This window comes from Oncorhynchus keta, unplaced genomic scaffold (genome assembly GCF_023373465.1).
Source record: "Oncorhynchus keta strain PuntledgeMale-10-30-2019 unplaced genomic scaffold, Oket_V2 Un_scaffold_3664_pilon_pilon, whole genome shotgun sequence".
Lineage (NCBI taxonomy): Eukaryota > Metazoa > Chordata > Actinopteri > Salmoniformes > Salmonidae > Oncorhynchus > Oncorhynchus keta.
In genome coordinates this window covers 603590-742762 of record NW_026290923.1, presented here as the reverse complement: position 1 = coordinate 742762, position 139173 = coordinate 603590, and the positions used below count along the sequence as shown (strand labels likewise).

The window sequence follows — 139173 nt, the reverse complement described above, 5'->3', positions numbered from 1 at the left end:
ACAGTAGTTTGACAGTTCTCTCAGGGCTGGGGAGAACAGTAGTTTGACAGTTCTCTCACATTAGTTTGATAGTTCTCTCAGGGCTGGGGGGTAGGAGATTTACAGTAGTTTGACAGTTCTCTCAGGGCTGGGGGAGATTTACAGTAGTTTGACAGTAGTTTGACAGTTCTCTCAGCCAGTTCTGGGCTGGGGAAAGAGGTTTACAGTAGTTTGATAGTTCTCTCTCAGGGCTGGGGAAAAGAGGTTTACAGTAGTTTGACAGTTCTCTCTCTCAGGGCTGGGGGAAAGAGGTTTACAGTAGTTTGACAGTTCTCTCAGGGCTGGGGGAAAGAGGTTTACAGTAGTTTGATAGTTCTCTCAGCTGGGGTGGGACTAGTAGTTTGACAGTTCTCTCAGGGCTGGGGGAAGAGATTTACAGTAGTTTGATAGTTCTCTCAGGGCTGGGGAAGATTTATAGTTTGACAGTAGTTTTATAGTTCTCTCTCAGGGCTGGGGGAAAGGTTTACATTAGTTTACAGTAGTTTGATAGTTCTCTCAGGGCTGGGGGAATTTACAGATTTACAGTAGTTTGATAGTTCTCTCAGGGCTGGGGGAAGAGTTTGACAGTTTACAGTAGTTTGACAGTTCTCTCAGCCCTGGGGGGGAAAGAGGTTTACAGTGGGGGGAAAGAGGCTTAGTTTGACAGTTCTCTCAGGGCTGGGGGAAAGAGAGGTTTACAGTAGTTTGATAGTTCTCTCAGGGCTGGGGGAAAGAGATTTACAGTTTACAGTAGTTTGAGTTTGATAGTTCTCTCAGGGCTGGGGGAAAGAGGTTTACAGTAGTTTGATAGTTCTCTCAGGGCTGGGGGGGGGTAAGAGATTTACAGTAGTTCCTATATAACCCAGTGCAGCTGTTCTAGGATGGTGTGTGGGTCTGAAAACATACCTCTGGCTACAAGGCTTAGGAGAAACTCACCCCTGTTATTGTTCTGCCTCTCCTCTGATCAGACATGTTTTTCCATACCTAGTCTCTATGCAGGCTTTTACAGCCCTGCGTGTGTGTTCCAGGCTGCCATAGGTTATTATGGAACCCTGTTCAGCTGGACGTTCTATTTATACACACAGTCCTTCTGAGGAGCGGGGTTCCCTAGTTCAGGGGGAAATAATATTGGACATTCATCTCTGTTTGTTTTGGATTTATAGTGACTAGTGACACACACACACACACACACACACACACACACACACACACACACACACACACACACACACACACACACACACACACACACACACACACACACACACACACACACCACTCATAACTAGTACTGAGATATAGCATGTTAGCTACAGACAGTGATCCAGTGATAGTTTTATAGCGTAGCTTTCGCTAGATCACAAACTAAATACACCTCTGATTTAAAAACACACAGAGAGACAAAGACAGACAGAGAGCGACAGAGAGACAGACAGAAAATGACAGAGAGAGGGAGAGGTTCCTACCCTCTCCAAAGTTCTGGTCGTAGATCCTTCTGGGAGAGTTCAGTTCACACTGAGTACTCATGGGATATGCATGGGGCACCGTCCGCTCCGCCATCATGACTCAATGACTGACAGAAGGAGAAAGAGAGAGTGAGGCAGATGGAGGGAGGGAGGGAGTGAGTAAGGGGATAGAGTGAGGGTATGAACGAGGACAGGGAGAGGAGAGGGAACAGGGGGAGTTTATCCAAAAGAATGTTTGGCTCCACGGAGATTGATAAAAAGGCTGCAAATAGAGTACACACACACATTCTATTCCATTTAGCTCATACACAGACTAATAGCAGACTAATAGCAGACTAATAACAGACTAATAACAGACTAATAACAGACTAACAACAGACTAATAACAGACTAATAACAGACTAATAACAGACTAATAACAGACTAACAACAGACTAACAACAGACTAATAGCAGACTAATAACAGACTAATAGCAGACTAATAACAGACTAACAACAGACTAATAACAGACTAATAACAGACTAACAGCAGACTAATAACAGACTAATAACAGACTAATAACAGACTAACAACAGACTAATAGCAGACTAATAACAGACTAATAACAGACTAACAACAGACTAACAACAGACTAATAACAGACTAATAACAGACTAATAACAGACTAATAACAGACTAACAACAGACTAATAACAGACTAATAACAGACTAATAACAGACTAATAACAGACTAATAACAGACTAATAACAGACTAACAACAGACTAATAACAGACTAATAACAGACTAATAACAGACTAATAACAGACTAATAACAGACTAACAACAGACTAATAGCAGACTAACAACTGACTGACAACAGACTGACAACAGACTAATAGCAGACTAATAGCAGACTAATAACAGACTAATAACAGACTAATAACAGCCTAATAACAGACTAACAACAGACTAACAGCAGACTAATAACAGACTAATAACAGATTAATAACAGACTAACAACTGACTGACAACAGACTGACAACAGACTAATAACAGACTAATAACAGACTAACAACAGACTAACAACAGACTAATAGCAGACTAACAACAGACTAATAACAGACTAATAACAGACTAACAACAGACTAACAACAGACTAATAACAGACTAATAACAGACTAACAACAGACTAACAACAGACTAACAACATACTAATAACAGATTAACAACAGGCTAACAAGTATATTGACACTGTATGCTGAACACTGTATGCTGGAAACACTCGGTTTGTTTTTTTACAACAACAAAAATAACCACTCTTCGTTAGATGTAAATACTGAGCTTGTTTTTGCATGAATTCCGCGACGCGGTCAGCTTTGAACAACTAGGCCCACTATTTCTTGTCCCGGAATTCCGTGTAACAGACAGCTTGAAGCCTGCTTGACAGAGCTGTTAACCTTAGCTAGCTAGCTAAACTGCTAGCTAAACTGCTAGCTAAACTGCTAGACATCAAGCTAACAAAGTTAGTTTTCCAATGGAGCCCTCTTTGTCTGGAGAAGTAAATTAATGTTTCCAGAGCTGTTGGACCTGTAGGAGCTGTAGGAGCTGTGTGAGCTGTAGGAGCTGTAGGAGCTGTGTGAGCTGTAGGAGCTGTCGGAGCTGTGTGAGCTGTAGGAGCTGTAGGAGCTGTGTGAGCTGTAGGAGCTGTGGAGCTGTGGAGCTGTGTGAGCTGTAGGAGCTGTGTCAGCTGTAGGAGCTGTGTGAGCTGTGTGAGCTGTAGGAGCTGTGTGAGCTGTAGGAGCTGTGGGAGCTGTGTGAGCTGTAGGAGCTGTGTGAGCTGTAGGAGCTGTGTGAGCTGTAGGAGCTGTAGGAGCTGTGTGAGCTGTAGGAGCTGTGTGAGCTGTAGGAGCTGTGTGAGCTGTGTGAGCTGTAGGAGCTGTGTGAGCTGTAGGAGCTGTGTGAGCTGTAGGAGCTGTGTGAGCTGTAGGAGCTGTGTGAGCTGTATGAGCTGTAGGAGCTGTGTCAGCTGTAGGAGCTGTGTGAGCTGTAGGAGCTGTAGGAACTGTAGGAGCTGTGTCAGCTGTAGGAGCTGTGTGAGCTGTGTGAGCTGTAGGAACTGTGTCAGCTGTGGTAGCTGTGTGAGCTGTAGGAGCTGTGTGAGCTGTGTGAGCTGTGTGAGCTGTAGGAACTGTGTGAGCTGTAGGAGCTGTGTGAGCTGTAGGAGCTGTGTGAGCTGTAGGAGCTGTGTGAGCTGTAGGAGCTCACACAGCTCACACAGCTCCTACAGCTCACACAGCTCTTTTATAAGGACGATGGGAACCACCCAAATCACTTGGGTTCCTGGATCCTTTCACAGCATTATAAGGCTGCATTGAGGCAATGACTTATCAATGACTCAAGCCCAGCTCAGTTAATCCCTACCACTGTGATGCAGAGATGTCATAATGCTTCAGCAAATGCACATTAAACCAGGGGCGTTGGTAGACACAATGTAACTAACCTAATTGATGTCCCTCTAACTGCTCTGAATGCCTTTTCTGATCCTACAGATATTGTATTCAGTAATCATGAGCCTATGAACCAGAGTTATACTGTTAGCACTGAGGTGGTGTGAACCAGAGTTATACTGTTAGCACTGATGTGGTGTGAACCAGAGTTATACTGTTAGCACTGATGTGGTGTGAACCAGAGTTATACTGTTAGCACTGATGTGGTGTGAACCAGAGTTATACTGTTAGCACTGAGGTGGTGTGAACCAGAGTTATGCTGTTAGCACTGAGGTGGTGTGAACCAGAGTTATACTGTTAGCACTGAGGCGGTGTGCCCTAGTAGGAAGTCCACTGTGTGCAGCTCACCCTGCACTAACAGAAATAACATGAGCATGTGTAACAGCTGTTGTTGGTGGAAGAAGGTGAGGACCAAGGTGCAGCGTGGTACATGTTTGGCATTTTATTAAATATAACTGAACACTAGATAACCAAGTAACAAAAGGCACAACCGAAACAGCTCCGTCAGGTGCAACACACACTAAATAGAAAATAACTACCCACAACCCATAGTGGGAAAACAGGCTGCCTAAGTATAGTTCTTAATCAGAGACAACGACAGACAGCTGTCCCTGATTGAGAACCATACCCTGCCAAAAACATAGAAATACAAAAAATAGAAAAAAGAAGATAGAACGCCCACCCTAGTCACACCCTGGCCTAACTAAAATAGAGAATAAAAGCCTCTCTTTGGCCAGGGCGTGACAGCATGTCTTCTTCTGCTAAGCTTCCCAATAAAAGCAATGAAAACAATCAAGCATCCCAGAAAATTGCTAAAAATAGTTAATGAACATGGTTCCTGAAATCAGTAACATGATAGTAACAGATTACATTCATATTCTGACTATCTTTGAAACTCACTTAGATAACACCTTTGATGGTAGAGTCGTAGCAATACATGGTTATAACATAGACAGAAAAGACAGAAATGCCAAAGGTGGAGGTGTTGCTGTTTATATTCAGAACCACATTCCTGTAAAGATTAGAGATGATCTCATGTTAAATACTGTTGGAGTCATATGGCTACAGATTCATCTGCCTCACCTTAAGCACATTCTCATGGGAAGCTGCTATAGACCAAGTGCTAACAGTCACTATCTGGATAACATGTGTGAAATGCTTGATAATGTATGTGATATCAACAGAAAGGTATATTTTCTGGGTGATTTAAATATTGACTGGCTTTTATCAAGCTGCCCACTCAAGGAAAAGCTTCAAACTGTAACCAGTGCCTGCAGCCTGTTCTGTAGTGATTCATATGTTGTTGATGTAAAGAATATTTGCTGGTCTGTGGTGTGTAATGAGGAGCAACCAGATGCTTTTCTTGACACATTTATGAAATTGCTTATCCCAGTTACTAATAAGCACACACCCATTAAAAAATGACTGTAAAAAACTGTTTTTCCCCTTGAATTGATGAGGAGTTGAAAAATTGTATAGTTGAGAGGGAGAGGTATGGCAAATAAGTCTGGCAGCCCAACTGATTGGCTAACGTACTACAAATTAAGAAATCATGTGACTAAACTGAATACAAAGAAGAATAAACTACACTATGAAACAAAGATAAATTATATAAAGAATGATAGGTCTGCAGGACCTTAAATTAAATGTTGGGCAGAAAGGTAAACTCATTTACATTTTACATTTAAGTCATTTAGCAGACGCTCTTATCCAGAGCGACTTACAAATTGGTGCATTCACCTTATGACATCCAGTGGAACAGCCACTTCACAATAGCGCATCTAAATCTTTTAGGGGGGGGGGGGTGAGAAGGATTACTTATCCTATCCTAGGTATTCCTTAAAGAGGTGGGGTTTCAGGTGTCTCCGGAAGGTGGTGATTGACCCCGCTGTCCTGGCGTCGTGAGGGAGTTTGTTCCACCATTGGGGGGCCAGAGCAGCGAACAGTTTTGACTGGGCTGAGCGGGAACTGTACTTCCTCAGTGGTAGGGAGGCGAGCAGGCCAGAGGTGGATGAACGCAGTGCCCTTGTTTGGGTGTAGGGCCTGATCAGAGCCTGGAGGTACTGAGGTGCCGTTCCCCTCACAGCTCCGTGGCAAGCACCATGGTCTTGTAGCGGATGCGAGCTTCAACTGGAAGCCAGTGGAGAGAGCAGAGGAGCGGGGTGATGTGAGAGAACTTGGGAAGGTTGAACACCAGACGGGCTGCGGCGTTCTGGATGAGTTGTAAGGGTTTAATGGCACAGGCAGGGAGCCCAGCCAACAGCGGTTGCAGTAATCCAGACGGGAGATGACAAGTGCCTGGATTAGGACCTGCGCCGCTTCCTGTGTGAGGCAGGGTCGAACTCTGCGGATGTTGTAGAGCATGAACCTACAGGAACGGGCCACCGCCTTGATGTTAGTTGAGAACGACAGGGTGTTGTCCAGGATCACGCCAAGGTTCTTAGCGCTCTGGGAGGAGGACACAATGGAGTTGTCAACCGTGATGGCGAGATCATGGAACGGGCAGTCCTTCCCGGGAGGAAGAGCAGCTCCGTCTTGCCGAGGTTCAGCTTGAGGTGGTGATCCGTCATCCACACTGATATGTCTGCCAGACATGCAGAGATGCGATTCGCCACCTGGTCATCAGAAGGGGGAAAGGAGAAGATTAATTGTGTGTCGTCTGCATAGCAATGATAGGAGAGACCATGTGAGGTTATGACAGAGCCAAGTGACTTGGTGTATAGCGAGAATAGGAGAGGGCCTAGAACAGAGCCCTGGGGGACACCAGTGGTGAGAGCGCGTGGTGAGGAGACAGATTCTCGCCACGCCACCTGGTAGGAGCGACCTGTCAGGTAGGACGCAATCAAGCGTGGGCCGCGCCGGAGATGCCAAACTCGGAGAGGGTGGAGAGGAGGATCTGATGGTTCACAGTATCGAAGGCAGCCGATAGGTCTAGAAGGATGAGAGCAGAGGAGAGAGAGTTAGCTTTAGCGGTGCGGAGCGCCTCCGTGATACAGAGAAGAGCAGTCTCAGTTGAATGACTAGTCTTGAAACCTGACTGATTTGGATCAAGAAGGTCATTCTGAGAGAGATAGCGGGAGAGCTGGCCAAGGACGGCACGTTCAAGAGTTTTGGAGAGAAAAGAAAGAAGGGATACTGGTCTGTAGTTGTTGACATCGGTGAGATCGAGTGTAGGTTTTTTCAGAAGGGGTGCAACTCTCGCAGGGCAGTGTTATATACCTGTGGCAGGGCAGCATTATATACCTGTGGCAGACAGGGCAGCGTTATATACCTGTGGTAGACAGGGCAGCGTTATATACCTGTGGTAGGGCAGCGTTATATACCTGTGGTAGACAGGGCAGCGTTATATACCTGTGGTAGACAGGGCAGTGTTATATACCTGTGGCAGGGCAGCATTATATACCTGTGGCAGACAGGAGAGCGTTATATACCTGTGGTAGACAGGGCAGCGTTATATACCTGTGGTAGGGCAGCGTTATATACCTGTGGTAGACAGAGCAGCGTTATATACCTGTGGTAGACAGGGCAGCGTTATATACCTGTGGTAGACAGGGCAGCATTATATACCTGTGGTAGACAGGGCAGCGTTATATACCTGTGGTAGACAGGGCAGCGTTATATACCTGTGGTAGGCAGGGCAGTGTTATATACCTGTGGTAGACAGGGCAGCGTTATATACCTGTGGTAGACAGGGCAGCGTTATATACCTGTGGTAGACAGGGCAGCGTTATATACCTGTGGTAGACAGGGCAGCGTTATATACCTGTGGTAGGGCAGCGTTATATACCTGTGGTAGACAGGGCAGTGTTATATACCTGTGGCAGGGCAGCGTTATATACCTGTGGTAGGGCAGCGTTATATACCTGTGGTAGGGCAGCGTTATATACCTGTGGTAGGGCAGCGTTATATAGCTGTGGTAGGGCAGCGTTATATACCTGTGGTAGACAGGGCAGTGTTATATACCTGTGGTAGGGCAGCGTTATATACCTGTGGTAGGGCAGCGTTATATACCTGTGGTAGACAGGGCAGTGTTATATACCTGTGGTAGGGCAGCGTTATATACCTGTGGTAGGGCAGCGTTATATACCTGTGGTAGGGCAGCGTTATATACCTGTGGTAGACAGGGCAGTGTTATATACCTGTGGTAGACAGGGCAGCGTTATATACCTGTGGTAGGGCAGCGTTATATACCTGTGGTAGGGCAGCGTTATATACCTGTGGTAGACAGGGCAGCGTTATACACCTGTGGTAGACAGGGCAGCATTATACACCTCTGGTAGACAGGGCAGCGTTATATACCTGTGGTAGACAGGGCAGCGTTATATACCTGTGGTAGACAGGGCAGCGTTATATACCTGTGGTAGACAGGGCAGCATTATATACCTGTGGCAGACAGGGCAGCGTTATATACCTGTGGTAGACAGGGCAGCGTTATATACCTGTGGTAGACAGGGCAGCGTTATATACCTGTGGTAGACAGGGCAGCGTTATATACCTGTGGTAGACAGGGCAGCGTTATATACCTGTGGTAGACAGGGCAGCGTTATATACCTGTGGTAGACAGGGCAGCGTTATATACCTGTGGTAGACAGGGCAGCGTTATATACCTGTGGTAGACAGGGCAGTGTTATATACCTGTGGTAGACAGGGCAGCGTTATATACCTGTGGTAGTCAGGGCAGCGTTATATACCTGTGGTAGGGCAGCGTTATATACCTGTGGTAGGGCAGCGTTATATACCTGTGGTAGACAGGGCAGCGTTATACACCTGTGGTAGACAGGGCAGCGTTATATACCTGTGGTAGGGCAGCGTTATATACCTGTGGTAGACAGGGCAGCGTTATATACCTGTGGTAGACAGGGCAGCGTTATATACCTGTGGTAGGGCAGCGTTATATACCTGTGGTAGACAGGGCAGCGTTATATACCTGTGGTAGACAGGGCAGCGTTATATACCTGTGGTAGACAGGGCAGCGTTATATACATGTGGTAGACAGGGCAGCGTTATATACCTGTGGTAGACAGGGCAGCGTTATACACCTGTGGTAGACAGGGCAGCGTTATATACCTGTGGTAGACAGGGCAGCGTTATACACCTGTGATAGACAGGGCAGCGTTATATACCTGTGGTAGACAGGGCAGCGTTATATACCTGTGGTAGACAGGGCAGCGTTATACACCTGTGGTAGACAGGGCAGCGTTATATACCTGTGGTAGACAGGGCAGCGTTATACACCTGTGGTAGACAGGGCAGCGTTATATACCTGTGGTAGGGCAGCGTTATATACCTGTGGTAGACAGGGCAGCGTTATATACCTGTGGTAGACAGGGCAGCGTTATATACATGTGGTAGACAGGGCAGCGTTATATACCTGTGGTAGACAGGGCAGCGTTATATACCTGTGGTAGACAGGGCAGCGTTATATACCTGTGGTAGACAGGGCAGCGTTATATACCTGTGGTAGACAGGGCAGCGTTATATACCTGTGGTAGACAGGGCAGCGTTATATACCTGTGGTAGACAGGGCAGTGTTATATACCTGTGGCAGGGCAGCATTATATACCTGTGGTAGACAGGGCAGCGTTATATACCTGTGGTAGACAGGGCAGCGTTATATACCTGTGGTAGACAGGGCAGCGTTATATACCTGTGGTAGGGCAGCGTTATATACCTGTGGCAGACAGGGCAGCGTTATATACCTGTGGTAGACAGGGCAGTGTTATATACCTGTGGTAGACAGGGCAGCGTTATATACCTGTGGCAGGGCAGTGTTATATACCTGTGGTAGACAGGGCAGCGTTATATACCTGTGGCAGGGCAGCATTATATACCTGTGGTAGACAGGGCAGCGTTATATACCTGTGGTAGACAGGGCAGCGTTATATACCTGTGGTAGACAGGGCAGCGTTATATACCTGTGGTAGACAGGGCAGCGTTATATACCTGTGGTAGACAGGGCAGCGTTATATACCTGTGGTAGACAGGGCAGCGTTATATACCTGTGGTAGACAGGGCAGCGTTATATACCTGTGGTAGACAGGGCAGCGTTATATACCTGTGGTAGACAGGGCAGTGTTATATACCTGTGGCAGGGCAGCATTATATACCTGTGGTAGACAGGGCAGCGTTATATACCTGTGGTAGACAGGGCAGCGTTATATACCCGTGGTAGACAGGGCAGCGTTATATACCTGTGGTAGGGCAGCGTTATATACCTGTGGCAGACAGGGAAGCGTTATATACCTGTGGTAGACAGGGCAGTGTTATATACCTGTGGTAGACAGGGCAGCGTTATATACCTGTGGCAGGGCAGGGCAGCGTTATATACCTGTGGCAGGGCAGACCTGTGGTAGACAGGGCAGCGTTATATACCTTGGTAGACCTATATACCTGTGGTAGACAGGGCAGTGTTATATACCTGTGGTAGACAGGGCAGCGTTATATACCTGTGGCAGACAGGGCAGTGTTATATACCTGTGGTAGACAGGGCAGCGTTATATACCTGTGGTAGACAGGGCAGCGTTATATACCTGTGGTAGACAGGGCAGCGTTATATACCTGTGGTAGGGCAGTGTTATATACCTGTGGTAGACAGGGCAGTGTTATATACCTGTGGTAGACAGGGCAGCGTTATATACCTGTGGTAGACAGGGCAGCGTTATATACCTGTGGTAGACAGGGCAGCGTTATATACCTGTGGTAGGGCAGCGTTATATACCTGTGGTAGACAGGGCAGCATTATATACCTGTGGTAGACAGGGCAGTGTTATATACCTGTGGTAGGGCAGCGTTATATACCTGTGGTAGGGCAGCGTTATATACCTGTGGTAGGGCAGCGTTATATACCTGTTATATACCTATATACCACTTGTTGTTGATTCTTCACAAAAAAATACAGTTTTATATCTTTATGTTTGAAGCCTGAAATGTGGCAAAAGGTCGCAAAGTTCAAGGGGGCCGAATACTTTCGCAAGGCACTGTATATATTCCAGAATGTTTGTTTTTTCGCAGTTATCAGCTACTCCTCAATTTATTAATGGGACAAGCTGTGCCTACCACATCATCAACCACGGATCAGGACTTGCTTTTTGGAGTGTGGTGTCAAAAAAGCAGAGCATCGCTTTATTACAGACAGACCATTCTCCATCTTTACAACCATTGAATCTACAGTGCCTTCGCGAAAGTATTCAGACCCCTGTGGTAGATTCTATTGATTGGACATGATTTGGAAAGGCACACACCTGTCCCACAGTTTACACTGCATGTCAGAGCAAAAACCAAGCCATGAGGTCGAAGGAATTGTCCGGCCGCAATTCAACACTCAGACATAATTTGAAGCCTTTGTGAGTGTTAAATGAAGCCTTTGTGTTTAGTGAGTCTGCCAGATCAGATGCAGTAGGGATGTTCTCTTGATAAGTGTGCGAATTAGGCAATTGTCCTGCTAATTATTCAAAATGTACTTTTGGGATTCAGGGAAAATGTAAGGAGTAAAAAGTACATTATTTTCTTCAGGAATGTAGTGGAGTAAAATATAAATAGTGAAGTACAGATACCACAAAAAACTACTTAATTAACTTTTTAAGGCTAGGGGGCAGTATTCTGAAGTTCTGATGACTGAGTTGCCCAAAGTAATCTGCCTGTTACTCAGGCCCAGAAGCTAGGATATGCATATGCCGTATGCAGGTAGTATTGGATAGAAAACACTCTAAAGTTTTGAAAACTGTTAAAATAATGTCTGTGAGTATAACAGAACTGATATGGCAGGTGAAAACCCGAGAACAATCCATTCAGATTTTTTTTTTCAGCTCACCTCTAAGTACAATGGCTGGGAATTGGAATATAAAAGTCCCCCCAGAATGCAGTTCCTAGGGCTTCCACTAGACGTCAACAGTCTTTAGAAAGAGTTTCAGGCTTGTTTATTGAAAAATGAGCTAGAATTTGTAGTTTTTCTAAGTGGCTCCCATTTTGGCTGTTAGTGTTTGTAGCGCGTTCTGGTGAGGGCGAGCACTTTGTTATTTATCTCTGGTAATGAACATACTATTCTCCGTCTTAAATTGTATAAGTTTATTGGTAACGTTTGGGATTCATTTTGTATGCATTTTGAACGAGGGAAACCGGTGGATTACTGAATGAAGCGCGCCAACTAAACTGACCGTTTTGGGATATAAAGAAGGACTTTATCGAACAAAACATCCATTTGTGATGTCGCTGGGACCCTTTGGATTGCAAACAGAGGAAGATCTTCAAAGGTAAGTGATTTATTTTATCGCCATTTCTGACTTTCGTGACGCCTCTGCTTGGTTGGAAAATGTTTTTAATGCTTTTGTATGCTGGGCGCTGTCTTCAGATGGTATGCTTTCGCCGTAAAGCCTTTTTGAAATCTGACACAGCGGATGGATTAACAAGAAGTTCATCTTTTAACTGATGTGTAACACTTGTATTTTCATGAATGTTTAATATTACGAATTTTGGATTTTGAATTTCGCACTCAGCAATTTCACTGGATGTTGGCTAGCGTCCCACTGATCCGGTTTTAAGTAAAAATACTTTTAAGTACTACTTAAGTACTTTACACCACTGCCAAGAACCTGATGGTCACTCTGACAGAGCTCCAGAGTTTCTCTGTGGAGATGGGAGAACCTTCCAGAAGGACAATCTCAGCAGCACTCCAGCAATCAGGCCTTTATAGTAGACTGGCCAGACGGAAGTCACTCCTCAGTAAAAGGCACATGACAACCTGCTTGGAGTTTGGCAAAAGGCACCTAAAGACTCTCAGACCATGAGAAACAAGATTCTCTGGTCTGATGAAACCAAGATCGAACTCTTTGGCCTGAATGCCAAGCGTCACGTCTGGAGGAAACCTGGCACCATCCCTACGGTGAAGCATGGTGGTGGCAGCATCAAAGTACAGAGATCCTTGATGAAAACCTGCTCCAGAGCGCTCAGGGCCTTCCGACTTGGGCAAAGGTTCAGCTGCCAATGACCCTAAGCACACAGACAAGACAACACAGGAGTGGCTTCGGGACAAGTCTCTGAATGTCCTTGAGTGGCCCAGCCAGAGTCCGGACTTGATCCCAATCGAAACATCTTTGGAGAGACCTGAAAATAGCTGTGCAGCAACACTCCCCTTCCAACCTGACAGAGCTTGAGAGGATCTGCAGAGAAGAATGGGAGAAACTCCCCAAATTGTGCCAAGCTTGTAGAGTTATACCCAATTAATACTCACGGTTGTAATCACTGCCAAAGGTGCTTCAACAAGTACTGAGTAAAGGGTCTGAATACTTATGTAAATGTGATATTTTATATGTGCAGACATTTCTAAAAACCTGTTTTTTTTATATTCTTTGTCGTTATGGGGTATTGTATTATGTATGTAGATTGATGAGGGGGGGGGGAACAATTTAATACATTTTCGAAAAAGGCTGTAAATGTAACAAAACGTAGAGAATGTCAAAGGGTTTGAATAGTTTCCAAATCGCTTGTACATGTTTTGAACATGACAGTTGACAATCTAAGATAACGCCAGCATTTACTCTCCTTCAACTTGCTCAACAGCCACACTATTCATTACCAAATTCAATTGCGGTCTAAGGCTTAGAGAATGGTTAGCACCAAATACAATGCTCTAAAATGTAGAGATGTTCAGGACCAGTTTATTATTGACCACCCATTCCCATGGGACTCCCTATCACAGCCAGATGTAATACAGCCTAGATTCAAACCAGGGACTGTAGTGACACCTCTAGCGTAGAGATGCAGTCCCTGAGACCACTGCACCACTAGGGAGCCCTCTAGCGTTGAGATGCAGTCCCTGAGACCACTGCACCACTAGGGGGCCCTCTAGCGTTGAGATGCAGTCCCTGAGACCACTGCACCACTAGCGTAGAGATGCAGTCCCTGAGACCACTGCATCACTAGCGTTGAGATGCAGTCCCTGAGACCACTGCACCACTAGGGAGCCCTCTAGCGTTGAGATGCAGTCCCTGAGACCGCTGCACCACTAGGGAGCCCTCTAGCGTTGAGATGCAGTCCCTGAGACCACTGCACCACTAGGGAGCCCTCTAGCGTTGAGATGCAGTCCCTGAGACCACTGCATCACTAGGGAGCCCACTAGCGTTGAGATGCAGTCCCTGAGACCGCTGCACCACTAGGGAGTCCACTAGCGTAGAGATGCAGTCCCTGAGACCACTGCATCACCAGCATTGAGATGCAGTCCATGAGACCACTACATCACTAGGGAGCCCTCTAGCGTTGAGATGCAGTCCATGAGACCACTGCACCACTAGGGAGCCCTCTAGCGTTGAGATGCAGTCCATGAGACCACTGCACCACTAGGGAGCCCTCTAGCATTGAGATGCAGTCCATGAGACCACTGCACCACTAGGGAGCCCTCTAGCGTAGAGATGCAGTCCCTGAGACCACTGCACCACCAGCGTTGAGATGCAGTCCATGAGACCGCTGCACCACTAGGGAGCCCTCTAGCGTTGAGATGCAGTCCCTGAGACCACTGCATCACTAGGGAGCCCACTAGCGTTGAGATGCAGTCCCTGAGACCACTGCATCACCAGCTTTGAGATGCAGTCCATGAGACCACTGCACCACTAGGGAGCCCTCTAGCGTTGAGATGCAGTCCATGAGACCGCTGCACCACTAGGGAGCCCTCTAGCGTAGAGATGCAGTCCCTGAGACCACTGCATCACCAGCTTTGAGATGCAGTCCATGAGACCACTGCACCACTAGGGAGCCCTCTGCACCACCAGCGTTGAGATGCAGTCCATGAGACCACTGCACCACCAGGGAGCCCTCTAGCGTTGAGATGCAGTCCCTGAGACCACTGCACCACCAGGGAGCCCTCTAGCGTTGAGATGCAGTCCATGAGACCGCTGCACCACTAGGGAGCCCTCTAGCGTAGAGATGCAGTCCCTGAGACCACTTATGTGGAACTTGTTATGTGACTTATTGAGCAAATGTGTACTCTTGAACGTATTTAGGCCATAACAAAGGGGTTGAATACTGATTGACTCATGACATTTCAGCTTTTCATTTTTTATTCATTTGTAAAAATTTTGAAAAACATCATTCCACTTTGACATTACAGGGTAAGTGTGGAGGCCAATGACACAAACATCATTCCACAACACAACACCAACACCATCCTGACACCAACACCATCCTTACATCAACACCATCCTGACATCAACACCATCCTGACATCAACACAACATCAACACCATCCTGACACCAACACCATCCTGACACCAACACCATCCTGACATCAACACCATCCTGACATCAACACCATCCTGACATCAACACCATCCTGACATCAACACCATCCTGACATCAACACCATCCTGACACCAACACCATCCTGACATCAACACCATCCTGACATCAACACCATCCTGACACCAACACCATCCTGACATCAACACCATCCTGACACCAACACCATCCTGACATCAACACCATCCTGACATCAACACCATCCTGACACCAACACCATCCTGACACCAACACCATCCTGACATCAACACCATCCTGACATCAACACCATCCTGACATCAACACCATCCTGACATCAACACCATCCTGACACCAACACAACATCAACACCATCCTGACATCAACACCATCCTGACATCAACACCATCCTGACACCAACACCATCCTGACATCAACACCATCCTGACACCAACACCATCCTGACATCAACACCATCCTGACATCAACACCATCCTGACACCAACACAACATCAACACCATCCTAACATCAACACCATCCTGACACCAACACCATCCTGACATCAACACCATCCTGACATCAACACAACACCAACACCATCCTGACACCAACACAACATCAACACCATCCTGACACCAACACCATCCTGACATCAACACCATCCTGACATCAACACCATCCTGACACCAACACAACATCAACACCATCCTGACACCAACACCATCCTGACATCAACACCATCCTGACACCAACACCATCCTGACATCAACACCATCCTGACACCAACACCATCCTGACACCAACACCATCCTGACACCAACACCATCCTGACACCAACACCATCCTGACACCAACACAACATCAACACCATCCTGACACCAACACCATCCTGACACCAACACCATCCTGACACCAACACCATCCTGACACCAACACCATCCTCACATCAACACCATCCTGACACCAACACAACATCAACACCATCCTGACACCAACACCATCCTCACAACAACACCATCCTGACACCAACACAACACCAACACCATCCTGACATCAACACCATCCTCACACCAACACCATCCTGACATTAACACCATCCTCACATCAACACCATCCTGACATCAACACCATCCTCACACCAACACCATCCTGACATCAACACAACATCAACACCATCCTGACATCAACACCATCCTGACATCAACACCATCCTGACATCAACACCATCCTGACACCAACACCATCCTGACACCAACACCACATCAACACCATCCTGACACCAACACCATCCTGACACCAACACCATCCTCACATCAACACCATCCTCACATCAACACCATCCTCACACCAACACCATCCTCACATCAACACCATCCTCACATCAACACCATCCTGACATCAACACCATCCTGACATCAACACCATCCTCACACCAACACCATCCTCACATCAACACCATCCTGACACCAACACAACACCAACACCATCCTGACACCAACACCATCCTGACATCAACACCATCCTGACATCAACACCATCCTGACACCAACACACATCCTGACATCAACACCATCCTGACATCAACACCATCCTGACACCAACACCATCCTGACATCAACACCATCCTGACACCAACACCATCCTGACATCAACACCATCCTGACATCAACACCATCCTGACATCAACACCATCCTGACACCAACACCATCCTGACACCAACACCATCCTGACATCAACACCATCCTGACACCAACACCATCCTGACATCAACACCATCCTGACACCAACACCATCCTGACATCAACACCATCCTGACACCAACACAACACCAACACCATCCTGACATCAACACCATCCTGACACCAACACAACATCAACACCATCCTGACATCAACACCATCCTGACACCAACACCATCCTGACATCAACACCATCCTGACATCAACACCATCCTGACACCAACACCATCCTGACATCAACACCATCCTGACATCAACACCATCCTGACATCAACACCATCCTGACATCAACACCATCCTGACACCAACACAACACCAACACCATCCTGACATCAACACCATCCTGACATCAACACCATCCTGACATCAACACCATCCTGACACCAACACCATCCTGACATCAACACCATCCTGACACCAACACCATCCTGACATCAACACCATCCTCACACCAACACCATCCTGACATCAACACAACACCAACACCATCCTGACACCAACACCATCCTGACACCAACACCATCCTGACATCAACACAACACCAACACCATCCTGACATCAACACCATCCTGACACCAACACCATCCTGACATCAACACAACATCAACACCATCCTGACACCAACACCATCCTGACATCAACACCATCCTGACATCAACACCATCCTGACACCAACACAACATCAACACCATCCTCACACCAACACCATCCTGACATCAACACCATCCTGACACCAACACCATCCTGACACCAACACCATCCTGACACCAACACCATCCTGACACCAACACCATCCTGACACCAACACCATCCTGACATCAACACCATCCTGACATCAACACCATCCTGACATCAACACCATCCTGACACCAACACAACACCAACACCATCCTGACATCAACACCATCCTGACATCAACACCATCCTGACACCAACACAACACCAACACCATCCTGACATCAACACCATCCTGACATCAACACCATCCTGACATCAACACCATCCTGACATCAACACCATCCTGACATCAACACCATCCTGACACCAACACAACACCAACACCATCCTGACACCAACACAACATCAACACCATCCTGACATCAACACCATCCTGACATCAACACCATCCTGACACCAACACCATCCTGACATCAACACAACACCAACACCATCCTGACATCAACACCATCCTGACATCAACACCATCCTGACACCAACACCATCCTGACATCAACACAACACCAACACCATCCTGACACCAACACAACATCAACACCATCCTGACACCAACACCATCCTGACACCAACACCATCCTGACACCAACACCATCCTGACACCAACACCATCCTGACACCAACACCATCCTGACACCAACACCATCCTGACATCAACACAACACCAACACCATCCTGACACCAACACAATCACGACACCAACACCATCCTGACACCAACACAACACCAACACCATCCTGACATCAACACCATCCTGACATCAACACCATCCTGACATCAACACCATCCTGACACCAACACCATCCTGACATCAACACCATCCTGACACCAACACCATCCTGACATCAACACCATCCTGACACCAACACCATCCTGACATCAACACCATCCTGACACCAACACCATCCTGACATCAACACCATCCTGACACCAACACCATCCTGACATCAACACCATCCTGACACCAACACAACATCAACACCATCCTGACATCAACACCATCCTGACACCAACACAACATCAACACCATCCTGATATCAACACCATCCTGACACCAACACCATCCTGATATCAACACCATCCTGACATCAACACCATCCTGACACCAACACCATCCTGACATCAACACCATCCTGACATCAACACCATCCTGACACCAACACCATCCTGACATCAACACCATCCTGACATCAACACCATCCTGACATCAACACCATCCTGACATCAACACCATCCTGACATCAACACCATCCTGACATCAACACCATCCTGACACCAACACCATCCTGACATCAACACCATCCTGACACCAACACAACATCAACACCATCCTGACACCAACACAACATCAACACCATCCTGACATCAACACCATCCTGACACCAACACCATCCTGACACCAACACCATCCTGACACCAACACCATCCTGACACCAACACCATCCTGACATCAACACCATCCTGACACCAACACAACATCAACACCATCCTGACACCAACACAACATCAACACCATCCTGACATCAACACCATCCTGACACCAACACCATCCTGACACCAACACAACATCAACACCATCCTGACATCAACACCATCCTGACATCAACACCATCCTGACACCAACACAACATCAACACCATCCTGACACCAACACCATCCTGACATCAACACCATCCTGACACCAACACCATCCTGACACCAACACCATCCTGACATCAACACCATCCTGACATCAACACCATCCTGACACCAACACCATCCTCACATCAACACCATCCTGACATCAACACCATCCTGACATCAACACAACATCAACACCATCCTGACATCAACACCATCCTGACATCAACACCATCCTGACACCAACACCATCCTGACATCAACACAACATCAACACCATCCTGACATCAACACCATCCTGACATCAACACAACATCAACACCATCCTGACATCAACACCATCCTGACATCAACACAACATCAACACCATCCTGACATCAACACCATCCTGACATCAACACCATCCTGACATCAACACCATCCTGACATCAACACCATCCTGACATCAACACCATCCTGACACCAACACCATCCTGACATCAACACCATCCTGACATCAACACCATCCTGACATCAACACCATCCTGACATCAACACCATCCTGACATCAACACCATCCTGACACCAACACCATCCTGACATCAACACCATCCTGACATCAACACATCCTGACACCAACACCATCCTGACACCAACACCATCCTGACATCAACACCATCCTGACATCAACACCATCCTGACACCAACACCATCCTGACATCAACACCATCCTGACACCAACACCATCCTGACATCAACACCATCCTGACATCAACACCATCCTGACACCAACACCATCCTGACACCAACACCATCCTGACATCAACACAACATCAACACCATCCTGACATCAACACAACATCAACACCATCCTGACATCAACACCATCCTGACACCAACACCATCCTGACATCAACACAACATCAACACCATCCTGACATCAACACAACATCAACACCATCCTGACACCAACACCATCCTGACACCAACACCATCCTGACACCAACACCATCCTGACATCAACACAACATCAACACCATCCTGACACCAACACCATCCTGACATCAACACCATCCTGACATCAACACCATCCTGACATCAACACCATCCTGACACCAACACCATCCTGACATCAACACCATCCTGACATCAACACCATCCTGACATCAACACCATCCTGACACCAACACCATCCTGACATCAACACCATCCTGACATCAACACAACATCAACACCATCCTGACATCAACACCATCCTGACACCAACACCATCCTGACACCAACACAACATCAACACCATCCTGACACCAACACAACATCAACACCATCCTGACACCAACACCATCCTGACATCAACACCACACCAACACCATCCTGACATCAACACAACACCAACACCATCCTGACATCAACACCATCCTGACATCAACACAACATCAACACCATCCTGACACCAACACCATCCTGACACCAACAGCATATTACAACACTGCACTCATCTCTCACAGACAGACAGACAGACACTACCTGACGGTGAGATGCATGCGTGTGGACAGCAGGCTTTGCAGGTGTGTGTGGAGTTTGAGTGCGCGTGTGTGTGAGAGGGCATGTGTGTGTGAGCGATAGGTGAGTCTGTAACAGTAGCTGGTGTGTGGTACGTCAGGGTGTGTGTCGGTCTGTGTGTTGGGTGTGTAGGTGTGTGGTACGTCAGGGTGTGTGTCGGTCTGTGTGTTGCGTGTGTAGGTGTGTGGTACGTCAGGGTGTGTGTCGGTCTGTGTGTTGGGTGTGTAGGTGTGTGGTACGTCAGGGTGTGTGTCGGTCTGTGTGTTGGGTGTGTAGGTGTGTGGTACGTCAGGGTGTGTGTCGGTCTGTGTGTAGGGTGTGTAGGTGTGTGGTACGTCAGGGTGTGTGTCGGTCTGTGTGTTGGGTGTGTAGGTGTGTGGTACGTCAGGGTGTGTGTCGGTCTGTGTGTTGGGTGTGTAGGTGTGTGGTACGTCAGGGTGTGTGTCGGTCTGTGTGTTGGGTGTGTAGGTGTGTGGTACGTCAGGGTGTGTGTCGGTCTGTGTGTTGGGTGTGTAGGTGTGTGGTACGTCAGGGTGTGTGTCGGTCTGTGTGTAGGGTGTGTAGGTGTGTGGTACGTCAGGGTGTGTGTCGGTCTGTGTGTTGGGTGTGTAGGTGTCGATGAGCGTAACGTTCTCTACCATCTCTCTACTGGCCTCCCTGACTAGAGCATGAAACGCTGCCTCCTGCCAGTCTGGCCCCGCCCAGAAGCTGATGTCATAAACAAAGCTCTGTGGAAACAGGGAGAAGGGATGGAACGGTTGCTCTGGCAATGGGCGAAGCAGGAAGTGGTTGAGGAAGCGGGGGTCAGGTGACCAGAGCAGGCGCCAGTCAGGTAGGGAGTAGACCAGTGACGCCAGGAGGTCAAGGTTCAGACACACACGGACGCCATCAGTGAGGTCATCAGCCCACAGCCGGCCTAGCCGTCCCATTGGCTCGGCTGCCAGCCACAGAGACCCCTGCTCCTCAGCCAGGGAAAGCCCATAGGGGGTCAGCAGACGCTCCAGACTCCGCCCCAGGTCAGGGATTGACTGAGAGGCTTTGGGCCACGCTCCCCAGAGGAGGAGCTGGTGGAAGGCAGGGGGGGACCAGGGACTGATGTGAACTCTCTGAAAGACTAGGCCGCTCACACCATGCAGAACCTCCTCTCTCTCTCTGTGTTCTCTCTCCTCTCTCAGTATCTCCATCTGAGGCAGTAGAGAAGGACGCAGCACGTATCCCCCAACACCTACACACTCCTCTCCCTCACCTACACACTCCTTAAAACGGTTGCTACACTCTCTCTCCCTTCCCTCATCCTCTGAGTCGTAGGTTATGTGTGTGTCTGCCAGTAGAGTGTCTATGTGTTTGTGATCATCTGAGGGTGTGTGTGAAGTGGTGTGTGTGTGGGAGGGGTGTAGCCAGTAGCAATGTGTGTGTGTGTCTTGTATCTCGGGGCAACATGCGTTTAGTCTCTGGGGGGAGGAGTGTATGAGCAGGGGGAGGGGCTCTGTAACCATGGAGACAGGCCATTCCCTCTCCAGGGCCTGAACCAGAAAGTCCTGAACCAGCCTGACGGGATGATTAGAATTTGAGAGAAACCCCCTGTAGAGAAAGAGAGAGAGTTACAACACTGTATAAAGACATAATGACATTTGAAATGTCTTTATTCTTTTAGAACTTGTGTGACTGTCAAAAATATAAAACTTATCCCCCTGTTGGGGGGAGGACGCAGAGATGAGGGACAGTGTCTGACAGACCTGTCCTCTATGCTTATTGTTAATGTTCAATGTGTGGTTGTTTTGACCCTTGATTATTTGGGGCGGCAGGTAGACTAGTGGTTAAAGCGTTGGGCCAGTACCCAAAAGATTGCTAGATCGAATCTCCGATCATCGAATCATTGTAAATAAGAATTAGTTCTTAACTGACCTGCCGAGTTAAATGAAAAATAATTGTTTTTTGTATTTGTTTTTATTATGGATCCCCATTAGTTCCTGCCAAGGCAGCAGCTACTCTTCCTGGGGTTTATTATGGATCCCCATTAGTTCCTGTCAAGACAGCAGCTACTCTTCCTGGGGTTTATTATGGATCCCCATTAGTTCCTGTCAAGGCAGCAGCTACTCTTCCTGGGGTTTATTATGGATCCCCATTAGTTCCTGTCAAGACAGCAGCTACTCTTCCTGGGGTTTATTATGGATCCCCATTAGTTCCTGTCAAGACAGCAGCTACTCTTCCTGGGGTTTATTATGGATCCCCATTAGTTCCTGTCAAGACAGCAGCTACTCTTCCTGGGGTTTATTATGGATCCCCATTAGTTCCTGCCAAGGCAGCAGCTAATCACCTGGGGTTTATTATGGATCCCCATTAGTTCCTGCCAAGGCAGCAGCTACTCTTCCTGGGGTTTATTATGGATCCCCATTAGTTCCTGTCAAGGCAGCAGCTACTCTTCCTGGGGTTTATTATGGATCCCCATTAGTTCCTGCCAAGGCAGCAGCTAGTCTTCCTGGGGTTTATTATGGATCCCCATTAGTTCCTGTCAAGGCAGCAGCTACTCTTCCTGGGGTTTATTATGGATCCCCATTAGTTCCTGTCAAGGCAGCAGCTACTCTTCCTGGGGTTTATTATGGATCCCCATTAGTTCCTGCCAAGGCAGCAGCTACTCTTCCTGGGGTTTATTATGGATCCCCATTAGTTCCTGCCAAGGCAGCAGCTACTCTTCCTGGGGTTTATTATGGATCCCCATTAGTTCCTGCCAAGGCAGCAGCTACTCTTCCTGGGGTTTATTATGGATCCCCATTAGTTCCTGCCAAGGCAGCAGCTACTCTTCCTGGGGTTTATTATGGATCCCCATTAGTTCCTGTCAAGGCAGCAGCTACTCTTCCTGGGGTTTATTATGGATCCCCATTAGTTCCTGCCAAGGCAGCAGCTACTCTTCCTGGGGTTTATTATGGATCCCCATTAGTTCCTACCAAGGCAGCAGCTACTCTTCCTGGGGTTTATTATGGATCCCCATTAGTTCCTGTCAAGGCAGCAGCTACTCTTCCTGGGGTTTATTATGGATCCCCATTAGTTCCTGCCAAGGCAGCAGCTACTCTTCCTGGGGTTTATTATGGATCCTCATTAGTTCCTGCCAAGACAGCAGCTACTCTTCCTGGGGTTTATTATGGATCCCCATTAGTTCCTGCCAAGGCAGCAGCTACTCTTCCTGGGGTTTATTATGGATCCCCATTAGTTCCTGCCAAGGCAGCAGCTACTCTTCCTGGGGTTTATTATGGATCCCCATTAGTTCCTGCCAAGGCAGCAGCTACTCTTCCTGGGGTTTATTATTGATCCCCATTAGTTCCTGAGAAGACAACAGCTACTCTTCCTGGGGTTTATTATGGATCCCCATTAGTTCCTGTCAAGGCAGCAGCTACTCTTCCTGGGGTTTATTATGGATCCCCATTAGTTCCTGAGAAGGCAACAGCTACTCTTCCTGGGGTTTACGGTAACTGCTCGGCCTCCGACCGCAAGGCACTACAGAGGGTAGAGCGAACGGCCCAGTACATCACTGGGGCTAAGCTTCCTGCCATCCAGGACCTCTACACCAGGCGGTATCAGAGGAAGGCCCTAAAAATGATCAAAGACTCCAGCCACCCAAGTCATAGACAGTTCTCTCTGCTTACCGCTCGGCAAGCGGTACTGACGCACCAAGTCTAGGTCCAAGAGGCTTCTTAACAGCTTCTACCCCCAAGACATAAAACTCCTGAACATCTAATCAAATGGCTACCCAGACTATTTGCAGCGGAAACTATTTAAAGCTGAAACATTTGAAGCTATTAACATGAAAACGCCTTTTAAAAAGCATACAGGAGGGCCCAACTTAGAATGCTGGAGAAAATAGTAGTGAAGGCATTTATACTGTTTGTGCTACAGCAATATTTAAATGAGCTCCCAATGCATTTCAATGGCAACGAGGTGGCAATTTCATATGAAGGAAAATTATGTGCCTTGCTTCAGCTCTTTAAAAAATGTGTATGTGTGGGCAGTGTGTGTGGGCAGTGTGTGTGTGGGCAGTGTGTGTGGGCAGTGTGTGTGTGGGCAGTGTGTGTGGGCAGTGTGTGTGGGCAGTGTGTGTGGGGGCAGTGTGTGTGTGGGCAGTGTGTGTGGGCAGTGTGTGTGGGCAGTGTGTGTGTGGGCAGTGTGTGTGGGCAGTGTGTGTGGGCAGTGTGTGTGGGAAGTGTGTGTGTGTGCAGTGTGTGTGGGAGTGTGTGTGTGCAGTGTGTGTGGGAAGTGTGTGTGTGGGCAGTGTGTGTGGGCAGTGTGTGTGGGCAGTGTGTGTGTGGGCAGTATGTGTGGGAAGTGTGTGTGGGCAGTGTGTGTGGGAAGTGTGTGTGTGTGCAGTATGTGTGGGAAGTGTGTGTGTGCAGTATGTGTGGGCAGTATGTGTGGGCAGTGTGTGTGGGTAGTATGTGTGGGCATGTGTGTGGGCAGTGTGTGTGGGCAGTGTGTGTGGGAAGTGTGTGTGTGTGCAGTATGTGTGGGAAGTGTGTGTGTGCAGTATGTGTGGGCAGTATGTGTGGGCAGTGTGTGTGGGTAGTGTGTGTGGGCAGTATGTGTGGGAAGTGTGTGTGTGCAGTATGTGTGGGAAGTGTGTGTGGGCAGTGTGTGTGTGGGCAGTGCCAGACGTTGGAGGAACCATGGTCACCCTACAGGTATGTGGTAGGTCAGTATGTGTGTGTGTGTGTGTGTGTGTGTGTGTGTGTGTGTGTGTGTGTGTGTACCTGTGTATGTAATGTGAAAGTTCAGCAGGTATGTGGTCGGTCAGTGTGTGTGTGTGTGTGTGTGTGTGTGTGTGTGTGTGTGTGTGTGTGTGTGTGTGTGTGTGTGTGTGTGTGTGTGTGTGTGTACCTGTGTATGTAATGTGAAAGTTCAGCAGGTATGTGGTAGGTCAGTATGTGTGTGTGTGTGTGTGTGTGTGTGTGTGTGTGTGTGTGTGTGTGTGTGTGTGTGTGTGTGTGTGTGTGTGTGTGTGTGTGTACCTGTGTATGTAATGTGAAAGTTCAGCAGGTATGTGGTAGGTCAGTATGTGTGTGTGTGTGTGTGTGTGTGTGTGTGTGTGTGTGTGTGTGTGTGTGTGTGTGTGTGTGTGTACCTGTGTATGTAATGTGAAAGTTCAGCAGGTATGTGGTAGGTCAATGGTCGTCCTCCCAGAATGTGCTGTTTCATGTCCTTCCTCTGGGGGGCGCTGCAGACCACACTACGACTGAACACATGAGTCACGCCCTGCTCTGCATGGAAACACTTGTCCTGGCTCCTGACAACACACACAAACACACAGTCAACAAAACCCTTCCTTTTGGGTGCCTTCACCTCAATTCAATATTTGCTGCGTTCTTTAACAGTAACAGACTTTAACTACCAGTGAGGTATGTTTGCTGCTGCATTGCCTTCTGCTTTCAGGCTGGGTATCTGCTCTGTGGGCATCTGCTCTGTGGGTATCTGCTCTGTGGGTATCTGCTCTGTGGGTATCTGCTCTGTGGGTATCTGCTCTGTGGGTATCTGCTCTGTGGGTATTTAGGCTGGGTATCTGCTCTGTGGGCATTTAGGCTGGGTATCTGCTCTGTGGGCATTTAGGCCGGGTATCTGCTCTGTGGGTATCTGCTCTGTGGGCATTTAGGCTGGGTATCTGCTCTGTGGGCATTTAGGCTGGGTATCTGCTCTGTGGGCATTTAGGCTGGGTATCTGCTCTGTGGGCATTTAGGCCGGGTATCTGCTCTGTGGGCATTTAGGCCGGGTATCTGCTCTGTGGGCATTTAGGCCGGGTATCTGCTCTGTGGGCTTTTAGGCCGGGTATCTGCTCTGTGGGCATTTAGGCTGGGTATCTGCTCTGTGGGCTTTTAGGCTGGGTATCTGCTCTGTGGGCATTTAGGCCGGGTATCTGCTCTGTGGGCATTTAGGCCGGGTATCTGCTCTGTGGGTATTTAGGGTATCTGCTCTGTGGGCATTTAGGCTGGGTATCTGCTCTGTGGGCTTTTAGGCTGGGTATCTGCTCTGTGGGCATTTAGGCTGGGTATCTGCTCTGTGGGCTTTTAGGCTGGGTATCTGCTCTGTGGGCATTTAGGCCGGGTATCTGCTCTGTGGGCATTTAGGCCGGGTATCTGCTCTGTGGGCATTTAGGCCGGGTATCTGCTCTGTGGGCATTTAGGCTGGGTATCTGCTCTGTGGGCATTTAGGCTGGGTATCTGCTCTGTGGGCATTTAGGCCGGGTATCTGCTCTGTGGGCTTTTAGGCTGGGTATCTGCTCTGTGGGCATTTAGGCTGGGTATCTGCTCTGTGGGCTTTTAGGCTGGGTATCTGCTCTGTGGGCATTTAGGCTGGGTATCTGCTCTGTGGGCATTTAGGCTGGGTATCTGCTCTGTGGGCATTTAGGCTGGGTATCTGCTCTGTGGGCTTTTAGGCTGGGTATCTGCTCTGTGGGCATTTAGGCTGGGTATCTGCTCTGTGGGCATTTAGGCTGGGTATCTGCTCTGTGGGCATTTAGGCCGGGTATCTGCTCTGTGGGCTTTTAGGCTGGGTATCTGCTCTGTGGGCATTTAGGCTGGGTATCTGCTCTGTGGGCATTTAGGCCGGGTATCTGCTCTGTGGGCTTTTAGGCTGGGTATCTGCTCTGTGGGCATTTAGGCTGGGTATCTGCTCTGTGGGCTTTTAGGCTGGGTATCTGCTCTGTGGGCATTTAGGCTGGGTATCTGCTCTGTGGGCATTTAGGCTGGGTATCTGCTCTGTGGGCATTTAGGCTGGGTATCTGCTCTGTGGGCATTTAGGCTGGGTATCTGCTCTGTGGGCATTTAGGCTGGGTATCTGCTCTGTGGGCATTTAGGCTGGGTTTCTGCTCTGTGGGCATTTAGGCTGGGTATCTGCTCTGTGGGCTTTTAGGCTGGGTATCTGCTCTGTGGGCATTTAGGCTGGGTATCTGCTCTGTGGGCATTTAGGCTGGGTAAAGGGCTTTATAAATACATTTGATTGATTGGTTGGTTTGCCACGATGTCCATATCCTCATTAATTTTGATCTGATCCAAGATCAGCACTCCTACTCCGAGACGCCATCAGCTCACCTGTACCCGGTGGATTGGTAACTGTCAGGTTTCTCGCCATCGAAGGGGCGGACCTCGTTCAGGATAAGCCCTGCCTCTGCTGCCATGGCGACCACCTGCCAGCTGTTGTGCCACTCTCTCATTGGCCGGTCGGCTGGAGTCCCGCCCTGCCCGTTGCACAGAGACACAAGTACCTCCCCTTCCTCCTTCAGCAGCCCCACACAGCTACACACATACACTTAGAGGTGAGATGAGATTCAACAGTGTTGTGTGTGTGTGTGTGTGTGTGTGTCTCACCTGAGGAAAAAGTGTTTGAGCAGCAGCCTGTTCTTCTTCACGCCACTCTTCCGACCGCAGTGAGGGAAGTTAAAGATGACACGGTCAAACTGTCGACCACGCAGACACACACAGTCTGACAGACGTGTACAATCCACCTCAAACAGCACCTCCCCACCTGACACACACACACAGACAGACATTAGACCAACTGTACATAAGGACATCACATTGTGCATTCAGAAACAAAACAGAATAGAACACACACACCCAGCCTGTCTCTAATTGGAGTGTGTGATGGTGTCAGAGACGGCAGAGAAAGTGTTACATTATATTTTTTGGTTGAGGCGGGCCACACTGGTCTTCTTATTGCCCCGGAACCGTGGAGGGGTGCCCCAGAGACGGCAGAGATAGGTGGGGCAATAAGTAGACCAGAAGCAGCTTTTCCCTCTCTCCAAGCCAGATGTTACGAAGAAAAGCAACACCCACTTACACAGACAGAAACCATTAACACAAATCTGTAAATGGCTTGAGTCGTCTTCATTTATCCACAATCTTTAATGGTGCGGTTGCGGGCGGAGCTACCTGAGTGAGTGATTGTGTGTATGTTGTGGGCGGAGCTACCTGAGTGTGTGATTGTGTGTATGTTGTGGGCGGAGCTACCTGAGTGATTGTGTGTATGTTGTGGGCGGAGCTACCTGAGTGTGTGATTGTGTGTATGTTGTGGGCGGAGCTACCTGAGTGTGTGATTGTGTGTATGTTGTGGGCGGAGCTACCTGAGTGAGTGATTGTGTGTATGTTGTGGGCGGAGCTACCTGAGTGTGTGATTGTGTGTATGTTGTGGGCGGAGCTACCTGAGTGTGTGATTGTGTGTATGTTGTGGGCGGAGCTACCTGAGTGTGTGATTGTGTGTATGTTGTGGGCGGAGCTACCTGAGTGAGTGATTGTGTGTATGTTGTGGGCGGAGCTACCTGAGTGTGTGATTGTGTGTATGTTGTGGGCGGAGCCGCGGTGTCGTAGCGCCTCCTCTTTGGTCTGGAGACAGGTGGCTGTGATCCTCAAACCCCTCCCACCGGCTATGTTATCGGTCTCCCTTGTGATGTCATCGGTCCCCGAGGTGATGTCATTTGTCTCCGTGGCGACGATCCGGCTCAGAGCGGCAGAGAACGAGAAGTTCCCCTCTCCAACCAGAAGCACCGCCTCCCCACCTTCTGATGACGTCATCACTCTGCGCCGACGGACAGACAGTCAAAAAACAATCAATCACAATCACTAGTTAACTACACGTGGTTGATGATATTACTAGATATTATCTAGCGTGTCCTGCGTATCTAAGTCTCAATCAATCATAATCACTAGTTAACTACACATGGTTGATGATATTACTAGATATTATCTAGCGTGTCCTGCGTATCTAAGTCTCAATCAATCATAATCACTAGTTAACTACACGTGGTTGATGATATTACTAGATATTATCTAGCGTGTCCTGCGTATCTAAGTCTCAATCAATCATAATCACTAGTTAACTACACATGGTTGATGATATTACTAGATATTATCTAGCGTGTCCTGCGTTGCATATAATCTGACTGAGCATACAAGCATACAAGTATCTAAGTATCTGACTGAGCGGTGGTAGACAGAAGCAGGCGCGTAAACATTCATTCAAACAGCACTTTCGTGTATTTTGCCAGCAGCTCTTCGTTGCGCAGTTTATGACTTCAAGCCTATCAACTCCTGAGATGAGGCTGGTGTAACCGAAGTGAAATGGCTGGCTAGTTAGCGCGCGCTAATAGCGTTTCAAACGTCACTCAGTGTAGTGCCAGGACAACAACCTCTCCCTCAATGTTTTTTTATTTTACCTTTATTTAACTAGGCAAGTCAGTTAAGAACAGATTCTTATTTTCAATGACGGCCTAGGAACAGTGGGTTAACTGCCTGTTCAGGGGCAGAACGACAGATTCTACCTTGTCAGCTCGGGGGTTTGAACTTGCAACCTTCCGGTTACTAGTCCAACGCTCTAACCACTAGGCTACCCTGCCACCCCATGTGAGCAAGACTGAGGAGATGATTGTGGACTACAAGAAAAAGAAGGGCCGAGCAAGCCCCCATTCTCATCAACGGGGCTGCAGTGGAGCAGGTTGAGAGCTTCAAGTTCCTTGGTGTCCACATCACCAACAAACACACTAAGACAGTCGTGAAGAGGGCACGACAAAGCCTTTTCCCCCTCAGGAGACTGGAAAGATTTGGCATGGGGTCCTCAGATCCTCAAAAGGTTCTACAGCTGCAGCATCGAGAGCATCCTGACCGGTTGCATCACCGCCTGGTATGGCAGCTGCTCGGCATCTAACCAACCGTAAGGCGCTACAGAGGGTAGTACGAATGGCCCAGAACATCACTGGGGCCAAGCGTCCTGCCATATGAACATGTATTGCAATGTGAAACATGTATTTCTAGATGAAACACTGAGTTTGGTGGAAAAGTGACTGATTTGGTGTATTGTAGTAAATTTAAAATGAGTTTCGAATCAACTGCATTTTTGATGATCTGCTTTGAGTTTTGTACTTAGTTGTGAAAATGTACCACATACCTCTGAAAATTGCACCAAAGCTATATTTTGGTGTCTGTCCCGATGTTTGTCAGGTCAGTGCAGAAGACAGCCATTGCTCTCAAACCCTCTCAAAAGCATTTCCTGAGAGGCCGTTTTGACACTGGAATGAAGTAGTCAGGATCCTCAGATCTTCTGCTCCAATGTGCTTTGAGAAGAGAAGAAGAGGGACATTCGGGGTATCAAGGAAATACAATTGAGATGCTCCCAATGTGAGGAAGCCTCTTTAGACTATAGGGACGCCCCCCACTAGTTATTCCATTGCTCAATGCACGAGACGAGGCTTTCAGAAAGAAGAGTTGCTAACTGAGCCATGTGTCTGTCTACTCGCATTGATCTAGCTTGCTAATGTATGTAATGGAATAATGTTGCTAACATTGGCAAAGCAATTCACGTTTCCTCCCGGTAGATTTGAAGAGTGACGTTCCCATGAGCCTCACGGCCGCTCATCAATGAAAAACGGTTAATAATAATCAGCAGGGGAAACATCGAGTTGGGTTAATTATCGATCATAAGATTCATGTTATTTTGTCATCAGCAGTGGAGCCGGTCGGCACGAGTAGAATCATCAAAACAATAAGGTCGGTGTCACACTTACAGTAGTATGGACGGAAACAAAACTAATGGTATAAAAGGTTCCTTGCGACGTCCATAACCTAACCCTGAAATTAACTCCTTACCGTAACCATACCCCTTACCTAATCCTTCTTCTCGTTGGTATCATGGCGTCAAATCCTTCTTCTCCTTCTTTGGTATCAAGGCGTTAGGACATTTATTTGTGCATGCTTACAGCTGCTGTGCAGGAGTGTGTGATCGGTCAGGTTGGAAAGAAAGGGGAAAGGACAAAAAATAGCCACGATTACATCTACATATATTTACCACTATTACACATCACCAACTATATACCACTATTACATACCACCATCTATATACCACTATTACACATCACCAACTATATACCACTATTACACATCACCAACTATATACCGCTATTACACATCACCAACTATATACCGCTATTACACATCACCAACTATATACCACTATTACACACCACCATCTAACATCTATATACCCCTATTACACACCACCAACTATATACCACTATTACACATCACCAACTATATACCACTATTACACACCACCATCTATATACCACTATTACACACCACCAACTATATACCACTATTACACATCACCAACTATATACCACTATTACACACCACCATCTATATACCACTATTACATACCACCATCTATATACCGCTATTACACACCACCCGATGTCACAGGAAGGCCATAAAGATCATGGTGTGGTGGTGGGTGGTGTAGGTGTCCTGGAGGGCAGGTAGCTTGCCCCCGGTGATGCGTTGTGCAGACCTCACTACCCTCTGGAGAGCCTTACGGTTGTGGGCGGAGCAGTTGCCGTACCAGGCGGTGATACAGCCTGACAGGATGCTCTCGATTGTGCATCTGTAGAAGTTTGTGAGTGCTTTTGGTGACAAGCCGAATTTCTTCAGCCTCCTGAGATTGAAGAGACGTTGCTGCGCCTTCTTCACGATGCTGTCTGTGTGAGTGGACCAATTCAGTTTGTCTGTGATGTGTACGCCGAGGAACTTAAAACTTACTACCCTACAGTTGAAGTCGGAAGTTTACATACACCTTAGTCAATTACATTTAAATTAAGTTTTTCACAATTACTGACATTTAATCCTAGAAAAAAATGTTAGGATCACCACTTTTTTTAAGAATGTGAAATGTCAGAATAATCACTGAGAGAAGGATTTATTTCAGCTTTCACATTCCCAGTGGGTCAGAAGTTAACATACACTCAATTAGTATTTGGTAGCATTGCCTTTAAATTGTTCAACTTTGGTCAAACATTTCGGGTAGCCTTTGTAGGATTCACCTAGGGGTCATGGTATGGACTGTACAAATGTTTGATGTATGAATAATTGATTATGCTTATGTTATATTAATAGAAGGGGAGGGGTTATTCCACAGTTGTTTTCTAATTATCTCTCTCTGCCTCATTATAAATAATTTTCCTCTGAGAAATGTGTGACTGTGAAGAAGGAGCTCTGCAGGGGAGATAAGAGACTAGTCAGACGAGTCCATAATAAATCAACTTGGGGGACATTTACTGCTGAGAACTTAGAAAACACTGGAACTATTGTATCTCTCCCTATAGGGCAGAACTTACATGGAAACATGCGTGCTGTGTTCTTGATTGTCAACTTCTGAATGCAATTGCATTATTTATAAAGGTTTTTGAATGATTTAATTAAAGATATTGTCATAATGCTAATTTCACCAGTGAGCAAATGATTGACAAGGACAAAAGGAACGAACCCTTCCCTACTTCCCACAATAAGTTGGGTGAATTTTGGCCCATTCCTCCTGACAGAGCTGGTGTAACTGAGTCAGGTTTGTAGGCCTCCTTGCTCGCTCACGCTTTTTCAGTTCTGCCCACAAATTTTCAATGGGATTGAGGTCAGTGCTTTGTGATGGCCACTACAATACCTTGACTTGGTTGTCCTTAAGCTATTTTGCCACAACTTTGGAAGTATGCTTGGAGTCATTGTCCATTTGAAAGACCCATTTGCTTTAACTTCCTGACTGATGTCGTGAGATGTTGCTTCAATATATCCACATAATTTTCCTCCTCATGATACCATCTATTTTGTGAAGTGCACCAGTCCCTCCTGCAGCAAAGCACCCCCACAACATGATGCTGCCACCCCTGTGCTTCATGGTTGGGATGGTGTTCTTCGGCTTGCAAGCGTCCCCCTTTTTCCTCCAGACATAATGATGGTCATTATGGCCAAACAGTTCTGTTTCATCAGACCAGAGGACATTTCTCCAAAAAGTACAATCTTTGTCCCCATGTGCAGATGCAAACCGTAGTCTGGCTGTTTTATGGCGGTTTTGGAGAGGTGACTTCTTCCTTGCTGAGTGGCCTATCAGATTATGTCAATATAGGACTCGTTTCACTGTGGATATAGATACTTTTGTACCGGTTTCCTCCAGCATCTTCACAAGGTACTTTGCTGTTGTTCTGGGATTGATTTGCACTTTTCGCATCAAAGTACGTTCATCTCTAGGAGACAGAATGTGTCTCATTCTTGACCTGTATAATGGCTGCGTGATACCATGGTGTTTATACTTGCATACTAGTGTTTGTACAGATGAACGTGGTACCTTCGGGCATTTGGAAATTGCTCCCAAGGATGAACCAGACTTGTGGAGGTCTACAATTTGTTTTCTGAGTTCTTGGCTGATGTCTTTTGATTTTCCCATGATGTCAAGCAAAGAGGCACTGAGTTTGAAGGTAGGCCTTGAAATGCATCCACAGGTACACCTCCAATTGACTCAAATGATGTCAATTAGCCTATCAGAAGCTTCTAAAGCCATGACATGGTTAAAGGCACAGTCAACTTAGTGTATGTGAACTTCTGACCCACTGAAATTGTGATACAGTGAATTATATGTGAAATAATCTGTCTGTAAACAATTGTTGGAAAAATGACTTGTGTCATGCAGAAAGTAGATGTCGTAAGCGACATGCCAAAACTATAGTTGTTAACGTTTTTGGGACTGGGGGGGAAGTATTGAGTAGCTTGGATAAAAAGGTTCCCAGAGTAAACTACCTGCTACTCAGCCATAAAAGCTAGAATATGCATGTAATTAGTAGATTTGAATAGAAAACACTCTGAGGTTTTTAAAACTGTTTGAATGATGTATGTGAGTATAACAGAACTCTTATGGCCGGCCAAAAGCCTGAGAAGAAATCCAACCAGGAAGTGGAAAATCTGAGGTTTGTAGTTTTTTTTTGTTCAAGTCATTGCCTATCGAATATACAATGTCTATGGGGTCATATTGCACTTCCTAAGGCTTCCACTAGATGTCAACAGTCTTTGGAACCTTGTTTGATGCTTCTACTGTGTAGGGGAATTGAAAGGAGGAGGGGGGAATGAGAGCTGATTGAGTCAGGGCTCTGCCAGAATGAGCTGATCACGAGTGCACATGTGAGAGTGACCTGCGTTCCATTGCATTTCTGAAGACAACGGAATTCTCCGGTTGGAACATTATTGAAGATTTATGTTAAAAACATCCTAATTTTATAAATCGTTTGATATGTTTTTACAGACTGTAACTGGAACTTTTTTTTACTTTTGCGCCTGGGCAAAACGCACGAACAAAAAGGAGGTATTTGGACTTAAATGATGGACTTTATCGAACAAAACAAATAATTATTGTTGAACTGGGATTCCTAGGAGTGCATTCTGCTGAAGATCATCAAAGGTAACTGAATATTATAATGCTATTTCTGACTTCTGTTGACTCCACAACATGGCGGATATCTGTATAGCTTGTTTTTGTGTCTGAGCGCTGTACTCAGATTATTGCATGGTGTGCTTTTTCCGTAAAGTTTTTTGGAAATCTGACACAGCGGTTGCATTAAGGAGAAGTGGATCTAAAATTCCATGCATAACAGTTGTATCTTTTAGCAATGTTTATGATGAGTATTTCTGTAAATTGATGACCGGATGTTTTGGAACTACAGAACATAACGCGCCAATGTAAACTGAGATTTTTGGATATAAATATGAACTTTATCGAACAACATACACATGTATTGTGTTACATGAAGTCCTATGAGTGTCATCTGATGAAGATCATCAAAGGTTAGTGATTAATTTTATCTCTATTTCTGCTTTTTGTGACTCCTATCTTTGGCTGGAAAAATGGCTTTGTTTTTTTGTGACTAGGTGCATAAACCTAACATAATCGTTTGGTGTGCTTTGGCAGGAACTAATGAAGCTGCCAAGCTGCTGCTTTGGCATCAGCTAATGTGGATCCATAATAAATACAAATATACTTCAATGCTAATTTAAGTAAATGTCTTTCCAAGCAGCTTGGTAGCTGAGTAGCCTTATTTATTAAGCTTTATATAACAAAATGACCTAGAGATTACTGTCTTTACATTTTTTGGCTTCAGAAGTGGTTCAGATGGAATGGAATGGAACATTACTCACTCCGTTTTGTGTTGGATGGTATTTCCATGCTGTATTTCTTCCGCAGGTTTTGGTTTGTTACAAGGTTTTCTTCTTGATAATCGTTGGTAGTAACAGTCCATGTAGGTAATGTTGTCCAAAATCGAGGTTTCAGGTATGGATTTGTGATTTGGAATTAAGGTTTTGATAAGTCCTTGTGAAATAATTCTAGTTTATCTAAATGTATCCAACTGGTATTATATCAGGAGCCCATGCTCTCTGTCTGTTCACTCTCTCTGTTGGTGATATGTTTCCTAAGAATGTTTTTTTAAATCCCAGTCCCCTCCCCCACAGGAGGCCTTTTGCCTTTTGGTAGGCCATCATTGTAAATAAGGAATTTATTCTTAATTCTGATGGATCCCTTCACCCCCATTCCCGCTCGGATCCCATTAACGGGATCGTCTGGACAACATCCAGTGAAATTATAGCGAAAGCATGCGATTATCTGAGGACAGCACCCCGCATACAAACACATGAAAATCATATTTCAACCCGCCAGGCGCGACACAACACTCAGAAATAACGATATAATTACATATATTCATGCCTTACCTTTGAAGATCTTCTTCTGTTGGCACTCCAATACGCGCTCTCACCACTGGTGTCCCCCAGGGCTCTGTTCTAGGCCCTCTCCTATTCTCGCTATACACCAAGTCATAACCTCACATGGTCTCTCCTATCATTGCTATGCAGACGACACACAATTAATCTTCTCCTTTCCCCATTCTGATGACCAGGTGGCTAATCGCATCTCTGCATGTCTGGCAGACATATCAGTGTGGATGACTGGATCACCACCTCAAGCTGAACCTCGGGACTGAGCTGCTCTTCCTCCCGTGGAAGGACTGCCGGTTCCATGATCTCGCCATCACAACAACTCCATTGTGTCCTCCACCCAGAGCGCTAAGAACCTTGAAGTTCTCTCATTACGTCACCCCGCTCAACTCAATTCTCTCCACTGGCTTCCAGTTGAAGCTCGCATCCGCTACAAGACCATGGTGCTTGCCTACGGAGCTGTGAGGGGAACGGCACCTCAGTACCTCCAGGCTCTGATCAGGCCCTACACCCAAACAAGGGCACTGCGTTCATCCACCTCTGGCCTGCTCGCCTCCCTACCACTGAGGAAGTACAGTTCCCGCTCAGCCCAGTCAAAACTGTTAGCTGCTCTGGCCCCCCAATGGTGGAACAAACTCCCTCACGACGCCAGGACAGCGGAGTCAATCACCACCTTCCGGAGACACCTGAAACCCCACCTCTTTAAGGAATACCTAGGATAGGATGAAGTAATCCTTCTCACCCCCCCCCCTTAAAAGATTTAGATGCACTATTGTAAAGTGGCTGTTCCACTGGATGTCATAAGGTGAATGCACCAATTTGTAAGTCGCTCTGGATAAGAGCGTCTGCTAAATGACTTAAATGTAAATGTAAATATAACGCTGCCCTACCACAGGTATATAACGCTGCCCTGTCTACCACAGGTATATAACGCTGCCCTACCACAGGTATATAACGCTGCCCTGTCTACCACAGGTATATAACGCTGCCCTGTCTACCACAGGTATATAACGCTGCCCTGTCTACCACAGGTATATAACGCTGCCCTGTCTACCACAGGTATATAACGCTGCCCTACCACAGGTATATAACGCTGCCCTGTCTACCACAGGTATATAACGCTGCCCTGTCTATCACAGGTATATAACGCTGCCCTGTCTACCACAGGTATATTTACGCTCGCCCTACCACAGGTACATAACGCTGCCCTGACTACCAGATGTATATAACGCTGCCCTGACTACCACAGGTATATAACGCTGCCCTGTCTACCACAGGTATATAACGCTGCCCTACCACAGGTATATAACGCTGCCCTGTCTACCACAGGTATATAACGCTGCCCTGTCTACCACAGGTATATAACGCTGCCCTACCACAGGTATATAACGCTGCCCTACCACAGGTATATAACGCTGCCCTACCATAGGTATATAACACTGCCCTGTCTACCACAGGTTTATAACGCTGCCCTGTCTACCACAGGTATATAACGCTGCTCTGTCTACCACAGGTATATAACGCTGCCCTGTCTGCCACAGGTATATAACGCTGCCCTGTCTGCCACAGGTATATAACGCTGCCCTACCACAGGTATATAACACTGCCCTGTCTACCACAGGTATATAACTGCCCTACCACAGGTATATAACGCTGCCCTGTCTACCACAGGTATATAACGCTGCCCTGTCTACCACAGGTATATAACGCTGCCCTACCACAGGTATATAACGCTGCCCTACCACAGGTATATAACGCTGCCCTACCATAGGTATATAACACTGCCCTGTCTACCACAGGTATATAAAACGCTGCCCTGTCTACCACAGGTATATAACGCTGCCCTGTCTACCACAGGTATATAACGCTGCCCTACCACAGGTATATAACACTGCCCTGTCTGCCACAGGTATATAACACTGCCCTACCACAGGTATATAACGCTGCCCTACCACAGGTATATAACACTGCCCTGTCTACCACAGGTATATAACGCTGCCCTGTCTACCACAGGTATATAACGCTGCCCTGTCTGCCACAGGTATATAACGCTGCCCTACCACAGGTATATAACGCTGCCCTGTCTACCACAGGTATATAACACTGCCCTGTCTACCACAGGTATATAACGCTGCCCTGTCTACCACAGGTATATAACACTGCCCTGTCTACCACAGGTATATAACACTGCCCTGTCTACCACAGGTATATACCTTCTGCCCTACCACAGGTATATAACACTGCCCTGTCTACCACAGGTATATAACACTGCCCTACCAAGAGGTATATAACGCTGCCCTACCACAGGTATATAACGCTGCCCTGTCTACCACAGGTATATAACACTGTCCTAGCACAGGTATATAACGCTGCCCTGTCTACCACAGATATATAACGCTGCCCTACCTACCACAGGTATATAACGCTGCCCTGTCTACCACAGGTATATAATGCTGCCCTGCCTACCACAGGTATATAACGCTGCCCTACCACAGGTATATAACGCTGCCCTACCACAGGTATATAACGCTGCCCTGTCTACCAGAGGTATATACGCTGCCCTGTCTGCCACAGATATATAACGCTGCCCTGTCTACCACAGGTATATAAAGCTGCCCTGTCTACCACAGGTATATAACGCTGTCCCTACCACAGGTATATAACCACTGCCCTGTCCCCACAGGTATATAACGCTGCCCTACCACAGGTATATAAAGCTGCCCTGTCTACCACAGGTATATAATGCTGCCCTACCACAGGTATATAACGCTGCCCTGTCTACCACAGGTATATAACGCTGCCCTACCACAGGTACATAACGCTGCCCTACCACAGGTATATAACGCTGCCCTGTCTGCCACAGGTATATAACGCTGCCCTGTCTACCAGAGGTATATAACGCTGCCCTGTCTACCACAGGTATATAATGCTGCCCTGATCACAGGACATACACGCTGCCCTACCACAGGTATATAACACTGCCCTGTCTACCACAGGTATATAATGCTGCCCTGTCTACCACAGGTATATAACGCTGCCCTACCACAGGTATATAACGCTGCCCTGTCTACCAGAGGTATATAACGCTGCCCTGTCTACCACAGGTATATAATGCTGCCCTACCACAGGTATATAACGCTGCCCTACCACAGGTATATAACGCTGCCCTGTCTACCACAGGTATATAACGCTGCCCTACCACAGGTATATAAAGCTGCCCTGTCTACCACAGGTATATAACGCTGCCCTACCACAGGTATATAACGCTGCCCTGTCTACCACAGGTATATAACGCTGCCCTACCACAGGTACATAACGCTGCCCACCACAGGTATATAACGCTGCCCTGTCTACCAGAGGTATATAACGCTGCCCTGTCTACCACAGGTATATAATGCTGCCCTACCACAGGTATATAACGCTGCCCTACCACAGGTATATAACACTGCCCTGTCTACCACAGGTATATAATGCTGCCCTGTCTACCACAGGTATATAACGCTGCCCTACCACAGGTATATAACGCTGCCCTACCTACCACAGGTATATAACGCTGCCCTACCACAGGTATATAACACTGCCCTGTCTACCACAGGTATATAACGCTGCCCTGTCTACCACAGGTATATAACGCTGCCCTGTCTACCACAGGTATATAACGCTGCCCTACCACAGGTATATAACGCTGCCCTGTCTACCACAGGTATATAACGCTGCCCTACCACAGGTATATAACGCTGCCCTGTCTACCACAGGTATATAACGCTGCCCTACCACAGGTATATAACGCTGCCCTGTCTACCACAGGTATATAACGCTGCCCTGTCTACCACAGGTATATAACGCTGCCCTGTCTACCACAGGTATATAACGCTGCCCTGTCTACCACAGGTATATAACGCTGCCCTGTCTACCACAGGTATATAACGCTGCCCTGTCTACCACAGGTATATAACGCTGCCCTGTCTACCACAGGTATATAACGCTGCCCTACCACAGGTATATAACGCTGCCCTGTCTACCACAGGTATATAACGCTGCCCTGTCTACCACAGGTATATAACGCTGCCCTGTCTACCACAGGTATATAACGCTGCCCTACCACAGGTATATAACGCTGCCCTGTCTACCACAGGTATATAACGCTGCCCTACCACAGGTATATAACGCTGCCCTGTCTACCACAGGTATATAACGCTGCCCTACCACAGGTATATAACGCTGCCCTACCACAGGTATATAACACTGCCCTACCACAGGTATATAACGCTGCCCTGTCTACCACAGGTGTATAACGCTGCCCTACCACAGGTATATAACACTGCCCTACCACAGGTATATAACGCTGCCCTACCACAGGTATATAACACTGCCCTACCACAGGTATATAACACTGCCCTGTCTACCACAGGTATATATTAACTATTTATATATTAATTGGTCATTACAATCTACATTAAATTGATAACATCATCACCATAGAGAGGGGCCAGGTCAGAGGTTAACTGGTCGTTACACTATACATTAAACTGATATCATCCTCATCACCATAGAGACAGGGCCAGGTCAGAGGTTAACTGGTCATTACACTCTATATTAAACTGATATCATCCTCATCACCATAGAGACAGGGCCAGGTCAGAGGTTAACTGGTCATTACACTCTACATTAAACTGATATCATCCTCATCACCATAGAGACAGGGCCAGGTCAGAGGTTAACTGGTCATTACACTCTACATTAAACTGATATCATCCTCATCACCATAGAGACAGAGCCAGGTCAGAGGTTAACTGGTCATTACAAAACCTGGAGAATAAAAACCTTCTGAAGAAAGACACTGAGTGCAGATGCTTTTATTTAGGGCGTACACACACACACTTTAAACACACTGTAACATGTTTGCATTCTCATTTCAGAAAATGTCCATAATATACAGGTATCTGCAGTAGTAGTGGAATGACAGTGTATATAAAAAACAATAATATGATCTAAAATGCAGACATTGGATTCATAGGACTACTGGTCAACCCCTATTCTCACCTTCCAATATCTTATGGATTCAACAATTGAATCTTTAAAAATGTTATTATAGGCAAGTCAGTTAAGAACAAATTATTTTCAAATGACAGTCAAGGAACAGTGGGTTAACTGGTCTAGGAACAGTGGGTTAACTGGTCTAGGAACAGTGGGTTAACTGGTCAAGGAACAGTGGGTTAAATGGTCTAGGAACAGTGGGTTAACTGGTCTAGGAACAGTGGGTTAACTGGTCTAGGAACAGTGGGTTAACTGGTCAAGGAACAGTGGGTTAAATGGTCTAGGAACAGTGGGTTAACTGGTCTAGGAACAGTGGGTTAACTGGTCTAGGAACAGTGGGTTAACTGGTCTAGGAACAGTGGGTTAACTGGTCAAGGAACAGTGAGTTAACTGGTCTAGGAACAGTGGGTTAACTGGTCAAGGAACAGTGGGTTAACTGGTCTAGGAACAGTGGGTTAACTGGTCTAGGAACAGTGGGTTAACTGGTCTAGGAACAGTGGGTTAACTGGTCAAGGAACAGTGAGTTAACTGGTCTAGGAACAGTGGGTTAACTGGTCAAAAACAGTGGGTTAACTGGTCTAGGAACAGTGAGTTAACTGGTCTAGGAACAGTGGGTTAACTGGTCAAGGAACAGTGGGTTAACTGGTCTAGGAACAGTGGGTTAACTGGTCTAGGAACAGTGGGTTAACTGGTCTAACAGTGGGTTAAATGGTCTAGGAACAGTGGGTTAACTGGTCACAGGTACAGTGGGTTAAATGGTCTAGGAACAGTGGGTTAACTGGTCCCTGTGGGTTAACTGGTCATAACAGTGGGTTAACTGGTCTAGGAACAGTGGGTTAACTGGTCAAGGAACAGTGGGTTAACTGGTCTAGGAACAGTGGGTTAACTGCCTTGTTCAGGGAACAGTGGGTTAACTGCCTTGTTCAGGGGAACAGTGGGTTAACTGCCTTGTTCAGGGGAACAGTGGGTTAACTGCCTTGTTCAGGGGAACAGTGGGTTAACTGCCTTGTTCAGGGGAACAGTGGGGTTAACTGCCTTGTTCACCAACAGGGGTTAACTGCCTTGTTCAGGGGAACAGTGGGGTTAACTGCCTTGTTCTAGGGAACAGTGGGTTAACTGCCTTGTTCAGGGGAACAGGGGTTAACTGCCTTGTTCAGGGGATATGGGTTAACTGCCTTGTTCTCCAGGGGTACAGTGGGTTAACTGCCTTATCATAACAGTGGGTTAACTGCCTTGTTCATGGGAACAGTGGGTTAACTGCCTTGTTCATGGGAACAGTGGGTTAACTGGTTCAGGGGTTAACAGTGGGTTAACTGGTCTAGGAACAGTGGGTTAACTGGTCTCACTAGAACAGTGGGTTAACTGGTCTAGGAACAGTGGGTTAACTGGTCTCAACAGTGGGTTAACTGGTCAAGGAACAGTGGGTTAACTGGTCATTAACAGTGGGTTAAATGGTCTAGGAACAGTGGGTTAACTGGTCATCAACAGTGGGTTAACTGGTCAGGAACAGTGGGTTAACTGGTCATTAACAGTGGGTTAACTGGTCTAGGAACAGTGGGTTAACTGGTCATCAACAGTGGGTTAACTGCCTTGTTCAGGGGAACAGTGGGTTAACTGCATTGTTCAAAACAGTGGGTTAACTGCCTTGTTCAGGGGAACAGTGGGTTAACTGCCTTGTTCAGGGGAACAGTGGGTTAACTGCCTTGTTCAAACAGTGGGTTAACTGCCTTGTTCAGGGGAACAGTGGGTTAACTGGTCTAGGAACACTGGGTTAACTGCCTTGTTCAGGGAACAGTGGGTAAACTGCCTTGTTCAGGGGAACAGTGGGGTTAACTGCCTTGTTCAGGGAACAGTGGGTTAACTGCCTTGTTCAGGGGAACAGTGGGTTAACTGCCTTGTTCAGGGGAACAGTGGGTTAACTGCCTTGTTCAGGGGAACAGTGGGTTAACTGCCTTGTTCAGGGGGGAGTAGGGGGACAGCCTTGTTCTCAGGGGAACAGTGGGTTAAATGCCTTGGTCAAGGGAACAGTGGGTTAACTGGTCTAGGAACAGTGGGTTAACTGGTCTAGGAACAGTGGGTTAACTGGTCTAGGAACAGTGGGTTAACTGGTCTAGGAACAGTGGGTTAACTGGTCTAGGAACAGTGGGTTAACTGGTCTAGGAACAGTGGGTTAACTGGTCTAGGAACAGTGGGTTAACTGGTCTAGGAACAGAGTGTTAACTGCCTTGTTCAGGGACAGAACGACAGATGTTTATCTTGTCAGCTCTAGTCCAACACTCTAACCACTAGGCTACTCCTATGGCAACTTTCACGATAAAATCAAACCATTGTATTTTTTATTCACATATATTTCGTGCATTAAGGTTCTCCAACGCTGTTAGTATATTTATTAATTGTATAAAAATGTTCCTATCTCTAAATAATAAACAAGATCAGAGTATATTTTTATCTACCAATTGTTGCTGAAAAGTAGATGAATATGCATATATTTCAGTGATCCCTAATATTCTGAACTGTTCTCTCCATGTATTAGAGTCTGTAGAGAATTAAAGGTACACCAAATTTAAAGGGATGGCTTTCGATAAAAGTGCTGAAAACCCTATTGAATGAAATGACTCCACAAGTAAATCTGTTGGCCAGCAAGTGGGAGGGATTTCAGCAGTTGTATTAAATGTATTCAGCGGCGAACGGGAGCCGTGCGTGCAAAGCTCATTATGCACCTGGCTCATTATGCACCTGGCTCATTATGCACCTGGCTCATTATGCACCTGGCTCATTATACACCTGGCTCATTATGGCACATTATGCCTGGCTCATTATGCACCTGGCTCATTATGCACCTGGCTCATTATGCACCTGGCTCATTATGCACCTGCACAAGGTTAGTCTGTATACCAACTACAGAGAAGTACGAATTCAAGGGGTGTGTTCTGTATCGGGCCTATCATGCCTAAATTATTGTCATGTTGTGGTCAGGCAGCAAGGGAAGAATGGGACAAGATCTGAACAGGAGGAGGACGAGACAGGAGGAGGACAGGACCAGGCTTTGGTGTCTCAGGCACAGCTGGGGTCAAGGTTCATTACCTGACAGTGACCCCTCAGGGGAGGGCAGCATAACAGGGCCATGCACACACACAGACTGTCAGTAGCTGTCAGTAGCTGTCAATAGCTGTCAGCGCCAGTAGGTTTCACTGTCAATAGCTGTCACTGTAGCTATCACTCCCAGTAGCTGTCAGTAGCTGTCAGTAGATATAACTGTCAGTAGTTGTCAGTGTCAGTAGCTGTCAGTAGCTGTCACTGTCAGTAGCTGTCAGTAGCTGTCACTGTCAGTAGCTGTCAGTAGCTGTCACTGTCAGTAGCTGTCAGTAGATATAACTGTCAGTAGTTGTCAGTGTCAGTAGCTGTCAGTAGCTGTCAGTAGATATAACTGTCAGTAGTTGTCAGTGTCAGTAGCTGTCAGTAGATATAACTGTCAGTAGTTGTCAGTGTCAGTAGCTGTCAGTAGATATAACTGTCAGTAGTTGTCAGTGTCAGTAGCTGTCAGTAGATATAACTGTCAGTAGTTGTCAGTGTCAGTAACTGTCAGTAGCTGTCAGTAGATATAACTGTCAGTAGCTGTCACTGTCAGTTGCTGTCAGTAGCTGTCAGTAGCTGTCAGTAGATATAACTGTCAGTAGTTGTCAGTGTCAGTAGCTGTCAGTAGCTGTCAGTAGATATAACTGTCAGTAGGTGTCAGTAGCTGTCAGTCGCTGTCACTGTCAGTTGCTGTCAGTGTCAGATATAACTGTTGTCAGTAGCTGTCAGTAGCTGTCAGTAGATATAACTGTCAGTAGGTGTCAGTAGCTGTCAGTTGCTGTCACTGCTCACTGTCAGTAGCTGTCAGTAGCTGTCAGTAGCTGTCAGTAGCTGTCAGTAGCTGTCACTGTCAGTTGCTGTCAGTTGCTGTCAGTTGCTGTCAGTTGCTGTCAGTAGCTGTCAGTAGCTGTCACTGTCAGTAGCTGTCAGTAGATATAACTGTCAGTAGCTGTCAGTAGCTGTCAGTAGATATAACTGTCAGTAGTTGTCAGTGTCAGTAGCTGTCAGTCGCTGTCACTGTCAGTTGCTGTCAGTAGCTGTCAGTAGATATAACTGTCAGTAGCTGTCAGTACCTGTCAGTAGATATAACTGTCAGTAGCTGTCAGTAGATATAACTGTCAGTAGCTGTCAGTAGATATAACTGTCAGTAGTTGTCAGTGTCAGTAGCTGTCAGTAGCTGTCAGTAGATATAACTGTCAGTAGTTGTCAGTGTCAGTAGCTGTCAGTAGCTGTCAGTAGGTGTCAGTAGCTGTCAGTAGCTGTCACTGTCAGTTGCTGTCAGTAGCTGTCAGTAGATATAACTGTCAGTAGTTGTCAGTGTCAGTAGCTGTCAGTAGCTGTCAGTAGATATAACTGTCAGTAGGTGTCAGTAGCTGTCAGTAGCTGTATAGCTGTCAGTAGCTGTCAGTAGATATAACTGTCAGTAGTTGTCAGTGCTGTCAGTAGCTGTCAGTAGATATAACTGTCAGTTGCTGTCAGTGCTGTCAGTAGCTGTCAGTAGCTGTCAGTAGATATAACTGTCAGTAGCTGCTGTGTCAGTAGCTGTCAGTAGCTGTCAGTAGCTGTCAGTAGATATAACTGTCAGTAGTTGTCAGTGCTGTCAGCTGTCAGTAGCTGTCAGTAGTAACACTGTCAGTAGCTGTCAGTAGCTGTCAGTAGCTGTCAGTAGATTAACTGTCAGTAGCTGTCACTGTCAGTAGCTGTCAGTAGCTGTCAGTTGCTGTCAGTTGCTGTCAGTTGCTGTCAGTAGCTGTCAGTAGCTGTCACTGTCAGTAGCTGTCAGTAGCTTTCAGTAGTTGTCACTGTCAGTAGCTGTCAGTAGCTGTCAGAAGCTGTCAGTAGATATAACTGTCAGTATATGTCAGTAGCTGTCAGTGTCAGTAGCTGTCAGTAGATATAACTGTCAGTAGTTGTCACTGTCAGTAGCTGTCAGTAGATATAACTGTCAGTAGTTGTCACTAGCTGTCAGCTGTCAGTAGCTGTCAGTAGTTGTCACTGTCAGTAGCTGTCAGTAGCTGTCAGTAGATGTAACTGTCAGTATATGTCAGTAGTTGTCAGTGTCAGTAGCTGTCAGTAGATATAACTGTCAGTAGTTGTCAGTGTCAGTAGCTGTCAGTAGCTGTCAGTAGATATAACTGTCAGTAGTTGTCACTGTCAGTAGCTGTCACTGTCAGTAGCTGTCACTGTCAGTAGATGTAACTGTCAGTAGTTGTATATGTCAGTTGCTGTCACTGTCAGTATATGTCAGTATATGTCAGTTGCTGTCACTGTCAGTATATGTCAGTTGCTGTCACTGTCAGTATATGTCAGTAGTTGTAACTGTCAGTAGCTGTCACTGTCAGTTGCTGTCAGTAGCTGTCACTGTCAGTAACTGTCAGTAGCTGTAACTGTCAGTAGTTGTTAGTTGCTGTCACTGTCCAACCACTCTTTGTAGCACTTCCCACCCAGACTGCCCTCGTTGCCATAGTAACCCACAGTGGCCTCCCTCCCATAGCAATCTACACTAGCATCGTTCCCATGACGACCCAGGCTTCTCTCCTGCTGTTCAGGGTTACCATAGCGATCCAGGCTGGTTTGGTAAAGACTGTCTCTATAGTGACTAGTGTTGTACAGCTCACTGCTCTTCACCACACGGCCATGAAGACCCAGTCTGTTGTTGTACGTCCCTCCGTTGCCGTGACAACCCAGACTGTTATCGTGCATCTCTCCGTTGCCATGACGACCCAGACTGTTGTTATAAACCTCTCGGTTACCATGCCGACCCAGACTGTTGTTATAAACCTCTCCGTTGCGACCCAGACTGTTGTGGTAAATGTCTGAGTCGTCTTTGCGTCGCCCCAGACTAAGGTCGTAGAGTTCAGAGGTCAACTGGAAGTTGCTCTCTGTGCTGGCCAGCGTGACGAAACCACTCTCCGTGTCTCGCAGACCCCCCAGGTTGTCATAGTCACCAGGGGACATGTCGGGGGAGGAGCCTAGGAGAAAGAACACAGGCCGTTACTATGGAGAAACAACAGGATCAGTGTTTCCCTTCCCCTTTGAACGAGTCATGGGTAACTGCATACAAAGAGTTTGTCTGAAAGTGGGAGGATCAACACCAGTGGGTCGAAAGCTAGTCTCGCGAAGCCATAACTCTAAAATCACGTTGTTGTCACGCTTCCCTTTGAGGTCTGGGGAATTTTGTTTTAGCAAAACTGGTGTGAATGGACCGCTGGCTCCCAGTGGCTACATGTTGATTGGATGTTACATTTCAAAACTCCTCCCCCACATGCCTGTTGTTGCCATGTGTTTTGTTATCGTCACTGTTTTCAGATGAGGTAGGACACATTTTACAGAGTTGTTCTGTTTGCTAGTTTGCAAAATAATAACAATTTATTACATTTCAAAAGCGCTTTTCATTATACAATAATTATCTCAAAGTGCATCAAATGAAATAGAAAAATAGTTTAACAATTGAAACAAATACATGTAACCATGTCATGAGAGCAACAATCAAAGTTTAGGAGGAAGGTTAGGCCATCCGGTAATTTATTTTTAAAAAATTAACAAAATATCACATTTACAAACACTACCGTTCGAAAGTTTGGAGTCACTTAGAAATGTCCTTGGTTTTGAAAGAAAATTAATGTTTTGGTCCATTAAAATAACATCAAATTGATCAGAAATAGAGTGTAGACACTGTTAATGTTGTAAATTACAATTCTAACTGGAAATGGCCAATATATTTACCCGCAAAACACCAGTCTCAACGTCAACAGTTAAGAGGCGACTCCGGGAGGCTGGCCTTCTAGGCAGAGTTGCAAAGAAAAAGCCATATCTCAGACTGGCCAATAAAAATAAAAGATTAAGATGAGCAAAAGAACACAGACACTGGACAGAGGAACTCCCAGAGTCGCCTCTTCACTGTTGATGTTGAGACTGGTGTTTTGCGGCTCCTATTTAATTCAGCTGCCAGTTGAGGACTTGTGAGGCGTCTGTTTCTCAAACTAGACACTCTAATGTACTTGTCCTCTTGCTCAGTTGTGCACCGGGGCTTCCCACTCCTCTTTCTATTCTGGTTAGGGCCAGTTTGTGCTGTTCTGTAAAGGGAGTAGTACACAGCGTTGTACGAGATCTTCAGTTTCTTGGCAATTTCTCGCATGGAATAGCCTTCATGTCAAATGTGTACCTTGTCAGCTCGTTGATTCGATCTTACAACCTTTCGTTTACTAGTCCAACGCTCTAACCACTACCGGCTACCTGCCGCCCCAGATACTAGTCTAAAGTAGGCCAGGTTTATTGCTTCTTTAATCAGGACAACAGTTTCCAGCTGTGCTAACATAATTGCAAAATGGTTTTCTAATGATTAATTAGCCTTTGATAAAAAAAAATGATAAACTTTATATTAGATAACACAACGTTCCATTGGAACACAGGAGTGATGGTTGCTGATAATGAGCCTGTGTATGCCTATGTAGATATTCCATTTTAAAAAACTACAGTTTCCAGCTACAATAGTAATTTACAACATTAAAAATGTCTACACTGTATTTCTTATCAATTAAATGTTATTTTAGTGGACAGAAAATGTGCTTTTCTTTCAGAAACAAGGATATTTCTAAGTGACCCCAAACTTAGAAGTTTACAGGTGACTGAATTCAAACCAATTGCAAACAGTGCATGTTTCTTAACTCATGTTATTGGATGCACACAATGTGAAGAAAAGTATGAATGTTGCTGCAGAAGTTGAACCTAACAACAGGTGAAAAGGTCGTTTCTGCCAGCCTTTCCAGACAGACATTTTAACTACCAGGGGCACAAGCAGTTCTTAAGGGGCCAGTGCACCATTTGGCCTCTGCCGAGGTTAGTCTGCCGAGGTTACTCTGCCGAGGTTAGTCTGCCGAGGTTACTCTGCCGAGGTTTAGTCGAGGTTACTCTGCCGAGGTTTAGCCGAGGTTACTCTGCCGAGGTTACTCTGCCGAGGTTAGCCGAGGTTTAGCCGAGGTTACTCTGCCGAGGTTTAGCCGAGGTTACTCTGCCGAGGTTACTCTGCCGAGGTTTAGTCGAGGTTACTCTGCCGAGGTTTAGCCGAGGTTACTCTGCCGAGGTTACTCTGCCGAGGTTAGCCGAGGTTTAGCCGAGGTTACTCTGCCGAGGTTACTCTGCCGAGGTTACTCTGCGTTACTCTGCCGAGGTTACTCTGCCGAGGTTAGCCGAGGTTACTCTGCCGAGGTTAGCCGAGGTTTAGCCGAGGTTACTCTGCCGAGGTTACTCTGCCGAGGTTAGCCGAGGTTTAGCCGAGGTTACTCTGCCGAGGTTAGTCTGCCGAGGTTAGCCGAGGTTTAGCCGAGGTTACTCTGCCGAGGTTAGTCTGCCGAGGTTACTCTGCTGAGTCTTTAGTACAAGGATGATCCACAGTGTACATTAGAAATAGTCTCTCGTTACCATCCTGCAGTACTGCAGAAGTCTACAGTCAGGAAGACATACTGCAGCAGTCTACAGTCAGGAAGACACACTGCAACAGTCTATAGTCAGGAAGACATACTGCAGCAGTCTACAGTCAGGAAGACATACTGCAGCAGTCTACAGTCAGGAAGAAGTATTGCAGCAGTCTACAGTCAGGAAGACATACTGCATCAGTCTACAGTCAGGAAGACGTACTGCAGCAGTCTACAGTCATACTGCAGCAGTCTACATTCAGGAAGACATACTGCAGCAGTCTACAGTCAGGAAGACATACTGCAGCAGTCTACAGTCAGGAAGACATACTGCAGAAGTCTACAGTCAGGAAGACATACTGCAGCAGTCTACAGTCAGGAAGACATACTGCAGAAGTCTACAGTCAGGAAGACATACTGCAGAAGTCTACAGTCAGGAAGACATACTGTAGCAGTCGACAGTCAGGAAGACATACTGCAGCAGTCTACAGTCAGGAAGACATACTGCAGCAGTCTACAGTCAGGAAGACGTATTGCAGCAGTCTACAGTCAGGAAGACATACTGCAGCAGTCTACAGTCAGGAAGACATACTGCAGCAGTCTACACTCAGGAAGACATACTGCAGCAGTCTACAGTCAGGAAGACATACTGCAGCAGTCTACAGTCAGGAAGACATACTGCAGCAGTCTACAGTCAGGAAGACATACTGCAGCAGTCTACAGTCAGGAAGACGTATTGCAGCAGTCTACAGTCAGGAAGACATACTGCAGCAGTCTACACTCAGGAAGACATACTGCAGCAGTCTACACTCAGGAAGACGTACTGCAGCAGTCTACACTCAGGAAGACGTATTGCAGCAGTCTACAGTCAGGAAGACATACTGCAGCAGTCTACACTCAGGAAGACATACTGCAGCAGTCTACAGTCAGGAAGACGTACTGCGGCAGTCTACAGTCAGGAAGACGTACTGCAGCAGTCTACAGTCAGGAAGACATACTGCAGCAGTCTACAGTCAGGAAGACATACTGCAGCAGTCTACAGTCAGGAAGACATACTGCAGCAGTCTACAGTCAGGAAGACATACTGCAGCAGTCTACAGTCAGGAAGACATACTGCAGCAGTCTACAGTCAGGAAGACATACTGCAGAAGTCTACAGTCAGGAAGACATACTGCAGCAGTCTACAGTCAGGAAGACATACTGCAGCAGTCTACAGTCAGGAAGACGTACTGCAGCAGTCTACAGTCAGGAAGACGTACTGCAGCAGTCTACAGTCAGGAAGACATACTGCAGAAGTCTACAGTCAGGAAGACGTACTGCAGCAGTCTACAGTCAGGAAGACATACTGCAGCAGTCTACAGTCAGGAAGACATACTGCAGCAGTCTACAGTCAGGAAGACATACTGCAGCAGTCTACAGTCAGGAAGACATACTGCAGCAGTCTACAGTCAGGAAGACATACTGCAGCAGTCTACAGTCAGGAAGACATACTGCAGCAGTCTACAGTCAGGAAGACATACTGCAGCAGTCTACAGTCAGGAAGACATACTGCAGCAGTCTACAGTCAGGAAGACATATTGACTGTCATTAGTATATTCTACAATGTTTTATTATTATAATCCACTTCGTCATTTTAACAGTTTCTTCCTTAACAAAAAAGTTGGATGCAAACTTGTCTCGAACTTACAGTTAAAAACACTAAATTATAAGTCAACCACTTTAGCAGTGTGTCCCTCCTAGAAGGGATGAGGAGAGCAACAGCCAAACATGACTGCTGTTTGACACTGTATGTAGAGAAGGGATGAGGAGAGCAACAGCCAAACATGACTGCTGTTTGACACTGTATGTAGAGAAGGGATGAGGAGAGCAACAGCCAAACATGACTGCTGTTCGGCGCATCTTTTCTTTTTTTTTTTACAATGTGTGATACATTTTCTTGTCTTTTACCATAAAAGCACATAGATGTGAAATAGATAAACTATTTTTATTTTATTTGATGCCTCGACACAATCCTGTCTTGGAGCTCCACGGACAATTCCTTCGACCTCATGTTTAATCAAGTTGTAGAAACATCTCAAGGATGATTAATGGAAACAGGATGCACCAGAGCTTAATTTTGAGTCTCATAGTAAAGGGTCTGAATTATGTAAATAAGGTATGTTTTTATTTATTTTGGGTGTAGATTGATGAGGCTGTAACATAACATAATGTGGGAAAAATGAAGGGGTCTGAATACTTTCTAAATGCATTGCAAATACCTGGAATATTTCCATTTTGGAGAATGGGTTAAAGTTATGTATAGTAACACCAGGCGTAAAATGTTCAATATAGGCTATTTCTCAGAAAGAATTAAACTGTCAAGAGGAGTAAAACAAGGTTGTCCACTATCGGCATATCTATTTATTATGGCCATCGAAATGTTAGCTATTATTATTTTTTATTTAACCTGCCGCGGGTGATGTGGAGGTAAACCCAGGCCCTGCATGTCCCCAGGCACCCTCATTTGTTGACTTCTGTGATCGAAAAAGCCTTGGTTTCATGCATGTCAACATCAGAAGCCTCCTCCCTAAGTTTGTTTTACTCACTGCTTTAGCACACTCTGCTAACCCTGATGTCCTTGCCGTGTCTGAATCCTGGCTCAGGAAGGCCACCAAAAATTCTGAGATTTCCATACCCAACTATAACATCTTCCGTCAAGATAGAACTGCTAAAGGGGGAGGAGTTGCAGTCTACTGCAGAGATAGCCTGCAAAGTAATGTCATACTTTCCAGGTCCATACCCAAACAGTTCGAACTACTAATTTTGAAAATTACTCTCTCCAGAAATACGTCTCTCACTGTTGCCGCCTGCTACCGACCCCCCTCAGCTCCCAGCTGTGCCCTGGACACCATTTGTGAATTGATCGCCCCCCATCTAGCTTCAGAGTTTGTTCTGTTAGTTGACCTAAACTGGGATATGCTTAACACCCCGGCATTCCTACAATCTAAGCTAGATGCCCTCAATCTCACACAAATCATCAAGGAACCCACCAGGTACAACCCTAACTCTGTAAACAAGGGCACCCTCATAGACGTCATCCTGACTAACTGGCCCTCCAAATACACCTCCGCTGTCTTCAACCAGGATCTCAGCGATCACTGCCTCATTGCCTGTATCCGCTACGGAGCCGCAGTCAAACGACCAACCCTCATCACTGTCAAACGCTCCCAAAAACACTTCTGTGAGCAGGCCTTTCTAATCGACCTGGCTCGGGTATCCTGGAAGGACATTGACCTCATCCCGTCAGATGAGGATGCCTGGTCATTCTTTAAAAGTAACTTCCTCACTATTTTAGATAAGCATGCTCCGTTCTAAAAATGCAGAACTAAGAACAGATACAGCCCTTGGTTCACTCCAGACCTGACTGCCCTCGACCAGCACAAAAACATCCTGTGGCGGACTGCAATAGCATCGAATAGTCCCCGCGATATGCAACTGTTCAGGGAAGTCAGGAACCAATATACGCAGTCAGTCAGGAAAGCTAACCAGATGCCTGACCAGCATCACCACCCTGGATGGTTCCGACCTTGAATATGTGGACATCTATAAGTACCTAGGTGTCTGGCTAGACTGTAAACTCTCCTTCCAGACTCATATCAAACATCTCCAATCGAAAATCAAATCAAGAGTCGGCTTTCTATTCCGCAACAAAGCCTCCTTCACTCACGCCGCCAAACTTACCCTAGTAAAACTGACTATCCTACCGATCCTCGACTTCGGCGATGTCATCTACAAAATTGCTTCCAACACTCTACTCAGCAAACTGTATGCAGTTTATCACAGTGCCATCCGTTTTGTCACTAAAGCACCTTATACCACCCACCACTGCGACTTGTATGCTCTCGTCGGCTGGCCCTCGCTACATATTCGTCGCCAGACCCACTGGCTCCAGGTCATTTACAAGTCCATGCTAGGTAAAGCTCCGCCTTATCTCAGTTCACTGGTCACGATGGCAACACCCATCCGTAGCACGCGCTCCAGCAGGTGTATCTCACTGATCATCCCTAAAGCCAACACCTCATTTGGCCGCCTTTCGTTCCAGTACTCTGCTGCCTGTGACTGGAACGAATTGCAAAAATTGCTGAAGTTGGAGACTTTTATCTCCCTCACCAACTTCAAACATCTGCTATCTTAGCAGCTAACCGATCGCTGCAGCTGTACATAGTCTATTGGTAAATAGCCCACCCATTTTCACCTACCTCATCCCCATACTGTTTTTATTTATTTACTTTTCTGCTCTTTTGCACACCAATATCTCTCTCTACCTGTACATGACCATCTGATCATTTATCACTCCAGTGTTAATCTGCAAAATTGTAATTATTTGCCTACCTCCTCATGCCTTTTGCACACAATGTATATAGACTCCCCTTTTTTTCTACTGTGTTATTGACTTGTTAATTGTTTACTCCATGTGTAGCTCTGTGTTGTCTGTTCACACTGCTATGCTTTATCTTGGCCAGGTCGCACTTGCAAATGAGAACTTGTTCTCAACTAGCCTACCTGGTTAAATAAAGGTGAAATAATTGTTTTATTTTTTTAACTAGGCAAGTCAGTTAAGAAGAAATTCTTATTTACAATGACAGCCTACCCCGGCCAAACCCTACCCCGGCCAGACCCTACCCCGGCCAAACCCTAACCCGGCCAAACCCTACCCCGGCCAAACCCTAACCCAGACGATGCTGGGCCAATTGTGTGCCGCCCTATAGGACCCCCAATCACTGACGGTTGGTTTGGAATCAAACCAGGGTCTGTAGTGATGCCTCTAGCACTGAGATGCAGTGCCTTAGACCGCTGCGCCCAAATCAGATCCAACAATAATATCAAGGGCCTTGAATTCCAGTGCTTAAAAACAAAGGTGTCATTATACGCTGATGATTCATGTTTTCTCTTAACTCATCATGTGAATCCCTCCACAGCCTCATAGAGGATCTAGTTAGCAAAAATTGATAATATCTTGCTACCATGGAAAGGAAAAGTACCTGTCTATCTGTGGAAAAATCACTCTTTAGTCATATCCCAGTTTACCCTGATTAACTCTTTAGTCATATCCCAGTTTACCCTGATTAACTCTTTAGTCATATCCCAGTTTACCCTGATTAACTCTTTAGTCATATCCCAGTTTACCCTGATTAACTCTTTAGTCACATCCCAGTTTACCCTGATTAACTCTTTAGTCATATCCCAGTTTACCCTGATTAACTCTTTAGTCATATCCCAGTTTACCCTGATTAACTCTTTAGTCATATCCCAGTTTACCCTGATTAACTCTTTAGTCATATCCCAGTTTACCCTGATTAACTCTTTAGTCATATCCCAGTTTACCCTGATTAACTCTTTAGTCATATCCCAGTTTACCCTGATTAACTCTTTAGTCATATCCCAGTTTACCCTGATTAACTCTTTAGTCAGATCCCAGTTTACCCTGATTAACTCTTTAGTCATATCCCAGTTTACCCTGATTAACTCTTTAGTCATATCCCAGTTTACCCTGATTAACTCTTTAGTCATATCCCAGTTTACCCAGATTAACTCTTTAGTCATATCCCAGTTTACCCTGATTAACTCTTTAGTCATATCCCAGTTTACCCTGATTAACTCTTTAGTCATATCCCAGTTTACCCTGATTAACTCTTTAGTCATATCCCAGTTTACCTTGATTAACTCTTTAGTCATATCCCAGTTTACCCTGATTAACTCTTTAGTCACATCCCAGTTTACCCTGATGAACTCTTTAGTCACATCCCAGTTTACCCTGATTAACTCTTTAGTCGCATCCCAGTTTACCCTGATTAACTCTTTAGTCGCATCCCAGTTTACCCTGATTAACTCTTTAGTCACATCCCAGTTTACCCTGATTAACTTTTTAGTCACATCCCAGTTTACCCTGATTAACTCTTTAGTCACATCCCAGTTTACCCTGATTAACTCTTTAGTCATATCCCAGTTTACGCTGATTAACTCTTTAGTCATATCCCAGTTTACCCTGATTAACTCTTTAGTCATATCCCAGTTTACCCTGATTAACTCTTTAGTCACATCCCAGTTTACCCTGATTAACTCTTTAGTCAGATCCCAGTTTACCCTGATTAACTCTTTAGTCACATCCCAGTTTATGCATTTTGGGGCTTCTTTGTGTTAATTTGTTCTGATTTGTTTTGGCACATCTCAACACCCCTCATTAATCACCATCTATACATGCGTCCACTCATTTACACTACTGACTACTGACTACACACACCATTGTTACTTGCATATAGGTAACTTCGTTTAATAAATATATTTTTGTTATTTCTTTATCTCTGCATTGTCTCCCTCTTTGTTATGGGCTAGGAGCCAGTTCGCAACACTGTCCATATGTAGCTTGCTTTTGGTAAAAGGTTCAGGAATGGCTGCCTCTGCAAATAGCACTGCAGGGTGATTTTTAAAAATCATAGTCAATCAATAATATAATAAAACTCTTAGCATAAATGTTTATCGTTAATTTACAATCTGTAGAAACAGAATAGAGGGCACAGTTGAAATATACAGTGCATTTGTAAAGTATTCAGACCCCTTGACTTTTTCCACATTTTGTTGAGTTACAGCCTCATTTTAAAATAGATTCAAATGTTTTTTCCCCTGATCAATCTACACACAATACCTCATAATGACATCACAATAACTCATAATGACATCACAATACCTCATAATGACATCACAATAACTCATAATGACATCACAATACCTCATAATGACATCACAATAACTCATAATGACAAAACAAAAACAGATTTTCTGTACAACACCACATTACACTGACCCTGTACAACACCATATTATACTGACCCTGTACAACACCACATTACACTGACCCTGTACAACACCACATTACACTGACCCTGTACAACACCACATTACACTGACCCTGTACAACACCACATTACACTGACCCTGTACAACACCACATTACACTGACCCTGTACAACACCACATTACACTGACCCTGTACAACACCATATTACACTGACCCTGTACAACACCACATTACACTGACCCTGTACAACACCACATTACACTGACCCTGTACAACACCACATTACACTGACCCTGTACAACACCATATTATACTGACCCTGTACAACACCACATTACACTGACCCTGTACAACACCACATTACACTGACCCTGTACAACACCACATTACACTGACCCTGTACAACACCACATTACACTGACCCTGTACAACACCACATTACACTGACCCTGTACAACACCACATTACACTGACCCTGTACAACACCATATTACACTGACCCTGTACAACACCACATTACACTGACCCTGTACAACACCACATTACACTGACCCTGTACAACACCACATTACACTGACCCTGTACAACACCACATTACACTGACCCTGTACAACACCACATTACACTGACCCTGTACAACACCACATTACACTGCACCAGTGACAATAAAACATATTTTTACCTAAGAAGGAAGTGTTCTTGGTGTGGGGGCGTGTTCCAGCCAGGTCGGCCTCCTGCTGGGAGCGAATCACGTTGTAGACGTCAGGCGGCTGGGCGGGGTTTGGACAGGACCCTGGGTCGCTAGGACACACCTCTGTCTGCTGCTCACGCCGCTTCCTCCTACACACAGAGACAGTGAGCTTCCTCCTACACACAGAGACAGTGAGCTTCCTCCTACACACAGAGACAGTGAGCTTCCTCCTACACACAGAGACAGTGAGCTTCCTCCTACACACAGAGACAGTGAGCTTCTGGAATAGATATATTGACAGTCACTAAATCAGTCAATGCATTATTCTCAATCTGGTAGTATGAATGCTATCCATACTACCAGTCTATCTCATGCTAGTTAGTACTTGCTCCTCACCGTCGAGCCAGCAGCGTGAAGCAGAAGACCGCAGTTGCTATTAGTAACACCATCAACAACGGGATGATGGGCAGGACTATGTAAACAATGTTCAGAGCTGAAACAGACACACACAGTTCAGAGACATGCACAAAAAACACAAACACGGTAAGAGGTCAGGGTAATAGGTTAGAGGTCAGGGTACCTGGGGTCTGTCTCTTCTCTTCAGTGTCAAAGGTCGTGGTCAGGGGTGACAGAGACAAGGGAGGAGCCTCTGTAGACAGGAACATTAATGTTCATTAATTTAGTTATATATATCGATACTCATCTATACATAGTCATTTAGTTATATCTATCGATACTCATCTATACATAGTTATTTAGTTATATCTATCTATACTCATAGTCATTTAGTTATATCTATCTATACTCATAGTAATTTAGTTATATCTGTCACGCGGGACTAGGTGGGTGAGGAAGGAATCAGGCGCAGAGAGTTCCACTGGGAAAAAGTGCTCTTTTAATATGGCACAAAAAATGACAAGCCCAACAACACAGGGAGCTGACAGTAAATGACAAGCCCAACAACACAGGGAGCGGACAGTAAAAGACAAGCCCAACAACACAGGGCGCTGACAGTAAAAGACAAGCCCAACAACACAGGGCGCTGACAGTAAAAGACAAGCCCAACAACACAGGGAGCGGACAGTAAAAGTGACTACCCAACAACACAGGGCGCTGACAGTAAAAGACAAGCCCAACAACACAGGGAGCTGACAGTAAAAGACAAGCCCAACAACACAGGGAGCTGACAGTAAAAGACAAGCCCAACAACACAGGGAGCTGACAGTAAAAGACAAGCCCAACAACACAGGGAGCGGACAGTAAAAGACAAGCCCAACAACACAGGGAGCTGACAGTAAAAGACAAGCCCAACAACACAGGGAGCTGACAGTAAAAGACAAGCCCAACAACACAGGGAGCTGACAGTAAAAGACAAGCCCAACAACACAGGGCGCTGACAGTAAAAGACAAGCCCAACAACACAGGGAGCGGACAGTAAAAGACAAGCCCAACAACACAGGGAGCTGACAGTAAAAGACAAGCCCAACAACACAGGGAGCTGACAGTAAAAGACAAGCCCAACAACACAGGGAGCTGACAGTAAAAGACAAGCCCAACAACACAGGGAGCTGACAGTAAAAGACAAGCCCAACAACACAGGGAGCTGACAGTAAAAGACAAGTCCAACAACACAGGGCGCTGACAGTAAAAGACAAGCCCAACAACACAGGGTGCTGACAGTAAAAGACAAGCCCAACAACACAGGGCGCTGACAGTAAAAGACAAGCCAACAACACAGGGCGCGGACAGTAAATGACAAGTCCAACAACACAGGGAGCTGACAGTAAAAGACAAGCCCAACAACACAGGGAGCGGACAGTAAAAGACAAGCCCAACAACACAGGGCGCTGACAGTAAAAGACAAGCCCAACAACACAGGGCGCGGACAGTAAAAGACAAGCCCAACAACACAGGGAGCTGACAGTAAAAGACAAGCCCAACAACACAGGGAGCTGACAGTAAAAGACAAGCCCAACAACACAGGGAGCGGACAGTAAAAGACAAGCCCAACAACACAGGGCGCTGACAGTAAAAGACAAGCCCAACAAAACAGGGGAGCGGACAGTAAAAGACAAGCCCAACAACACAGGGAGCTGACAGTAAAAGACAAGCCCAACAACACAGGGAGCGGACAGTAAAAGACAAGCCCAACAACACAGGGCGCTGACAGTAAAAGACAAGCCCAACAACACAGGGCGCTGACAGTAAAAGACAAGCCCAACAAAACAGGGAGCGGACAGTAAAAGACAAGCCCAACAACACAGGGAGCTGACAGTAAAAGACAAGCCCAACAACACAGGGAGCTGACAGTAAAAGACAAGCCCAACAACACAGGGAGCGGACAGTAAAAGACTAGCCCAACAACACAGGGCGCTGACAGTAAAAGACAAGCCCAACAAAACAGGGAGCGGACAGTAAAAGACAAGCCCAACAACACAGGGAGCTGACAGTAAAAGACAAGCCCAACAACACAGGGCGCTGACAGTAAATGACAAGCCCAACAACACAGGGCGCGGACAGTAAAAGACAAGTCCAACAACACAGGGAGCGGACAGTAAAAGACAAGCCCAACAACACAGGGAGCTGACAGTAAAAGACAAGCCCAACAACACAGGGAGCGGACAGTAAAAGACAAGCCCAACAACACAGGGCGCTGACAGTAAAAGACAAGCCCAACAACACAGGGAGCTGACAGTAAAAGACAAGCCCAACAACACAGGGCGCTGACAGTAAAAGACAAGCCCAACAACACAGGGAGCTGACAGTAAAAGACAAGCCCAACAACACAGGGCGCTGACAGTAAAAGACAAGCCCAACAACACAGGGAGCTGACAGTAAAAGACAAGCCCAACAACACAGGGAGCTGACAGTAAAAGACAAGCCCAACAACACAGGGCGCTGACAGTAAAAGACAAGCCCAACAACACAGGGAGCTGACAGTAAAAGACAAGCCCAACAACACAGGGAGCTGACAGTAAAAGACAAGCCCAACAACACAGGGCGCTGACAGTAAAAGACAAGCCCAACAACACAGGGCGCTGACAGTAAAAGACAAGCCCAACAACACAGGGCGCGGACAGTAAAAGACAAGCCAACAACACAGGGCGCTGACAGTAAAAGACAAGCCCAACAACACAGGGCGCTGACAGTAAAAGACAAGCCCAACAACACAGGGCGCTGACAGTAAAAGACAAGCCCAACAACACAGGGAGCTGACAGTAAAAGACAAGCCCAACAACACAGGGCGCTGACAGTAAAAGACAAGCCCAACAACACAGGGCGCTGACAGTAAAAGACAAGCCCAACAACACAGGGCGCGGACAGTAAAAGACAAGCCCAACAACACAGGGAGCGGACAGTAAAAGACAAGCCCAACAACACAGGGCGCTAAAAGACAAGCCCAACAACACAGGGCGCTGAAGTAAAAGACAAGCCCAACAACACAGGGAGCTGACAGTAAAAGACAAGCCCAACAACACAGGGAGCTGACAGTAAAAGACAAGCCCAACAACACAGGGCGCGGACAGTAAAAGACAAGCCCAACAACACAGGGAGCGGACAGTAAAAGACAAGTGACCCAACAACACAGGGAGCGGACAGTAAAAGACAAGCCCAACAACACAGGGAGCTGACAGTAAAAGACAAGCCCAACAACACAGGGAGCTGACAGTAAAAGACAAGCCCAACAACACAGGGAGCTGACAGTAAAAGACAAGCCCAACAACACAGGGAGCTGACAGTAAAAGACAAGCAGGGCGCTGACAGTAAAAGACAAGCCCAACAACACAGGGAGCAAGTAAAAGACAAGCCCAACAAAACAGGGAGCTGACAGTAAAAGACAAGCCCAACAACACAGGGAGCTGACAGTAAAAGACAAGCCCAACAACACAGGGAGCTGACAGTAAAAGACAAGCCCAACAACACAGGGAGCTGACAGTAAAAGACAAGCCCAACAACACAGGGAGCTGACAGTAAAAGACAAGCCCAACAACACAGGGCGCTGACAGTAAAAGACAAGCCCAACAACACAGGGAGCTGACAGTAAAAGACAAGCCCAACAAAACAGGGAGCTGACAGTAAAAGACAAGCCCAACAACACAGGGTGCTGACAGTAAAAGACAAGCCCAACAACACAGGGAGCTGACAGTAAAAGACAAGCCCAACAACACAGGGCGCTGACAGTAAAAGATAAGCCCAACAAAACAGGGAGCGGACAGTAAAAGACAAGCCCAACAACACAGGGAGCTGACAGTAAAAGACAAGCCCAACAACACAGGGCCCTGACAGTAAAAGACAAGCCCAACAACACAGGGCGCGGACAGTAAAAGTGACTAGCCAACAACACAGGGCGCTGACAGTAAAAGACAAGCCCAACAACACAGGGCGCTGACAGTAAAAGACAAGCCCAACAGGGAGCTGACAGTAAAGAAAAGCCCAACAACACAGGGCGCTGACAGTAAAAGACAAGCCCAACAACACAGGGAGCTGACAGTAAAAGACAAGCCCAACAACACAGGGAGCTGACAGTAAAAGACAAGCCCAACAACACAGGGAGCTGACAGTAAAAGACAAGCCCAACAAAACAGGGAGCAGGGGGAGCTGACAGTAAAAGACAAGTGCTGACAAAAGACAAGCCCAACAAAACAGGGAGCGGACAGTAAAAGACAAGCCCAACAACACAGGGAGCTGACAGTAAAAGACAAGCCCAACAACACAGGGAGCTGACAGTAAAAGACAAGTCCAACAACACAGGGCGCTGACAGTAAAAGACAAGCCCAACAACACAGGGCGCTGACAGTAAAAGACAAGCCCAACAACACAGGGCGCTGACAGTAAAAGACAAGCCCAACAACACAGGAGCTGACAGTAAAAGACAAGCCCAACAACACAGGGCGCAGACAGTAAAAGACAAGCCCAACAACACAGGGAGCGGACAGTAAAAGTGACTACCCAACAACACAGGGCGCAGACAGTAAAAGACAAGCCCAACAACACAGGGCGCTGACAGTAAAAGACAAGCCCAACAAAACAGGGAGCGGACAGTAAAAGACAAGCCCAACAACACAGGGAGCTGACAGTAAAAGACAAGCCCAACAACACAGGGCGCTGACAGTAAAAGACAAGCCCAACAACACAGGGCGCTGACAGTAAAAGTGACTACCCAACAACACAGGGCGCTGACAGTAAAAGACAAGCCCAACAACACAGGGCGCTGACAGTAAAAGTGACTACCCAACAACACAGGGCGCTGACAGTAAAAGTGACTACCCAACAACACAGGGCGCTGACAGTAAAAGTGACTACCCAACAACACAGGGCGCTGACAGTAAAAGTGACTACCCAACAACACAGGGCGCGGACAGTAAAAGTGACTACCCAACAACACAGGGCGCGGACAGTAAAAGTGACTAGCCAACAACACAGGGCGCGGACAGTAAAAGTGACTACCCAACAACACAGGGCGCGGACAGTAAAAGACAAGCCCAACAACACAGGGAGCGGACAGTAAAAGTGACTACCCAACAACACAGGGCGCAGACAGTAAAAGACAAGCCCAACAACACAGGGAGCGGACAGTAAAAGTGACTACCCAACAACACAGGGCGCAGACAGTAAAAGACAAGCCCAACAACACAGGGCGCTGACAGTAAAAGACAAGCCCAACAACACAGGGAGCGGACAGTAAAAGACAAGCCCAACAACACAGGGAGCGGACAGTAAAAGACAAGCCCAACAACACAGGGAGCGGACAGTAAAAGACAAGCCCAACAACACAGGGAGCGGACAGTAAAAGACAAGCCCAACAACACAGGGAGCTGACAGTAAAAGACAAGCCCAACAACACAGGGAGCGGACAGTAAAAGACAAGTCCAACAACACAGGAGCGGACAGTAAAAGACAAGCCCAACAACACAGGGAGCTGACAGTAAAAGACAAGCCCAACAACACAGGAGCTGACAGTAAAAGACAAGCCCAACAACACAGGGCGCTGACAGTAAAAGACAAGCCCAACAACACAGGGAGCGGACAGTAAAAGACAAGCCCAACAACACAGGGAGCTGACAGTAAAAGACAAGCCCAACAACACAGGGAGCTGACAGTAAAAGACAAGCCCAACAACACAGGGCGCTGACAGTAAAAGACAAGCCCAACAACACAGGGCGCTGACAGTAAAAGACAAGCCCAACAAAACAGGGAGCGGACAGTAAAAGACAAGCCCAACAACACAGGGAGCTGACAGTAAAAGACAAGCCCAACAACACAGGGAGCTGACAGTAAAAGACAAGCCCAACAACACAGGGCGCGGACAGTAAAAGACAAGCCCAACAACACAGGGCGCTGACAGTAAAAGACAAGCCCAACAACACAGGGAGCGGACAGTAAAAGACAAGCCCAACAACACAGGGAGCTGACAGTAAAAGACAAGCCCAACAACACAGGGCGCTGACAGTAAAAGACAAGCCCAACAACACAGGGCTGACAGTAAAAGACAAGCCCAACAACACAGGGCGCTGACAGTAAAAGACAAGCCCAACAACACAGGGCGCAGACAGTAAAAGACAAGCCCAACAACACAGGGCGCAGACAGTAAAAGACAAGCCCAACAACACAGGGCGCAGACAGTAAAAGACAAGCCCAACAACACAGGGAGCGGACAGTAAAAGACAAGCCCAACAACACAGGGAGCGGACAGTAAAAGTGACAACCCAACAACACAGGGCGCAGACAGTAAAAGACAAGCCCAACAACACAGGGCGCTGACAGTAAAAGACAAGTAAAAGACACCCAACAACACAGGGCGCAGACAGTAAAAGACAAGCCCAACAACACAGGGAGCGGACAGTAAAGACAAGCCCAACAACACAGGGAGCGGACAGTAAAAGTGACCCCAACAACACAGGGCGCTGACAGTAAAAGACAAGCCCAACAACACAGGGAGCTGACAGTAAAAGACAAGCCCAACAACACAGGGAGCAGACAGTAAAAGACAAGCCCAACAACACAGGGCGCTGACAGTAAAAGACAAGCCCAACAAAACAGGAGCGGACAGTAAAAGACAAGCCCAACAACACAGGGAGCTGACAGTAAAGACAAGCCGAACAACACAGGGCCTGACAAAAAAGACAAGCCCAACAACACAGGGCGCTGACAGTAAAAGTGACTACCCAACAACACAGGGCGCTGACAGTAAAAGACAAGCCCAACAACACAGGGCGCTGACAGTAAAAGTGACTACCCAACAACACAGGGCGCTGACAGTAAAAGTGACTACCCAACAACACAGGGCGCTGACAGTAAAAGTGACTACCCAACAACACAGGGCGCTGACAGTAAAAGTGACTACCCAACAACACAGGGCGCTGACAGTAAAAGTGACTACCCAACAACACAGGGCGCGGACAGTAAAAGTGACTACCCAACAACACAGGGCGCTGACAGTAAAAGTGACTACCCAACAACACAGGGCGCTGACAGTAAAAGTGACTACCCAACAACACAGGGCGCTGACAGTAAAAGTGACTACCCAACAACACAGGGCGCGGACAGTAAAAGTGACTAGCCAACAACACAGGGCGCGGACAGTAAAAGTGACTACCCAACAACACAGGGCGCTGACAGTAAAAGACAAGCCCAACAACACAGGGCGCTGACAGTAAAAGACAAGCCCAACAACACAGGGCGCTGACAGTAAAAGACAAGCCCAACAACACAGGGCGCTGACAGTAAAAGACAAGCCCAACAACACAGGGCGCTGACAGTAAAAGACAAGCCCAACAACACAGGGCGCGGACAGTAAAAGACAAGCCAACAACACAGGGCGCGGACAGTAAAAGTGACTACCCAACAACACAGGGAGCGGACAGTAAAAGTGACTAGCCAACAACACAGGGCGCTGACAGTAAAAGTGACTACCCAACAACACAGGGCGCGGACAGTAAAAGTGACTACCCAACAACACAGGGCGCTGACAGTAAAAGACAAGCCCAACAACACAGGGCGCTGACAGTAAAAGACAAGCCCAACAAAACAGGGAGCGGACAGTAAAAGACAAGCCCAACAACACAGGGAGCTGACAGTAAAAGACAAGCCCAACAACACATGGAGCTGACAGTAAAAGACAAGCCCAACAACACAGGGCGCTGACAGTAAAAGACAAGCCCAACAACACAGGGCGCTGACAGTAAAAGACAAGCCCAACAACACAGGGAGCTGACAGTAAAAGACAAGCCCAACAACACAGGGAGCTGACAGTAAAAGACAAGCCCAACAACACAGGGCGCTGACAGTAAAAGACAAGCCCAACAACACAGGGCGCTGACAGTAAAAGACAAGCCCAACAACACAGGGAGCGGACAGTAAAAGACAAGCCCAACAACACAGGGAGCTGACAGTAAAAGACAAGCCCAACAACACAGGGAGCGGACAGTAAAAGACAAGCCCAACAACACAGGGAGCGGACAGTAAAAGACAAGCCCAACAACACAGGGAGCGGACAGTAAAAGACAAGCCCAACAACACAGGGCGCGGACAGTAAAAGACAAGCCCAACAACACAGGGCGCTGACAGTAAAAGACAAGCCCAACAACACAGGGAGCTGACAGTAAAAGACAAGCCCAACAACACAGGGAGCTGACAGTAAAAGACAAGCCCAACAACACAGGGCGCAGACAGTAAAAGACAAGCCCAACAACACAGGGAGCGGACAGTAAAAGTGACTACCCAACAACACAGGGCGCGGACAGTAAAAGACAAGCCCAACAACACAGGGAGCTGACAGTAAAAGACAAGCCCAACAACACAGGGAGCTGACAGTAAAACACAAGCCCCAACAACACAGGGAGCTGACAGTAAAAGACAAGCCCAACAACACAGGGCGCTGACAGTAAAAGACAAGCCCAACAACACAGGGCGCTGACAGTAAAAGACAAGCCCAACAACACAGGGTGCTGACAGTAAAAGACAAGCCCAACAAAACAGGGAGCTGACAGTAAAAGACAAGCCCAACAACACAGGGTGCTGACAGTAAAAGACAAGCCCAACAACACAGGGGACAGTAAATGACAAGCCCAACAACACAGGGCGCTGACAAAAAGACAAGCCCAACAACACAGGGACAAGCCCAACAAAACAGGGACAGTAAAAGACAAGCCCAACAACACAGGGCGCTGACAGTAAAAGACAAGCCCAACAACACAGGGCGCTGACAGTAAAAGACAAGCCCAACAACACAGGGCGCGGACAGTAAAAGTGACTACCCAACAACACAGGGCGCTGACAGTAAAAGACAAGCCCAACAACACAGGGCGCTGACAGTAAAAGACAAGCCCAACAACACAGGGAGCTGACAGTAAAAGACAAGCCCAACAACACAGGGCGCTGACAGTAAAAGACAAGCCCAACAACACAGGGCGCTGACAGTAAAAGACAAGCCCAACAACACAGGGCGCTGACAGTAAAAGACAAGCCCAACAACACAGGGCGCGGACAGTAAAAGACAAGCCCAACAACACAGGGCGCTGACAGTAAAAGACAAGCCCAACAACACAGGGAGCTGACAGTAAAAGACAAGCCCAACAACACAGGGAGCTGACAGTAAAAGACAAGCCCAACAACACAGGGCGCTGACAGTAAAAGTGACTACCCAACAACACAGGGAGCGGACAGTAAAAGACAAGCCCAACAACACAGGGAGCTGACAGTAAAAGACAAGCCCAACAACACAGGGAGCTGACAGTAAAAGACAAGCCCAACAACACAGGGAGCTGACAGTAAAAGACAAGCCCAACAACACAGGGAGCTGACAGTAAAAGACAAGCCCAACAACACAGGGCGCTGACAGTAAAAGACAAGCCCAACAAAACAGGGCGCTGACAGTAAAGACAAGCCCAACAACACAGGGTGCTGACAGTAAAAGACAAGCCCAACAAAACAGGGAGCGGACAGTAAAAGACAAGCCCAACAACACAGGGCGCTGACAGTAAAAGACAAGCCCAACAACACAGGGTGCTGACAGTAAAAGACAAGCCCAACAAAACAGGGTGCTGACAGTAAAAGACAAGCCCAACAACACAGGGCGCGGACAGTAAAAGACAAGCCCAACAACACAGGGCGCTGACAGTAAAAGACAAGCCCAACAACACAGGGAGCTGACAGTAAAAGACAAGCCCAACAACACAGGGCGCTGACAGTAAAAGTGACTACCCAACAACACAGGGCGCTGACAGTAAAAGTGACTAGCCAACAACACAGGGCGCTGACAGTAAAAGTGACTAGCCAAAACACAGGGTGCCAAGTCCAGAAAATACACACCTAAACGCACACACGTAACACAAAGACATTCCTGCGGAAAACAAGGGCGGGTACATGTACTTTAAATAAGGTCATTAAGCACATACAACAAGACACAGGTGAAACTAATAAGACAAAACAAACAGACAAAAGAAAAAGGGATCGTGGCGGCTAGTAGGCGACCGCTGAGCACCGCCCGAACAGGCAGGGGAGCCAACTTCGGGGGAAGTCGTGATCTCTCTAAACTCATACAGTTGAAGTTGGAAGTTTACATATACGTTAGCAAAATACATTTAAAGTTGAAGTTTTTCACAATTCCTGACATTTAATCCTGGTAAAAATTCCCTGTCTTAGGTCAGTTAGGATAAACACTTTATTTTAAGAAAGTGAAATGTAGTAGAGAGAATGATTTATTTCAGCTTTTATTTCTTTCATCACATTCCCAGTGGGTCAGAAGTTTACATACACTTAATTAGTATTTGGTAACATTGCCTTTAAATTGTTTAACTTGGGTCAAATGTTTCTGGTAGCCTTCCACAAGCTTCCCACAATAAGTTGGGTGAATTTTGGCCCATTCCTCCTGACAGAGCTGGTATAGGTCAGGGCTTTGTGATGGCCTCTCCAATACCTTGACTTTGTTGTCCTTAAGCCATTTTGCGACAACTTTGGAAGAATGCTTGGGGTCATAGTTCATTTGGAAGACCCATTTGCTACCAAGCTTTAGTGACCAAGTTTTAACTTCCTGACTGACGTCTTGAGATGTTGCTTCAATATATCCACATATTTTTCCTACCTCATGATGCCATCAATTTTTTAAGTGCACCAGTCCCTCCTGCAGCAAAGCACCCCCACAACATGATGCTGCCACCCCCGTGCTTCACAGTTGGGATGGTGTTCTTCGGCTTGCAAGCCTCACCCTTTTTCCTCCAAACATAACGATGGTCATTATGACCAAACAGTTGCATTTTTGTTTCATCAGACTAGAGGACATTTGCACTTTTCACATCAAAGTACGTTCATCTCTACAAGACAGAACGCATCTCCTTCCTGAGTGGTATGATGGCTGCATGATCCCATGACATTTATACGTGCATACTATTGTTTGTACAGATGAACTTGGTATCTTCAGGCGTTTGGAAATTGCTCCCAAGGATGAACCAGACTTATGGAGGTCTTAAAAAAAATTGGCTGAATTCTTTTGATTTTCCCATGATGTTAAGCAGAGAGACACTGAGTTTGAAGGTAGGCCTTGAAATACATCCATAGGTACACACCTCTTTGACTCAAAATATTGGCAAGTAGCCTATCAGAAGCTTCTAAAGCCATGACATAATTTTCTGGACTTTTCCAAGCTGTTTAAAGGCACAGTCAACTTAGTTAAACTTGTAAACTTCTGACCATTGTGATACAGTAAATTATAAGTGAAATAATCTGTCTGTAAACAATTGCTGGAAATATTACTTGTGTCATATGCACAAAGTAGATGTCCTAACCGACTTGCCAAAACTATAGTTTGTTAACAAGAAATTTGTGGAGTGATTAAAAAAATGAGTTATGACTAACCTAAGTGTATGTAATGTTTCCGACTTCAACAGTATATACATAGTAATTTAGTTAAATCTATCTATACATCTAGTGGAAAGCCTTCCCAGAAACATGGAGGCTGTTATATCAGCAATGTTCCAACATCTAGTGGAAAGCCTTCCCAGAAGAGTGGAGGCTGTTATAGCAGCAATGTTCCAACATCTAGTGGAAAGCCTTCCCAGAAGAGTGGAGGCTGTTACAGCAGCAATGTTCCAACATCTAGTGGAAAGCCTTCCCAGAAGAGTGGAGGCTGTTATAGCAGCAATGTTCCAACATCTAGTGGAAAGCCTTCCCAGAAGAGTGGAGGCTGTTATAGCAGCAATGTTCCAACATCTAGTGGAAAGCCTTCCCAGAAGAGTGGAGGCTGTTATAGCAGCAATGTTCCAACATCTAGTGGAAAGCCTTCCCAGAAGAGTGGAGGCTGTTATAGCAGCAATGTTCCAACATCTAGTGGAAAGCCTTCCCAGAAGAGTGGAGGCTGTTACAGCAGCAAAGGGGGGACCAACTCCATATTAATGACTTCCCAGAAAAGTGGAGGCTGTTCTGGCAGTAAAGGGGAGACCTCCATATTAATGCCCATGATGTTGGAATGAGATGTTCAACGAGATGATGTCCACATACTTTTGGTCATGTAGTGTACCTATTCATATTCAGAACTCATTAATACCATGAATATTCAGACACTTTAAGTAGCGTTGTTACCTGGGTGTGCAGTGTTGGAGGAGGGTTCAGGAGCCTTCTCTGGAACACAACACAATCAATCAGTTATAAAGCCCTTTTAACATGAGCAGATGTAACAAAGATGTCACAACAACCCAGCCTGAACTCCAAACAGCAAGCAGTGCAGATGTAGAAGCACAGTGGCTAGGAAAAACTCCCTAGAAAGGAAGGAACCTAGGAAGCAACCAAGAGAGGACTGAGGCTCTGAGGGGTGACCAGTCCTCTAATGGGTGTACTGGGTAGAGAGGAACCAGGCTCTGAGGGGTGACCAGTCCTCTAATGGGTGTACTGGGTAGACCAGAGGAACCAGGCTCTGAGGGGTGACCAGTCCTCTAATGGGTGTACTGGGTAGACCAGAGGAACCAGGCTCTGAGGGGTGACCAGTCCTCTAATGGGTGTACTGGGTAGAGAGGAACCAGGCTCTGAGGGGTGACCAGTCCTCTAATGGGTGTACTGGGTAGAGAGGAACCAGGCTCTGAGGGGTGACCAGTCCTCTAATGGGTGTACTGGGTAGAGAGGAACCAGGCTCTGAGGGGTGACCAGTCCTCTAATGGGTGTACTGGGTAGAGAGGAACCAGGCTCTGAGGGGTGACCAGTCCTCTAATGGGTGTACTGGGTAGAGAGGAACCAGGCTCTGAGGGGTGACCAGTCCTCTAATGGGTGTACTGGGTAGAGAGGAACCAGGCTCTGAGGGGTGACCAGTCCTCTAATGGGTGTACTGGGTAGAGAGGAACCAGGCTCTGAGGGGTGACCAGTCCTCTAATGGGTGTACTGGGTAAACCAGAGGAACCAGGCTCTGAGGGGTGACCAGTCCTCTAATGGGTGTACTGGGTAGAGAGGAACCAGGCTCTGAGGGGTGACCAGTCCTCTAATGGGTGTACTGGGTAGAGAGGAACCAGGCTCTGAGGGGTGACCAGTCCTCTAATGGGTGTACTGGGTAGAGAGGAACCAGGCTCTGAGGGGTGACCAGTCATCTAATGGGTGTACTGGGTAGAGAGGAACCAGGCTCTGAGGGGTGACCAGTCCTCTAATGGGTGTACTGGGTAGAGAGGAACCAGGCTCTGAGGGGTGACCAGTCCTCTAATGGGTGTACTGGGTAAACCAGAGGAACCAGGCTCCGAGGGGTGACCAGTCCTCTAATGGGTGTACTGGGTAGAGAGGAACCAGGCTCTGAGGGGTGACCAGTCCTCTAATGGGTGTACTGGGTAGAGAGGAACCAGGCTCTGAGGGGTGACCAGTCATCTAATGGGTGTACTGGGTAGAGAGGAACCAGGCTCTGAGGGGTGACCAGTCCTCTAATGGGTGTACTGGGTAGAGAGGACTGAGGCTCTGAGGGTGACCAGTCCTCTAATGGGTGTACTGGGTAGAGAGGAACCAGGCTCTGAGGGGTGACCAGTCCTCTAATGGGTGTACTGGGTAGAGAGGAACCAGGCTCTGAGGGGTGACCAGTCCTCTAATGGGTGTACTGGGTAGAGAGGAACCAGGCTCTGAGGGGTGACCAGTCCTCTAATGGGTGTACTGGGTAGAGAGGAACCAGGCTCTGAGGGGTGACCAGTCCTCTAATGGGTGTACTGGGTAGAGAGGAACCAGGCTCTGAGGGGTGACCAGTCCTCTAATGGGTGTACTGGGTAGAGAGGACTGAGGCTCTGAGGGGTGACCAGTCCTCTAATGGGTGTACTGGGTAGAGAGGAACCAGGCTCTGAGGGATGACCAGTCCTCTAATGGGTGTACTGGGTAGAGAGGAACCAGGCTCTGAGGGTGACCAGTCCTCTAATGGGTGTACTGGGTAGAGAGGAACCAGGCTCTGAGGGGTGACCAGTCCTCTAATGGGTGTACTGGGTAGAGAGGAACCAGGCTCTGAGGGGTGACCAGTCCTCTAATGGGTGTACTGGGTAGAGAGGAACCAGGCTCTGAGGGGTGACCAGTCCTCTAATGGGTGTACTGGGTAGAGAGGAACCAGGCTCTGAGGGGTGACCAGTCCTCTAATGGGTGTACTGGGTAAACCAGAGGAACCAGGCTCTGAGGGGTGACCAGTCCTCTAATGGGTGTACTGGGTAGACCAGAGGAACCAGGCTCCGAGGGGTGACCAGTCCTCTAATGGGTGTACTGGGTAGACCAGAGGAACCAGGCTCTGAGAGGTGACCAGTCATCTAATGGGTGTACTGGGTAGACCAGAGGAACCAGGCTCTGAGGGGTGACCAGTCCTCTAATGGGTGTACTGGGTAAACCAGAGGAACCAGGCTCCGAGGGGTGACCAGTCCTCTAATGGGTGTACTGGGTAGACCAGAGGAACCAGGCTCTGAGAGGTGACCAGTCATCTAATGGGTGTACTGGGTAGACCAGAGGAACCAGGCTCTGAGGGGTGACCAGTCCTCTAGTGACTGTACTGGGTAGACCAGAGGAACCAGGCTCTGAAGGGTGGCCAGTCCTCTACTGGGTGTACTGGGTAGAGAGGAACCAGGCTCTGAGGGGTGACCAGTCCTCTACTGGCTGTACTGGGTAGACCAGAGGAACCAGGCAATGAGAGGTGAACTGTCCTCTACTGGCTGTACTGGGTAGACCAGAGGAACCAGGCTCTGAGGGGTGACCAGTCATCTAATGGGTGTACTGGGTAGACCAGAGGAACCAGGCTCTGAGGGGTGACCAGTCCTCTACTGGTTGTACTGGGTAGACCAGAGGAACCAGGCAATGAGAGGTGGGTAGACCAGAGGAACCAGGATCTGAGGGGTGACCAGTCCTCTACTGGCTGTACTGGGTAGAGAGGAACCAGGCTCTGAGGGGTGACCAGTCCTCTACTGGCTGTACTGGATAGACCAGAGGAACCAGGCTCTGAGGGGTGACCAGTCCTCTACTGGCTGTACTGGGTAAACCAGAGGAACCAGGCTCTGAGGGGTGACCAGTCCTCTAATGGGTGTACTGGGTAGACCAGAGGAACCAGGCTCTGAGAGGTGACCAGTCATCTAATGGGTGTACTGGGTAGACCAGAGGAACCAGGCTCTGAGGGGTGACCAGTCCTCTACTGACTGTACTGGGTAGACCAGAGGAACCAGGCTCTGAAGGGTGTCCAGTCCTCTACTGGGTGTACTGGGTAGAGAGGAACCAGGCTCTGAGGGGTGACCAGTCCTCTACTGGCTGTACTGGGTAGACCAGAGGAACCAGGCAATGAGAGGTGAACTGTCCTCTACTGGCTGTACTGGGTAGAGAGGAACCAGGATCTGAGGGGTGACCAGTCCTCTACTGGCTGTACTGGGTAGAGAGGAACCAGGCTCTGAGGGGTGACTAGTCCTCTTCTGGCTGTAGTGGGTAGACCAGAGGAACCAGGCTCTGAGGGGTGACCAGTCATCTAATGGGTGTACTGGATAGACCAGAGGAACCAGGCTCTGAGGGGTGACCAGTCCTCTACTGGTTGTACTGGGTAGAGAGGAACCAGGCTCTGAGGGGTGACTCCTACTCTTCTGGCTGTAGTGGGTAGACCAGAGGAACCAGGCAATGAGAGGTGGGTAGACCAGAGGAACCAGGCTCTGAGGGGTGACCAGTCATCTAATGGGTGTACTGGATAGACCAGAGGAACCAGGCTCTGAGGGGTGACCAGTCCTCTAATGGCTGTACTGGATAGACCAGAGGAACCAGGCTCTGAGGGGTGACCAGTCCTCTACTGGCTGTACTGGGTAGAGACGAACCAGGATCTGAGAGGTGCCTGCTGTGTACTATCATCTGTGTGTGTGTGTGTGTGTGTGTGTGTGTGTGTGTGTGTGTGTGTGTGTGTGTGTGTGTGTGTGTGTGTGTGTGTGTGTGTGTGTACCTGCAGTGTACTTGCAGATGAAATTGTTCTTGGTGTCACAGTTGTCATCGTTCCAATGGAACATGTAGAGTCCTCCGAGGCCGGGCGGGGCGGACGGTTGGTGGTACATCACCACACACACCTCGTAACCACAGGACGGCTCGTCCCAGTGCCAGTTCCTAACACACACGCAGGAACAAACACACACAGTAACACACATACGTAAAGTTACACACCGCTGTCTATTGTTATATGAACTATTCCATGTAAGCAGAAGGAGGCGTGGCTTAAAGCAGACCCAGCTGAAGGAGGCGTGGCTTAGAGCAGACCCACCTGAAGGAGGTGTATCTTAAAGCAGACCCAACTGAAGGAGGCGGGGCTTAAAGCAGACCCAACTGAAGGAGGCGTGGCTTAAAGCAACCCCAACTGAAGGAGGCGTGGCTTAAAGCAGACCCAACTGAAGGAGGCGGGGCTTAGATCAGACCCAGCTGAAGGAGGCGTGGCTTAAAGCAGACCCACCTGAAGGAGGCGGGGCTTATAACAGACCCACCTGATGGAGGCGGGGCTTAGAGCAGACCCACCTGAAGGAGGCGAGGCTCCCGTCGGTCCAGTAGTACTGTGAGGGACAGTCGTCAACGTTTTCCGTGTCACCATGGTTACGACGTAGGCCAATCCAGAAGTCTCCGTCGGAGGGACGGAGCTCAGTGACAAGCTGCTCTATGATTCGCTGCTCGGCCGGTGACTCAACGCTCAGCAGCTCCCCTCCGTCACGGCGACACGCTAGCCTCGCCTCCAGGAAGCTGAGCCGCCGTCCAGGGTCAGAAAAATATGCCAGTTTATAGCAGGGCCGGCCCCGATCCAACCTACACACACGCTGGCCTGCACACGCACAGACACACACTGTTACTATTGCTACGTACATCGATGGGGAAATGTACACTAATAATAGCTAGCTAAATTGGGACAGACATGTATTATTCATACAGGTTAGTAAACAACCCTGCACCTCACCTCTGACTTCAAACAACTCCGCTATGGAGGGACAGACAGACAGACAGAGAGAGAGAGACAGACAGACAGACAGAGAGAGAGGTGCCAGTTAATGTCATGTTATTTTATGTTTTATTTCTGTGTTAAATGAAACCCCCTCCACAGTGACATCACTTACACAGCAATATAATAACATCAACAACATTCTGATGTAGATGAGAGAGATTAGGCTAGGGCGGTATCCAGATTGTCATACCTTCATACCGACTTTGTGCCATACCGGGATATTCAGTACTACCGGCACTGAACACAAGGGGCGCTGTTTTCAACCCCATTGATAAACTGTAATCAAAAGGTTTAGCAATGCTAACAAGTACATGTACAATCCCATAGAGAATGTATTTTATAGTGTCTGACCTAAACTATACAAGTATACAATTAACTCAAAAATGCTACTCACATTTTGCGGCACATACATAACTAATTTTAGATATCAAGGCTCTTGACCCAGGGGATTCTCTGCTGTTACCAAGTGAATGCTTGATTTTGGAAGACGCTAATAGCCACTTAGCTAGATAGCTAAATAGCTACGACACTGTAAAATAGCAAACCAAATCCACAACTGCAGAACATTTAGCACATTTTAGACAGTTATCTTAATAGCTACAAGATATCTAGCTGGCAAACATTTAATTACGAATTCCATACTGTAATCAGATCTCTAGCGCATGCTGCACAACACTTTAAAAGTAGCAACAAATATTCGAATCGTTTTCTAATTAGATTTTTCCAAATACCCCGGTATATATGGTATACCTCCCAAGCCTAAGAGAGAACCAACCACTGTCTGTATCTGAGGAACAGAGATAATAGAGAACCAAACACAGTCTGTATCTGAGGATAGAGAACCAACCACTGTCTGTATCTGAGGAACAGAGATAATAGAGAACCAAACACAGTCTGTATCTGAGGATAGAGAACCAACCACTGTCTATATCTGAGGATAGAGAACCAACCACTGTCTGTATCTGAGGATAGAGAACCAACCACTGTCTGTATCTGAGGATAGAGAACCAACCACTGTCTGTATCTGAGGATAGAGAACCAACCACTGTCTGTATCTGAGGAACAGAGATAATAGAGAACCAAACACAGTCTGTATCTGAGGATAGAGAACCAACCACTGTCTGTATCTGAGGATAGAGAACCAACCACTGTCTGTATCTGAGGAACAGAGATAATAGAGAACCAAACACAGTCTGTATCTGAGGATAGAGAACCAACCACTGTCTGTATCTGAGGAACAGAGAACCAACCACTGTCTGTATCTGAGGATAGAGAACCAACCACTGTCTATATCTGAGGATAGAGAACCAACCACTGTCTGTATCTGAGGATAGAGAACCAACCACTGTCTATATCTGAGGATAGAGAACCAACCACTGTCTATATCTGAGGATAGAGAACCAACCACTGTCTATATCTGAGGATAGAGAACCAACCACTGTCTGTATCTGAGGATAGAGAACCAACCACTGTCTATATCTGAGGATAGAGAACCAACCACTGTCTGTATCTGAGGAACAGAGATAATAGAGAACCAAACACAGTCTGTATCTGAGGATAGAGAACCAACCACTGTCTGTATCTGAGGATAGAGAACCAACCACTGTCTATATCTGAGGATAGAGAACCAACCACTGTCTAAATCTGAGGATAGAGAACCAACCACTGTCTGTATCTGAGGAACAGAGATAATAGAGAACCAACCACTGTCTATATCTGAGGATAGAGAACCAACCACTGTCTATATCTGATGATAGAGAACCAACCACTGTCTGTATCTGAGGATAGAGAACCAACCACTGTCTATATCTGAGGATAGAGAACCAACCACTGTCTATATCTGAGGATAGAGAACCAACCACTGTCTATATCTGAGGATAGAGAACCAACCACTGTCTGTATCTGAGGATAGAGAACCAACCACTGTCTATATCTGAGGATAGAGAACCAACCACTGTCTGTATCTGAGGAACAGAGATAATAGAGAACCAAACACAGTCTGTATCTGAGGATAGAGAACCAACCACTGTCTGTGTCTGAGGATAGAGAACCAACCACTGTCTAAATCTGAGGATAGAGAACCAACCACTGTCTGTATCTGAGGAACAGAGATAATAGAGAACCAACCACTGTCTATATCTGAGGATAGAGAACCAACCACTGTCTAAATCTGAGGATAGAGAACCAACCACTGTATGTATCTGAGGATAGAGAACCAACCACTGTCTATATCTGAGGATAGAGAACCAACCACTGTCTGTATCTGAGGATAGAGAACCAACCACTGTCTGTATCTGAGGATAGAGAACCAACCACTGTCTGTATCTGAGGATAGAGAACCAACCACTGTCTGTATCTGATGATAGAGAACCAACCACTGTCTTTATCTGATGATAGAGAACCAACCACTGTCTTTATCTGAGGATAGAGAACCAACCACTGTCTATATCTGAGGATAGAGAACCAACCACTGTCTGTATCTGAGGATAGAGAACCAACCACTGTCTGTATCTGATGATAGAGAACCAACCACTGTCTTTATCTGATGATAGAGAACCAACCACTGTCTATATCTGATGATAGAGAACCAACCACTGTCTATATCTGAGGATAGAGAACCAACCACTGTCTATATCTGAGGAACAGAGAACCAACCACTGTCTGTATCTGAGGATAGAGAACCAACCACTGTCTATATCTGAGGATAGAGAACCAACCACTGTCTGTATCTGATGATAGAGAACCAACCACTGTCTGTATCTGAGGATAGAGAACCAACCACTGTTTATATCTGAGGATAGAGAACCAACCACTGTCTATATCTGAGGATAGAGAACCAACCACTGTCTGTATCTGAGGATAGAGAACCAACCACTGTCTGTATCTGATGATAGAGAACCAACCACTGTCTATATCTGAGGATAGAGAACCAACCACTGTCTATATCTGAGGATAGAGAACCAACCACTGTCTGTATCTGAGGATAGAGAACCAACCACTGTCTTTATCTGATGATAGAGAACCAACCACTGTCTATATCTGAGGATAGAGAACCAACCACTGTCTTTATCTGATGATAGAGAACCAACCACTGTCTATATCTGAGGATAGAGAACCAACCACTGTCTTTATCTGATGATAGAGAACCAACCACTGTCTTTATCTGATGATAGAGAACCAACCACTGTCTGTATCTGATGATAGAGAACCAACCACTGTCTATATCTGAGGATAGAGAACCAACCACTGTCTTTATCTGATGATAGAGAACCAACCACTGTCTATATCTGAGGATAGAGAACCAACCACTGTCTATATCTGATGATAGAGAACCAACCACTGTCTATATCTGAGGATAGAGAACCAACCACTGTCTATATCTGAGGATAGAGAACCAACCACTGTCTTTATCTGATGATAGAGAACCAACCACTGTCTATATCTGAGGATAGAGAACCAACCACTGTCTGTATCTGAGGATAGAGAACCAACCACTGTCTATATCTGAGGATAGAGAACCAACCACTGTCTGTATCTGAGGATAGAGAACCAACCACTGTCTGTATCTGAGGATAGAGAACCAACCACTGTCTATATCTGAGGATAGAGAACCAACCACTGTCTATATCTGATGATAGAGAACCAACCACTGTCTATATCTGAGGATAGAGAACCAACCACTGTCTATATCTGATGATAGAAAACCAACCACTGTCTATATCTGATGATAGAGAACCAACCACTGTCTATATCTGAGGATAGAGAACCAACCACGGTATATATATGTTGATAGAGAACCAACCGCTATCTGTATCTGAGGATAGAGAACCAACCACTGTCTGTATCTGAGGATAGAGAACCAACCACTGTCTATATCTGAGGATAGAGAACCAACCACTGTCTATATCTGAGGATAGAGAACCAACCACTGTCTGTATCTGAGGATAGAGAACCAACCACTGTCTGTATCTGAGGATAGAGAACCAACCACTGTCTGTATCTGATGATAGAGAACCAACCACTGTCTGTATCTGAGGATAGAGAACCAACCACTGTCTGTATCTGAGGATAGAGAACCAACCACTGTCTATATCTGAGGATAGAGAACCAACCACTGTCTATATCTGAGGATAGAGAACCAACCACTGTCTGTATCTGAGGATAGAGAACCAACCACTGTCTGTATCTGAGGATAGAGAACCAACCACTGTCTGTATCTGAGGATAGAGAACCAACCACTGTCTGTATCTGATGATAGAGAACCAACCACTGTCTATATCTGAGGATAGAGAACCAACCACTGTCTATATCTGAGGATAGAGAACCAACCACTGTCTTTATCTGAGGATAGAGAACCAACCACTGTCTGTATCTGAGGATAGAGAACCAACCACTGTCTGTATCTGAGGATAGAGAACCAACCACTGTCTATATCTGAGGATAGAGAACCAACCACTGTCTGTATCTGAGGATAGAGAACCAACCACTGTATGTATCTGAGGATAGAGAACCAACCACTGTCTATATCTGAGGATAGAGAACCAACCACTGTATGTATCTGAGGAACAGAGAACCAACCACTGTCTGTATCTGATGATTGAGAACCAACCACTGTCTGTATCTGAGGATAGAGAACCAACCACTGTCTATATCTGAGGATAGAGAACCAACCACTGTCTGTATCTGAGGATAGAGAACCAACCACTGTCTGTATCTGAGGATAGAGAACCAACCACTGTCTGTATCTGATGATAGAGAACCAACCACTGTCTATATCTGAGGATAGAGAACCAACCACTGTCTGTATCTGAGGATAGAGAACCAACCACTGTCTTTATCTGATGATAGAGAACCAACCACTGTCTATATCTGAGGATAGAGAACCAACCACTGTCTGTATCTGAGGATAGAGAACCAACCACTGTCTATATCTGAGGATAGAGAACCAACCATAGCTGTCTGTGATGAGCTTAATGCAGCATTTCTGCTCTGGCAAGACTTATGGGACGATGAGGCTACTGCAGAATCACTGTCTGGATTAATTAACAGCGTACTGTAACACCACAGTCTGTATATTAAGGCTTGTTACGCTTGTGTGAAAGTGTGTGTGTCTGTCTGTGGTATGTGTGAGCTGGAGTTTCCGATAGCCGGCTTTTGGCCGCTAAAAAAAATAGAAAAGCCAATTAATAAAACTGATGGCAATACCAGTCAATGTACAGTACTGTGCAAAGGTTTTAGGCAGGTGTGAAAAAATGCTGTAAATTAAGAATGCTTTAGACATGTTAATAGATTATATTTATCAATGAATTAAATGCAAAGTGAGTGAACAGAAGAAACATCTAAATCAAATCCATATTTGGTGTGACCACCCTTTCCCTTCAAAACAGCATCAATTCTTCTAGGTACACTTGCACAAAGTCATGAGTTTTGTAGGCATATAGTCAGGTGTATTATTAACCAATTATACCAAACAGGTGCTAATGATCATCAATTCATTATGTAGGTTGAAACACAATCATTAACAGGAACAGCTGTGTAGGAGGAATAACCTGGGTGAGGAACAACCAAACTCAGCTAACTAGGTGAGGTTGCTGAAGACAGTTTCCTGTCAAAAGTCAAGACTGAGTACAGCAACAACACAGAAGGTGGTTATATTGCATCAGCAAGGTCTCTCCCAGGCAGACATTAAGGCAGACATTAAGGCAGACATTAAGGCAGACATTAAGGCAGACATTAAGGCAGACAGGTCTCTCCCAGGCAGACATTTTAAGGCAGACATTAAGGCAGACAGGTCTCTCCCAGGCAGACATTAAGGCAGACATTAAGGCAGACAGGTCTCTCCCAGGCAGACATTAAGGCAGACAGGTCTCTCCCAGGCAGACATTAAGGCAGACAGGTCTCTCCCAGGCAGACATTAAGGCAGACAGGTCTCTCCCAGGCAGACATTAAGGCAGACATTAAGGCAGACATTAAGGCAGACAGGTCTCTAAGGCAGACATTAAGGCAGACATTAAGGCAGACAGGTCTCTCCCAGGCAGACATTAAGGCAGACATTAAGGCAGACAGGTCTCTCAGGTCTCTCCCAGGCAGACATTAAGGCAGACAGGTCTCTCAGGTCTCTCCCAGGCAGACATTAAGGCAGACAGGTCTCTCCCAGGCAGACATTAAGGCAGACATTAAGGCAGACAGGTCTCTCAGGTCTCTCCCAGGCAGACATTAAGGCAGACAGGTCTCTCAGGTCTCTCCCAGGCAGACATTAAGGCAGACAGGTCTCTCCCAGGCAGACATTAAGGCAGACAGGTCTCTCCCAGGCAGACATTAAGGCAGACAGGTCTCTCAGGTCTCTCCCAGGCAGACATTAAGGCAGACAGGTCTCTCAGGTCTCTCCCAGGCAGACATTAAGGCAGACAGGTCTCTCAGGTCTCTCCCAGGCAGACATTAAGGCAGACAGGTCTCTCCCAGGCAGACATTAAGGCAGACTGGTCTCTCCCAGGCAGACATTAAGGCAGACTGGTCTCTCCCAGGCAGACATTAAGGCAGACTGGTCTCTCCCAGGCAGACATTAAGGCAGACTGGTCTCTCCCAGGCAGACATTAAGGCAGACATTAAGGCAGACATTAAGGCAGACATTAAGGCAGACATTAAGGCAGACATTAAGGCAGACAGGTCTCTCCCAGGCAGACATTAAGGCAGACAGGTCTCTCCCAGGCAGACATTAAGGCAGACATTAAGGCAGACAGGTCTCACCCAGGCAGACATTAAGGCAGACATTAAGGCAGACAGGTCTCTCCCAGGCAGACATTAAGGCAGACAGGTCTCTCCCAGGCAGACATTAAGGCAGACATTAAGGCAGACAGGTCTCTCCCAGGCAGACATTAAGGCAGACATTAAGGCAGACAGGTCTCTCCCAGGCAGACATTAAGGCAGACAGGTCTCTCAGGTCTCTCCCAGGCAGACATTAAGGCAGACATTAAGGCAGACAGGTCTCTCAGGTCTCTCCCAGGCAGACATTAAGGCAGACATTAAGGCAGACAGGTCTCTCAGGTCTCTCCCAGGCAGACATTAAGGCAGACAGGTCTCTCAGGTCTCTCCCAGGCAGACATTAAGGCAGACATTAAGGCAGACAGGTCTCTCAGGTCTCTCCCAGGCAGACATTAAGGCAGACAGGTCTCTCAGGTCTCTCCCAGGCAGACATTAAGGCAGACAGGTCTCTCAGGTCTCTCCCAGGCAGACATTAAGGCAGACTGGTCTCTCAGGTCTCTCCCAGGCAGACATTAAGGCAGACATTAAGGCAGACGGGTCTCTCAGGTCTCTCCCAGGCAGACATTAAGGCAGACAGGTCTCTCAGGTCTCTCCCAGGCAGACATTAAGGCAGACATTAAGGCAGACAGGTCTCTCAGGTCTCTCCCAGGCAGACATTAAGGCAGACAGGTCTCTCAGGTCTCTCCCAGGCAGACATTAAGGCAGACAGGTCTCTCAGGTCTCTCCCAGGCAGACATTAAGGCAGACAGGTCTCTCAGGTCTCTCCCAGGCAGACATTAAGGCAGACAGGTCTCTCAGGTCTCTCCCAGGCAGACATTAAGGCAGACAGGTCTCTCAGGTCTCTCCCAGGCAGACATTAAGGCAGACATTAAGGCAGACAGGTCTCTCAGGTCTCTCCCAGGCAGACATTAAGGCAGACAGGTCTCTCAGGTCTCTCCCAGGCAGACATTAAGGCAGACAGGTCTCCCAGGCAGACATTAAGGCAGACTGGTCTCTCAGGTCTCTCCCAGTCAGACATTAAGGCAGACATTAAGGCAGACGGGTCTCTCAGGTCTCTCCCAGGCAGACATTAAGGCAGACTGGTCTCTCAGGTCTCTCCCAGGCAGACATTAAGGCAGACATTAAGGCAGACAGGTCTCTCAGGTCTCTCCCAGGCAGACATTAAGGCAGACATTAAGGCAGACAGGTCTCTCAGGTCTCTCCCAGGCAGACATTAAGGCAGACATTAAGGCAGACTGGTCTCTCAGGTCTCTCCCAGGCAGACATTAAGGCAGACATTAAGGCAGACAGGTCTCTCAGGTCTCTCCCAGGCAGACATTAAGGCAGACATTAAGGCAGACAGGTCTCTCAGGTCTCTCCCAGGCAGACATTAAGGCAGACAGGTCTCTCAGGTCTCTCCCAGGCAGACATTAAGGCAGACATTAAGGCAGACAGGTCTCTCAGGTCTCTCCCAGGCAGACATTAAGGCAGACATTAAGGCAGACAGGTCTCTCCCAGGCAGACATTAAGGCAGACTGGTCTCTCAGGTCTCTCCCAGGCAGACATTAAGGCAGACAGGTCTCTCAGGTCTCTCCCAGGCAGACATTAAGGCAGACAGGTCTCTCAGGTCTCTCCCAGGCAGACATTAAGGCAGACAGGTCTCTCAGGTCTCTCCCAGGCAGACATTAAGGCAGACAGGTCTCTCAGGTCTCTCCCAGGCAGACATTAAGGCAGACATTAAGGCAGACAGGTCTCTCAGGTCTCTCCCAGGCAGACATTAAGGCAGACAGGTCTCTCAGGTCTCTCCCAGGCAGACATTAAGGCAGACATTAAGGCAGACAGGTCTCTCAGGTCTCTCCCAGGCAGACATTAAGGCAGACAGGTCTCTCAGGTCTCTCCCAGGCAGACATTAAGGCAGACATTAAGGCAGACAGGTCTCTCAGGTCTCTCCCAGGCAGACATTAAGGCAGACATTAAGGCAGACAGGTCTCTCAGGTCTCTCCCAGGCAGACATTAAGGCAGACAGGTCTCTCAGGTCTCTCCCAGGCAGACATTAAGGCAGACAGGTCTCTCAGGTCTCTCCCAGGCAGACATTAAGGCAGACAGGTCTCTCAGGTCTCTCCCAGGCAGACATTAAGGCAGACAGGTCTCTCAGGTCTCTCCCAGGCAGACATTAAGGCAGACAGGTCTCTCAGGTCTCTCCCAGGCAGACATTAAGGCAGACAGGTCTCTCAGGTCTTTCCCAGGCAGACATTAAGGCAGACAGGTCTCTCAGGTCTCTCCCAGGCAGACATTAAGGCAGACAGGTCTCTCAGGTCTCTCCCAGGCAGACATTAAGGCAGACAGATCTCTCAGGTCTCTTCCAACGGAAAGCAGGCTTTGTCAGCGCGTCATACACCACTTTGATGACCTGGAGACAGCCTGGTTCCTCTCAGTTTACTATAGTTTTTCAATAGTAGATTGACAGGCTAGTGATTTAGCTGTCTGTTACTCATCTAGTTATTCTATAGTAGATTGACAGGCTAGTGATTTAGCTGTCTGTTACTCATCTAGTTTTTCTATAGTAGATTGACAGGCTAGTGATTTAGCTGTCTGTTACTCATCTAGTTATTCTATAGTAGATTGACAGGCTAGTGATTTAGCTGTCTGTTACTCATCTAGTTATTCTATAGTAGATTGACAGGCTAGTGATTTAGCTGTCTGTTACTCATCTAGTTATTCTATAGTAGATTGACAGGCTAGTGATTTAGCTGTCTGTTACTCATTTTGTTGGCTGAGGAAATGTGGACAGTAATTCTAACATCTTCATAGTGCTCATCAGAATTATGAGGAAATAAAGAAGGAATGTATATCATTGCATCCTTGATTTGCATGTTCTGTTAATATGAATTACCATAATCTAAATGTTCTGTTAATATGAATTACCATAATCTAAATGTTGTGTTAGTATGAATTACCATAATCTAAATGTTCTGTTAATATGAATTACCATAATCTAAATGTTCTGTTAGTATGAATTACCATAATCTAAATGTTCTGTTAGTATGAATTACCATAATCTGAATAGATTCGAGTTTCTTCCTCACTCCTGATTCGAGGAACTGCAGGTGTTACTTCCAGACTAGTCTCTGTGTTGCTGTGCTGTTTGTTGCTACTTGGCTACCAGCCAAACTTTTCGGTTTTTACTTTTAATAATTGTTAATCAATATGCATTTAACACATTTACCAACGTCTTAATTTTTTCCTCGCTCAATTTTTTCAACCCAGATGCTTTATCTGGACATGGTTCTACAAGACCACCAGATCACACCTGCTGAAACCAGTTTCCTGCTCTTCCACACCACATAAAATACATATCATTGCCACATCATTCGGTTCTAGAAGCATCTGCAGAACAACCAACCATCTCTGTGTCTGTTTCTGCCTCCCTGTCTCTACTGCTGCTGCTTGCTGAGACAGTTCATCAATCAATCAATTCATTCTCCCAGGTCGTTGTTGTAAATGAGAACGTGTTCTCAGTCAACTCACCTGGTAAAATAAGGAATACATTTCAAATAAATCAAATAATCAATCATGTATTGCTTCTGCTGAGCTGCCTACCAAAACTCAAAGATACCATTTTGGAAATGAGTTTGCCATCAATAAAGTGATTTGTTACCAGTTTTTTTTTTTTAATCAACAGTACACATTTTTGTATTTTGTAAAATATGTTGAGGCTGTCTACACTTTACACTTACATGTGATCGCTTTGAAAAGACAGGACTCGATGCACAGAAGTGCCACTGTGGTCAGATAGAGTTCACATCTGTCGGACCACCACAGACAGCTGGTGGCTTTTTAATTGTGGAAGATGGGCTCATAGTAATGACTGGAACGGAATCAATGGAATGGTTCCCATGTGTTTAATACTATTCCATTCACTCCGTTCCATCCATTATTATGAGCCGTCCTCCCCTCAGCAGCCTCCTGTGCTGACCACTTCAGGAGGTGGTCAGGGATGCATTGTGTGTGGATTTGTCCTCAGTCTGGGTGTCAGGGATGCATTGTGTGTGGATTTGTCCTCAGTCTGGGTGTCAGGGATGCATTGTGTGTGGATTTGTCCTCAGACTGGGTGTCAGGGATGCATTGTGTGTGGATTTCTCCTCAGTCTGGGTGTCAGGGAGGCATTGTGTGTGGATTTGTCCTCAGCCTGGGTGTCAGGGATGCATTGTGTGTGGATTTGTCCTCAGTCTGGGTGTCAGGGATGCATTGTGTGTGGATTTGTCCTCAGTCTGGGTGTCAGGGATGCATTGTGTGTGGATTTCTCCTCAGCCTGGATGCAATCAGGTGACTGAAAGCGCCTACAGTGGGGGACATCATCAGCACTCCTCCCACAAGTCTCCAGAAAACGTTTTGGGACCGAGAGGCACCTTTTCATTATAATGTTGGAGGAAATGTGTTCATAGCGTGTCAGGAACGTGTTTGCTGACTTCATAAATGCTAGCCAGCTAGCTTATTCAGAAAAACATGTGTTTGTCTATGTGATATACTAGCCAGCTAGCTTATTCAGAAAAACATGTGTTTGTCTATGTGATATGCTAGCCAGCTAGCTTATTCAGAAAAACATGTGTTTGTCTATGTAATATGCTAGCCAGCTAGCTTATTCAGAAAAACACATGTTTGTCTATGTAATATGCTAGCCAGCTAGCTTATTCAGAAAAACATGTGTTTGCCTATGTAATATGCTAGCCAGCTAGCTTATTCAGAAAAGCACATGTTTGTCTATGTAATATGCTAGCCTGTTAGCTTATTCAGAAAAACACATGTTTGTCTATGTGATATGCTAGCCAGCTAGCTTATTCAGAAAAACATGTGTTTGCCTATGTAATATGCTAGCCAGCTAGCTTATTCAGAAAAACATGTGTTTGCCTATGTGATATGCTAGCCAGGTAGCTTATTCAGAAAAACATGTTTGTCTATGTAATATGCTAGCCAGCTAGATTATTCAGAAACACACGTGTTTTGTCTATGTGATATGCTAGCCAGCTAGCTTATTCAGAAAAACACGTGTTTGTCTATGTAATATTCTAGCCAGCTAGCTTATTCAGAAAAACATGTGTTTGTCTATGTGATATGCTAGCCAGCTAGCTTATTCAGAAAAACACATGTTTGTCTATGTAATATGCTAGCGTGTTAGCTTATTCAGAAAAACACATGTTTGTCTATGTAATATGCTAGCGTGTTAGCTTATTCAGAAAAACACATGTTTGTCTATGTAATATGCTTGCCAGCTAGCTTATTCAGAAAAACATGTGTTTGCCTATGTAATATGCTAGCCAGCTAGCTTATTCAGAAAAACACATGTTTGTCTATGTAATATGCTAGCCTGTTAGCTTATTCAGAAAAACACATGTTTGTCTATGTAATATGCTAGCCAGCTAGCTTATTCAGAAAAACATGTGTTTGCCTATGTAATATGCTAGCCAGCTAGCTTATTCAGAAAAACATGTGTTTGCCTATGTGATATGCTAGCCAGCTAGCTTATTCAGAAAAACATGTGTTTGCCTATGTAATATGCCAGCCAGCTAGCTTATTCAGAAAAACATGTGTTTGCCTATGTGATATGCTAGCCAGCTAGCTTATTCTGAAAAGCACGTGTTTGTCTATGTAATATGCTAGCCAGCTAGATTAATCAGAAACACACGTGTTTTGTCTATGTGATATGCTAGCCAGCTAGCTTATTCAGAAAAACATGTGTTTGTCTATGTGATATGCTAGCCAGCTAGCTTATTCAGAAAAACACGTGTTTGTCTATGTGATATGCTAGCCAGCTAGCTTATTCAGAAAAGCACGTGTTTGTCTATGTAATATGCTAGCCAGCTAGATTATTCAGAAACACACGTGTTTTGTCTATGTGATATGCTAGCCAGCTAGCTTATTCAGAAAAACACGTGTTTCTCTATGTAATATTCTAGCCAGCTAGCTTATTCAGAAAAACATGTGTTTGTCTATGTGATATGCTAGCCAGCTAGCTAATTCAGAAAAACATGTGTTTGTCTATGTGATATGCTAGCCAGCTAGCTTATTCAGAAAAACACATGTTTGTCTATGTAATATGCTAGCCAGCTAGCTTATTCAGAAAAACATGTGTTTGCCTATGTAATATGCTAGCCAGCTAGCTTATTCAGAAAAACATGTGTTTGCCTATGTGATATGCTAGCCAGCTAGCTTATTCAGAAAACACATGTTTGTCTATGTGATATGCTAGCCAGCTAGCTTATTCAGAAAAACACATGTTTGTCTATGTAATATGCTAGCCAGCTAGCTTATTCAGAAAAACATGTGTTTGCCTATGTAATATGCTAGCCAGCTAGCTTATTCAGAAAAACATGTGTTTGCCTATGTGATATGCTAGCCAGCTACCTTATTCAGAAAAACATGTGTTTGCCTATGTGATATGCTAGCCAGCTAGCTTATTCAGAAAAGCACGTGTTTGTCTATGTAATATGCTAGCCAGCTAGATTATTCAGAAACACACGTGTTTTGTCTATGTGATATGCTAGCCAGCTAGCTTATTCAGAAAAACACATGTTTGTCTATGTAATACGCTAGCCAGCTAGCTTATTCAGAAAAACACGTGTTTGTATATGTAATATTCTAGCCAGCTAGCTTATTCAGAAAAACATGTATTTGTCTATGTGATATGCTAGCCAGCTAGCTTATTCAGAAAAACACATGTTTGTCTATGTAATATGCTAGCCAGCTAGCTTATTCAGAAAAACATGTGTTTGCCTATGTAATATGCTAGCCAGCTAGCTTATTCAGAAAAACACATGTTTGTCTATGTAATATGCTAGCCTGTTAGCTTATTCAGAAAAACACATGTTTGTCTATGTAATATGCTAGCCAGCTAGCTTATTCAGAAAAACATGTGTTTGCCTATGTAATATGCTAGCCAGCTAGCTTATTCAGAAAAACATGTGTTTGCCTATGTGATATGCTAGCCAGCTAGCTTATTCAGAAAAACATGTGTTTGCCTATGTAATATGCCAGCCAGCTAGCTTATTCAGAAAAACATGTGTTTGCCTATGTGATATGCTAGCCAGCTAGCTTATTCTGAAAAGCACGTGTTTGTCTATGTAATATGCTAGCCAGCTAGATTAATCAGAAACACACGTGTTTTGTCTATGTGATATGCTAGCCAGCTAGCTTATTCAGAAAAACATGTGTTTGTCTATGTAATATGCTAGCCAGCTAGCTTATTCAGAAAAACACGTGTTTGTCTATGTGATATGCTAGCCAGCTAGCTTATTCAGAAAAGCACGTGTTTGTCTATGTAATATGCTAGCCAGCTAGATTATTCAGAAACACACGTGTTTTGTCTATGTGATATGCTAGCCAGCTAGCTTATTCAGAAAAACACGTGTTTCTCTATGTGATATTCTAGCCAGCTAGCTTATTCAGAAAAACATGTGTTTGTCTATGTGATATGCTAGCCAGCTAGCTAATTCAGAAAAACATGTGTTTGTCTATGTGATATGCTAGCCAGCTAGCTTATTCAGAAAAACACATGTTTGTCTATGTAATATGCTAGCCTGTTAGCTTATTCAGAAAAACACATGTTTGTCTATGTAATATGCTAGCCAGCTAGCTTATTCAGAAAAACATGTGTTTGCCTATGTAATATGCTAGCCAGCTAGCTTATTCAGAAAAACACATGTTTGTCTATGTAATATGCTAGCCAGCTAGCTTATTCAGAAAAACACATGTTTGTCTATGTAATATGCTAGCCAGCTAGCTTATTCAGAAAAACATGTGTTTGCCTATGTAATATGCTAGCCAGCTAGCTTATTCAGAAAAACATGTGTTTGCCTATGTGATATGCTAGCCAGCTACCTTATTCAGAAAAACATGTGTTTGCCTATGTGATATGCTAGCCAGCTAGCTTATTCAGAAAAACATGTGTTTGTCTATGTAATATGCTAGCCAGCTAGATTATTCAGAAACACACGTGTTTTGTCTATGTGATATGCTAGCCAGCTAGCTTATTCAGAAAAACACATGTTTGTCTATGTAATACGCTAGCCAGCTAGCTTATTCAGAAAAACACGTGTTTGTATATGTAATATTCTAGCCAGCTAGTTTATTCAGAAAAACACGTATTTGTCTATGTGATATGCTAGCCAGCTAGCTTATTCAGAAAAACATGTGTTTGCCTATGTGATATGCTAGCCAGCTAGCTTATTCAGAAAAACATGTGTTTGCCTATGTAATATGCCAGCCAGCTAGCTTATTCAGAAAAACATGTGTTTGCCTATGTGATATGCTAGCCAGCTAGCTTATTCAGAAAAGCACGTGTTTGTCTATGTAATATGCTAGCCAGCTAGATTAATCAGAAACACACGTGTTTTGTCTATGTGATATGCTAGCCAGCTAGCTTATTCAGAAAAACATGTGTTTGTCTATGTGATATGCTAGCCAGCTAGCTTATTCAGAAAAACATGTGTTTGCCTATGTAATATGCTAGCCAGCTAGCTTATTCAGAAAAACATGTGTTTGCCTATGTAATATGCTAGCCAGCTAGCTTATTCAGAAAAACACATGTTTGTCTATGTAATATGCTAGCCTGTTAGCTTATTCAGAAAAACACATATTTGTCTATGTAATACGCTAGCCAGCTAGCTTATTCAGAAAAACACGTGTTTGTCTATGTAATATTCTAGCCAGCTAGCTTATTCAGAAAAACATGTTTGTCTATGTGATATGCTAGCCAGCTAGCTTATTCAGAAAAACACATGTTTGTCTATGTAATATGCTAGCCTGTTAGCTTATTCAGAAAAACACATGTTTGTCTATGTAATATGCTAGCCAGCTAGCTTATTCAGAAAAACATGTGTTTGCCTATGTAATATGCTAGCCAGCTAGCTTATTCAGAAAAACACATGTTTGTCTATGTAATATGCTAGCCAGCTAGCTTATTCAGAAAAACACATGTTTGTCTATGTAATATGCTAGCCAGCTAGCTTATTCAGAAAAACATGTGTTTGCCTATGTAATATGCTAGCCAGCTACCTTATTCAGAAAAACATGTGTTTGCCTATGTGATATGCTAGCCAGCTAGCTTATTCAGAAAAACATGTGTTTGTCTATGTAATATGCTAGCCAGCTAGCTTATTCAGAAAAACATGTGTTTGTCTATGTGATATGCTAGCCAGCTAGCTTATTCAGAAAAACATGTGTTTGCCTATGTGATATGCTAGCCAGCTAGCTTATTCAGAAAAACATGTGTTTGCCTATGTAATATGCTAGCCAGCTAGCTTATTCAGAAAAACACATGTTTGTCTATGTAATATGCTAGCCAGCTAGCTTATTCAGAAAAACACATGTTTGTCTATGTAATATGCTAGCCAGCTAGCTTATTCAGAAAAACATGTGTTTGCCTATGTAATATGCTAGCCAGCTAGCTTATTCAGAAAAACATGTGTTTGCCTATGTAATATGCTAGCCAGCTAGCTTATTCAGAAAAACACATGTTTGTCTATGTAATATGCTAGCCAGCTAGCTTATTCAGAAAAACATGTGTTTGCCTATGTAATATGCTAGCCAGCTAGCTTATTCAGAAAAACATGTGTTTGCCTATGTAATATGCTAGCCAGCTAGCTTATTCAGAAAAACATGTGTTTGTCTATGTAATATGCTAGCCAGCTAGCTTATTCAGAAAAACATGTGTTTGCCTATGTAATATGCTAGCCAGCTAGCTTATTCAGAAAAACACATGTTTGTCTATGTAATATGCTAGCCAGCTAGCTTATTCAGAAAAACACATGTTTGTCTATGTAATATGCTAGCCAGCTAGCTTATTCAGAAAAACATGTGTTTGCCTATGTAATATGCTAGCCAGCTAGCTTATTCAGAAAAACATGTGTTTGCCTATGTAATATGCTAGCCAGCTAGCTTATTCAGAAAAACACATGTTTGTCTATGTAATATGCTAGCCAGCTAGCTTATTCAGAAAAACACATGTTTGTCTATGTAATATGCTAGCCAGCTAGCTTATTCAGAAAAACATGTGTTTGCCTATGTAATATGCTAGCCAGCTAGCTTATTCAGAAAAACATGTGTTTGCCTATGTGATATGCTAGCCAGCTACCTTATTCAGAAAAACATGTGTTTGCCTATGTGATATGCTAGCCAGCTAGCTTATTCAGAAAAACATGTGTTTGTCTATGTAATATGCTAGCCAGCTAGCTTATTCAGAAAAACATGTGTTTGTCTATGTGATATGCTAGCCAGCTAGCTTATTCAGAAAAACATGTGTTTGCCTATGTAATATGCTAGCCAGCTAGCTTATTCAGAAAAACATGTGTTTGTCTATGTGATATGCTAGCCAGCTAGCTTATTCAGAAAAGCACGTGTTTGTCTATGTAATATGCTAGCCAGCTAGATTATTCAGAAACACACGTGTTTTGTCTATGTGATATGCTAGCCAGCTAGCTTATTCAGAAAAACACATGTTTGTCTATGTAATACGCTAGCCAGCTAGCTTATTCAGAAAAACACGTGTTTGTATATGTAATATTCTAGCCAGCTAGCTTATTCAGAAAAACACGTATTTGTCTATGTGATATGCTAGCCAGCTAGCTTATTCAGAAAAACATGTGTTTGTCTATGTGATATGCTAGCCAGCTAGCTTATTCAGAAAAACATGTGTTTGTCTATGTAATATGCTAGCCAGCTAGCTTATTCAGAAAAACACATGTTTGTCTATGTAATATGCTAGCCAGCTAGCTTATTCAGAAAAACACGTGTTTGTCTATGTGAAATGCTAGCCAGCTAGCTTATTCAGAAAAACACATGTTTGTCTATGTAATACGCTAGCCAGCTAGCTTATTCAGAAAAACACGTGTTTGTCTATGTAATATTCTAGCCAGCTAGCTTATTCAGAAAAACATGTGCTTGCCTATGTAATATATGCTAGCCAGCTAGATTATTCAGAAACACACGTGTTTTGTCTATGTGAAATGCTAGCCAGCTAGCTTATTCAGAAAAACACGTGTTTGTCTATGTAATATGCTAGCCAGCTAGATTATTCAGAAAAACATGTGTTTGTCTATGTGATATGCTAGCCAGCTAGCTTATTCAGAAAAACACATGTTTGTCTATGTAATATGCTAGCCTGTTAGCTTATTCAGAAAAACACATGTTTGTCTATGTAATATGCTAGCCAGCTAGCTTATTCAGAAAAACATGTGTTTGCCAATGTAATATGCTAGCCAGCTAGATTATTCAGAAACACACGTGTTTTGTCTATGTGATATGCTAGCCAGCTAGCTTATTCAGAAAAACACATGTTTGTCTATGTAATACGCTAGCCAGCTAGCTTATTCAGAAAAACACGTGTTTGTCTATGTAATATGCTAGCCAGCTAGCTTATTCAGAAAAACATGTGTTTGCCTATGTAATATGCTAGCCAGCTAGCTTATTCAGAAAAACACATGTTTGTCTATGTAATATGCTAGCCTGTTAGCTTATTCAGAAAAACACATGTTTGTCTATGTAATATGCTAGCCAGCTAGCTTATTCAGAAAAACATGTGTTTGCCTATGTAATATGCTAGCCAGCTAGCTTATTCAGAAAAACACATGTTTGTCTATGTAATATGCTAGCCAGCTAGATTATTCAGAAACACAGGTGTTTTGTCTATGTGATATGCTAGCCAGCTAGCTTATTCAGAAAAACACATGTTTGTCTATGTAATATGCTAGCCAGCTAGCTTATTCAGAAAAACATGTGTTTGCCTATGTAATATGCTAGCCAGCTAGCTTATTCAGAAAAACACATGTTTGTCTATGTAATATGCTAGCCTGTTAGCTTATTCAGAAAAACACATGTTTGTCTATGTAATATGCTAGCCAGCTAGCTTATTCAGAAAAACATGTGTTTGCCTATGTAATATGCTAGCCAGCTAGCTTATTCAGAAAAACACATGTTTGTCTATGTAATATGCTAGCCTGTTAGCCAAACATGTGTTTTTCTGAATAAGCTAACAGGCTAGCATATTACATAGACAAACATGTGTTTTTCTGAATAAGCTATGTAATATGCTAGCCAGCTAGCTTATTCAGAAAAACACGTGTTTGCCTATGTAATATGCTAGCCAGCTACCTTATTCAGAAAAACATGTGTTTGCCTATGTAATATGCTAGCCAGCTAGCTTATTCAGAAAAACACATGTTTGTCTATGTAATATGCTAGCCAGCTAGCTTATTCAGAAAAACACATGTTTGTCTATGTAATATGCTAGCCAGCTAGCTTATTCAGAAAAACACGTGTTTGCCTATGTAATATGCTAGCCAGCTAGCTTATTCAGAAAAACATGTGTTTGCCTATGTGATATGCTAGCCAGCTACCTTATTCAGAAAAACATGTGTTTGCCTATGTGATATGCTAGCCAGCTAGCTTATTCAGAAAAACATGTGTTTGTCTATGTAATATGCTAGCCAGCTAGCTTATTCAGAAAAACATGTGTTTGTCTATGTGATATGCTAGCCAGCTAGCTTATTCAGAAAAACATGTGTTTGCCTATGTGATATGCTAGCCAGCTAGCTTATTCAGAAAAACATGTGTTTGTCTATGTAATATGCTAGCCAGCTAGCTTATTCAGAAAAACATGTGTTTGTCTATGTGATATGCTAGCCAGCTAGCTTATTCAGAAAAGCACGTGTTTGTCTATGTAATATGCTAGCCAGCTAGATTATTCAGAAACACACGTGTTTTGTCTATGTGATATGCTAGCCAGCTAGCTTATTCAGAAAAACACATGTTTGTCTATGTAATACGCTAGCCAGCTAGCTTATTCAGAAAAACACGTGTTTGTATATGTAATATTCTAGCCAGCTAGCTTATTCAGAAAAACACGTATTTGTCTATGTGATATGCTAGCCAGCTAGCTTATTCAGAAAAACATGTGTTTGTCTATGTGATATGCTAGCCAGCTAGCTTATTCAGAAAAACATGTGTTTGTCTATGTAATATGCTAGCCAGCTAGCTTATTCAGAAAAACACATGTTTGTCTATGTAATATGCTAGCCAGCTAGCTTATTCAGAAAAACACGTGTTTGTCTATGTAATATGCTAGCCAGCTAGCTTATTCAGAAAAACACATGTTTGTCTATGTAATATGCTAGCCTGTTAGCTTATTCAGAAACACACGTGTTTTGTCTATGTGAAATGCTAGCCAGCTAGCTTATTCAGAAAAACACATGTTTGTCTATGTAATATGCTAGCCAGCTAGCTTATTCAGAAAAACACGTGTTTGTCTATGTAATATTCTAGCCAGCTAGCTTATTCAGAAAAACATGTGCTTGCCTATGTAATATGCTAGCCGGCTAGATTATTCAGAAACACACGTGTTTTGTCTATGTGAAATGCTAGCCAGCTAGCTTATTCAGAAAAACACGTGTTTGTCTATGTAATATGCTAGCCAGCTAGATTATTCAGAAAAACACGTGTTTTGTCTATGTGATATGCTAGCCAGCTAGCTTATTCAGAAAAACACATGTTTGTCTATGTAATACGCTAGCCAGCTAGCTTATTCAGAAAAACACGTGTTTGTCTATGTAATATGCTAGCCAGCTAGCTTATTCAGAAAAACATGTGTTTGCCTATGTAATATGCTAGCCAGCTAGCTTATTCAGAAAAACACATGTTTGTCTATGTAATATGCTAGCCTGTTAGCTTATTCAGAAAAACACATGTTTGTCTATGTAATATGCTAGCCAGCTAGCTTATTCAGAAAAACATGTGTTTGCCTATGTAATATGCTAGCCAGCTAGCTTATTCAGAAAAGCACGTGGTTGTCTATGTAATATGCTAGCCAGCTAGATTATTCAGAAACACAGGTGTTTTGTCTATGTGATATGCTAGCCAGCTAGCTTATTCAGAAAAACACATGTTTGTCTATGTAATATGCTAGCCAGCTAGCTTATTCAGAAAACATGTGTTTGCCTATGTAATATGCTAGCCAGCTAGCTTATTCAGAAAAACACATGTTTGTCTATGTAATATGCTAGTCTGTTAGCTTATTCAGAAAAACACATGTTTGTCTATGTAATATGCTAGCCAGCTAGCTTATTCAGAAAAACATGTGTTTGCCTATGTAACATGCTAGCCAGCTAGCTTATTCAGAAAAACACATGTTTGTCTATGTAATATGCTAGCATGTTAGCCAAACATGTGTTTTTCTGAATAAGCTAACAGGCTAGCATATTACATAGACAAACATGTGTTTTTCTGAATAAGCTATGTAATATGCTAGCCAGCTAGCTTATTCAGAAAAACATGTGTTTGCCTATGTAATATGCTAGCCAGCTAGCTTATTCAGAAAAACATGTGTTTGTCTATGTGATATGCTAGCCAGCTAGCTTATTCAGAAAAACACATGTTTGTCTATGTAATATGCTAGCCAGCTAGCTTATTCAGAAAAACATGTGTTTGCCTATGTAATATGCTAGCCAGCTAGCTTATTCAGAAAAACATGTGTTTGCCTATGTGATATGCTAGCCAGCTACCTTATTCAGAAAAACATGTGTTTGCCTATGTGATATGCTAGCCAGCTAGCTTATTCAGAAAAACATGTGTTTGTCTATGTAATATGCTAGCCAGCTAGCTTATTCAGAAAAACATGTGTTTGTCTATGTAATATGCTAGCCAGCTAGCTTATTCAGAAAAACACATGTTTGTCTATGTAATATGCTAGCCAGCTAGCTTATTCAGAAAAACACGTGTTTGTCTATGTAATATTCTAGCCAGCTAGCTTATTCAGAAAAACATGTTTGTCTATGTGATATGCTAGCCAGCTAGCTTATTCAGAAAAACACATGTTTGTCTATGTAATATGCTAGCCTGTTAGCTTATTCAGAAAAACACATGTTTGTCTATGTAATATGCTAGCCAGCTAGCTTATTCAGAAAAACACGTGTTTGTCTATGTAATATTCTAGCCAGCTAGCTTATTCAGAAAAACATGTTTGTCTATGTGATATGCTAGCCAGCTAGCTTATTCAGAAAAACACATGTTTGTCTATGTAATATGCTAGCCTGTTAGCTTATTCAGAAAAACACATGTTTGTCTATGTAATATGCTAGCCAGCTAGCTTATTCAGAAAAACATGTGTTTGCCTATGTAATATGCTAGCCAGCTAGCTTATTCAGAAAAACATGTGTTTGCCTATGTGATATGCTAGCCAGCTAGCTTATTCAGAAAAACATGTGTTTGTCTATGTAATATGCTAGCCAGCTAGCTTATTCAGAAAAACACGTATTTGTCTATGTGATATGCTAGCCAGCTAGCTTATTCAGAAAAACATGTGTTTGTCTATGTGATATGCTAGCCAGCTAGCTTATTCAGAAAAACATGTGTTTGTCTATGTAATATGCTAGCCAGCTAGCTTATTCAGAAAAACACATGTTTGTCTATGTAATATGCTAGCCTGTTAGCTTATTCAGAAAAACACATGTTTGTCTATGTAATACGCTAGCCAGCTAGCTTATTCAGAAAAACACGTGTTTGTCTATGTAATATGCTAGCCTGTTAGCTTATTCAGAAACACACGTGTTTTGTCTATGTGAAATGCTAGCCAGCTAGCTTATTCAGAAAAACACATGTTTGTCTATGTAATACGCTAGCCAGCTAGCTTATTCAGAAAAACACGTGTTTGTCTATGTAATATTCTAGCCAGCTAGCTTATTCAGAAAAACACATGTTTGTCTATGTAATATGCTAGCCAGCTAGCTTATTCAGAAAAACATGTGTTTGCCTATGTGATATGCTAGCCAGCTAGCTTATTCAGAAAAACATGTGTTTGTCTATGTAATATGCTAGCCAGCTAGCTTATTCAGAAAAACATGTGTTTGTCTATGTAATATGCTAGCCAGCTAGCTTATTCAGAAAAACATGTGTTTGTCTATGTGATATGCTAGCCAGCTAGCTTATTCAGAAAAGCACGTGTTTGTCTATGTAATATGCTAGCCAGCTAGATTATTCAGAAACACACGTGTTTTGTCTATGTGATATGCTAGCCAGCTAGCTTATTCAGAAAAACACATGTTTGTCTATGTAATACGCTAGCCAGCTAGCTTATTCAGAAAAACACGTGTTTGTCTATGTAATATTCTAGGCAGCTAGCTTATTCAGAAAAACACGTATTTGTCTATGTGATATGCTAGCCAGCTAGCTTATTCAGAAAAACATGTGTTTGTCTATGTGATATGCTAGCCAGCTAGCTTATTCAGAAAAACATGTGTTTGTCTATGTAATATGCTAGCCAGCTAGCTTATTCAGAAAAACACATGTTTGTCTATGTAATATGCTAGCCTGTTAGCTTATTCAGAAAAACACATGTTTGTCTATGTAATATGCTAGCCAGCTAGCTTATTCAGAAAAACACATGTTTGTCTATGTAATATGCTAGCTTGTTAGCTTATTCAGAAACACACGTGTTTTGTCTATGTGAAATGCTAGCCAGCTAGCTTATTCAGAAAAACACATGTTTGTCTATGTAATATGCTAGCCAGCTAGCTTATTCAGAAAAACACGTGTTTGTCTATGTAATATTCTAGCCAGCTAGCTTATTCAGAAAAACATGTGCTTGCCTATGTAATATGCTAGCCGGCTAGATTATTCAGAAACACACGTGTTTTGTCTATGTGAAATGCTAGCCAGCTAGCTTATTCAGAAAAACACGTGTTTGTCTATGTAATATGCTAGCCAGCTAGATTATTCAGAAAAACACGTGTTTTGTCTATGTGATATGCTAGCCAGCTAGCTTATTCAGAAAAACACATGTTTGTCTATGTAATACGCTAGCCAGCTAGCTTATTCAGAAAAACACGTGTTTGTCTATGTAATATGCTAGCCAGCTAGCTTATTCAGAAAAACATGTGTTTGCCTATGTAATATGCTAGCCAGCTAGCTTATTCAGAAAAACACATGTTTGTCTATGTAATATGCTAGCCTGTTAGCTTATTCAGAAAAACACATGTTTGTCTATGTAATATGCTAGCCAGCTAGCTTATTCAGAAAAACATGTGTTTGCCTATGTAATATGCTAGCCAGCTAGCTTATTCAGAAAAACACATGTTTGTCTATGTAATATGCTAGCCAGCTAGATTATTCAGAAACACAGGTGTTTTGTCTATGTGATATGCTAGCCAGCTAGCTTATTCAGAAAAACACATGTTTGTCTATGTAATATGCTAGCCAGCTAGCTTATTCAGAAAAACATGTGTTTGCCTATGTAATATGCTAGCCAGTTAGCTTATTCAGAAAAACACATGTTTGTCTATGTAATATGCTAGTCTGTTAGCTTATTCAGAAAAACACATGTTTGTCTATGTAATATGCTAGCCAGCTAGCTTATTCAGAAAAACATGTGTTTGCCTATGTAATATGCTAGCCAGCTAGCTAATTCAGAAAAACATGTGTTTGTCTATGTGATATGCTAGCCAGCTAGCTTATTCAGAAAAACACATGTTTGTCTATGTAATATGCTAGCCTGTTAGACAAACATGTGTTTTCTGAATAAGCTAACAGGCTAGCATATTACATAGACAAACATGTGTTTTTCTGAATAAGCTAGCTGGCTAGCATATCACATAGACAAACACATGTTTTTCTGAATAAGCTATGTAATATGCTAGCCAGCTAGCTTATTCAGAAAAACATGTGTTTGCCTATGTAATATGCTAGCCAGCTAGCTTATTCAGAAAAACACATGTTTGTCTATGTAATATGCTAGCCAGCTAGCTTATTCAGAAAAACACATGTTTGTCTATGTAATATGCTAGCCAGCTAGCTTATTCAGAAAAACATGTGTTTGCCTATGTAATATGCTAGCCAGCTAGCTTATTCAGAAAAACATGTGTTTGCCTATGTGATATGCTAGCCAGCTACCTTATTCAGAAAAACACGTGTTTGTCTATGTGATATGCTAGCCAGCTAGCTTATTCAGAAAAACATGTGTTTGTCTATGTGATATGCTAGCCAGCTAGCTTATTCAGAAAAACATGTGTTTGTCTATGTAATATGCTAGCCAGCTAGCTTATTCAGAAAAACACATGTTTGTCTATGTAATACGCTAGCCAGCTAGCTTATTCAGAAAAACACGTGTTTGTCTATGTAATATTCTAGCCAGCTAGCTTATTCAGAAAAACATGTTTGTCTATGTGATATGCTAGCCAGCTAGCTTATTCAGAAAAACACATGTTTGTCTATGTAATATGCTAGCCTGTTAGCTTATTCAGAAAAACACATGTTTGTCTATGTAATATGCTAGCCAGCTAGCTTATTCAGAAAAACACGTGTTTGTCTATGTAATATTCTAGCCAGCTAGCTTATTCAGAAAAACATGTTTGTCTATGTGATATGCTAGCCAGCTAGCTTATTCAGAAAAACATGTGTTTGTCTATGTGATATGCTAGCCAGCTAGCTTATTCAGAAAACACATGTTTGTCTATGTAATATGCTAGCCTGTTAGCTTATTCAGAAAAACACATTTTTGTCTATGTAATATGCTAGCCAGCTAGCTTATTCAGAAAAACACATGTTTGTCTATGTAATATGCTAGCCTGTTAGCTTATTCAGAAACACACGTGTTTGTCTATGTAATATTCTAGCCAGCTCGCTTATTCAGAAAAACACATGTTTGTCTATGTAATATGCTAGCCTGTTAGCTTATTCAGAAAAACACATGTTTGTCTATGTAATATGCTAGCCAGCTAGCTTATTCAGAAAAACATGTGTTTGTCTATGTGATATGCTAGCCAGCTAGCTTATTCAGAAAAACACATGTTTGTCTATGTAATATGCTAGCCAGCTAGCTTATTCAGAAAAACACATGTTTGTCTATGTAATATGCTAGCCTGTTAGCTTATTCAGAAACACACTTGTTTTGTCTATGAAAATGCTAGCCAGCTAACTTATTCAGAAAAACACATGTTTGTCTATGTAATATGCTAGCCAGCTAGCTTATTCAGAAAAACACGTGTTTGTCTATGTAATATTCTAGCCAGCTAGCTTATTCAGAAAAACATGTGTTTGTCTATGTAATATGCTAGCCAGCTAGCTTATTCAGAAAAACATGTGTTTGCCTATGTGATATGCTAGCCAGCTAGCTTATTCAGAAAAACATGTGTTTGTCTATGTAATATGCTAGCCAGCTAGCTTATTCAGAAAAACATGTGTTTGCCTATGTAATATGCTAGCCAGCTAGCTTATTCAGAAAAACACATGTTTGTCTATGTAATATGCTAGCCAGCTAGCTTATTCAGAAAAACACATGTTTGTCTATGTAATATGCTAGCCAGCTAGCTTATTCAGAAAAACATGTGTTTGCCTATGTAATATGCTAGCCAGCTAGCTTATTCAGAAAAACATGTGTTTGCCTATGTAATATGCTAGCCAGCTAGCTTATTCAGAAAAACACATGTTTGTCTATGTAATATGCTAGCCAGCTAGCTTATTCAGAAAAACATGTGTTTGCCTATGTGATATGCTAGCCAGCTACCTTATTCAGAAAAACATGTGTTTGCCTATGTGATATGCTAGCCAGCTAGCTTATTCAGAAAAACATGTGTTTGTCTATGTAATATGCTAGCCAGCTAGCTTATTCAGAAAACATGTGTTTGCCTATGTAATATGCTAGCCAGCTAGCTTATTCAGAAAAACACATGCTTGTCTATGTAATATGCTAGCCAGCTAGCTTATTCAGAAAAACACATGTTTGTCTATGTAATATGCTAGCCAGCTAGCTTATTCAGAAAAACATGTGTTTGCCTATGTAATATGCTAGCCAGCTAGCTTATTCAGAAAAACATGTGTTTGCCTATTTAATATGCTAGCCAGCTAGCTTATTCAGAAAAACACATGTTTGTCTATGTAATATGCTAGCCAGCTAGCTTATTCAGAAAAACATGTGTTTGTCTATGTAATATGCTAGCCAGCTAGCTTATTCAGAAAAACATGTGTTTGCCTATGTAATATGCTAGCCAGCTAGCTTATTCAGAAAAACATGTGTTTGCCTATGTGATATGCTAGCCAGCTACCTTATTCAGAAAAACATGTGTTTGCCTATGTGATATGCTAGCCAGCTAGCTTATTCAGAAAAACATGTGTTTGTCTATGTAATATGCTAGCCAGCTAGCTTATTCAGAAAAACATGTGTTTGTCTATGTGATATGCTAGCCAGCTAGCTTATTCAGAAAAACATGTGTTTGCCTATGTAATATGCTAGCCAGCTAGCTTATTCAGAAAAACATGTGTTTGTCTATGTGATATGCTAGCCAGCTAGCTTATTCAGAAAAGCACGTGTTTGTCTATGTAATATGCTAGCCAGCTAGATTATTCAGAAACACACGTGTTTTGTCTATGTGATATGCTAGCCAGCTAGCTTATTCAGAAAAACACATGTTTGTCTATGTAATACGCTAGCCAGCTAGCTTATTCAGAAAAACACGTGTTTGTCTATGTAATATTCTAGCCAGCTAGCTTATTCAGAAAAACACGTATTTGTCTATGTGATATGCTAGCCAGCTAGCTTATTCAGAAAAACATGTGTTTGTCTATGTAATATGCTAGCCAGCTAGCTTATTCAGAAAAACATGTGTTTGTCTATGTGATATGCTAGCCAGCTAGCTTATTCAGAAAAGCACGTGTTTGTCTATGTAATATGCTAGCCAGCTAGATTATTCAGAAACACACGTGTTTTGTCTATGTGAAATGCTAGCCAGCTAGCTTATTCAGAAAAACACATGTTTGTCTATGTAATATGCTAGCCAGCTAGCTTATTCAGAAAAACACGTGTTTGTCTATGTAATATTCTAGCCAGCTAGCTTATTCAGAAAAACATGTGCTTGCCTATGTAATATGCTAGCCGGCTAGATTATTCAGAAACACACGTGTTTTGTCTATGTGAAATGCTAGCCAGCTAGCTTATTCAGAAAAACACGTGTTTGTCTATGTAATATGCTAGCCAGCTAGATTATTCAGAAAAACACGTGTTTTGTCTATGTGATATGCTAGCCAGCTAGATTATTTAGAAAAACACATGTTTGTCTATGTAATACGCTAGCCAGCTAGCTTATTCAGAAAAACACGTGTTTGTCTATGTAATATGCTAGCCAGCTAGCTTATTCAGAAAAACATGTGTTTGCCTATGTCATATGCTAGCCAGCTAGCTTATTCAGAAAAACACGTGTTTTGTCTATGTGATATGCTAGCCAGCTAGCTTATTCAGAAAAACACATGTTTGTCTATGTAATACGCTAGCCAGCTAGCTTATTCAGAAAAACACGTGTTTGTCTATGTAATATGCTAGCCAGCTAGCTTATTCAGAAAAACATGTGTTTGTCTATGTAATATGCTAGCCAGCTAGCTTATTCAGAAAAACACATGTTTGTCTATGTAATATGCTAGCCTGTTAGCTTATTCAGAAAAACACATGTTTGTCTATGTGATATGCTAGCCAGCTAGCTTATTCAGAAAAACATGTGTTTGCCTATGTAATATGCTAGCCAGCTAGCTTATTCAGAAAAACACGTGTTTGTCTATGTAATATGCTAGCCAGCTAGATTATTCAGAAACACATGTGTTTTGTCTATGTGATATGCTAGCCAGCTAGCTTATTCAGAAAAACACATGTTTGTCTATGTGATATGCTAGCCAGCTAGCTTATTCAGAAAAACATGTGTTTGCCTATGTAATATGCTAGCCAGCTAGCTTATTCAGAAAAACACATGTTTGTCTATGTAATATGCTAGCCTGTTAGCTTATTCAGAAAAACACATGTTTGTCTATGTAATATGCTAGCCAGCTAGCTTATTCAGAAAAACATGTGTTTGCCTATGTGATATGCTAGCCAGCTAGCTTATTCAGAAAAACATGTGTTTGTCTATGTGATATGCTAGCCAGCTAGCTTATTCAGAAAAACACATGTTTGTCTATGTAATATGCTAGCCTGTTAGACAAACATGTGTTTTTCTGAATAAGCTAACAGGCTAGCATATTACATAGACAAACATGTGTTTTCTGAATAAGCTAGCTGGCTAGCATATCACATAGACAAACACATGTTTTTCTGAATAAGCTATGTAATATGCTAGCCAGCTAGCTTATTCAGAAAAACACGTGTTTGCCTATGTAATATGCTAGCCAGCTACCTTATTCAGAAAAACATGTGTTTGTCTATGTGATATGCTAGCCAGCTAGCTTATTCAGAAAAACACATGTTTGTCTATGTAATATGCTAGCCAGCTAGCTTATTCAGAAAAACACATGTTTGTCTATGTAATATGCTAGCCAGCTAGCTTATTCAGAAAAACACGTGTTTGCCTATGTAATATGCTAGCCAGCTAGCTTATTCAGAAAAACATGTGTTTGCCTATGTGATATGCTAGCCAGCTACCTTATTCAGAAAAACATGTGTTTGCCTATGTGATATGCTAGCCAGCTAGCTTATTCAGAAAAACATGTGTTTGTCTATGTAATATGCTAGCCAGCTAGCTTATTCAGAAAAACATGTGTTTGTCTATGTGATATGCTAGCCAGCTAGCTTATTCAGAAAAACATGTGTTTGCCTATGTGATATGCTAGCCAGCTAGCTTATTCAGAAAAACATGTGTTTGTCTATGTAATATGCTAGCCAGCTAGCTTATTCAGAAAAACATGTGTTTGTCTATGTGATATGCTAGCCAGCTAGCTTATTCAGAAAAGCACGTGTTTGTCTATGTAATATGCTAGCCAGCTAGATTATTCAGAAACACACGTGTTTTGTCTATGTGATATGCTAGCCAGCTAGCTTATTCAGAAAAACACATGTTTGTCTATGTAATACGCTAGCCAGCTAGCTTATTCAGAAAAACACGTGTTTGTCTATGTAATATTCTAGCCAGCTAGCTTATTCAGAAAAACACGTATTTGTCTATGTGATATGCTAGCCAGCTAGCTTATTCAGAAAAACATGTGTTTGTCTATGTGATATGCTAGCCAGCTAGCTTATTCAGAAAAACATGTGTTTGTCTATGTAATATGCTAGCCAGCTAGCTTATTCAGAAAACACATGTTTGTCTATGTAATATGCTAGCCTGTAAGCTTATTCAGAAAAACACATGTTTGTCTATGTAATATGCTAGCCAGCTAGCTTATTCAGAAAAACACATGTTTGTCTATGTAATATGCTAGCCTGTTAGCTTATTCAGAAACACACGTGTTTTGTCTATGTGAAATGCTAGCCAGCTAGCTTATTCAGAAAAACACATGTTTGTCTATGTAATATGCTAGCCAGCTAGCTTATTCAGAAAAACACGTGTTTGTCTATGTAATATTCTAGCCAGCTAGCTTATTCAGAAAAACATGTGCTTGCCTATGTAATATGCTAGCCGGCTAGATTATTCAGAAACACACGTGTTTTGTCTATGTGAAATGCTAGCCAGCTAGCTTATTCAGAAAAACACGTGTTTGTCTATGTAATATGCTAGCCAGCTAGATTATTCAGAAACACACGTGTTTTGTCTATGTGATATGCTAGCCAGCTAGCTTATTCAGAAAAACAAATGTTTGTCTATGTAATACGCTAGCCAGCTAGCTTATTCAGAAAAACACGTGTTTGTCTATGTAATATGCTAGCCAGCTAGCTTATTCAGAAAAACATGTGTTTGCCTATGTAATATGCTAGCCAGCTAGCTTATTCAGAAAAACACATGTTTGTCTATGTAATATGCTAGCCTGTTAGCTTATTCAGAAAAACACATGTTTGTCTATGTAATATGCTAGCCAGCTAGCTTATTCAGAAAAACATGTGTTTGCCTATGTAATATGCTAGCCAGCTAGCTTATTCAGAAAAGCACGTGGTTGTCTATGTAATATGCTAGCCAGCTAGATTATTCAGAAACACAGGTGTTTTGTCTATGTGATATGCTAGCCAGCTAGCTTATTCAGAAAAACACATGTTTGTCTATGTAATATGCTAGCCAGCTAGCTTATTCAGAAAAACATGTGTTTGCCTATGTAATATGCTAGCCAGCTAGCTTATTCAGAAAAACACATGTTTGTCTATGTAATATGCTAGTCTGTTAGCTTATTCAGAAAAACACATGTTTGTCTATGTAATATGCTAGCCAGCTAGCTTATTCAGAAAAACATGTGTTTGCCTATGTAATATGCTAGCCAGCTAGCTAATTCAGAAAAACATGTGTTTGTCTATGTGATATGCTAGCCAGCTAGCTTATTCAGAAAAACACATGTTTGTCTATGTAATATGCTAGCCTGTTAGACAAACATGTGTTTTTCTGAATAAGCTAACAGGCTAGCATATTACATAGACAAACATGTGTTTTCTGAATAAGCTAGCTGGCTAGCATATCACATAGACAAACACATGTTTTCTGAATAAGCTATGTAATATGCTAGCCAGCTAGCTTATTCAGAAAAACATGTGTTTGCCTATGTAATATGCTAGCCAGCTAGCTTATTCAGAAAAACACAAGTTTGTCTATGTAATATGCTAGCCAGCTAGCTTATTCAGAAAAACACATGTTTGTCTATGTAATATGCTAGCCAGCTAGCTTATTCAGAAAAACATGTGTTTGCCTATGTAATATGCTAGCCAGCTAGCTTATTCAGAAAAACATGTGTTTGCCTATGTGATATGCTAGCCAGCTACCTTATTCAGAAAAACATGTGTTTGCCTATGTGATATGCTAGCCAGCTAGCTTATTCAGAAAAACATGTGTTTGTCTATGTAATATGCTAGCCAGCTAGCTTATTCAGAAAAACATGTGTTTGTCTATGTAATATGCTAGCCAGCTAGCTTATTCAGAAAAACACATGTTTGTCTATGTAATATGCTAGCCAGCTAGCTTATTCAGAAAAACACGTGTTTGTCTATGTAATATTCTAGCCAGCTAGCTTATTCAGAAAAACATGTTTGTCTATGTGATATGCTAGCCAGCTAGCTTATTCAGAAAAACACATGTTTGTCTATGTAATATGCTAGCCTGTTAGCTTATTCAGAAAAACACATGTTTGTCTATGTAATATGCTAGCCAGCTAGCTTATTCAGAAAAACACGTGTTTGTCTATGTAATATTCTAGCCAGCTAGCTTATTCAGAAAAACATGTTTGTCTATGTGATATGCTAGCCAGCTAGCTTATTCAGAAAAACACATGTTTGTCTATGTAATATGCTAGCCTGTTAGCTTATTCAGAAAAACACATGTTTGTCTATGTAATATGCTAGCCAGCTAGCTTATTCAGAAAAACATGTGTTTGCCTATGTAATATGCTAGCCAGCTAGCTTATTCAGAAAAACATGTGTTTGCCTATGTGATATGCTAGCCAGCTAGCTTATTCAGAAAAACATGTGTTTGTCTATGTAATATGCTAGCCAGCTAGCTTATTCAGAAAAACACGTATTTGTCTATGTGATATGCTAGCCAGCTAGCTTATTCAGAAAAACATGTGTTTGTCTATGTGATATGCTAGCCAGCTAGCTTATTCAGAAAAACATGTGTTTGTCTATGTAATATGCTAGCCAGCTAGCTTATTCAGAAAAACACATGTTTGTCTATGTAATATGCTAGCCTGTTAGCTTATTCAGAGAAACACATGTTTGTCTATGTAATATGCTAGCCAGCTAGCTTATTCAGAAAAACACATGTTTGTCTATGTAATATGCTATCCTGTTAGCTTATTCAGAAACACACGTGTTTTGTCTATGTGAAATGCTAGCCAGCTAGCTTATTCAGAAAAACACATGTTTGTCTATGTAATATGCTAGCCAGCTAGCTTATTCAGAAAAACACGTGTTTGTCTATGTAATATTCTAGCCAGCTAGCTTATTCAGAAAAACATGTGTTTGTCTATGTAATATGCTAGCCAGCTAGCTTATTCAGAAAAACATGTGTTTGCCTATGTGATATGCTAGCCAGCTAGCTTATTCAGAAAAACATGTGTTTGTCTATGTAATATGCTAGCCAGCTAGCTTATTCAGAAAACATGTGTTTGTCTATGTAATATGCTAGCCAGCTAGCTTATTCAGAAAAACATGTGTTTGTCTATGTGATATGCTAGCCAGCTAGCTTATTCAGAAAAGCACGTGTTTGTCTATGTAATATGCTAGCCAGCTAGATTATTCAGAAACACACGTTTTTGTCTATGTGATATGCTAGCCAGCTAGCTTATTCAGAAAAACACATGTTTGTCTATGTAATACGCTAGCCAGCTAGCTTATTCAGAAAAACACGTGTTTGTCTATGTAATATTCTAGGCAGCTAGCTTATTCAGAAAAACACGTATTTGTCTATGTGATATGCTAGCCAGCTAGCTTATTCAGAAAAGCATGTGTTTGTCTATGTGATATGCTAGCCAGCTAGCTTATTCAGAAAAACATGTGTTTGTCTATGTAATATGCTAGCCAGCTAGCTTATTCAGAAAAACACATGTTTGTCTATGTAATATGCTAGCCTGTAAGTTTATTCAGAAAAACACATGTTTGTCTATGTAATATGCTAGCCAGCTAGCTTATTCAGAAAAACACATGTTTGTCTATGTAATATGCTAGCTTGTTAGCTTATTCAGAAACACACGTGTTTTGTCTATGTGAAATGCTAGCCAGCTAGCTTATTCAGAAAAACACATGTTTGTCTATGTAATATGCTAGCCAGCTAGCTTATTCAGAAAACACGTGTTTGTCTATGTAATATTCTAGCCAGCTAGCTTATTCAGAAAAACATGTGCTTGCCTATGTAATATGCTAGCCAGCTAGATTATTCAGAAACACACGTGTTTTGTCTATGTGAAATGCTAGCCAGCTAGCTTATTCAGAAAAACACGTGTTTGTCTATGTAATATGCTAGCCAGCTAGATTATTCAGAAAACACGTGTTTTGTCTATGTGATATGCTAGCCAGCTAGCTTATTCAGAAAAACACATGTTTGTCTATGTAATACGCTAGCCAGCTAGCTTATTCAGAAAAACACGTGTTTGTCTATGTAATATGCTAGCCAGCTAGCTTATTCAGAAAAACATGTGTTTGCCTATGTAATATGCTAGCCAGCTAGCTTATTCAGAAAAACACATGTTTGTCTATGTAATATGCTAGCCTGTTAGCTTATTCAGAAAAACACATGTTTGTCTATGTAATATGCTAGCCAGCTAGCTTATTCAGAAAAACATGTGTTTGCCTATGTAATATGCTAGCCAGCTAGCTTATTCAGAAAAGCACGTGTTTGTCTATGTAATATGCTAGCCAGCTAGATTATTCAGAAACACAGGTGTTTTGTCTATGTGATATGCTAGCCAGCTAGCTTATTCAGAAAAACACATGTTTGTCTATGTAATATGCTAGCCAGCTAGCTTATTCAGAAAAACATGTGTTTGCCTATGTAATATGCTAGCCAGTTAGCTTATTCAGAAAAACACATGTTTGTCTATGTAATATGCTAGTCTGTTAGCTTATTCAGAAAAACACATGTTTGTCTATGTAATATGCTAGCCAGCTAGCTTATTCAGAAAAACATGTGTTTGCCTATGTAATATGCTAGCCAGCTAGCTAATTCAGAAAAACATGTGTTTGTCTATGTGATATGCTAGCCAGCTAGCTTATTCAGAAAAACACATGTTTGTCTATGTAATATGCTAGCCTGTTAGACAAACATGTGTTTTTCTGAATAAGCTAACAGGCTAGCATATTACATAGACAAACATGTGTTTTCTGAATAAGCTAGCTGGCTAGCATATCACATAGACAAACACATGTTTTTCTGAATAAGCTATGTAATATGCTAGCCAGCTAGCTTATTCAGAAAAACATGTGTTTGCCTATGTAATATGCTAGCCAGCTAGCTTATTCAGAAAAACACATGTTTGTCTATGTAATATGCTAGCCAGCTAGCTTATTCAGAAAAACACATGTTTGTCTATGTAATATGCTAGCCAGCTAGCTTATTCAGAAAAACATGTGTTTGCCTATGTAATATGCTAGCCAGCTAGCTTATTCAGAAAAACATGTGTTTGCCTATGTGATATGCTAGCCAGCTACCTTATTCAGAAAAACATGTGTTTGCCTATGTGATATGCTAGCCAGCTAGCTTATTCAGAAAAACATGTGTTTGTCTATGTAATATGCTAGCCAGCTAGCTTATTCAGAAAAACACATGTTTGTCTATGTAATATGCTAGCCTGTTAGCTTATTCAGAAAAACACATGTTTGTCTATGTAATACGCTAGCCAGCTAGCTTATTCAGAAAAACACGTGTTTGTCTATGTAATATGCTAGCCAGCTAGCTTATTCAGAAAAACACGTGTTTGTCTATGTGATATGCTAGCCAGCTAGCTTATTCAGAAAAACACATGTTTGTCTATGTGATATGCTAGCCAGCTAGCTTATTCAGAAAAACACATGTTTGTCTATGTAATACGCTAGCCAGCTAGCTTATTCAGAAAAACACGTGTTTGTCTATGTAATATTCTAGCCAGCTAGCTTATTCAGAAAAACACGTATTTGTCTATGTGATATGCTAGCCAGCTAGCTTATTCAGAAAAACATGTGTTTGTCTATGTAATATGCTAGCCAGCTAGCTTATTCAGAAAAACACATGTTTGTCTATGTAATATGCTAGCCTGTTAGCTTATTCAGAAAAACACATGTTTGTCTATGTAATATGCTAGCCAGCTAGCTTATTCAGAAAAACACATGTTTGTCTATGTAATATGCTAGCCTGTTAGCTTATTCAGAAAAACACATGTTTGTCTATGTAATATGCTAGCCAGCTAGCTTATTCAGAAAAACACATGTTTGTCTATGTAATATGCTAGCCTGTTAGCTTATTCAGAAAAACACATGTTTGTCTATGTAATATGCTAGCCAGCTAGCTTATTCAGAAAAACATGTGTTTGCCTATGTAACATGCTAGCCAGCTAGCTTATTCAGAAAAACACATGTTTGTCTATGTAATATGCTAGCCAGCTAGCTTATTCAGAAAAACACATGTTTGTCTATGTAATATGCTAGCCTGTTAGCTTATTCAGAAACACACTTGTTTTGTCTATGAAAAATGCTAGCCAGCTAACTTATTCAGAAAAACACATGTTTGTCTATGTAATATGCTAGCCAGCTAGCTTATTCAGAAAAACACGTGTTTGTCTATGTAATATTCTAGCCAGCTAGCTTATTCAGAAAAACATGTGTTTGTCTATGTAATATGCTAGCCAGCTAGCTTATTCAGAAAAACATGTGTTTGCCTATGTGATATGCTAGCCAGCTAGCTTATTCTGAAAAACATGTGTTTGTCTATGTAATATGCTAGCCAGCTAGATTATTCAGAAACACACGTGTTTTGTCTATGTGAAATGCTAGCCAGCTAGCTTATTCAGAAAAACATGTGTTTGTCTATGTGATATGCTAGCCAGCTAGCTTATTCAGAAAAGCACGTGTTTGTCTATGTAATATGCTAGCCAGCTAGATTATTCAGAAACACACGTGTTTTGTCTATGTGATATGCTAGCCAGCTAGCTTATTCAGAAAAACACATGTTTGTCTATGTAATACGCTAGCCAGCTAGCTTATTCAGAAAAACACGTGTTTGTCTATGTAATATGCTAGCCAGCTAGCTTATTCAGAAAAACACATGTTTGTCTATGTAATATGCTAGCCAGCTAGCTTATTCAGAAAAACACATGTTTGTCTATGTAATATGCTAGCCTGTTAGCTTATTCAGAAACACACGTGTTTTGTCTATGTGAAATGCTAGCCAGCTAGCTTATTCAGAAAAACACATGTTTGTCTATGTAATATGCTAGCCAGCTAGCTTATTCAGAAAAACACGTGTTTGTCTATGTAATATTCTAGCCAGCTAGCTTATTCAGAAAAACATGTGTTTGTCTATGTAATATGCTAGCCAGCTAGCTTATTCAGAAAAACATGTGTTTGCCTATGTGATATGCTAGCCAGCTAGCTTATTCAGAAAAACACATGTTTGTCTATGTAATATGCTAGCCAGCTAGCTTATTCAGAAAAACACGTGTTTTGTCTATGTGATATGCTAGCCAGCTAGCTTATTCAGAAAAACATGTGTTTGTCTATGTGATATGCTAGCCAGCTAGCTTATTCAGAAAAGCACGTGTTTGTCTATGTAATATGCTAGCCAGCTAGATTATTCAGAAACACACGTGTTTTGTCTATGTGATATGCTAGCCAGCTAGCTTATTCAGAAAAACACATGTTTGTCTATGTAATACGCTAGCCAGCTAGCTTATTCAGAAAAACACATGTTTGTCTATGTAATATGCTAGCCAGCTAGCTTATTCAGAAAAACATGTGTTTGCCTATGTAATATGCTAGCCAGCTAGCTTATTCAGAAAAACACATGTGTTTGTCTATGTGAAATCCTAGCCAGCTAGCTTGTTCAGAAAAACATGTGTTTGTCTATGTGATATGCTAGCCAGCTAGCTTATTCAGAAAAACATGTGTTTGCCTATGTAATATGCTAGCCAGCTAGCTTATTCAGAAAAACACGTGTTTGTCTATGTAATATTCTAGCCAGCTAGCTTATTCAGAAAAACACATGTTTGTCTATGTAATATGCTAGCCTGTTAGCTTATTCAGAAACACACGTGTTTGTCTATGTAATATTCTAGCCAGCTCGCTTATTCAGAAAAACACATGTTTGTCTATGTAATATGCTAGCCTGTTAGCTTATTCAGAAAAACACATGTTTGTCTATGTAATATGCTAGCCAGCTAGCTTATTCAGAAAAACATGTGTTTGTCTATGTGATATGCTAGCCAGCTAGCTTATTCAGAAAAACACATGTTTGTCTATGTAATATGCTAGCCAGCTAGCTTATTCAGAAAAACACATGTTTGTCTATGTAATATGCTAGCCTGTTAGCTTATTCAGAAACACACTTGTTTTGTCTATGAAAAATGCTAGCCAGCTAACTTATTCAGAAAAACACATGTTTGTCTATGTAATATGCTAGCCAGCTAGCTTATTCAGAAAAACACGTGTTTGTCTATGTAATATGCTAGCCAGCTAGCTTATTCAGAAAAACATGTGTTTGTCTATGTAATATGCTAGCCAGCTAGCTTATTCAGAAAAACATGTGTTTGCCTATGTGATATGCTAGCCAGCTAGCTTATTCAGAAAAACATGTGTTTGTCTATGTAATATGCTAGCCAGCTAGCTTATTCAGAAAAACACGTGTTTGTCTATGTAATATGCTAGCCAGCTAGCTTATTCAGAAAAACATGTGTTTGTCTATGTGATATGCTAGCCAGCTAGCATATTCAGAAAAGCACGTGTTTGTCTATGTAATATGCTAGCCAGCTAGATTATTCAGAAACACACGTGTTTTGTCTATGTGATATGCTAGCCAGCTAGCTTATTCAGAAAACACATGTTTGTCTATGTAATACGCTAGCCAGCTAGCTTATTCAGAAAAGCACGTGTTTGTCTATGTAATACGCTAGCCAGCTAGCTTATTCAGAAAAACACATGTTTGTCTATGTAATATGCTAGCCAGCTAGCTTATTCAGAAAAACACATGTTTGTCTATGTAATATGCTAGCCTGTTAGCTTATTCAGAAACACACTTGTTTTGTCTATGTGAAATGCTAGCCAGCTAGCTTATTCAGAAAAACACATGTTTGTCTATGTAATATGCTAGCCAGCTAGCTTATTCAGAAAAACACGTGTTTGTCTATGTAATATTCTAGCCAGCTAGCTTATTCAGAAAAACATGTGTTTGTCTATGTAATATGCTAGCCAGCTAGCTTATTCAGAAAAACATGTGTTTGCCTATGTGATATGCTAGCCAGCTAGCTTATTCAGAAAAACATGTGTTTGTCTATGTAATATTCTAGCCAGCTAGCTTATTCAGAAAAACACGTATTTGTCTATGTGATATGCTAGCCAGCTAGCTTATTCAGAAAAACATGTGTTTGTCTATGTGATATGCTAGCCAGCTAGCTTATTCAGAAAAGCACGTGTTTGTCTATGTAATATGCTAGCCAGCTAGATTATTCAGAAACACACGTGTTTTGTCTATGTGATATGCTAGCCAGCTAGCTTATTCAGAAAAACACATGTTTGTCTATGTAATATGCTAGCCAGCTAGCTTATTCAGAAAAACACGTGTTTGTCTATGTAATATGCTAGCCAGCTAGCTTATTCAGAAAAACACGTGTTTGTCTATGTAATATTCTAGCCAGCTAGCTTATTCAGAAAAACACATGTGTTTGTCTATGTGATATGCTAGCCAGCTAGCTTATTCAGAAAAACATGTGTTTGTCTATGTGATATGCTAGCCAGCTAGCTTATTCAGAAAAACATGTGTTTGCCTATGTAATATGCTAGCCAGCTAGCTTATTCAGAAAAACACATGTTTGTCTATGTAATATGCTAGCCAGCTAGCTTATTCAGAAAAACATGTGTTTGCCTATGTGATATGCTAGCCAGCTAGCTTATTCAGAAAAACATGTGTTTGTCTATGTAATATGCTAGCCAGCTAGCTTATTCAGAAAAACATGTGTTTGCCTATGTGATATGCTAGCCAGCTAGCTTATTCAGAAAAACATGTGTTTGTCTATGTAATATGCTAGCCAGCTAGCTTATTCAGAAAAACATGTGTTTGTCTATGTGATATGCTAGCCAGCTAGCTTATTCAGAAAAGCATGTGTTTGTCTATGTAATATGCTAGCCAGCTAGATTATTCAGAAACACACGTGTTTTGTCTATGTGATATGCTAGCCAGCTAGCTTATTCAGAAAAACATGTGTTTGTCTATGTAATATGCTAGCCAGCTAGCTTATTCAGAAAAACATGTGTTTGTCTATGTGATATGCTAGCCAGCTAGCTTATTCAGAAAAACATGTGTTTGTCTATGTAATATGCTAGCCAGCTAGCTTATTCAGAAAAACATGTGTTTGTCTATGTGATATGCTAGCCAGCTAGCTTATTCAGAAAAACATGTGTTTGTCTATGTGATATGCTAGCCTGTTTGCAGCGGTGCGTAAGTCACTTTCTAAATGTAATCCGTTACAGTTACTAGTTAGTTACCTGTCCAACATTGTACACAGTAACGTATTTTCTAAGTTATATTCTTCAAGAATCAATGGAGATATAAATTATATATAAATTAGATGAACAGTTGATGTCGGAATTTTACATACACTTGGAGTCATTAAAACAAGTTTTTCAACCACTCCACACATTTCTTGTTAATATATATATATGCCATTTAGCAGACGCTTTTATCCAAAGCGAATTACAGTCATGTGTGCATACATTCTACGTATGGGTGGTCCCGGGAATCGAACCCACTACCCTGGCGTTACAAGCGCCATGCTCTACCAACTGAGCTACAGAAGGACCACATATATACATCAATATGTACCCCTCACTGTCATGACTCTCTATAATATATAATATATACATCAATATGTACCCCTCACTGTCATGACCACGACTCTCTATAATATATAATATATACATCAATATGTAACCCTCATTAACAAACTATAGTTTTGGCTAGGACAGAGGATGACACACGTCATTTTTCCAACAATTGTTTACAGACAGATTATTTCACTTATAACACACTGTATCACAATTCCAGTGGGTCAGAAGTTTACAAACACTAAGTTGACTGTGCCTAAGGCCTAGCTTTAAACTCTTTGCTTGACATCATGGGAAAATCAAAAGAAATCAGCCAAGACCCCAGAAAAAAATTGTAGACCTCCACACGTCGGGTTCATCCTTGGGAGCAATTTCCAAATGCCTGAAGGTACCATGTTCATCTGTACAAACAATAGTACACAAGTATAAACACCATGGGACCACACAGCCATCATACCGCTCAGGAAGGAGACGCGTTGTGTCTCCTAGAGATGAACGTACTTTGTTGCGAAAAGCGTAAAGCAATACCAGAAAACAGCAAAGGACCTTGTGAAGATGCTGGAGGAAACATGTACAAAAGTATCTATATCCACAGTAAAAAGTTGAGAATGACACAAATATAATATAAATTAAAGTCTGCTGCCTCAGTTTGTATGATGGCAATTTGCATATACTCCAGAATGTTATGAAGAGTGATTTGATGAATTGCAATTAATTGCAAAGTCCATCTATGCCATGCAAATGAACTGAATCGCCCAAAAACATTTCCACTGCATTTCAGCCCTGCCACAAAAGGACCAGCTGACATCATGTCAGTGATTCTCTTGTTAAGACAGGTGTGAGTGTTGACGAGGACAAGGCTGGAGATCACTCTGTAATGCTGACTGAGTTTGAATAACAGACTGGAAGCTTCAAAAGGAGGGTGGTGCTTGGAATCATTGTTCTTCCTCTGTCAACCATGTATACCTGCAAGGAAACACGTGCCGTCATCATTGCTTTGCACAAAAAGGGCTTCACAGGCAAGGATATTGCTGCCAGTAAGATTGCACCTAAATCAATCATTTATCAGATCATCAAGAACTTCAAGGAGAGTGGTTCAATTGTTGTGAAGAAGGCTTCAGAGTGACCAAGAAAGTCCAGCAAGCGCCAGGACCGTCTCCTAAAGATGATTCAGCTGTGGGATCGGGGCACCACCAGTACAGGGCTTGCTCAGGAATGGCAGCAGGTAGGTGTGAGTGCATCTGCACACACAGGGAGACAAAGACTTTTGGAGGATTGCCTGGTGTCAAGAAGGGCAGCAAAGAAGCCACTTCTCTCCAGGAAAAACATCAGGGACAGACTGATATTCTGCAAAATGTACAGGGATTGGAGTGCTGAGGACTGGGGTAAAGTCATTTTCTCTGATGAATCCCCTTTCCGATTGTTTGGGGCATCCGGGAAAAAGCTTGTCAGGAGAAGACAAGGTGAGCGCTACCATCAGTCCTGTGTCATGCCAACAGTAAAGCATCCTGAGACCATTCATGTGTGGGGTTGCTTTCCAGCATGATGGAGCGCCTTTCCATAAGGCAAAAGTGATAACTAAGTGGCTCAGGGAACAAAACATCAATATTTTGGGTCCATGGCCAGGAAACTCGCCAGACCTTAATCCCATTGAGAACTTGTGGTCAATCCTCAAGAGGCGGGTGGACAAACAAAAACCCACAAATTCTGACAAACTCCAAGCATTGATTATGCAAGAATGGGCTGCCTTCATTCAGGATGTGGCCCAGAAGTTAATTGTCAGCATGCCAGGGTGGATTGCAGAGGTCTTGAAAAAGAAGAGTCAACACTACAAATATTGACTCTTTGCATCAACTTCAACAATGTAATTGTCAATAAAAGCCTTTGACACGTATGAAATGCTTGTAATTATACTTCAGTATCCATAGTAACATCTGATAAAAATATATAAAGACACTGAAGCAGCAAACATTGTGGAAATTAATATTTGTGTCATTCTCAAAACTTTTGGCCATGACTGTATATCCACTGGAAAACGAGTCCTATATCGACATAACCTGAAAGGCCGCTCAGCATGGAAGAAGCCTCTGCTCCAAAATCGCCATAAAAAAAGCCAGACTACGGTTTGCAACTGCACATGGGGACAAAGATTGTACTTTTTGGAGAAATGTCCTCTAGTCTGATTAAAGAAAAATAGAACTGTTTGGTCATTTTGACCATCGTTATGTTTGGAGGAAAAAGGAGGAAGCTTGCAAAGCCAAAGAACTCAACCGTGAAGCACGGGGGTGGCAGCATCATGTTATGGGGGTGCTTTGTTGCAGGAGGGACCGGTGCACTTCACAAAATAGATGGCTTCATGAGGGAGCAAAATTATGTTGATATATTGAAGCAACATCTCAAGACATCAGTCAGGAAATTAAAGCTTGGTCGCAAATGGGTCTTCCAAATGGAAATGACCCCAAGCATTCTTCAAAAGTTGTCGCAAAATGGCTTAAAGACAACAAAGTCAAGGTATTGGAGTGGCCGTCACAAAGCCCTGACCTCAATCCTATAGAACATTTGTGGGTAGAACTGAAAAAGTGTGTGCGAGCAAGGAGGCTTACAAACCTGACTCAGTTACACCAGCTCTGTCAGGAGGAATGGGCCAAAATTCACCCAATTTATTGTGGGAAGCTTGTGGAAGGCTACCTGAAACGTTTGACCCATGTTAAACTATTTAAAGGCAATGCTACCAAATACTAATTGATTGTATGGTTATATTTTTATTTTATATTTATAAGCCATTTAGCAGACGCTTTTATCCAAAGTTACAGTCATGGTATACATTCTGACCCCACTATCCTGGCGTTACAAGTGCCATGCTCTACCAACTGTGCTACAGAAGGTAAATTCTGACCCACTGGGAATGTGATGAAAGAAATCAAAGCTGAAATAAATAATTCTCTGTCATGTTCTGACCTTTATTTCCTCTACCAACTGTGCTAAAAGGTAAATTCTGACCCACTGAAATAAATAAAGCTTAAATAATTCTCTCTGTCATGTTCTGACCTTTATTTCCTTTGTTTTGTCTTTATTTAGTCTGGTCAGGGCGTGAGTTGGGGTGGGCAGTCTGTTTGTTTTTCTATGTTTGGTTTCTGTTTTGGCCTAGTATGGTTCTCAATCAGAGGCAGGTGTCGTTAGTTGTCTCTGATTGAGAATCATATTTAGGTAGCCTGGGTTTCACTGTTGGTTGGTGGGTGTTTGTTTCCGTGTGAGTGTTTGTCGCCACACGGTACTGTTTCAGTTTTCGTACTTCCTGTATATAGCTCCACATTGATCTGTGTTCAGTTCGTTTTTAATAAAGCTCCACCATTGATCTGGTACCTTCAGGTAAGAGGAAATCCCTGTATATAGCTCCACATTGATCTGGTACCAAGCCTGTATATAGCTCCACATTGAGCTGGTACTCCCTGGAGAACTGGCTCCACATTGATCTGGTACTGGTAACAGCCTGTATATAGCTCCACATTGATCTGGTACTGGTACTCCCTGTATATAGCTCCACATTGATCTGGTACTGGTAGCCCCTGTATATAGCTCCACATTGATCTGGTACTCCCTGTATATAGCTCCACATTGATCTGGTACTCCCGGTATATAGCTCCACAGGATCTGGTCCCTCCTGTATAGCCCAGTCTGGTACCCAGCTCCTGTATATAGCTCCACATTGATCTGGTACTGGTGCTCCCTGATATAGCTCCATATTGATCTGGTACTGCTACTTCCTGTATATAACTCCACATGGACGGTGTCTGCCAGCACAGCCCAGTGTATTCCCTTCAACCAGGTATATAACTCCACATTGATCTGGCACTCCCCGTATATAGCTCCCATTGATCTGGTACAGGTGCTCCCTGTCCATAGCTCCACATTGATCTGGTACTGGTACTCCCTGTATATAGCTCCACAGCCAGATCTGGTACCAGTCAGCCAGTATCTAGAGCCGCCACATTGGTCTGGTAGTCCCTGTATATAACTCCACATTGATCTGGTACTGGTACTGCCCCTATAGCTCCACATTGATCTGGTACTTTAGGTACTCCATGTTTATAGCTCCACAAAGATCTGAGGCTCCTGTGGTAACTCAACATTGATCTGGTACTGCTACCCTGTATATAACTTCACATTGATCTGGTACTTTGCCTCTAGTATAGCTCCACATTGATCTGGTACTGGTACTCCTGTATATAGCCCCACATTGATCTGGTACTGGTACTCCTGTATATAGCTCCACATTGATCTGGTACTGGTATTCCCTGTATGTAGCTCCACATTGATCTGGTACTTCCTGTATATAGCTCCACATTGATCTGGTACTCCTGTCATTAGCTCCACATTGAGAATCTGGTACTGGTACTCACTGTTTATAGCTCCACATTGATCTGGTACTTCCTGTATATAGCTCCACATTGGTCTGTTTAGTATTCAGTGTTCCCTGTATATAACTCCACATTGATCTGGTACTGGTACTCCCTGTATACAGCCCCACATTGATCTGGTACTGGTACTCCCTGTATATAGCTCCACATTGATCTGGTACTGGTATTCCCTGTATGTAGCTCCACATTGATCTGGTACTTCCTGTATATAGCTCCACATTGATCTGGTACTCCCTGTATATAGCTCCACATTGATCTGGTACTGGTACTCCCTGTATATAGCTCCACATTGATCTGGTACTTCCTGTATATAGCTCCACATTGATCTGGTACTTCCTGTATATAGCTCCACATTGATCTGGTACTGGTACTCCAATTTGTAAGTCGCTCTGGATAAGAGCGTCTGCTAAATGACTTAAATGTAAATGTAAATGGTACTCCCTGTAAATAGCTCCACATTGATCTGGTACTGGTACTCCCTGTATATAGCTCCACATTGATCTGGTACTGGTACTCCCTGTATATAGCTCCACATTGATCTGGTCCTGGTACTCCCTGTATGTAGCTCCACATTGATCTGGTACTCCCTGTATGTAGCTCCACATTGATCTGGTACTCCCTGTATATAGCTCCACATTGATCTGGTACTCCCTGTATGTAGCTCCACATTGATCTGGTACTGGTACTCCCTGTATGTAGCTCCACATTGATCTGGTACTGCTACTCCCTGTATATAACTTCACATTGATCTGGTACTGCTACTCCCTGTATGTAGCTCCACATTGATCTGGTACTGGTACTCCCTGTATATAGCTCCACATTGATCTGGTACTGGTACTCCCTGTATATAGATCAACATTGATCTGGTACTGGTACTCCCTGTATATAGCTCCACATTGATCTGGTACTGGTACTTCCTGTATATAGCTCCACATATATCTGGTACTCCCTGTATATAGCTCCACATTGATCTGGTACTTCCTGTATATAGCTCCACATTGATCTGGTACTGGTACTCCCTGTATATAGCTCCACATTGATCTGGTAATCCCTGTATATAGCTCCACATTGATCTGGTACTGGTATTCCCTGTATATAGCTCCACATTGATCTGGTACTGGTACTCCCTGTATATAACTCCACATTGATCTGGTACTGGTACTCCCTGTATATAGCTCCACATTGATCTGGTACTCCCTGTATGTAGCTCCACATTGATCTGGTACTGGTACTCCCTGTATATAGCTCCACATTGATCTGGTACTCCCTGTATATAGCTCCACATTGATCTGGTACTGGTACTCCCTGTATATAGCTCCACAGTGATCTGGTACTGGTACTCCCTGTATATAGCTCCACATTGATCTGGTAGTGGTACTCCCTGTATATAGCTCCACATTGATCTGGTAGTGGTACTCCCTGTATATAGCTCCACATTGATCTGGTACTCCCTGTATATAGCTCCACATTGATCTGGTACTCCCTGTATATAGCTCCACATTGATCTGGTACTGGTACTCCCTGTATATAGCTCCACATTGATCTGGTACTGGTACTCCCTGTATATAGCTCCACATTGATCTGGTACTCCCTGTATATAGCTCCACATTGATCTGGTACTTCCTGTATATAGCTCCACATTGATCTGGTACTGGTACTCCCTGTATATAGCTCCACATTGATCTGGTACTCCTTGTATATAGCTCCACATTGATCTGGTACTGGTATTCCCTGTATATAGCTCCACATTGATCTGGTACTGGTACTCCCTGTATATAAATCCACATTGATCTGGTACTGGTACTCCCTGTATATAGCTCCACATTGATCTGGTACTCCCTGTATGTAGCTCCACATTGATCTGGTACTGGTACTCCCTGTATATAGCTCCACATTGATCTGGTACTGGTACTCCCTGTAAATAGCTCCACATTGATCTGGTACTCCCTGTATATAGCTCCACATTGATCTGGTACTCCCTGTATATAGCTCCACATTGATCTGGTACTGCTACTCCCTGTATATAACTTCACATTGATCTGGTACTTCCTCTATATAGCTCCACATTGATCTGGTACTGGTACTCCCTGTATATAGCTCCACATTGATCTGGTACTCCCTGTATATAGCCCCATATTGATCTGGTACTGGTATTCCCTGTATGTAGCTCCACATTGATCTGGTACTGGTATTCCCTGTATGTAGCTCCACATTGATCTGGTACTGGTACTCCCTGTATATAGCTCCACATTGATCTGGTACTGGTACTCCCTGTATATAGCTCCACATTGATCTGGTACTCCCTGTATGTAGCTCCACATTGATCTGGTACCTCCTGTATATAAATCCACATTGATCTGGTACTCCCTGTATATAGCTCCACATTGATCTGGTACTGGTACTCCCTGTATATAGCTCCACATTGATCTGGTACTGGTACTCCCTGTATATAGCTCCACATTGATCTGGTACTGGTACTCCCTGTATATAGCTCCACATTGATCTGGTATTCCCTGTATGTAGCTCCACATTGATCTGGTACCTCCTGTATATAAATCCACATTGATCTGGTACCTCCTGTATATAGCTCCACATTGATCTGGTACCTCCTGTATATAAATCCATTCTTGTGAATTTAATTTTATTCCTTGTGTTACTATTTCATTTTCAAAATGATTTTTAAACTGTGCATCTGTAAGCAAGCATTTCACGATCAAGTCTATACCAGTATACAGCGCATGTGACAAATACAATTTAATTTGGTGTGTGTGTGTGTGTGTGTGTGTCACTCACCGGTGATAAGGCTGGCCGCAGCAGACTGGAGCAAAGACACAACAATCAGATTCACCATCTGGTCCTTCCTCCTTCTCTTCTTCACCTCTCCCTCCATCAGAAAACTGACCAACTGAAGCCCCGAAGTCAGATATACAGGCTTTAACAACGCACTACAGGCTACTATCTACTCAAGATAATAGAGACCAGGCTTACTACAGAGAGACTCTCCCTACACACACTGAACCACTAGTAGAGAGAGAGAGAGAGTGTATGTGGATGTAATCTTTTAAGAGCAGTTTTAATGATGATGATGAGGAGGAGGAGGGGGACGTTAGTTATTGATCTTGAAAGTCGGGGGAGGAGAAGAAGGAGTGATCTAATCAGCAGAGTGCTACTGGTTCTAAACGCTGACTAGACTACAGGCACACTACAGACAGACACTACTGACAGACTACAGACAGTAGCGTAACTGGTATCGTCTGTCAGCAGACTGGGATGACTCGACAACGAACGAGGAGGAGATTTTTTTGTCACTGATCATTTGGACCAAACGAGCATCTGATGTAATATGCTGGTAAAGTTATGACATTATTAGCACTGAACATGTAAACAATTGTCACGTTCTGACCTTTATTTCCTTTGTTTTGTCATTATTTAGTATGGTCAGGGCGTGAGTTGGGGTGGGCAGTCTATGTTTGTTTTTCTATGATTTGGGTATTTCTATGTTTCGGCCTAGTATGGTTCTCAATCAGAGGCAGGTGTCATTAGTGGTCTCTGATTGAGAATCATACTTAGGTAGCCTGGGTTTCACTGTGTGTTTGTGGGTGATTATTCCTGTCTCTGTGTTTGCACCAGATAGGGCTGTTTTGGTTTTCCACGTTTGTTGTTTTGTATTATGTTCATGTTTAGTTGTCTTATTAAAAAACATGAATAGAAACCACCCTGCATTTTGGTCCACCTCTCCTTCAAGTCAAGAAGACCGTTACAACAATTAAGCTATTGGTGACAAACACGTTCAGTTGGAACGTTAATGATACTTATGTGATAATACCCGAGAAGCCGGTGTTTGGAGGATACGTTGAAACGCCACCCAGTCCTTCATTCTAAATGTTCTATTGCCATACTGGCTGGCAACATTCTTATCCCTTGCTTGCTATTTATTTTTTTAATTTTACCTTTATTTTACTAGGCAAGTCAGTTAAGAACAAATTCTTATTTTCAATGACGGCCTAGGAACAGTGGGTTAACTGCCTGTTCAGGGGCAGAACGACAGATTTGTACCTTGTCAGCTCGGGGATTCGAACTTGCAACCTTTCGGTTGCTAGTCCAACGCTCTAACCACTAGGCTACCCTGCCGTCCCTTGCTAGCTAGCCAACTACGGTCAAACAGTGGAGACAGAATAACAACAGTAGCTGCATTTGTTTAAGCTGTTTTCTAGTGACATTTATTTGGATACATCTATAACAATGAGCTAATGATGCACGATTTCGCCCGGCGTAGAAAATGTTCTCTCTCATCAGGACACTGTTGTTCAGAGGAGCTAGCCAACAACACAGCTAACACAATCACTTCAAACTGAAGCTGGAAAGACTGAAAACTAGCTGCACTTCTTTTCATTTGACCTTTTCTCAATGTACATTTCTTTGTCTATATCCATAAACATAATGCCAGCTAATTAATGATTTCAACTGGCTGAGATAGGCTGCCTGCCTCTCTCTCGTGTCCCGACTCTCGACACGTTCATTACTATGGGACAGGTGAAGATTGAATTTCAATACCGAAACAATGTCAGAGGGACAGACAACAAGGTTTATTCAAATCTCCGCTGTTGAAAACGAAATGTTAGTCAAAAAGACATTTGAGATAATGTCTAGATGCTTTATATAGTGAAGATCAAGTGTATACATTGCCTGGCTGGGCTGATGAGACAGTGGATTGCACAGTCAAATGGAACAGAGTAAATAGGCATTTTAACGTCATAGATTTAGCCGGTGGTAACTTGGGGTTTAGACACAGGCTGGAATGAACTTTTAACCAATCAGCATTAGACCCACTCGTTGTATAAATAGAAATAAACTTTAACCAATATCTTTGTTAGAGATCTCAGAAAGCTCAGACTTAAACTCACATTCACCAGCTCTACAAGCGCTATAGTGTCAAAATACGTTAGTTGATCACCAAATATTGAGTTTTGCTGAGCTACCTTTTACATTAACTTACGGTCAAAAATTATAAATGTACAAGCAACCGGAAAAAAAATCATATTTGCCAAATCAATCATTAATCAATCAGCCACGCACAGGAAGTCCACAACAGCTCAATACGCTGGGAGGTGCCACGCACAGGAAGTCCACAACAGCTCAATACGCTGGGAGGTGCCACGCACAGGAAGTCCCCAACAGCTCAATACGCTGGGAGGTGCCATGCACAAGAAGTCCACAACAGCTCAATACGCTGGGAGGTGCCACGCACAGGAAGTCCACAACAGCTCAATACGCTGGGAGGTGCCACGCACAGGAAGTCCACAACAGCTCAATACGCTGGGAGGTGCCACGCACAGGAAGTCCCCAACAGTTCAATACGCTGGGAGGTGCCACGCACAGGAAGTCCCCAACAGTTCAATACGCTGGGAGGTGCCACGCACAGGAAGTCCCCAACAGTTCAATACGCTGGGAGGTGCCACGCACAGGAAGTCCCCAACAGTTCAATACGCTGGGAGGTGCCACGCACAGGAAGTCCACAACAGCTCAATACGCTGGGAGGTGCCACGCACAGGAAGTCCACAACAGCTCAATACGCTGGGAGGTGCCACGCACAGGAAGTCCCCAACAGCTCAATACGCTGGGAGGTGCCACGCACAGGAAGTCCCTAACAGCTCAATACGCTGGGAGGTGCCACGCACAGGAAGTCCCCAACAGCTCAATACGCTGGGAGGTGCCACGCACAAGAAGTCCACAACAGCTCAATACGCTGGGAGGTGCCACGCACAGGAAGTCCACAACAGCTCAATACGCTGGGAGGTGCCACGCACAGGAAGTCCCCAACAGCTCAATACGCTGGGAGGTGCCACGCACAGGAAGTCCACAACAGCTCAATACGCTGGGAGGTGCCACGCACAGGAAGTCCACAACAGCTCAATAGGCTGGGAGGTGCCACGCACAGGAAGTCCCCAACAGCTCAATACGCTGGGAGGTGCCATGCACAAGAAGTCCACAACAGCTCAATACGCTGGGAGGTGCCACGGGTTGGAAGTCTACAAAAGCTCCAACCTGGGAGGTGCCATGTAAACAAGAAGTCAACAACAGCTCCCTTCAATGAAATGGGTTGGAAGTCTGACACTCCCCTTCAATGAAATGTAAAAAGTATGACACTCCCCCTTCACTGAAATATAAAAAGTATGACACTCCCCTTCACTGAAATGTAAAAAGTATGACACTCCCCTTCACTGAAATGTAAAAAGTATGACACTCTCCCTTCAATGAAATGTAAAAAAGTATGACACTCCCCTTCACTGAAATGTAAAAAGTATGACACTCCCCTTCACTGAAATGTAAAAAGTATGACACTCCCCTTCAATGAAATGTAAAAAGTATGACACTCCCCTTCACTGAAATGTAAAAAGTATGACACTCCCCCTTCAATGAAATGTAAAAAGTATGACACTCCCCCTTCACTGAAATGTAAAAAGTATGACACTCCCCCTTCAATGAAATGTAAAAAGTATGACACTCCCCCTTCAATGAAATGTAAAAAGTATGACACTCCCCCTTCACTGAAATGTAAAAAGTATGACACTCCCCCTTCACTGAAATGTAAAAAGTATGACACTCCCCCTTCACTGAAATGTAAAAAGTATGACACTCCCCCTTCACTGAAATGTAAAAAGTATGACACTCTCCCTTCACTGAAATGTAAAAAGTATGACACTCCCCTTCAATGAAATGTAAAAAGTATGACACTCCCCCTTCACTGAAATGTAAAAAGTATGACACTCCCCCTTCACTGAAATGTAAAAAGTATGACACTCCCCCTTCAATGAAATGTAAAAAGTATGACACTCCCCTTCACTGAAATGTAAAAAGTATGACACTCCCCCTTCAATGAAATGTAAAAAGTATGACACTCCCCTTCACTGAAATGTAAAAAGTATGACACTCCCCTTCAATGAAATGTAAAAAGTATGACACTCCCCCTTCACTGAAATGTAAAAAGTATGACACTCCCCCTTCACTGAAATGTAAAAAGTATGACACTCCCCCTTCACTGAAATGTAAAAAGTATGACACTCCCCCTTCACTGAAATGTAAAAAGTATGACACTCCCCCTTCAATGAAATGTAAAAAGTATGACACTCCCCCTTCACTGAAATGTAAAAAGTATGACACTCCCCCTTCACTGAAATGTAAAAAGTATGACACTCCCCCTTCACTGAAATGTAAAAAGTATGACACTCCCCCTTCACTGAAATGTAAAAAGTATGACACTCCCCCTTCACTGAAATGTAAAAAGTATGACACTCCCCCTTCAATGAAATGTAAAAAGTATGACACTCCCCCATTTTCCTCCAAGTAAACATTCTGTAAATGTTGTTCCGTCCCTTACAATGGGAGACCAATAACTCACGAAAGCAAATCATACACCTTTACAGTCCCTTACAATGGGAGAGCAATAACTCACGAAAGCAAATCAAATGGAAATGTTTGTAAGCGTCAGCTAGTAACAGTGTTAACATGCCAATCTTAGGGAGAAAAAAAAAATCTGGTTTGATGCATGCCAGCAATTCTAAACAATACATTAAATGCAGTTAATGCACTATAACTGTGACAAACGGTGCCCACAAACGTTTAGGGTCTACATAAAGCTGTCCCGAGAGAGGAGCTTATGGCTGACTTGATTAAATAAATATGGCGTCTAATGACTCCTTGTTGATTTGTGTAACTGGATAAGAACGGCATTCTCCTTCAATAAAAATGACCGTCGACGTGAGTTTAGACTTTTTGAACCAAACACACAAACATTATGACATTTGATGTTCAGTAAATTCACAATGTTTGTTCTTATACCATTAACACTTAGCTCTGAGTATAAGCAAGTGCATGACAAATGAGCTGCGACGAGGTCGGCTTATTGGTCCAGTAATATCTAAATGGACAGCGACACAAATTCAGCTAGGTGTTAGATCAGATACATTCAGCTAGGTGTTAGATCAGATACATTCAGCTAGGTGTTAGATCAGATACATTCAGCTAGGTGTTAGATCAGATACATTCAGCTAGGTGTTAGATCAGATACATTCAGCTAGGTGTTAGATCAGATACATTCAGCTAGGTGTTAGATCAGATACATTCAGCTAGGTGTTAGATCAGATACATTCAGCTAGGTGTTAGATCAGATACATTCAGCTAGGTGTTAGATCAGATACATTCAGCTAGGTGTTAGATCAGATACATTCAGCTAGGTGTTAGATCAGATACATTCAGCTATTTAGATCCATTCAGCTAGGTGTTAGATCAGATACATTCAGCTAGGTGTTAGATCAGTTTCAGCTTGTTAGATCAATACATTCAGCTAACATTAGATCAGATACATTTGCTATGTTAGATCAGATACATTCAGCTAGGTGTTAGATCAGATACAATAGGTGTTATAGGTGTTAGATCAGATACATTCAGCTAGGTGTTAGATCAGATACATTCAGCTAGGTGTTAGAACAGATACATTCAGCTAGGTGTTAGATCAGATACATTCAGCTAGGTGTTAGATCAGATACATTCAGCTAGGTGTTAGATCAGATACATTCAGCTAGGTGTTAGATCAGATACATTCAGCTAGGTGTTAGATCAGATACATTCAGCTAGGTGTTGAGGCCTTAACTTTACTCTTCTTTAAGACACCACAAAGAGGCCTACCTTCAAACTCAGTGCCTCTTTGCTTGACATCATGGGAAAATCCAAAGAAATCAGCCAAGACCTCAGAAACAAAATTGCTGGCCTCCACAAGTCTGGTTCATCCTTGGGAGCAATTTCCAAACGCCTGAAGGTACCACATTCATCTGTACAAGCAATAGTACGCAAGTATAAACACCATGGGACTACGCAGCCGTCATACCGCTCAGGAAGGAGATGCGTTCTGTCTCCTAGAGATGAACGTACTTCGGTGTGAAAAGTACAAATCAATCCCAGAACAACAGCAAAGGACCTTGTGAAGATGCTTGAGGAGACAAGTGCAAAAGTATCTATATCCACAGTAAAACGAGTCCTATATCGACATAACCTGAAAGGCTGCTCAGCAAGGAAGAAGCCACTGCTCCAAAACCGCCATAAAAAAAGCCAGACTACGGTTTGCAACTGCACATGGGGACAAAGATCATAATTTTTGGAGAAATGTCTTCTAGTCTGATGAAACAAAAGTAGAACTGTTTGGTCATAATGACCATTGCTATGTTTGGAGGAAAAAGGGAGAGGCTTCCAAGCAAATGAACACCATCTCAACTACGAAGCACAGGGGTGGCAGCATCATGTTGTGCGGATGTTGTGCTGCAGGAGGGACTGGTGCACTTCGCAAAATAGATGGCTTCTTGAGGGAGCAAAATTACGTGGATATATTGAAGCAACATCTCAAAACATCATTCAGGAAGTTAAAGCTTGGTCACAAATGGGTCTTCCAAATGGACAATGACCCCAAGCATACTTTCAAAGTTGTGGCAAAATGGCTTAAGGACAACAAAGTCAAGGTATTGGAGTGGCCATCACAAAGCCCTGACCTCAATTCTATATAATATTTGTGGGCAGAACTGAAAAAGCTTGTGCGAGCAAGGAGGCCTACAAACCTGACTCAGTTACACCAGCTCTGTCAGGAGGAATGTGGCCAAAATTCACCCAACTTATTGTGGGAAGCTTGTGGAAGGCTTCCCGAAACATTTGACCCAAGTTAAACAATTTAAAGGCAATGTTACCAAATATTAATTGAGTGTATGTAAACTTCTGACCCACTGGGAATGTTATGAACGAAATAAAAACTTAAATAAATCCCTCTCTCAACTATTATTCTTAAAATAAAGTGGTGATCCAAACTGACCAAAGACAGGGAATTTTTACTTGTCAGGATTAAATGTCAGGAATTGTGAAAAACTGAGTTGAAATGTATTTGGCTACTGTGTATGTAAACTTACGACTTCAACTGTACATGTGATACGTGGTTGCAAAGGGCATCAGTGTCTTAACAGTGTGATTTGACAAGGCAGGATACTCTGAGCGCAGCCCTATCCGGAAATCTGGCGGTGGGTTCTGATTAAATTAAATTTTCACAGAACCGTTTGTTGCAATTTTGATGAGTTTCTCTTGTTCAGATATCGGTAAGTGGACTGGAGGCAGGGCATGAAAGGGGATAACGCATCCAGTTGTTTGTGTCATCCGTTTCAGGAGGAGGCTGTTATAGCAGCAATGTTCCAACATCTAGTGGAAAGCCTTCCCAGAAGAGTTGAGGCTGTTATAGCAGCAATGTTCCAACATCTAGTGGAAAGCCTTCCCAGAAGACTGGAGGCTGTTATAGCAGCAATGTTCCAACATCTAGTGGAAAGCCTTCCCAGAAGAGTGGAGGCTGTTATAGCAGCAATGTTTCAACATCTAGTGGAAAGCCTTCCCAGAAGACTGGAGGCTGTTATAGCAGCAATGTTCCAACATCTAGTGGAAAGCCTTCCCAGAAGACTGGAGGCTGTTATAGCAGCAATGTTTCAACATCTAGTGGAAAGCCTTCCCAGAAGACTGGAGGCTGTTATAGCAGCAATGTTCCAACATCTAGTGGAAAGCCTTCCCAGAAGACTGGAGGCTGTTATAGCAGCAATGTTTCAACATCTAGTGGAAAGCCTTCCCAGAAGACTGGAGGCTGTTATAGCAGCAATGTTCCAACATCTAGTGGAAAGCCTTCCCAGAAGACTGGAGGCTGTTATAGCAGCAATGTTCCAACATCTAGTGGAAAGCCTTCCCAGAAGACTGGAGGCTGTTATAGCAGCAATGTTCCAACATCTAGTGGAAAGCCTTCCCAGAAGAGTGGAGGCTGTTATAGCAGCAATGTTCCAACATCTAGTGGAAAGCCTTCCCAGAAGAGTGGAGGCTGTTATAGCAGCAATGTTCCAACATCTAGTGGAAAGCCTTCCCAGAGGAGTGGAGGCTGTTACAGCAGCAAAGGGGAGACCAACTCCATATTAATGCCCATGATTTGGAATGAGATGTTCGACTAGCAGGTGTCCACATACTTCTGGTCATGTTGTGTATATTTTTATAGTTGCTCAAACATATTGTTCATTTATGTTATACTTCATAGACAATGCTTTGGTAACAGTGGCAACCACCCATTCATGCCATGTATTGAATTGCCAGATGGACAGACAGAGAAACAGTGAAATGTGACAGAGTTAGAGGGGTGGTTGTCAGAGTTAGAGGGGTGGTTGTCAGAGTTAGAGGGGTGGTTGTCAGAGTTAGAGGGGTGGTTGTCAGAGTTAGAGGGGTGGTTGTCAGAGTTAGAGGGGTGGTTGTTAGAGTTAGAGGGGTGGTTGTCAGAGTTAGAGTGGTTGTCAGAGTTAGAGGGGTGGTTGTCAGAGTTAGAGGGTGGTTGTCAGAGTTAGAGGGTGGTTGTTAGAGTTAGAGGGGTGGTTGTCAGACCACGAAACATCTGCAGTGAAATGTGTCAGAGTTAGAGGGGTGGTTGTCAGAGTTAGAGGGGTGGTTGTCAGAGTTAGAGGGGTGGTGGTCAGAGTTAGAGGGTGGTTGTCAGAGTTAGAGGGGTGGTTGTCAGAGTTAGAGGGGTGGTTGTCAGAGTTAGAGGGGTGGTTGTCAGAGTTAGAGGGTGGTTGTCAGAGTTAGAGGGGTGGTTGTCAGAGTTAGAGGGGTGGTTGTCAGAGTTAGAGGGGTGGTTGTCAGAGTTAGAGGGGTGGTTGTCAGAGTTAGAGGGTGGTTGTCAGAGTTAGAGGGGTGGTTGTCAGAGTTAGAGGGGTGGTTGTCAGAGTTAGAGGGGTGGTTGTCAGAGTTAGAGGGGTGGTTGTCAGAGTTAGAGGGGTGGTTGTCAGAGTTAGAGGGGTGGTTGTCAGAGTTAGGGGTGGTTGTCAGAGTTAGAGGGGTGGTTGTCAGAGGAGGGGTGGTTGTCAGAGTTAGAGGGTGGTTGTCAGAGTTAGAGGGGTGGTTGTCAGAGTTAGAGGGTGGTTGTCAGAGTTAGAGGGGTGGTTGTCAGAGTTAGAGGGGTGGTTGTCAGAGTTAGAGGGGTGGTTGTCAGAGTTAGAGGGTGGTTGTCAGAGTTAGAGGGGTGGTTGTCAGAGTTAGAGGGGTGGTTGTCAGAGTTAGAGGGGTGGTTGTTAGAGTTAGAGGGGTGGTTGTCAGAGTTAGAGGGTGGTTGTCAGAGTTAGAGGGGTGGTTGTCAGAGTTAGAGGGGTGGTTGTCAGAGTTAGAGGGTGGTTGTCAGAGTTAGAGGGGTGGTTGTCAGAGTTAGAGGGTGGTTGTCAGAGTTAGAGGGGTGGTTGTCAGAGTTAGAGGGGTGGTTGTCAGAGTTAGAGGGGTGGTTGTCAGACCACGAGACATCTGCAGTGACATCTTGTCAGAGTTAGAGGGGTGGTGAGTTAGAGGGGTGGTAGAGTTAGAGGGGTGGTTGTCAGAGTTAGAGGGGTGGTTGTCAGACCACGAAACATCTGCAGTGAAAGGTGTCAGAGTTAGAGGGGTGGTTGTCAGAGTTAGAGGGGTGGTTGTCAGAGTTAGAGGGTGGTTGTCAGAGTTAGAGGGGTGGTTGTCAGAGTTAGAGGGGTGGTTGTCAGAGTTAGAGGGGTCAGGTTGTCAGAGTTAGAGGGGTGGTGTCAGAGTTAGAGGGGTGGTTGTTAGAGTTAGAGGGGTGGTTGTCAGAGTTAGAGGGGTGGTAGAGTTAGGGGGGTGGTTGTCAGAGTTAGAGGGTGGTTGTCAGAGTTAGAGGGGTGGTTGTCAGAGTTAGAGGGTGGTTGTCAGAGTTAGAGGGGTGGTTGTCAGAGTTAGAGGGGTGGTTGTTAGAGTTAGAGGGGTGGTTGTCAGAGTTAGAGGGGTGGTTGTCAGAGTTAGAGGGGTGGTTGTCAGAGTTAGAGGGTGGTTGTCAGAGTTAGAGTGGTTGTCAGAGTTAGAGGGGTGGTTGGTTGTCAGACCACGAGACATCTGCAGTGAAAGGTGACAGAGTTAGAGGGGTGGTTGTCAGAGTTAGAGGGGTGGTTGTCAGAGTTAGAGGGGTGGTTGTTAGAGGGGTGGTTGTCAGAGTTAGAGGGGTGGTTGTCAGAGTTAGAGGGGTGGTTGTCAGACCATGAGACATCTGCAGTGAAAGGTGACAGAGTTAGAGGGGTGGTTGTCAGAGTTAGAGGGGTGGTTGTCAGAGTTAGAGGGGTGGTGTCAGAGAAGAGGTGGTTGTCAGAGTTAGAGGGGTTTGTCAGAGGAGGGGTGGTTGTCAGAGTTAGAGGGGTGGTTGTCAGAGTTAGAGGGGTGGTTGTCAGAGTTAGAGGGGTGGTTGTCAGAGTGAGGGGTGGTTGTCAGGGGGGGTGGTTGTCAGAGTTAGAGGGGTGGTTGTCAGAGTTAGAGGGGTGGTTGTCAGAGTTAGAGGGGTGGTTGTTAGAGTTAGAGGAAAGGTTGTCAGAGTTAGAGGGGGTTGTCAGAGTTAGAGGGGTGGTTGTCAGAGTTAGAGGGGTGGTTGTCAGAGTTAGAGGGTGGTTGTCAGAGTTAGAGGGGTGGTTGTCAGAGTTAGAGGGGTGGTTGTCAGAGTTAGAGGGGTGGTTGTCAGAGTTAGAGGGGTGGTTGTCAGAGTTAGAGGGGTGGTTGTCAGAGTTAGAGGGGTGGTTGTCAGAGTTAGAGGGGTGGTTGTCAGAGTTAGAGGGGTGGTTGTCAGAGTTAGAGGGGTGGTTGTCAGAGTTAGAGGGGTGGTTGTCAGAGTTAGAGGGGTGGTTGTCAGAGTTAGAGGGGTGGTTGTCAGAGTTAGAGGGGTGGTTGTCAGAGTTAGAGGGGTGGTTGTCAGAGTTAGAGGGGTGGTTGTTAGAGTTAGAGGGGTGGTTGTCAGAGTTAGAGGGGTGGTTGTCAGAGTTAGAGGGGTGGTTGTCAGACCAGAGTCTGAGGGGTGGTGTCAGAGTTAGAGGGGTGGTTGTCAGAGTTAGAGGGGTGGTTGTCAGAGTTAGAGGGTGGTTGTCAGAGTTAGAGGGGTGGTTGTCAGAGTTAGAGGGGTGGTTGTCAGAGTTAGAGGGGTGGTTGTCAGAGTTAGAGGGGTGGTTGTCAGACCATGAAACATCTGCAGTGTTAGAGGGTGGTCAGAGTTAGAGGGGTGGTTGTCAGAGTTAGAGGGGTGGTTGTCAGAGTTAGAGGGGTGGTTGTCAGAGTTAGAGGGGTGGTTGTCAGAGTTAGAGGGTGGTTGTCAGAGTTAGAGGGTGGTTGTCAGAGTTAGAGGGGTGGTTGTCAGACCATGAGACATCTGCAGTGAAAGGTGTCAGAGTTAGAGGGGTGGTTGTCAGAGTTAGAGGGGTGGTTGTCAGAGTTAGAGGGGTGGTTGTCAGAGTTAGGGTGGTTGTCAGAGTTAGAGGGGTGGTTGTCAGAGTTAGAGGGGTGGTTGTCAGAGTTAGAGGGGTGGTTGTCAGAGGGGTCTGAGGGAAAGTGGTTGTCAGAGTTAGAGGGGTGGTTGTCAGAGTTAGAGGGGTGGTTGTCAGAGTTAGAGGGGTGGTTGTCAGAGTTAGAGTTAGGGGTGGTTGTCAGAGTTAGAGGGGTGGTTGTCAGAGTTAGAGGGGTGGTTGTCAGAGTTAGAGGGGTGGTTGTCAGAGTTAGAGGGGTGGTTGTCAGAGTTAGAGGGGTGGTTGTCAGAGTTAGAGGGGTGGTTGTCAGACCAGAGGGTGAGACATCTGCAGTGAAAGGTGACAGAGTTAGAGGGGTGGTTGTCAGAGTTAGAGGGGTGGTTGTCAGAGTTAGAGGGGTGGTTGTTAGAGTTAGAGGAGGGGTGGTTGTCAGAGTTAGAGGGTGGTTGTCAGAGTTAGAGGGGTGGTTGTCAGAGTTAGAGGGGTGGTTGTTAGAGTTAGAGGGTGGTTGTCAGAGTTAGAGGGGTGGTTGTCAGAGTTAGAGGGGTGGTTGTTAGAGTTAGAGGGGGGTGGTTGTCAGAGTTAGAGGGGTGGTTGTCAGAGTTAGAGGGGTGGTTGTTAGAGTTAGAGGGGTGGTTGTTAGAGTTAGAGGGGTGGTTGTCAGAGTTAGAGGGGTGGTTGTCAGAGTTAGAGGGGTGGTTGTTAGAGTTAGAGGGGTGGTTGTTAGAGTTAGAGGGGTGGTTGTTAGAGTTAGAGGGGTGGTTGTCAGAGTTAGAGGGGTGGTTGTCAGACCATGAAACATCTGCAGTGAAAGGTGACAGAGTTAGAGGGTGGTCAGAGTTAGAGGGGTTGTCAGAGTTAGAGGGGTGGTTGTTAGAGTTAGAGGGGTGGTTGTCAGAGTTAGAGGGGTGGTTGTTAGAGTTAGAGGGGTGGTTGTTAGAGTTAGAGGGGTGGTTGTCAGAGTTAGAGGGGTGGTTGTTAGAGTTAGAGGGGTGGTTGTTAGAGTTAGAGGGGTGGTTGTCAGACCATGAAACATCTGTCAGAGAAAGGGGTGACAGAGTTAGAGGGGTGGTTATCAGAGTTAGAGGGGTGGTTGTCAGAGTTAGAGGGGTGGTTGTCAGAGTTAGAGGGGTGGTTGTCAGAGTTAGAGGGTGGTTGTCAGAGTTAGAGGGGTGGTTGGTTGTCAGAGTTAGAGGGGTGGTTGTCAGAGTTAGAGGGTGGTTGTCAGAGTTAGAGGGGTGGTTGTCAGAGTTAGAGGGGTGGTTGTTAGAGTTAGAGGGGTGGTTGTTAGAGTTAGAGGGTGGTTGTCAGAGTTAGAGGGGTGGTTGTCAGAGTTAGAGGGGTGGTTGTCAGAGTTAGAGGGGTGGTTGTCAGAGTTAGGGGTGGAAGGGTGGTTGTCAGAGTTAGAGGGGTGGTTGTCAGAGTTAGAGGGTGGTTGTCAGAGTTAGAGGGGTGGTTGTCAGAGTTAGAGGGGTGGTTGTCAGAGTTAGAGGGTGGTTGTCAGAGTTAGAACAGAGTTAGTGAAAGGTGTCAGAGTTAGAGGGGTGGTTGTTAGATCACGAAACATCTGCAGTGAAAGAGGTGTCAGAGTTAGAGGGTGGTTGTCAGAGTTAGAGGGGTGGTTGTCAGAGTTAGAGGGTGGTTGTCAGAGTTAGAGGGGTGGTTGTCAGAGTTAGAGGGGTGGTTGTCAGAGTTAGAGGGGTGGTTGTCAGAGTTAGAGGTGGTTGTCAGAGTTAGAGGGTGGTTGTCAGATCAGAAACATCTGCAGAGAAGGGGGTGTCAGAGTTAGAGGGGTGGTTGTCAGAGTTAGAGGGGTGGTTGTCAGAGTTAGAGGGTGGTTGTCAGAGTTAGAGGGGTGGTTGTCAGAGTTATAGGGGTGGTTGTCAGAGTTAGAGGGGTGGTTGTCAGAGTTAGAGGGTGGTTGTCAGAGTTAGAGGGGTGGTTGTCAGAGTTAGAGGGGTGGTTGTCAGACCATGAAACATCTGCAGTGAAGGTGACAGAGTTAGAGGGTGGTTGTCAGAGTTAGAGGGGTGGTTGTCAGAGTTAGAGGGGAGGAAAGGTTGTCAGAGTTAGAGGGGTGGTTGTCAGAGTTAGAGGGTGTTTGTCAGAGTTAGAGGGGTGGTTGTCAGAGTTAGAGGGGTGGTTGTTAGAGTTAGAGGGGTGGTGTCAGAGTTAGAGGGTGGTTGTCAGAGTTAGAGGGGTGGTTGTCAGAGTTAGAGGGGTGGTTGTCAGAGTTAGAGGGGTGGTTGTCAGAGTTAGAGGGGTGGTTGTCAGAGTTAGAGGGGTGGTTGTCAGAGTTAGAGGGGTGGTTGTCAGAGTTAGAGGGGTGGTTGTCAGAAAGGTGAGAGTTAGGGTGGTTGTCAGAGTTAGAGGGGTGGTTGTCAGAGTTAGAGGGGTGGTTGTCAGAGTTAGAGGGGGTGGTTGTCAGAGTTAGAGGGGTGGTTGTCAGAGTTAGAGTGGTGGTTGTCAGAGTTAGAGGGGTGGTTGTCAGAGTTAGAGGGGTGGTTGTCAGAGTTAGAGGGGTGGTTGTCAGAGTTAGAGGGGTGGTTGTCAGAGTTAGAGGGGTGGTTGTCAGACCACGAGACATCTGCAGTGGAAGGTGTCAGAGTTAGAGGGGTGGTTGTTAGAGTTAGAGGGGTGGTTGTCAGAGTTCGAGGGGTGGTTGTTAGAGTTAGAGGGGTGGTTGTCAGAGTTAGAGGGGTGGTTGTCAGACCACGAGACATCTGCAGTGAAAGGTGTCAGAGTTAGAGGGGTGGTTGTCAGAGTTAGAGGGGTGGTTGTCAGAGTTAGAGGGGTGGTTGTCAGAGTTAGAGGGGTGGTTGTCAGAGGAGGGGTGGTTGTTAGAGTTAGAGGGGTGGTTGTCAGAGTTAGAGGGTGGTTGTCAGAGTTAGAGGGTGGTTGTCAGAGTTAGAGGGGTGGTTGTCAGAGTTAGAGGGTGGTTGTCAGAGTTAGAGGGTGGTTGTCAGAGTTAGAGGGGTGGTTGTCAGAGTTCGAGGGGTGGTTGTCAGAGTTAGAGGGGTGGTTGTCAGACCATGAGACATCTGCAGTGAAAGGTGTCAGAGTTAGAGGGGTGGTTGTCAGAGTTAGAGGGGTGGTTGTCAGAGTTAGAGGGTGGTTGTCAGAGTTAGAGGGTGGTTGTCAGACCATGAAACATCTGCAGTGAAGGTGTCAGAGTTAGAGGGGTGTCAGAGTTATGAAGTTAGAGGGGTGGTGTCAGAGTTAGAGGGGTGGTTGTCAGAAAGTTAGTCAGAGTTAGAGTGGCTGTCAGAGTTCGAGGGGTGGTTGTCAGAGTTAGAGGGGTGGTTGTCAGACCATGAAACATCTGCAGTGAAAGGTGACAGAGTTAGAGGGTGGTTGTCAGAGTTAGAGGGGTGGTTGTCATCAGAGTTAGAGGGGTGGTTGTTAGAGTTAGAGGGGTGGTTGTCAGAGTTAGAGGGGTGGTTGTCAGAGTTAGAGGGGGTTATCAGAGTTAGAGGGGTGGTTGTCAGAGTTAGAGGGGTGGTTGTCAGAGTTAGAGGGGTGGTTGTCAGAGTTAGAGGGTGGTTGTCAGAGTTAGAGGGGTGGTGTCAGAGTTAGAGGGGTGGTTGTCAGAGTTAGAGGGGTGGTTGTCAGAGTTAGAGGGTGGTTGTCAGACCACGAGACATCTGCAGTGGAAGGTGACAGAGTTAGAGTGGTGGTTGTCAGAGTTAGAGGGGTGGTTGTCAGAGTTAGAGGCGTGGTTGTCAGAGTTAGAGGGGTGGTTGTCAGAGTTAGAGGGGTGGTTGTCAGAGTTAGAGGGGTGGTTGTCAGAGTTAGAGGGGTGGTTGTCAGAGTTAGAGTGGTGGTTGTCAGAGTTAGAGGGGTGGTTGTCAGAGTTAGAGGGGTGGTTGTCAGAGTTAGAGGAGTGGTTGTCAGAGTTAGAGGGGTGGTTGTCAGAGTTAGAGGGGTGGTTGTCAGAGTTAGAGGGGTGGTTGTTAGAGTTAGAGGGGTGGTTGTCAGAGTTAGAGGGTGGTTGTTAGAGTTAGAGGGGTGGTTGTCAGAGTTAGAGGGTGGTTGTTAGAGTTAGAGGGTGGTTGTCAGAGTTAGAGGGGTGGTTGTCAGAGTTAGAGGGTGGTTGTTAGAGTTAGAGGGTGGTTGTCAGAGTTAGAGGGGTGGTTGTCAGAGTTAGAGGGGTGGTTGTTAGAGTTAGAGGGTGGTTGTCAGAGTTAGTTAGAGGGGTGGTTGTCAGAGTTAGAGGGTGGTTGTCAGAGTTAGAGGGGTGGTTGTTAGAGTTAGAGGGTGGTTGTCAGAGTTAGAGGGTGGTTGTTAGAGTTAGAGGGTGGTTGTCAGAGTTAGAGGGGTGGTTGTCAGAGTTAGAGGGTGGTTGTCAGAGTTAGAGGGGTGGTTGTCAGAGTTAGAGGGGTGGTTGTCAGAGTTAGAGGGGTGGTTGTCAGAGTTAGAGGGTGGTTGTCAGAGTTAGAGGGGTGGTTGTTAGAGTTAGAGGGGTGGTTGTTAGAGTTAGAGGGGTGGTTGTCAGAGTTAGAGGGGTGGTTGTCAGAGTTAGAGGGGTGGTTGTCAGACCACGAGACATCTGCAGTGGAAGGTGACAGAGTTAGAGTGGTGGTTGTCAGAGTTAGAGGGGTGGTTGTCAGAGTTAGAGGCGTGGTTGTCAGAGTTAGAGGGGTGGTTGTCAGAGTTAGAGGGGTGGTTGTCAGAGTTAGAGGGTGGTGCAGTGAGTTAGAGGGTGGTTGTCAGAGTTAGGTGGTTGTCAGAGTTAGAGGGGTGGTTGTCAGAGTTAGAGGGGTGGTTGTTAGAGTTAGAGGGGTGGTTGTCAGAGTTAGAGGGGTGGTTGTCAGACCACGAGACATCTGCAGTGGAAGGTGACAGAGTTAGAGTGGTGGTTGTCAGAGTTAGAGGGGTGGTTGTCAGAGTTAGAGGCGTGGTTGTCAGAGTTAGAGGGGTGGTTGTCAGAGTTAGAGGGGTGGTTGTCAGAGTTAGAGGGGTGGTTGTCAGAGTTAGAGGGGTGGTTGTCAGAGTTAGAGGGGTGGTTGTTAGAGTTAGAGGGGTGGTTGTCAGAGTTAGAGGGGTGGTTGTCAGAGTTAGAGGGGTGGTTGTCAGACCATGAAACATCTGCAGTGAAAGGTGACAGAGTTAGAGGGGTGGTTGTCAGAGTTAGAGGGGTGGTTGTCAGAGTTAGAGGGGTGGTTGTCAGAGTTAGAGGGGTGGTTGTCAGACCATGAAACATCTGCAGTGAAAGGTGACAGAGTTAGAGGGGTGGTTGTCAGAGTTAGAGGGGTGGTTGTCAGAGTTAGAGGGGTGGTTGTCAGAGTTAGAGGGGTGGTTGTCAGAGTTAGAGGGGTGGTTGTCAGAGTTAGAGGGGTGGTTGTCAGAGTTAGAGGGGTGGTTGTCAGAGTTA

At 44.4% G+C, this 139173-nt stretch overlaps 2 protein-coding genes and 2 long non-coding RNA genes across 6 annotated transcripts; 2 read left to right on the top strand and 2 right to left on the bottom strand.

Moving 5' to 3' along the window:
* Window positions 1–19987: 19987 nt before the first annotated feature.
* fdxacb1 (ferredoxin-fold anticodon binding domain containing 1) lies at window positions 19988–31377 on the bottom strand. The gene is made up of 7 exons (XM_052516110.1): window positions 30774–31377; window positions 29152–29408; window positions 28202–28358; window positions 27926–28129; window positions 25966–26127; window positions 21466–22436; window positions 19988–20964 (listed from the first exon to the last, which is right to left on the bottom strand). Exons 2-7 carry the CDS (start codon window positions 29402–29404, stop codon window positions 20816–20818), a joined length of 1896 nt encoding a protein of 631 aa, XP_052372070.1. The 5' UTR covers window positions 29405–29408; window positions 30774–31377; the 3' UTR covers window positions 19988–20815.
* LOC127928754 (uncharacterized) lies at window positions 20838–21586 on the top strand. 3 transcript variants are annotated; one of them, XR_008132072.1, is made up of 4 exons: window positions 20838–20987; window positions 21036–21131; window positions 21180–21323; window positions 21468–21586. It is a non-coding gene; the product is annotated as an uncharacterized LOC127928754 (long non-coding RNA). The 3 variants fall into 3 exon arrangements; XR_008132071.1 differs by having other exon boundaries at window positions 21180–21371; XR_008132070.1 differs by having other exon boundaries at window positions 21180–21371; window positions 21420–21568.
* A 15199-nt stretch (window positions 31378–46576) lies between the features above and the next one.
* On the bottom strand, window positions 46577–75098 carry LOC127928752 (layilin-like). Its single transcript, XM_052516109.1, has 8 exons — window positions 75077–75098; window positions 74412–74709; window positions 73852–74009; window positions 70032–70070; window positions 58036–58104; window positions 57852–57948; window positions 57447–57604; window positions 46577–47487 (listed from the first exon to the last, which is right to left on the bottom strand). The coding sequence occupies exons 1-8, from the start codon at window positions 75096–75098 to the stop codon at window positions 46916–46918; spliced, it is 1413 nt and encodes a 470-aa protein (XP_052372069.1). The 3' UTR covers window positions 46577–46915.
* Window positions 75099–125792: 50694 nt separating this feature from the next.
* LOC127928747 (uncharacterized) lies at window positions 125793–128268 on the top strand. Its single transcript, XR_008132062.1, has 3 exons — window positions 125793–127709; window positions 127754–127779; window positions 127902–128268. It is a non-coding gene; the product is annotated as an uncharacterized LOC127928747 (long non-coding RNA).
* Window positions 128269–139173: the final 10905 nt, after the last annotated feature.

What these genes read in the sequence shown, in the direction of transcription:
- fdxacb1 (XM_052516110.1), bottom strand. Translation starts at nt 29,404, where the DNA reads ATGACGTCATCAGAAGGTGGGGAGGCGGTGCTTCTGGTTGGAGAGGGG. An exon ending in TACCAATCCACCGGGTACAG is followed by an intron (nt 26,128 to 27,925) that starts GTGAGCTGATGG and finishes GTGTGTTGTCAG; the next exon opens with GAGCCAGGACAAGTGTTTCC. An exon ending in CGTTACGCTCATCGACACCT is followed by an intron (nt 20,965 to 21,465) that starts ACACACCCAACA and finishes ACACACAGACCG; the next exon opens with ACACACACCCTGACGTACCA.
- LOC127928752 (XM_052516109.1), bottom strand. Translation starts at nt 75,098, where the DNA reads ATGGCACAAAGTCGGTATGAAG. An exon ending in GGCACAAAGTCGGTATGAAG is followed by an intron (nt 74,710 to 75,076) that starts GTATGACAATCT and finishes GTGCGTGTGCAG; the next exon opens with GCCAGCGTGTGTGTAGGTTG. An exon ending in TTCACGCTGCTGGCTCGACG is followed by an intron (nt 57,605 to 57,851) that starts GTGAGGAGCAAG and finishes CTCTGTGTGTAG; the next exon opens with GAGGAAGCGGCGTGAGCAGC.